Source organism: Mercenaria mercenaria, chromosome 19, assembly GCF_021730395.1.
Source record: "Mercenaria mercenaria strain notata chromosome 19, MADL_Memer_1, whole genome shotgun sequence".
Lineage (NCBI taxonomy): Eukaryota > Metazoa > Mollusca > Bivalvia > Venerida > Veneridae > Mercenaria > Mercenaria mercenaria.
This window is the reverse complement of record NC_069379.1, coordinates 14,695,991-14,840,169: the sequence shown is the minus strand read 5'-3', so window position 1 is coordinate 14,840,169 and position 144,179 is coordinate 14,695,991. Positions and strand designations below refer to the sequence as shown.

The window sequence follows — 144,179 nt, the reverse complement described above, 5'->3', positions numbered from 1 at the left end:
GGGTCTGAAAACAAATAATTCTAACTTTGAAATTTCACATTCATTTGTAGTCTGACATAAATGACTGTCATTTACACAAAAATACAGAGATAATGTAAAATATAAATATGACATAGACATTACAATCTATAAAAAAAATCCATTTGAAGTAGAAGATGCCACGAAGCAAAAAATAGCAGATGGTATGAAAGCATTAGGGCACCGTCTTGGAACCTTAACCGATCAGTGATGTGTAACGAACCTCACCCACTACTTCAACCGCATCTTGACATCTAATAATCTGACTAAAGCTACAGTCACACATACGGATATGCCGTGCGTTGAGGTACGATGCGGATGCGTTTGGTCCGTTGGGGATAAGTACTGAGCAGTACGTCTTAGTACGTAAAAAATGGTTAGAAACTGGGAACAAACAAAACAATGCAGGACGCGAATAAGTAAGGGTAGGTACGGGGTAATACGTTGAATTACGTTTTACTGCGCCTGACAATTTGCCCAGCGCTTGAGCGGGTCTGCTGTGAAATATGTTCAACTACGCTTAAGTACGGACAGCCTCGGATAACTGCGTTCAGCTACGGCAAGGTACGTTTCAGTACGGATAACTTCGTTTAAGTACGTTTAACTACGGATGAAAGTTTAAAAAAAAGTTGGACTAAAGTCACGCTCAAATGGCTACGGATCGCTCAAACTTTTGTGCATGTTCAAAAGTTGGAGAAACTTGCAAGTTTATAGACTATACACTTAGTGGTTATTTTTATATATTTTAAAAGTTTGAATTATAAATTAGTGATTATTATGTGACTTGAGTTGAGTTCTGCTCAACCCGGGGCTAAAGGGCGTGGATGATAGCAAGCACTTCCACTACCGTCCACGAACAGGCTCAATTGAACCGAGCCTGCAACAAGTTCGTTTTGCCGTGTTAAGCGACATGTGGAGTTTCCACGTATTTTCTATTTGACTATATACCCACTGAAAGTGTTATTGAAACTATTAACTAAATAATTTTGTTACCTGACTATTGTAGATGATCTTCTCACAGCAACATTAGGAAGTGCCTGGGGTTGAATACCAATGTGACCAGCAAGCAGGCCGCTCCCTCCAAGTAAATCATTTAACCGGATTCCTGCCAAACCACCCAGACTTCTACGTATACCCGCTGATGAAGAGGCCGTTGCGCTGGCACGTGCAGTTGGTACTGACAATATATTAAGGTATTCAAGATTAACGGCAAGTCACCATAAAAAGAACGCGTCCGCGATGTATGAATTCGTCTATTAAAATGACTGTTATGTTGTATGAAATTGCGTTACGCTTTATGTAATGTTATGTTGTATCATATCATATCATATCATATCATATGAATATGAATATCAATATGAATATCAATATCAATATCAATATCAATATCAATATCATATCATATCATATCATATCACATCACATCATATCATATCAATATCATATCATATCATATCATATCATATCATATTATATCATATCACATCACATCAGATCACATCATTTATCAATATCATATCATATCATATCATATCACATCATATCACATATCAATATCAATAACAATATCATATCATATATCAATATCAATATCATATCGTATCATATCATATCAATATCAATATCATATCATATATCAATATCAATATCATATCATATCATATCATATCATATCAATATCAATATCATATCATATATTAATATCAATATCATATCATTTCATATCATATCGTATCGTATCGTATCGTATCGTATCATATCATATCATATCATATCATATCATATATCATATCATATCATATATCAATATCATATCATATCATACCATATCAATATCAATATCATATCACATCTATATCATATCATATCAGGTATAAGTATCAATATCATATCATATCATATCATATCATATATAATATATAATATATCATATCATATCATATCATATCATATATCAATATCAATATCAATATCAATATCATATCATACCATATCATATATCAATATCAATATCAATACAAATATCATATCATATTATATCATATCATATATCATATCATATCTTATCATATATCAATATCATATCATATCATATCATCATATCTCATATCATATCATATCATTTAATCTCATATAATATCATATCATGATATTTTATGTTATGTTACGTTACGTTTTATTTTTATTATATCATGTTACGTAACGTTATGTTATGTAATGTTATGATGATATATGCTTCAATAAAACATGAAATTTCTGTTTTATTCTGTTCTATTCTTAAATTTTGAGTGTTTAACAAGGTATAAGCAAAACACCAAGACCTACCGCGCGAGAAAGATTTGTATTGCATTTTACACGAGTATAACGTTATATCTATTTAGTATAAGTAATACATTTTGTGTTTATTTTTAAAAACTGCAACGTGAAGAATGTAAGAAAAAGATCGTCTTGATATTTGAAAGATCTGTAGGCATCAATAACTTCAGAAAATTTTAGGTAACTAGCATCACCACGACCTAAAGCAAGTAAGCAAGGTAACATAAGATACAGTGCAATTAAAATACATTGTAGGGATAACACAAGTTTTTTCGTGTTATAACATCTGCAGATTCGCGAGGTATAGGCTGGTACCCGCGTTTAAAGCTATTCTAGCATAAAACGTAAATGAAAATAAAGTAATAAAATAATACAAACGTTATCTGATCACGTTAACGTCTTTATATGCGTTATAGGGGCATTTATACGTAAAAACGTTTCAGTTCTACAACGAAACGCGCATATTCAAAAGAGTGTGTTAATATCACGTGAGCCCAAGAATCTCTTTTTTAAACACAACATTTTACTATCCTGTTAAAATAGAATCTACTCTTTAAAAAAAAGCAAGAATTGCAGTTTCATGGACAACGTAACCATTGCACGGTTCCATAACTCGCAACTAAAGAACGTTCAAATGATCATTACGTCAGCATCATCCACTAACGTCGAAGTACCCGCACAGTTAATGAAACATTAATGACGCTGGTCAACATAGTGTTGATCGATACATATTTTCACACATTTTATGCAAAAAACATGCTAACACATGTTTGTTTAGTATTCAAGACTCCTGCAGGATTTCTAGGAATACGTTATTGCTCTTGCTCTAACGGACGCTTGAAAAAACCAATCCTTCGAAATTCTGCAGTGTTATAACATGAAAAAGCTTGAGTTTTCCCTGTCTACAAAACAAATGTAAGCACAAACAGAAGAAAGTAGCGTAAGAAAGCATGCATAATGACAATGTAATGTGAATAGCAATCCGTCCAAGTTGTAAGGCACCAGATAAAGCATGTTCAAATATATAATGCCATGAAATGTCTAGAAAAATGGAGAAAACCCTATGTTACAGTAATTGTTCCTTTTTCCTGAGAAGGAACACTTAGCGTCGGTAAGTCACACTTGACTGAGCAATTGACCTTAAAAGCTGTTGTCATTACAAGCTGGCCAATCAAACTCTTTAACTTGTTAACATTAAAACATCTTTGCTGGAGAAACGCTAATCAATAGCATTGGACTGCGGAGCTTGACTAAAACTAGACTACACTTTAGAAGTGTTGAGTAAAGTTGTACGAACATGAAGTTTAGTGCAAATCAGATCAAAATTTAGCACTCAAGATGTTTTATTGTTGTTGTAGTGTTACAAACCTAACATGCGTATTTAATCATCTTCAAATTTACAAAGATAACATCATTTTTTTTCAGCCAAACATATAATAATGAATACATTTAATTCGTGAAAGAATCAAGTGTGACAAAAAAACTAATTAGTAAAGAAGCCAAACTTTTGTCATATGTCATCAAAACATAATCATGTAGACAAGTGATCGTCCCCTTTCCCAAAACAACACATTGAAACTACTGAGGCAGCCAGACAGGAAAAAAATAGCGCATGCGCATGCGTAATAAATACAAAAATAACAAAGTCAAGTCGAGGAAGAGGCTGAACAATGTCTCCGTAGAATAGTAAGCGGTTCCCAAAAATAATATAGCAAGTATTTCATTCAAGTCTGCTACAAAAAAAAAAAGACGAATCTCAGACCAGCATCCCGACCACCAAAAAATGCGGATCAAATGATTCGAAGCTGTTCCTCTACTGTGAATTATTACATGACTCTTTTGGCGTAACAAAAAAATTGTTTGTTTCCGGTAATATGCTAAAACATTAGGGTAAGTATATGTAGGTAATTTTTTTTTGGACATTTCGGAAATTATTTTTTGTGTCAAAAATGAATAAAAAAAAAGGGGTTATGCCTTTAGAGCATTATTAATTTGATTTCTAACATCACTGACAATGTTTAAAGCATGAAGAGTGCAGTTAAACAATTTTATGTTATAAAATTGAAAAAAAAAAAAAAAAAACAACAACAAAACATTCTCCAAGGCCATAAAAACATTTAAGGTTGGGCCAAAAATTTAGGATAGGTCGGGATACCGGAAACAAAAATATTTGTTTAGGCCTTATCTGTCACCGGTCTATAGCTAATTTGACTGGCCAATATTGCACGCATATTTACTGGTTTTTGAAATAAATAGTGAGAATAAATTTCTGACGTCATGTAATAAAACACTTTCGGGGCTCAGGTTTCGATTATTGACCAACTGGCAAGCCATTCAAGCCATTCAATAAATAAGTGTAGCGGCATTTGTAAAAGCAAGCTGTGTTTGAAAGATAAATAAGACTGACCTATATTTACATGGTCTGCGTCGTGAATGCCTAATTGAAATAACTCATACTTAAGATACAAATGATATAACTATAAGGGTAAAAGGTATTTTACTGCTAAAATATATATTAAGTAGGTATATTTTTATTCTGAAAACACGTAATTAAACTTACTGTCAATAAAAGCTAACAGAAAACATTGTATGTAAATGTACTCGATATTGGTAATATTAGTAAATTTGACAGCTACAAAGTAAAATGATGCTTTCGTTTTACATATTGAGTTGATTCTTTTTATAGTTTCGTTCAATATTCAAACTTCAGGATAGATAAGGCAAGAAAACAAAAAAAAAAAACGAAAAAATACACACCTAAATTATATTGCTGTCTGACTCTTGGAGTATCAAATACACCTGTTTAATTAGAGTTATAAAATGTAATATATGGATTTCTAAATATATAGGCATGTGTAGATACAAAACACAATGTGTAGATACAAAACACAATGACAGATATCAAACTGAGAATGCAACGTTCCAAAAAACGCAGCCTCTCCAAATCGCAACTCACAGTACACCGACGTGCGCACAGACACACAAACTCGCATAGCAATCACACGAGGACAAAACGGACTAATAATGGAACACAGATGGGTACCGCCTTGTAACGGTCACTGGCAAAAACACCATTGGGGAGCTTGAACAGGTTTATTGTGTGCACCTAACCTCACTCTCACACTTGCCATGTTCCAAAGGTAACGGGACAGTGTAAATGAAAGTAATCCCCTTCAAGTGAATCCTTAACACACGCAATGGCAACATAAGGCATAGCATGTAAAACACAAAAATGCTCTTACAAAAAAGCAAACTTTAAGAACAAAAACACATGTACTCAATGCCTTTGAAGAAGACAGAGCATCAAAAGAAACATCTTTGAGGATCAGAAGACAGAAATCAAAAAAGTTCAGCCCCGATGGGTTTTAAAAAGCTGCCTATCATAGTGTCTACACCATCCACCCCTCTTCCGTCAGAGGAGAAGCGTAACGTTCAACTATACAACGGGTTGAACACTAAACATGCGGTGTGTTTCAAAATAGTTGGGTCATAACCTCTTTTGATAAAACATTTTATAATTTTACCAAATACAGTTTGAAAATTACCATCGCTCAAAAAAGTACGAAGTTGTAAACCACTTCCCCATAAAACTCGGGTTTTGAAAATTGTTTTGAACATTGTTTGCAAAAGTCTTTACCATTCATGTGATGACTACATTTTGTTACGATGGGTTAAGTAAGAAATAAGGCAATAATATTACTATTAGGTCTTTAAGATACTGGATTCGTAATGATAACCGGTATTTTGCTTTTAATAACGCCTTTTCCATTTGCGATTTTGACAATCTCTTCTCAAAATCGCAAATGGAAATGGCGTTATTAAAAGCGAGACTGTCGAAATCGCAAATGGAAAAGGCGTTATTAAAAGCGAGACTGTCGAAATCGCAAATGGAAAAGGCGTTATTAAAAGCGAGACTGTCGAAATCGCAAATGGAAATGGCGTTATTAAAAGCGAGACTGTCGAAATCGCAAATGGAAAAGGCGTTATTAAAAGCGAGACTGTCGAAATCGCAAATGGAAAAGGCATTATTAAAAGCAAAATATCGATTATCATTACTGGTCCAGTATCTTAAAAGCTCGTATGAATTTTTTGTCGAAATAACAGACGGGAATATTCAATTGCATGGTAATCGCAGATTGCCATGGTTACGGATCAATTACCAGAAGTCGGACCTGTACCATTTTGTTATGACTCGTGACGTTCCATTCACAAGAATTAGATATAAGATTAGAGAATTTAACTGTTGTTCAAGTTGAACCTGTGATTCATAATGTACCGCAAGAATCAGATATAGAACACAGGGATGGTAGATGCAAATTAAAATAAATTTTATTGAAATTTGAATAAAGTCGCCAGTACAGAACAGAAAACATTAGCTATGTGAAAAATGACAATTATCTTTCACACTATTACGTAAATTATAGATTTCAATCAGAGAACTTTAAAAAGTAACATTTGAAAACTGTTAGAGAGTAATCATATACTAGTTATTGTCCTGCAAAAGCAACAAAATTGAGCGGTTCAGATAACATCTCTAAAAATAAGGTATGTTCATATGATTTATGTAGTAATGTGGGCGGAGAAAGTTTTCTTTTATGTATATGTGTTCAATCATCCATGTGGTTTTATTATCGGGCTATTAATGTACACATCTATATCTCTTCCATTTATTGTTGCAACCTTTGCAAGCATATAGATCTACCGCTATAAATCAAAATAGTAGCAGACTCAGTCCAAATGAATTTGTTCATGAGAGTTAAAAATTTTTAAAAGCGGCATTCCTTTGTACAGATTGAACAGACCCATTGAATTGACTCTTAAGTAGTTGTTTTTTAAATGGTCCCGTATAATAACCTTTAAGCAGTCTGCTGTTCGTAAACATAGTGTCTCTGAGAAAAAGAATCTACACCAGTTTTACCTGAAGCAATGTAAACAGAACCAGAGATAACAGCGAAAGAACTGTATCTGCCTCTTTAGTTATGGGCACTTAGATCTCATCCGCTTTCACCCTTGAAATTTAAACACGATGACGTAAGAAGGATGACGTAATCAGGATATGAATAGCATATATACTTACTATTTCGTCTTAGCTGAATGCGTCTAGAAGGACCTTGTAGGAGTGAAAACACTGGAAAAGAATATAGCATAAATATTCTATAGCACTCATAACAAATGTTACGGAGATTAACTTTACATACGGTATTAAAGTATTTAAATAACATTTGAGCAACGCTCTGCAAAAACCAAAGCTAGGCTTTGCGACCAGTATGAATGCAGATCAGCATGAGAATCCTTGCAGTATAGTTGGATCCATATTATTTGCTTATCAGTTGTAGACAAGTGTCGGAATTAATAAACGAACAGTATGTATGTGGGGATTAACGAAATCTATGGATGTACACTAACAATGGCCGTTTTCCAATGTGTCACTGTTTGTTAAATGTATGTATTTGTATATATTATATGCTGTTAATGCTGCCCACATAAGTGGGACTTAACATTTGCTTGAAATAAACTTGAAACTTGAAACACTGATCTGGATCCTTGCTAGGCACAAAGAACTTACACTTGTTTTCACACAGAGGTGCTTATTTTCAAACAAAAATCTTTTTGAAACTCACATAAAATCATTAACACTTTTATTGACTGTGTATATGGCCACATTATAGGTTTAATTACTATGAGGTGACTTCAAAGAAAAGATCACCTATTACTTCAGTCAGTAATGTATCTTTATTACAAACCTACATCTAATAAAAGTGCATTAAATGTGGTGTAAACAGTTATTTGTTATGATATATAGTCACATGTTTGTGCATGAGACAACGCTTCAAAGATAATAAAATATATTAGTCATTACTTTTGTGCAGTGTGGTCTGTCCCTTGCTTTGTAAGCAAAAACTAATGACCTATGATGACTTTTCAACTGTCGAAGAAATTGAAGGTGTGAGACGATTTTATGTACTGCACTCTTCATTTCAAAGGTACCCAATGGTGGTATAATATGTCATGTATGTTACGTTAAGTACTGTCAAATCGTTTTTGTTTTGCTTTGTTTAGAGTTAACCAGTACAAACTAGTGTATTAGATACCTTTTGTCAATGTCTCGGATACTTTTAAGGCAAGGGTGGAAACTTGGTAGAAACACCAACGTTACGCACGCCACTTAGAGATTGCATCATACATAGATTAAACAGACTTGAGATTCGATGTACACGGCCGCACTCACGTGCATAAAGCAACAATGATTAAATGAGCCGTGCCATGAGAAAACCAACATAGTGGCTTTGCGACCAGCATAGATCCAGACCAGCCTGCCCATCCGCGCAGTCTGGTCAGGATCCATGCTGTTCTCTTTCAAAGCCTATTGCAATTAGAGAAACCGTTAGCGAACAGCATGGATCCTGACCAGACTGCGCGGATGCGCAGGCTGGTCTGGATCTATGCTGGTCGCAGAGCCACTATGTTGGTTTTCTCATGGAGCAGCTCAAATAAATACTTACGTCTACTATCTGATATACCCTGTGATGCAGCAAGACCTGAAATTAGAAAATAAAAGAGAAACATCAATTAAGGATACAACAATGACTTAATATTGATTATTTCATGTACAGATTTAAAATTCAGAAAAAGTCTAGTTTTCAGTATATAGTCCATATATTATACTCCATTATAGATCTAGTTCGTGTAAACAACTATTATTTCTATTCTAAGTGCTTCCTACAAATGTTATGATCTTTAGTTTTAGCGAAACTCTGCCGTAGGAAAGATTACCGTGCAACCTCTGTAGAGCAACACCCTTTTGGAGATATAAAAACGGACTGTTATGTAGAGGTTGTTGTTCTGGAGAGGTAAATTTCATAGTATATTTCAGCTTTAGGAAATTTTATGATGTTGTTATCGAGAGGTTTTTGCTTAAGAGAGGGCCGCTCTGGAGAGGTTGTACTGTAGTTTCATGCTAATGCTTCAGAAGGGTCGTCTTACAGACTATTTTTTCACCATAAAGTATTTATATTTTGCTACGAAATGATCATTGATCTTATTATCCACTACCACCTGCCTAACAAACCACATGGCAAGTAGTAAAGTGTCTATGAATACATTATGATTAATATGCATTTCATGGTCAGTCAAATCAATATTCTACAAATTATATTGTTTTTCAACTGCTTATTAAAAACATAATTATTTTCCGTAGTCCGTATGCAAAATTTAAAAGCTATAAAATTAGTTTGCTGCAAATGTGCCTCAGAAGTATTTGGCGACGCTTTATAAAACATGATTTGGGAATTTTAATAACTTTAATGAATTTGTAAAGGAAACACTCTCCAACCGGTTGCTTTTTGTATTTTTAATGGAAGACACAACGTTTTATTTCTTGGGAAAAAGACAGACATATAATGTGTATGTAAAGAACATATCCAACATGTTGAATTATCAACAAAAACAATTAATGTCGGGTGCTTGCGTGTAACATTTAAGACCAAGGTTTTAACTAATGATTTGAATTAATCATTTGGAAGCATGTTTAAGCTTGAAAGACACTTGCTATTTTATTTACTAATAGATTCACGTGCATCTGGTCATACCTATGAATTCATTGATCTACATATGACATAACCACGAGTAACCTCGACTGAGTTTGATGACATAGTGGCCAGTAATAATATATTGAACCTAAGAATACATGTCCACTCCCTCGCAAATCAGATGAATATCAGGATATTGTCTATTGATTTATTACATTTATACGTTTCATAGTCATTTTGATATGGATGAGTAATTCATTTTTCGTTTCTTCTGCTGGCAAACTGTTGCTTTCAGCATATAAGTGTAACAAAACGTTGCTGACCTCAGTTCATCATTGTCCCCATTAGTGCAAACTCTGGAACCATCATTTTGTTTATATGAACTAGAAATGGAGAAAAACATGGTAAGACATAGATAGGTTGAGTTGGAAAGTTGGAAAATACTACTAGAATATCAATAAATTAAATTGACTAATAGGTAACCAATCCCACCTAGACCTAAATTACTGTCCATCGGCCAATTATTGATTTAGAATTAGGTTTCTCTTCAAAACATATGTTGAAAAACGGCGTTAACCCTCCCCACCCCCCGCCCCCCCATCCCCCCCAAAAAAAATCAAAACATATAAAATTGTTTTTGATACCATTGTAAACTGAATCCATAACTCTTACATTGAAATTATTTTAATTTCATATTCTTATGGAAGGCAATGTATAGTGAATTTTGTGACATACATTATCACTTCTTAAACAGCAGAAAGTAAAACAAGAACATTCTTATTACATTAGAGGGATAGGTGGAATAAGGACCATAGCAGCATGAAATTGCCCATTGCCAATACTTTTATGCTCTTTTGAATATGTTATCAAATAAATTGTTGACATTACTTGGCAGAAAATGTATTTTGATAAACTGAAGAATGTTGACATCGCACACGGTGCATACACACTTTACCGGTTTTCATAACGGGTCCATTAAAACAACAAACAGTTCATTATTGCTTTGAACCTGTATCATACCGGTGCGTGCATGTGTTAAACACTTGATTTTACTGAGAAATTTAATTTTATTATATAATAAACACTTTTATTAATAAAACAATTATTACCTTGCACTAAACGATATGCAAGTTATATAATGCTTAGCTTCGGCGTTATTTCAGCACATGGTAGGTGCCTAAGTTTCGTTATAACTCGATCCACACTATTTTGTTTATACTTATACAAAATAATTCGAATTCCCTATGTTGCAACAACAATGAAATACATCACATATCACGATTAGGCAAGATAAAATTCTTATAGCTATATTGATATGATTTTTGAAATATGCCAAGTATAGTCTCGCAGAAATTTTCATTGTAACAAATTTAGTGTAATATATGACATATGCTACGTTGTAAGTACTTGTGTAAAATGCGATATTCTAGTAACAGTTAAAGTATTTCAGAGAGATATCAATCATCTTTTTTTGTAATAACAACTGTCATATCAGCCATAATACTAAGTATTTCTGTCAGTGTCACCTGAATGTCGCCAGGCCATTCACTTGTGAACTATGAAATGAATTTTATAGCTTTTCTTCCCACCTTTTCTCCCCGCATTCTTGCAATTAGTTCTCATTTACTTCCCACATTCCCTTCCTCCCCCATCTAACTTTCCTATTTGTGGTTTATGTACTATTTTATTTTTTCTGCATATTGCCGTGTCAGACAGATAACGAACTAGACTAAGGCCAAGTTGAGATCTCAGTACTCACGCCGATATACTTGTAAGATGTCGTAACGCTAAGATAATAGAATAGTGTTAGAAGCTAGGGCATATCGTTGTCATTGCCTATCTGAAAATGGGTATTGTATTATTTAACTTTGTCCAAGTCCATGCTTACAAAGACTCTTTTTATGACTTATTTAACAATCAACTGTATTTGAACAGTTGACAATTTCTTTTAATGATTCCTATATATATATATATATTTTTTTTTTCAAGTTTAACATGTGGTTCAGATAGATAATGTGATATTTCAACAGTTTGAACCAAAGCAATGTTTTAAATCAGCGTGTAACTTCTGAATTCATTTATTTTCAATCTAGGATTGGAAGATCAAATTAAAACTACCTCCTGTGGAAATCTAACATACTTTTAACACTACGTGGACACAATTTAGTGATAAATGATAAATTCTAAAGGTTCCTAACAAATCCATAAATTGATCTCGTTAACCAAAATCTGATTTACCACCTTTAATGTAATTCATTATAGAGGCAGCCAATGAGGACAATTCTTTTCATTCAAACTGAAAGAAAACAACATCCTGATGCAGACGGGACTTTATGCAAAACTAGTAAATTTAACATTTAAATAAGCCTATATGTTTTTTTTTTTGTTTTTTTTTGTAGATTGCCCATAATTCATCAGAGTCACGTGATGCGTTTATCATCATTATCACGATCAATTAAGACACTTTTGTTACCCTAGGCAAGTCACTATTGTTTGCCAGTGGAGACGCAATTATTTTGTTTTAGACGGGGTTGATACATCGTCTAACCGAATTTATTGTTTTATCCCGGATTTGATTTTTCCTTGCAAAAAGCTGAAAAAATAAAACGCACATTTTTTTTCTTATACTCGATGGCTGGCGATATACAAGATATTTGACAGTCATTATTGCTTAATATAAAACAATCACCTAATATATTTCTTTCCTGTCTTGATTATTGTTAACCGAAACACACAAGAAGCTTTTATAGATTATGAAAAAATAATCGATGTGTAGTCACATACTTATGCATATTATTATAAACACCCAGTCTGATGATTTTGTTATTGTCTTTCAGACCTTGAACTGAAAAAATCGACGTTCGAAATACTTATAAAACGCTAACAGAACTAGAAAAGATATATATATTTTAACGTATCAAGTTATGATAAGAAATAAAATAATTCGTTTTGCTTTTCATATCTTTTTCTTTGATAATTTTTGTTTGCTTCTTGTCAGCTTTTTGGGCGATGTAAACGAGTTTTTACATAATATAATATATAATAATTTTGGTATTATTTTATGTGCAATACAGATATAAAGTTACACCAGAAGACTACATCTTTGTTGCTTTTCAAAACATGCAGTGAAAATGCAGTCTTTTTCTTTCAATTATTTTTTTTCAGGTACAAGTTCAAGAATATTTTATTAATAAAATAAATAACGAAAAATCATATAGTTACACAGAGAAAACATTGAACTACAAATTTTTGCCTCAACTGTATCCTGATTAAGTGAATAAATAAAATTTTAACATTGATATATATATTTTATTAATGTTGCACGCTTCGTGTTAGCCTTTAGCCTGCTGGTGGCAAGTGATTCTGTCGTTGCGACCAGAGCAGACCAAGATCAGCCTACACTCATTTGTGAAATATCGGTTTGAAAGGAATTGATCTATCAACTTTGAATTTACGGGACTCCCGTGGAATCCATTGAATGTCACATGACCAGACTTGATTTACGGGCATTTTTTTCTTTGCTGGGGAACATAAAATAAAACCGTTGACAAAATTACAAAAGTGGAAAAGTCAGAGAACATTAACTAACTCAATATGCACTTAATCATGATAGATTCATCCAAATCTGAGATTGACATTTGTGTAATGCTCTCATCAAAGCAACATTCTAACATTGTACAATTTCTATGTAAGATAAACAAAGGATCACAAAAGCTGCAATAAACAACGTTTGACTCAAGGACCGGTGAGATAATACCATGCCGTCAATTTCGACGTCAAGTTATTTCTAAATGATGTCGTGCTCATTTCCCTCCGGAAGAATGAAAATAATCATATTTCTGTATAATAATACAAAAAATGTATATCCTCTAGCATGTTAAAATAAAATAAACTAGGTTTTCTTGTGGCTTTTTTCCTATTTACCACGATCCATCTTTTCGGTGTTTTAATATTCAATTCCTAGCATTTCAAGACAGAATTGTTGTAAATCAGAAAATAACGCGAAGGTCTTACTAATATGAAAAACAAATACATGCGTATACAGAATAAACAGCAAGTGTTTAATACTAATAGACAATACGTATAGTCATGTTCTATTTATCATGTGCTACCGTATTTCAGTATTCAGTATAACTCAACTTACCTATCATTGTTACCAGAATATATCCTGAAAGTACCTTCATTTTATGCGTATGTAAAAAGTATATCTTTTACAATCAAACAAACAAAATAACACTTCGGATGTATGTTTAAATGCTGAATATCACAATAAAATTAAAATTTATGAAAAATATGGCTTTTAGTTAAAATGGCACTTCCGTATTATGAAACTGCAGAACAAATAAGGCCGAATTGGACTTCCCTGACTAATACCGTAGTTTAGAGAAAATAAATAAGTATTTGTTTTATATACGCCTATACTAATAAACACATTAAAGTCACCAGGTTATGGGTCAATCGAGAGACAATCATAAAGAAATGATTGATTTATATTGTTATTTTATCATCAGAAAATATAAAAATACCATTATAACATTCATCATGGCCATATGTTTTTTCACATCTGACCTTTTTCTTATCAGCTTTGAACGTGGCAGTTCTTGTTTGATGTTTGCCCTTGTTTTTATTTTTGAATATACTAGAGAAATTTATTGTCATTAATGTTTTCATGGAGGCGTAGAGCAGCTAAAATTGTGATGATGTATATAAAGGACTGCAAGTGTGTTCAAATTTTACAAAGGATATAATACAGTGCCTACTTTTTAAATGTCTTGAACTTTCATTGTGCACATTCAAACAATTGTAGCAAAGATGTTTGAACTCAGTTTCCATTAATTCTTTCACGACAAAACATATACCAGACAGACGCAGCCAACATGTACGTTTACAGTCTAAGTTCTTTTCTTTTCGTAAGGCTAAAAGCCAATGAAACCTGTATTGACCTTAAAGGACAAACATTACAGTAATCGCAATACTAAAGACTGTTAAGATATGTCGCGTCGTCATACTTACAAGACAATATATCGACATTATCAAGGCATGCAGTTATTCTAACAGCCACTGTTTTTTGACGATAATTTCATTTCAGGGGACAATGTCTTTTTCAAGTATAACATCAATTTAAATTATGTGAAATAAGAGGAAGTAAAGTTGTAAAAGTCAGACATAGATCCGGTTTGTGGTCTTCACAATCCCGGTTTATGAACAAGGTTCGCGACTGTCACAATCCCGGTTTATGAACACAGTTTTCGGCTTTCGCGAACTATAATACTACATATACAAATGTAATCATGCATGCATTTCATAAACGCCCTCGCACGATGTTACTTGTCAAAGTGACACCTGTCCCATATCTTTTAACGCAGTCATTGTTTCTTAAATATTTCGGTTGATTCCGTAAATAAACTATTACTTTTTCAAACTTAACTCAGTGTTGTTATATTTTCTGATCCTTTGGGATCATTGAATTCAACTCATTTAGAATCGAAGATTAAATACTGCTTAAGCTGGTGCTAGGGGGCGTGGGCAGTGTTGCATTTTCCATTACTACTCATGAACAGACTCAATCAAACCCAGTCTGCAATTTTCACTATTTGCATAGTTTATGGATCTTCCGAAGGAACTACTTTTCAGATTTTTATTTGTAATGACAAAATAGATAATTGCTAAAACTGCTACTTTACTGATAGTCACACTTTGAAATGCAATGTCAACCATATGGGATATATAGTTGAACCAGTCAAGACAGACAATCCTTCGCAAACAAAAAATCGGGGTCTTTATTTGCACATTGTCTTCACTTACAAATGGGCTTATATTGCTCAGGCCTGTATTTGCATGGCATTTATTTATTTATATTAATGCATGGTATTTACTTTTTCTTTTTACTTTATTTACATAATGATTCAGGCCTCCGGCCCATTATTTATGTTTTTCATTACAGATCTGGTGCAACCGTTCTGCGCATGTCCGGAAGTGATTATAAATTCGAGGGCACGGCAAAATATGCAAATATTTGCATGTCCGCATGCATTTAGTGTAGAAGATGTATAATGTACTGACTAAAGGTTACGGTTAGTATCAATCTGACTGAAGTACTTGATCTTCTAAACGAAGATCTGAGAATGACCCATTCACATTCGTCTTCTGTATATTTTGGATTTCCGAAATTGCTATTTTTATTTTCGCAAATCTTTTTATTTGAACCAGTCAGATGACTTGTTTCCACAGCGTCAAATGTGCAGTCAGTCCGGGGCTCAAACTCGCGACCTGTTGCTTACAGGGCGAGCGATCTACCGACTGAGCTAACCGGCTGTCTTACACCTTACGTGAGCAAGTCCGTACCATGACATATGATTTCTCTAAAAACACGAAGGCGTAGTCGCGATGTGGTCGCCATAAGAATTGTAGATATGACAAACCCAGGCTAAATATAGATTTTTTAAACTTCTACATTCGCTCATCAAATGTTGTAAGTAGGCTCTGAATGGCTACCATAAGGGTCGTCAGAACGAGGCTATCAATAGCACGTCTTCAGATTCTATGTGTGTAGCGTTAATTGGAGCTGTACGTACTTTAGTCAGATTGCGGTTAGTATCACCATGGTAACAAAAATATATATTTAAAGATAAGTTTCGTTCAAATTGCTTGAATACCGTATATACCGGAGTCTGCAATATATCACAGGCGCTCCAGATCTGTTTTTTAGTCACAGCCATATTAATGTACGGTATGTATTTATACATAGTCTTTATTTACACATGGTCCTTATTTACACATGGTGCTTATTTACACATGGTATTTATTCTTAGATTGTCTTATTGTGCACATGGTCTTTATTACACATGGTTTCTTTACTTACGTATAATCCTAATATCCACACGGTCTTTTTTAACACGTGGTTTATTTACACGTGGTTTATTTATACATGGGTTTATTTACACATGCTTTGTTTATGTTTTTACCTATTTTATTATATGATACATGGTCTTCGTTTAAATATGGTCTTGATTCGTACATTGTCATAACTTACACATGGTCTTTATTCACAACATACATGGGCGTAGGAGCGACTTTAACTTTGGGGGGGGCCAAACCTTTTCGACCGGCGGTTTGTGGAGGGGGGAGGCGGGTGGGGGTTGGCGGCAAGGTATCCTCGGTGCATTATTCGTGACAAAGCCTCAAAGCCTTGTACAGGGATTAATTGGGCCAAAGGCCCCTCAAACCTTTATGTTTTAGCAATTATTGAGTTATTCTGATGATACACATACGACTAGGCACTGAACTGTCTTAATCAGTCATGAATATTATGTATTGTTCTAATTAAGTGTGCCATTTTTTACATTCTTCTGTTGAAGCCCTGGACATACAATCAATTAGCACTGCATTTGTCTAATTGTGGTATAAAGTTGTGGAAATATCATTTCCCTTGAATGGACAATGAAAAACAAAAAAATACATAACGTTTACATACGTAAACAGGCTTAATAGTTAGGCCTACATTGATTTTGCAGACGCTCAAACCGGAACTGTAGTGATTGCGCTAAATGATATATTATTTTTATAAAATGTAAACAATTCTTGGCGTGGCGCGTACAGATTTCAGTACTCACACTACGGAAAGAGACATTTTTAGTCAGAATACAAGGGAAGGCCAAATGCAAATCAGAAATCAGGTTGAAAAGAATTATATGATGCTAAGTAAATGTTATATTAGACTGCAATTTATATCTCTTTTCCAAAATATTCGGGGGGCCAAACTATACTTTGGCCCCTCCTCTCCTAGCTTTGGGGGGGCCTGGCCCCCGCTGGCCCCCCCTGCTCCTACGCCTATGACATATTGTTACTTTATTTACATATAGTTTCTTTATAAACGCATGGTCTTAATCTACACATGGTCTGTATTTACGCATGGACTTTGTTTACATGTGTATTTTTTGTAAATGTTAAATCAGAATAAATCAGAAATGAAACTAGACGTCATAAGAGCCAGATGGTCGTTGTTCTCTTTAGGTCGTTGTTCGCAGGTGATCGCTGTTCACAGGTGGTCAACGTTTAAAGGTGGTCACTGTCTATGGCTAATCTCTGTTCATAGATGATTTGTTCCCTCGGGTGATTGGTAACACAACTTTGAGTTATATATCTATGTATTGACTTTTACTTGCTATTCACAGATGTAGGTTTGAGCCTCGCTTTGGGCGTTGAAATCTTATTGCCAGGAATCTATCCAGCTGGCTTATGGAAGGTCGGTGGTACTACACAGGTGCCCGCCTGTGAAGGAATAATGCACTGAGGTGGACCTGTATTCTTCCTCCATCGTCAAAAGCTGAAAAGTCACCGTGTGGCGATGTGACGTTAAACCCAACAAAGACAAAATGAACTTATTTACTAATATATGTTATTATTAGTAATTCAAATTTGATAGTAAATCGAAGACACTATTGGTACAAAATGTATTCAACACACTTCATCCATGATATGCAGTTCTGAGGCAGATATGTTTTGATACTTGTATTTTGGCCTGTGTCAGCTTGCACTTATTGTTATATTATTTTTGCTCTTCCTGCATGCGTCTTACTGTCTTTAGATTTTCCATATCAATATATATATTTACACAAACATTTAACAAACATTTAATGCATTTTTTTATCTTCTTCTTTTCACGAAAGCATTTGGGTTTATATATGCCTTTTGTAACAATTTTGTAGGGATTCACTTGGTGGGGTGAACTTTTACATACGTATGAAAATGTTTAGGTTTATGTATTAGGTTTGGAGTAGATCATAAACCAGTTTAAACTTCCGGTTACTGTTTTTGCCACTGGTCGTTCAAAAGTGTTGGTCATCTGTTTTTTCCAGTTTGTTTCGTATTTGTACTTGATGTCCATTTATTTTGATTTAGTCTAGCATACTGCCGATCAATTATACTACTATACATGTACAGCCGTAGGGTTTCATTTCGGAGATATCGCATTCTTGGAACTTGCTTATTATTATGGCGTCTTTGTCCTTATTTTATGACAAGGCAATGACCTGGTAATATGTGACATAATAGGTGGTCTTCTTATCATGTCTGTATATGAGCCGCGCCAGGAGAAAACCAACATAGTGCATTTGCGACCAGAATGGATCCGCGCAGTCTGGCCAGGCTCCACGGCGTTTGCTTTTTAAGCATACTGCAATTAGAGAAACCGTTAGCGAACAGGATGGATCCTGACCAGACTGTACGGATGCGCAGGTTTGTCTGGATCAACGTTGGTCGTAAATGCACTATGTTGGTTTTCTCATGGCGCGGGTCAGATAAAGTAAAATGAGTATATGACAGGCATAGGAAATAGAGATCAATATAATTGCACCTTTACTAATCCTACCAGGTGTTCTGTATTACAAAATGGTTCTGTTGTGACATTTTGATACAAGCAAAACTGTATTATCTGCACTATTAATCATCTACTGGTACTTCATTTTATTATTGGCTTGTTTGTTTGTTTGTTTTGGGTTTAACGCCGTTTTTCAACAGTATTTCAGTCATGTAACGGCGGGCAGTTAACCTAACCAGTGTTCCTGGATTCTGTACCATTACAAACCTGTTCTCCGCAAGTAACTGCCAACTTCCCCACATGAATCAGAGGTGGAGGACTAATGATTTCAGACACAATGTCGTTTATCAAATAGTCACGGAGAACATACGCCCCGCCCGAGGATCGAACTCACGACCCCGCGATCCGTAGACCGACGCTCTACCTATTGAGCTAAGCGGGCGGGCTATTGGCTTGTTAAAAGTTTATTTTTTACCATATGTAAGTTGACAGAATTATAGGAACCATGTCTTGAGGGGTAAATCAAACACAAATAAATCCTAAATGATTTTGTTGTGCAAGAAAGTATGATATTGTGTCTAAAACAGTTTTCATTTTCCACTCAATTGTGTAATTGCAAGGGGAATAAACTAATAGATCTCTACTTATTAGTACTAGCCCAAGGCAAGAGTTGTCATTCTTTGTGGATCACAACTTTAAATTAAAAATTAAAACTTCTGTTATTGATATCAACAAAACTATCATAAACTTCACATTTGTAAAATCATTTTAAGGACTTGGAAATCAATTTCTAGACTTTATTTAATGTAATACTATCATTGAAAATTTTAGGGTCTATCTCTATAGGTCACAGTAGCCTAAATAGTTTCCCCTATATATTCTATATAAAACTGACCTTTTTCAAAGAGCTACCAAACATAGCTAGACCCATTTCAGAGAATAAATCCTTACCTCATTTTAAAGAGTTATGATAAAACTGATATAAAATGAAGAGAAAAGTAGGGGTCATGTATCTTCTAAGAAAGATTTCTCTGGTCACATTTACTTACTGTAAACTGACATCAAAATCACACTGCTGTGACCTGGAAGTACTACTCATACTAAAATGGAGCTTGACTTCACCAAATACAGCCTGCTCTCCCATTTTTCCTACCAAAATGTCAACAATACATCTACAATGAAATTTAAACAAAAACTAGCCTCAATTTAGATCTCTGTTGCCATGCCAAGTGAAAAATTAGTGTTCAAATACCTGGCAGCCATTACGCGACTAGACCAGATGGCTCCCACGCTGGTTCCTTTAGTTTAGTTAGGCCTATAAGAAAAACTGTTTTTCTGTAATAGTTTCAATTTCATTTGTATAGTACCAGTAACACATCTGCATGAAAAATACCAAGTTTCAGCTTGATTAAATCAGTTTTCCAGGTTTTATGGCATTTTCAGTAACGCGTGTCCCTGCGCCAATTTTCCTTAAAAACTGATGTCGCGACATAATTTTTAACCAGTTCTTGTAGCCAGAGCTGGTTTTTTGCCCTATTTCATAAATTTTCACCATAATTTGCAAGCAAATTACACATTAACTCTTTGAAATATACCAAATGTCCCCTCTGAAAGGTATAGATGGGCATAATTTAGAGAGCAAATTTGCATTTTTAAAAAAAAAAATACCCCCAAGACAGTGAAAATGTGATTTTTTGGGTTTTTACCAATTTTTGCAGCAAAATTTCAATGAAATGCTCATTTTTTACCAAAATCTGACCAAACTAGTTCATTTATATCAATATCTGGACAAATCTCATTTTTTGCCCACATTTTCTTATAGGTCACAATAGCCTAAATAGTTTCCCCTATATATTCTATATAAAACTGACCTTTTTCAAAGAGCTACCAAACATAGCTAGACCCATTTCAGAGAACAAATCCTTACCTCATTTTAAAGAGTTATGATAAAACTGATATCAAATGAAGAGAAAAGTAGGGGTCATGTATCTTCTAAGAAAGATTTCTCTGGTCACATTTACTTACTGTAAACTGACATCAAAATCACACTGCTGTGACCTGGAAGTACTACTCATACTAAAATGGAGCTTGACTTCACCAAATACAGCCTGCTCTCCCATTTTTCCTACCAAAATGTCAACAATACATCCACAATGAAATTTAAACAAAAACTAGCCTCAATTTAGATCTCTGTTGCCATGCCAAGTGAAAAATTAGTGTTCAAATACCTGGCAGCCATTACGCGACTAGACCAGATGGCTCCCACGCTGGTTCCTTTAGTTTAGTTAGGCCTATACTAAGGCGTAAAAAGAATACAATGAAAGCCGGGAACATATTTTGACAGGTCAATAAAATAGTACAATAACATCATTTGCTAAATCCGACAATATTTATTTTCATGTTTTGCATCAGATCATGCACATGAAGGTATATTTGATTTAATCGAGGTTAGATACAATGTAACAAACCGTTTATTATGGAAATAAGATACAGCATCATTTACTGTCGAAACTGAATAAATTCGAATTTATTTAGTTTCGACATATAACAAAATACAGTTATATACATTTAAACGTAGAACACTTTATTGTCGAAATGAAATAGATCCGACATAGAACAAATTAAAACTATATGCAATTCAACACAGAACCATTTATTGTCGAAATGAAATAGATCCGACATAGAACAAAATGAAACTATATGCAATTCAACACAGAAACATTTATTGTCGAAATGAAATAGATTCGAAATAGAACAAATTAAAACTATATACAGTTGAACATATAACCATTCATTTTCGAAAGTAAATAAATTCGACACAGAACAAACTATAAAAGTCATTTCATTTCTTCAAAATTGGCCGATCATATACTAGTTTCCATTCTGCATGGACTCTAAAAGTTATATTATTTCTTAATCATGTTAATCTAATATTATATTAAACATAGAAATTATCTCAGTCAACAACAAATTAAAGTCACGAAATATTTGTCGGTAATTGTTCTTTTTTATTCTCATGAACGTAATAAGGTGAAGGTGCTCCCGTTGTTTAACACCTCTTCGCTCGTTTAAGGAGGTAGGTTACCTTGTTACAAGGGTAAATTCAAGTTAGTTTAACCGCAGCATTTGTTTGTATTTCGTGTAATATGGAGCTTTACCTGCTACAATCTCAATTTCGTTTGTCTTTGTCCCTTCAACTTCAATTTTTATCTAGGTTTGAAGAACATGACCCTCTAAAGATATTTCATATTAAAAGAAGAAGGAAAATACGGATATTTAACACTTTTCAGCGTATTTTAGTTTCATTGATATTCGTAGAAGTCTGCATAAATATTAATTTTCCTAGTATGCACGTTAGCTGTCTAATATAAGCTTTAAATGCATATGTCGCGGGGCTCGTGTTTCCATGGTAACGCATTTTCTAGAATTTTTAAACAACTATGTATAAAAATAGGGGTTTTCGACGGCCCAAGTGGCATTCTGTTAATGACTAACATGGAATATTTGGGAAATATTAGAAGCAAAATACCATGCACTTTACATAGTACCCTAGTTTTCTTAAAGTTTACAGTAACCATGGCAACATAGATGTTTAAAATAGCTTATATCTTACTTTTTGTCGTAATTTCTTATAAAAAAATATTGAATAAGATTATCTTTCTAGTTAATGTAGCTTTAAAACATATTATTTCTAACGTAAGTTATATTTTCTTGTTATTTGCATTTATTCAAACCAATTTCACAGCTTAGAATACATACGGCAGTACCCCTCGCCTGGCATTTTTCATGGAAAAATCGTTCAGCATGCTGATATTATTCTTATGGATATTGTTGAAATGAAAATAAAAAGCCGAAGTTGTGTTTCTTAAATAGACCAGTGTCAACGCTTTTGAATTTTACATTTAGATACATAGGTCACGGGCTTCGTTTCCATGGTAACATCAATTAAATTTAAAGAACCACATTTTTCTACTAAAATTTGAACAGTTTTAGATCTTATTTTTAGTATATAAGTAACAAATTATCAACGGAACCTGAAAAATAGGTAATACAAATCAAACTGCTAGATTTTTTATTTGAAAATGGCCGTTACAAGTAACCTTTCATCCAACTATATTCCAAATAACATTGGTTACCATCATCCATTTTCTTACAATCCGCATAACGTTTCGATATAACTACATAAAAGGAGCAAAATATTGATGATTATTCAGAGCAAAAGATTCATAACAAATATTTCAGCAAATATTTGTTATTTGAAGATAGTTAAAATAAAGAAAATGCACAGAATTACGTACTTTCAAGATAAAAGCTATTAATTTTGCGCGGTAACTGACACGTAACGTCATGACGTCAATGACGTCATTTTAATGCAACATTGTTTTGAAGCGTTTCTGCGGCGATTGATTCATTATTTCTGCATTATTAAACCATAAAGTATCAGATCGGAGGCAGGTTCATGATTTGTTTTCAGGAGAATGAATATACAAACACATTTAATTTGTCGTAAACGTCGTCGTAAATCGTCACGTTAGCTTCCGGTTGGACATGCGCACATACAAATATGAAGGTAACCTACCTCCTTAAGTACATGTGCCGTAAACATAAATAACGCTGAAACGACTTTACAATATAAAACGTTATATGACCTTCATATTTACGTGGTTAGACAGACGTATGTACGTAACGCTAACGCGTTTTAACTGAGGCTTACTATTTTTAACACTTAACATTAATCATCTTCGAAGCAGGCAGCTTCTCAGCTTATTTAGGCCGTAAATTTGAAATCAGTTCATTTAACGTAAAAATTACATTACTTAACATATATATGACATTCAAGGGAAGTGTGCGTCAACTTTAAGAAATACTGGGTTTTAGTTAACAGATTATGAAGAAAAATCTGAGAACGCACTGTTTAATTCATTTAATTTACTTAATTTATGTATGACGGATTATTAATGAAATCATAACAAAACGAAAGAATCAACAAAGTGTTAAAGTGAATAGCTGCATCTAATTTAATTGAGTTCTTATAGGATTAAAAAAAAAAATATTGTTAACCAGCCGCATCTGGGTAAAAAGTGGCAACTGCAGAATATTTTGTGAATTATTTCTAATCGAACTGAGTACATTTCTTATTGTTTATAGTGCTTTCTTGAATTATTTTCGCGATTGAAAACAATTTGCTACTTTATTAAACGAACTCTGACATAATGTTTAACAAGATACTGAGACTTACAGCCGTTACCTTGGTAACAATTTTATGGATTTCCATATCAGGTATGTTACGTTTATGGGTTACTCTTGATCTTCAACACGATCTTATTTAAATAAGCGTCTCTCTGGTAATTCAATTTATGATAGGCAGAGCTTGCCAAATTCTGAACAGAGCTTTTCGGTACATATGGCGAGTATGAAGCTATTATAAAAAAAATTACAGAACGAAGAAGAATCTGACAAAATCAAAACAGATCTCTTCGCACACATACATGTTCTCCTCTCGTCAACAGTAAATGCAAACAATTGTTTAGCTGTAAAACCTTACGGCTTATTAAGTGGAATTCCTGTAATATACACTATGATCCAAACGGACCAAAAAGGGGTCCAAAGTATCATGGGACCTCTTTCGGCCACCTAACGGCACTTAAAGTATACTGTTGTAATAGTTTAATCTTCAAGAAGATCCTTCAGAAGTATCTAAAGCAATTAATCCTTTTCCTAAAAGTCTAATGCCCATCTGGAGGTCTAAGTAGGCCAAGCAGTAAATTCTCCTTACGTGGAGGTCTAACTAGGTCATGCAGTTAATTCTCTTTACCTGGATGGATCGGGCCACCCAGAGCCTAGCTCTTTGCCGAGAAAAAAAATATTGTTACAGTAAAAGTGTCAACAGCTGGCGTGAAAAGCTCATAAAAACCGACAAAAAAATTGGTAAAGGTGACAGAAATTATGAACACTGCAGATATAAATGATAAAATTGTCTTTGTAGTTGAAAATAGACATGAGGAACATGCTTGAGGGATTTACACGAGAAGCATGCTTTAATTTGAATATAACTTGAATATCGGTCGTATTCATTGAAATCAATAAACGGGCTTATTTGAATTTTCTACGTTATAGCACTATTAGAAATTATTTGTAATGATTTGATGTTCATGCGGCGTATTCTTTTTATCATTAACATTGAAAACCTTAATGTTTATTAACATTATTAAGGATTGTTAAGGTCGCTGACTTTAAATCACTTGCGCCTGACATATAAGTCTTTTAGCCTCGCTTTGGGCGTAGAATTCTTCATATAAGGAAGCCATCCACTTGGAGAATCTATCCAATTGCCCGCTCGTGATGAAATAATACCGGGGGGAGGGGGATACCTTAAGTATTCCTCTACCATGAAAAGCTAGAAAGTCACAGTATGACATGTGAATGTATCGGTATTACGTTAAACCTAGTAAAAACTATTTGAGAGTTAAATCAAATCAAGACTTTTCTTTCACTCATTTTCTGAATTTATGAATTTATAAAGTGATTTTAACAATATATTTGAGTGAGGCTGGTAAGTAAATTATAATAGGGTTGTAATTCTAGTAGCGGTAAACTTAAGACTGTAATTATGCCATTTTTCAACTATATCTCTCAGTGCGCCTGCCCGTATTTTGCAATAGAAAGTGTTAGTTTTGTCGCTACCTTAATGATGTGAAAGTCGCTTTTTATTAACAAAAGATAAAACAAATGAAAACATGAAGCAAAAACACCTCGACCGCAAATATATTGTCATATATTGGCTAATGTAGCCAGATACTTGTAGGTTTTTAAGATGTGTAAACATACCAACATTTCCTTTCCTTTCAAATAAGAGTTGTTGATAAAGGGTTTAACAACGTTTGATATTTACTTTTAACAACGTTTTAACACGTTTAACAACTTAAGGTAATTAAATCTATTATCACGCTTTACTGTAAAACACGCTTTTCTATGAGATAAATACATTTAGTTTTTGTTAATTGTTTACAAAGCGGACATATCGTTTTCCAAAAAAGCCATTTTTTCTTGTAATCTAACATGCTTATTTTTTGCTTGGCTTAAACCATGTTCAAACCCTACCAAACCACAAAAATATGTAAATAACGTCATAGATTTTCAAATGCGTACATCTTACGTCACTTCCAATCGGCGCCCAATCGACGCCTTATTCGGACAGGAAATAATACATGTTTGTTTTTGTTTTTGAAAGATTTAATCATTTTAGTGCCAGTCATTTGGCAGTAGAAGAGGCAACCATTTGCATGCACATGTAACATCATGTATCAGGATGATCTATCCAAATTTCGTATAACTTACTACCACGTGCACGCTAGGGTTATACGTAAATGTCAGTACCGTATAATTTCGCTTATTAGACGCAATCGCTTATAAGATGTCGGGTATGCAATCTGAGGTTTCTTTTTCTTTTAATTTCCTTGTAGTCAACTATTATAACATGCTCCCCACTCTCTGAACTGGAAATATGACTCCTAATAATGCGTCTTATAAGCGAAAATAAACGGTAGAAGTTTGGTAATATGAAACAGTAAGTGTTTATCACTGAAACTTAAATGTGTTCAACACATTTTCTACTACAGTTAAAATTATTTTAAGTTGTTTGCTACGTTGTTGGTAAAACCCTATCTTTGCATTGTATGTGGCAAATTTATGAAAAAGAACCCATGAAAAATAATAATCCAAGAACAGTTATGAATTGCTATGGCTTTTCTTTTAATATTTGTTAAATATCTGTTTATCAAATTGGTCAAATATCCGTTTTATCAAATTAGTCAAATATCTGTTTTATCAAATTGGTCAAATATATGTTCTCTTTCGCACTGGTTAAATATCTGTTCTGTCGAATTTGTCAAAATCTGTTCTGTCGAATTGGTCAGATATCTATTCAATTGAAATGTCAAAATATCCACCTGGCCAATTTTAATTTAGGGAATAAACAAATTGTTGATTCATTTATCTAGTAGGTTATTTGTATAAAAGGCAGAACATCTCAAACTTGTTGATATTTATTGCCGTAACCACAAATTGTCTGTCATTTAACTACTTATGATATTAAATGTTTAAAATGAGTTATTTGCATCGTATCAATTTTGTTTGTACCTGACGAATATTTTATTTGATATATGAGAAAATTTGTCGCCGTTACCAGTAATTTTCAAAACATGTCTGTCCTTTATGTGCTTTGAATATATTTGAGCCGTGCCATGAGAAAACCAACATAGTGGGTTTGCGACCAGCATGGATCCAGACCAGCCTGCGCATCCGCGCAGTCTGGTCAGGCTCCATGCTGTTCGCTTTTAAAGCCTATTGGAATTGGAGAAACTATTAGCGAACAGCATTGATCCTGACCAGACTGCGCGGATGCGCAGGCTGGTCTGGATCCATGCTGGTCGCACACCCACTATGTTGGTTTTGTCATGGCACGGCTAATATTTCAAAACGCATTATCCGAACAACTTCCATTTTGTTTTCAGTTGACGCTTGCTTTCCTTCTAAATACTGGATAAGCTGCCTCATCGACAGTTGCAAATTAGGAGGAAGATGTCCTGGTGATCCAACAGCCAAGTGCAAGTAAGTGATACATCTGTGTCATGTCCACCAAAAAAATGGGGGAGGAGGGGGAGGGGGGGGGGGGGGGGTGGAACTCTGTAGCACAGTGGTTGAGAATATAACCTGAATCGATTACCGAAAAATTCACTTGGCTTCGCTACCCTTAATGTACCTAGAAAATAACTTCCGCTGCTGTAGTGAAAGATTCTTATATCAATACGTCAAAAGTAACTTTGTATCGGGCGCCTCCGTTGCCGAGTGGTTCAGGACTTGGAATCACTTGCCCCTCACCAATGTTTTTTCGCGCCTCAGTAGTGACGTTGAAATCTTCATGTGAGAAAGCCAACCAGCTGGCTTTTGGATGGTCGGTGATTCTACTTAGGTGCTCGACCGTGATCAGATAATGCACTGAGGGACACCTGGGGTCTTCCTCTACCATCAAAGCTGGAAAGTCACCATATGGCCTATGATGGTGTCGGTGCGACTTCAAATCCAAGAGAACAGCAACTTTGACCATTTTAATGGATTTGACATAATCTTTATATGGGGGAAACGTTTTGAAACACCTGGAGTTGTAACTAGACCCAGCTGCTGTTGTTGCTAGACCTTTTCATGCATAAAACGTGGATCAACTCACTTGGAGATGTTAGTTTAACACAGATCGTGTTTCAAAGCAAATGTTCGTGACGTTTTTACAAGTAAATCGTGCATATAGACTAACTTGATATCAATTTTACGCAATAATTAAATCTGTTGTCGACAACTGTAACATATTTTTGACATTTTCATAACTCAAAATTATCACCTTATCATGATTGCGCAAACAAGTGTTAAACAATAAAGACAACTTTCCTTTGGTAAAAAGTTGCAAGTCATCGGTGTAATTGGTCATATTGTAGTATCAGATACTCCTATTTATATCATGACAAAGGCTAGATTCCATTTTGATGATATATAGGGTTATTGAACTGACCTTTTATTTGGTGACCATATTGAACTTGTCCATTAATGAGCTTTGATCTGCGGTCAGGAGGATATGGCAAGGGCTTTATACACGCGTTTTGTTCGGCAAAATGCTTACAATTTAATGTAGGTAATACTACATTTCTTTGACTTCATCTGAGAATTATAGAGAAACGGGTACCAACATGTTATAAGATTTATAGAAATATAAAGAATGTAAAAGGTTATTGTCAATCAAGTGAAACCTTTTAAGGTAAGCTCAAGAACTCCGCAAGGAATTTGGAATGCTTTTGATATCAGAATGTAAGGCATAATTGACAAGTAACCAAATCACATCATCTTTCAATCTTTCAAACTTCATTAAGTGTATGTTTATTATTCAATTTATAAGAAAACATCGGTGAAAAATACATGTATTAAAAGATGCATTTCAATAGTTTCAATTTTCATTTGGATTGAGTTACTGAGAGGTTGTTTTTTGAATCACTTGTGTCTAACCGATATAATTATGTTCGAAACATTGCTTAGGGTGTTGATTTCCTTCTTGAGAGGAAGCCATCCAGCTAGCTTATGGAATGTCGTAGATTCTTTCAAAGTGCCTGCCCATGCCTGAAACAATGGCCAGAGGGGCACCTGGTGTCTTCCACTACTATCAACAGTTAGAAAAGTCTCCATGTGGTCTTAATTGTGACGTCGTAACTCTAAACCCTATAAATTCTATGTAAAATGCTTTAATTGGATATTTCGATCAGCCCAGTAGATGAAGCGCAAACATGTGTTTCGAAATATGTTTGACTTCTTTTTTTCACATATAGTAGAAAACATCTGCCTAACTTGTTGTATATAAATTTTCATTATGTTAACATTATCAAGGCAGAATCAGGTTTGAGAATGCAGTGTGAGGTACTTTCTGGCCCTCTTCACCACTGAGTGTTGGACGGTATTGATTGATTCTAGTGGCTTCTTTATACTCCATATGTGCATCTTACAAATCAACATATGAGCCGCGCAATCTGGTCAGGATCTATGTTGTTCGCTTTCAAAGTCTGTTGCAATTAGAGAACCCGTTAACAAACAGCATGGATCCTGATCAGACTGTGCGGATGCGCAGGCTGGTCTGGATCCATGCTGGTCGCAAACGCACTATGTTGGTTTTCTCATGGCGCGGTTCATATTTAATTTGTTGACATATGTCATTTCGAATGTGTGACGATAACCTTATGAAAAGAACAACAATTACGACTGTCAAGGCTTATAAGAATAATCCATTAGAAAATATGCAAATAGAAAGTTATGATTTAAATATAGACATATAGGAAGCGGCATGATTATTAAATTTCTAAAAAAAAGTATTAAAACGTATTCCAAACAAGTGGGTTTATTCACAAATACATAGGCCGTACTTTTAGTAAAATGCAAAAGAGGTTCTTGACGAACTTGATCAACTATCAAATCTGTAACAAAGTTATGATAATGTTCAAGGACAAAATAAACACGAATTACAAATTTTCCAAGTACACGAACGTGAAAGTCAAACATGATGCTAGGCAGAATTACGGTTTCTTAACTGCTCTTTATTTAAATTAAATGATGATAAATTAATATTGTTTGTTTTGTTTTTAAGAACTTGCAACCTTAAGAAAAACTTTATCAAATGAATACAAATTTGTTCGAGAATTGACTATTGAAATTTACCATATAATGAATCAAAATTTAATGATCAACTAGTCTACAAAGGTCATAATATAAAGCTCTTAAAGCACATCACTGGGCCTATACAGCAATGTTTTAACTGAGAAAAACTAAAGTTTCATATACAAAAATGCCATTATTTTGCCAAAATGATGCACGTTCAAAGGTTCAGCGCTATAGTCATGATAGTGTATAATTATATGAAATTTGGGCATAAACAGGAAACAATAGAGAAATACCAATAATTTTTGTACAGAAAGTACAGGCCGTAATTTTTACAAAATGCTAACAAAAGAATCCTCGCCTATTGTTTATGTCACAATGCTGAACACGTGTACAGTTATCAAAGCTATTATGACAGCTCTTATAGTTTTATTATAGTTTTCAAGAAAAATGGTCCTAAACAAGATGAAAAATAACCAAAGCAACGCAGAAGACATACTAAAGATCAATCAATTACACAAATGATAATCCTACCTTGCATTAACTTATGCACCTGTATGACAGCTGTTAATAGGAACAGTGTACTAACTGTATGATGAAAACTTGAATACAAATAGTTTCTTTGTAGTATCAATTTTTAAAGTAAATATTGAAGAGTTTTTCCTTGTTTTTATATAGTGTGATGTGATGCAAATAACATTATAGTTGAAATTGAAATATTGGATTTGAATTTATCATATTAGACTTAAAACATTTTCTTACGTCATACATTATACAAGTTTTTGACAACTATTTCACAGGCAAATTAGTTCTTACAGAAACAATCCAGTTATAAGTAGGATTTTAACCATCTACCAATGACTTGAAAGGTTGATTGTTTTGGGGTTTTAACGTTGCACCGACACTATCATAGGTCATATGACGATTTTCCAGCTTTGATGGTGGAGGAAGACCCCAGGTGACCCTCCATGCCGTATCTTATCTTAGAACCATCGACCTTTCGTAAGCTAGCTGGATGGCTTCCTCACATAAAGAGTGGGGCTCGAAGTATCTGCAAGAGGGGATGAGGGGATACATGTAAATCAAGTATAAAGTTTCAGGAGGCTTAAACAACATACATGTACTCAAAATGATCAGACCAAGACTTTAGTATTATACTTGGTCTTACATGTAATACAAAATCACTCAGTATTAGATTTTGAATTTGAAATTTTAGGTACTAACTCTACACGTTGACACAGCGATATCAAGCATGAAGTAATGACAATATCTCGTAGCTTTAAACAAAACCAAAAGAGCTTGAAAAATTACAAGTTGACATGTTTTATTTTCTTTCAACCAGAAGGACATAGACCCTTGTGATACATAATATATGCAATCAACCAGAAGGTCAAAGACCCTTGTTATACTCAGTAATATATACATAGCAATAGTGAACATTTAATCATAAAATAATAGACGAAAGCACATACCTTGAATGTTACCATAGTTACCACGACCGTATTTATGAAATACATGTAGCTGTCTGCTTGTCCTTCAATTTCAGTTTGCTAATGGTCATGTATATTATTCATATTCATAATTCATGTTTTCGTAAGTCTTAATTTCACTTTCAGAAAAAACTAAACTCTCAAACAATTTATGTATGTAACAATATAAAGATTAACGAGATTCAAAACAATGCCGTTGTAAAAGTTTTAAAATTTTCTGAGTCTGAACGCTCAAAGTAGCTATAATAAGTTGTTTCACATTTACAACCAAAAAGCATACAGTGACACGAAACACCCAGGTATATCTATTACTAATACACTACACCATTGTCGTGGGTTCTATCCTCGGCCGCGTCATACGAAGGACGTGAATTGCCCAGCATAAACAAAAAAAAAAAAACTGGCTTCTCTTCACTCATACCCTCGTGGCGATGGATTCCGTCAGGAATGAGGTGTCGAGAGTGAATAATAAAAGTTGCAGCACTTGCTTCACAATCGACCTAAAAAACTATGTGTAAACTAAAAAATAACATTTGAGCCGCGCCATGAGAAAACCAACATAGTGGCTTTGCGACCAGCATCCGCGCAGTCTGGACAGGATCCATGCTGTTCGCTTTCAAAGTCTATTGCAATTAGAGAAACTGTTAGCGAACAGCATGGATCCTGACCAGACTGCGCGGATGCGCACGCTGGTCTGGATCCATGCTGGTCGCAAAGCCACTATGTTGGTTTTCCCATGGCACGGATCATTTGATTCTTGAATTAATGTACCAAGCGCATGTACAACGTCGTGTTTTTTTTTAAATCACTGTATCATAGATCTATTACCTTTTGACGATATCAATAAACAGTAAATATGAAACCAAAATTTATTTCAGAATGGAGAAAACAGATTGCAACGGGTGTAAACCAAGGTGGTATTCAAAAAATGGCGAAAAAGCAAACTGCGGTGTCAAAAGAGATCTTAAATGTAAGAATCCCTTTGTGTGTATTACGTAATTTGAATATACAATAATTGAAAGTATTGAAACAAAGATTCGACCAGCATGCCAACTGATCTATTATCTGTGCAGGCAAATTCAAGAAGTAATGGACTGGTTAACAAGTGTTATATAACACTTTATTTAAAATGTCCTTGACAAATATTCATGTTAGACTTTTCTAAGCTTTAGTAGTTCTTATACCTCATTAACAGGTAAATTAACCACACTTCCAAACAAATGAAAGTTTGTAAACAACATGTTGACAATGTCGGCGACTGTTTAAAATACAAAAGAATTAAACTAATTACATTTATGCTGACTTAGCAATGCATGTTGCGTACTTTTAGCCATAATTGATTATATTTCAGCATCTAATACTAGAAGTTGCTTATTAATACGCTCCATGATGACTGACAAAACTTTTTTCCTTTGTAGAAATATGTTTTGTTGGTTTATTTAGTCTAGTTTGGTTTATTCGGTTTATTGGTCCTACTTTGGTTAACCGGTTCTACTTTGGTTTACTCGATTTTTCTTTGGTTTATTCAGTCCTACTTTGGTTTATTTGGGCCTGCTTTGGTGTATTCAGTGCTGATTCCTTATTTGTTTCACAATGTTAAATATGCATATTTTCTGATTAAATAATTCATTGTTTCATTTGCAGTGTTATTGTGAAATTCTTTGTTGCTTTTGCTGTGATTAATTTTTCATATATTTCATCGTCATCATGGTCATGTTTGTAGTATATATTTTTTCAGCTATTTCATAGTTACATTTGCAGTGCATATTTTGCTATAATTTCAAAGATATACTTGCATTAAATATTTTACCATTTCTTTATTGGTTAAAACCAGTTTCGGGGACTAGATGATTGCGCTTTCTGCTGTTATATGTGCAGTTATTATTTCACTATCATTCCATAAAATCACTGTTATATTTGCAGTATGTCCTGGTGGTGAACCTGTTGTACATTGCAAGGTTGATTCATGTAAATGGCCCTGTTCCCATCCAGACTTTAAACGGGCAAAATGCAGGTAATTCAATTATTGTTAATGTTTCGCAGGTAATACATTTATTGTTAATGTTTCAATTTTTCATTTAATCCATTATCATGCTGGACACGATTGATTCTGCCTTTGAAACCAATGTAGATCATGATCAGCGTTCACATCATTGCAGTCTGATCATGATCTACACTGTTAGCCATTCAGTTTGTATATTTTTATAAGCATCCTTTATAAGCAACTCGACCGTATTTGCAGTTTTTTATGAGAAAAAAACGTATGAAAAGGCTTTACCTTTAAAGCAACGCGACCGTACTTACAGTATTTTATGGGAAAAAACTTTACACAAAGGCTTAAGCCTTAAAAAAACTCACAATATGTTATGAGAAAACACATTATACAAAGGCTTTAGCGTTAAAACAATTCGATCGTGTTCACAATATTTTATGAGATATTTTTTTATATAAAGGATAGTATGTTATCCCTTAATAAAAGATCTCATAGGTAGGCCTACTCACAATAGTTTAAACCTAATTTTTCGTTTATATAGCAGTTGTATAATATACATTAATTATCTGTATTTTGAAATATGGCTCTGATGTACCATTATATGGCTTTCTTTTCAGACAGAGTTATTGTGGCGAGTGCGCTGCGGAATATCTTTTAAAAGGAAAATGGGTAAAATGCCCCGTCAGCTCAACCGGGCAGAAAGGTACCACAAAAATATTTTCATTAAAAATATTGTTGAATACAAAATGAGAAATACATGTTGATGATTATTTTAATAAAGTTGTACTATTGTTAAGACATGAAATTTACATTTATATTGTATAGATAAATGTTTGGCCATCTGCATGTTACAATGCTTACTTGTCTCAAGTTAATTTCACCTTTTATTGATATTCGAGGAACTGTGATAAATTCTGTGAAATGGCTGCAATGCTCTCGTCATCTTCACATATTTTATAATTTTATATTTTAAAAAACGCGCTTCAGTCGTTTGCAAATGAAATTCTGTTCTTGCCAGCAATATACCGACATTATTGTTCATATCCTTGCCAGCAATGCACTGACATTATTGTTCATGTCCTTGCCTGCAATGTAAAGACATTATTGTTCATGTCCTTGCCAGCAATGTAAAGACATTATTGTTCATGTCCTTGCCAGCAATGTAAAGACATAATTGTTCATGTCCTTGCCTGCAATGCACTGACATTATTGTTCATGTCCTTGCCTGCAATGCACTGACATTATTGTTCATGTCGTTGCCAGCAATGCACTGACATTATTGTTCATGTCCTTGCCAGCAATGCACTGACATTACTGTTCATGTCGTTGCCTGCAATGCACTGACATTATTGTTCATGTCCTTGCCTGCAATGTACTGACATTATTGTTCATGTCCTTGCCAGCAATACACTGACTTTATTGTTCATGTTCTTGCCAGCAATGCACTGACATTGTTGTTCATGTCCTTGCCAGCAATGTACTGACATTCTTGTTCAAAGGAAGTCATTCTTAAATTGGAATTCGAACGCACTGTCTCAGTTTTTTTTTATCGGTTCTTGAATGTAGAGTGTGCGATTGTAGTCTGATTTATTGTTCTTGGTGTTAAATGACAAAGAATATTATTTCGTTGGTTAATGAGGAGACAAACGCCTGGTAATTGTTGCACATTTGAAATTATGAAAAATAAACGTTAACATACATCTGAACCATTTAGGAAAGTTAGTGGATCAATTTTCACACGGTAGTTTTTTTTGTTTGTAAAATGGAAGGCACCCATTGGCTTTGTGACTCCAAAGATCAAGACAATTCGCAACATATTCCCTATCCAAACTCCGAAAACTGTTTAACGCACTTTTATCATGCTTTTCTTTTATTGAAATACTGTGAAAACAGACAGTTTCGCTGGGTCAAAATTTCGCGAATTTGAATTTTTGAATACGTTCGCGAGGTTTAATATTCGCGAAATGTAGAGCATCGCAAATATAGCAAAAATTAAACCTTAGCGAAAATGTATGCTTTAACAGTACATCACCTACTTTCCCACGTCCCTTTTCTACCCTTGTTCTAGAAAAATATTCGTTTCCTGATGAGGAAATGAATTTAGCACCAATCAAAAGATTGACCCAATGGAGCTCAGTCCGTGATATAATTGATGGGCCAATTTACATTAGTTTGTTTACCTATGAAAACTCAAAGATAAATCTAACTCATTTATCAACCAACGGGGTTTTATGATGAATAATGCTGTTCTACGTTCACGGGATTTTTCTAGATACGTTTTTGACAATGTACCACCATTTATCATGGTGTAATGTAGCGAGACACATCTCTTGATTGATGATATAAGAAAGTGCCTTTTGAACGTTGAAAATTAGAGATATTAACAGTAGTTGAAAATTATATCACAATGTTGTATAAAGCATGTTTTACTTATAATATATACATAGATATCATAATAGCATCCGTGGGGTATTATGGCTTCTTTGATTATGACTAATCTGCTCTTCGTGTATTTTTCACATGCATAAGTTATTGTAACAAAGTAAGTTTAGTGTATTTGTCACAAGCTCTAGAGAATGTAACTTGTCCGTTTTTTTCTCTCGTGTATTTGTCGCAAGCGGTAGAGATTGTTACAAATCATCTTCCCATGTTTTTTTCGCAAGCAACAGTGATTATATCAATGCAGCTTTTCACGTATTTTGTCGCAAGAGTGGTAGAGATTGCTACAAATCAACTTTCCATGTATTTTTCGCAAGCAACAGTGATTATATCAATGCAGCTTTTCGTGTATTTGTCGCAAGCGGTAGTGATTTTAACTGACCAGGTTTTCTTGTATCTGTCGCAAGAGGTAGAGATTGTTACAAAACAACTTCCCGTCCCGTGTATTCGTCGCTAGCGGTAGTGATTATTACAATGCAGCTTTTCTTTTTTTTGTCGCAAGCGGTAGTGATTGTAACAAGTCAGTTTTCGTGTATTTGCCGCAAGCGCTAGATATTGTTACAAAGCAACTTTCCGTGAATTTGTCGCAAGCAGTAGTGAGTGTTATAAATCAACGTTTCTGTATTTATGGCAAGCGACAGTAATTCCCTTATGGAAATATTATAGTTTGCCGTGAACAGTTGTTGCGATCATGTCCTGAATATCGGCGAACATGCCGCGAACTGTTTGGATAATATAGACACGCTGTTCGTTTAGTGTTCACTTTTCACACGCAAATTAGATTTGCCGTGTACAAGTTGCTGCGAACTTCCAGCTGTGATTTTTCTGCTAACAAATTATTGCGAACATGCCGCAAACAGGTTGCTGTGAACATGCAACGAACAAGCTAAGAACCATAATTTAACCAGGAAATTTTCAGCCAGAAATTACCCACAAACTAGCTTGTACAGAGATAGGGCAAGAACAAATAATATGATAAGAAGTATGAACATAAATTTATACTAGTAATTAACTTATCAGACTCATACGATGACCTAACAAGAAATTGACCTAAAGTTACCTATTCGAAATTCTTCAATAACATATTACCAACGGATTACAATTATCTAAATTTTCTGGCGAATAAACCGCAATCATTGGTCTTACGGCGTACTGTAAAATCATTTAATTTCGTGGGCATGAAATTTCGTGGTTATGGTCTAAACGGCAAATTCGTGGGGATATAAATTCGTGGATTTCAACTTTTGAACTTAAGATGAATGGGAATATTACTTGTTCTTTGGGGTTGAATTTCGTGGATTGACGCAACAACGAAATCCACGAAAATTAGTCTCCCACGAATATTAATGATTTCACAGTATATCCCGCGAACTAGTGTCAAAATAATGAGAGCTTGTCGGCGACTAGCAGCGAATATTCCTCGAATACCTCCTGCGAATTGGTATATTCGCGGCATGTTTGCAGCATGTTCGCTGCATGTTCACATCTTTTTGTCCATTACGTAAGAGTTTATTTGTCGTAAGTAATTTGATTGTAACAATGCTAGTTTTCGTGTATTTGTCGCAAGCGGTAGTGATTGTTATAAAAATGTTTTTTTTGTGTATTTGTTGCAAGCGGTAGTGATTGTTCCAAGGCAACTTTTTATGTATTTGTCGTAAGCAGTAATATATTTCTTTTGTATCCGAGCAGAATTCGTAGTTTAAAAGGCTTAGAACCAAGTGATTGCGAGTGTTATATACTTGTTCCTTGTAGGAACCTGTGTGCCACAGTATCTATGATGGCTCGAAAGTCTGTCTTCATGAATGAAATTGTTTAAATTTTGTTTAAAGGAGTGATCCGAATCTGTTTGTTTAGATCCAGAATGGAAATAAAATTTCATACCGATTGGGCATATTTTCCTCCGCTAGTGTCTATTAGTACCACTGAGCAATATGAGTGAAACGATAAGAAAAATAGCTAGCGAGTAATGTGATAGAATAGCATAGTATCATGATCAACAGAGTTAACTCCCTTGGACTAAGTTACGCTTGCTGAATAGTGTCTATTTTGATTAAGGGTCAAATATAGTTAACAATTTTTCTGCAACTGTATATTATTTTAAGGTACCGTAATCTCAAAAAGCATTGACCCATACATAAATTGCTTAAACACATCAATACATTATTGTCTGTTTCGTCATCGACGGGTCTGGTCATGTGGCGTTGCCTTTAACCTTTAGCCTGCTAATATCATTCAAATTGGGCTGTACCATTTTTATTTGATGGAGCTTTTACTGAAAATGTACTGACTGAATAGCGAACAGAGCAGACCATGTTCAGACTGCAGATGTGCAGGCTGATCATTGGTCTGCACTGGCCGCAAAGGCAGAATCACTTGCCGCCAGCAGGCTAAAGGTAAAATTCGATTATTTTTGTTTTTGAATTAACCCTCTTTCCATCAATTCAACAGGGAACAGTGATTTTATTTAACAAGAGATTAAATAGGTAGCATATACACTTAATGTCTGCTCTCATATTTTTCTAGACCATTCAGAGAAGTTGCCCATAGACACTGTTGTAGGTGACAGCTGTCTAAAAGTGCACTGTCCAATTGATGTATGTATAGGTCAGAGATGCCCAAAAGTTCCAAGAGCTGTTTGCAGGTAGGTCACTAATATATTTCATAAAAGTATTATAGTTGGTCTGTAATAGTTTATCTTAAATGTAAAAAATTGATTTAAAAAGGTACGATCAAGAGTAGAAGCTTGACTTTTAGTTTTAGTTAAAATACTGTTGTAAACGAAAAAAGAAAAATCAAATACAAATTGTTAAATAACTCTAGTAAACCAATTTTTTCTGTGTTATTTATGCAACATCCTTATTACCTTCTAAATATCCACAATTAAAGTTCGAAATCTCGAACTTGTTTATCCAAAACTTCTGGCTATCTCGACTCACTCGAATACACACTGAAATCAGGCTTTGTATTTCCTTGCAGACCGAACGGGTGCAACACGTGTAAACCGGCGTGGTTTGTGGGCAATCGGCCTGTTGACTGTAAAACTGGAAGTAGGTTTTCGTTTCTTTCTTCTTTCCGATTGCTTGATATGTGTATCAACACGGAAAGTCCTGATCTGTTACCTTTCTGTACTTCGCCTTTAATCTTTAAACCAACACGGATTTTTCATTACTGAGATGTATATATAATTAGGGCAGACCCCTTAACTAAATATACAAACTTCAAGTAGGCAATATATATTTTAGATATGCCCACAGTCGGGAAAATTATTATACGAATTAAAAAAAGAAAGAATTATTGAAAATAAACAACACATACACAATGTCATGATAAAGTATTTGTGGCAATATGAAGACAACTCCATTTATAGTTTATTGCAAGAATTATTTGGCATCAATCACTGGCTGCAGACTAGAAAAAAGATGCTACAGTACCTGTTATAGATTTGTACCTATGTGTATGTAGTTTAATAACCTGGTCATATATAGGGAATTGTAATACCCCACTTCAGTGGTGCATTTATCACCTTTATTATTAGTGACTCATATAAGTTAGTGAAAAAGTTAGCACAAGATTAACGAACTCGTTTTGTCTTCGTTGAATTGTATTGAAAAAAAAAACAACAACTTAAATACAGTTTTAAAAACAAACTTTGAATCGAACTCTCAACGAAAGAGTATATCGTAACCGCTCTGCCAACTACATTGTAAACGCGTATTGACATCATTTTATGTTATTGGTATGTTTGTTTACATTTCAAAACGCCATAATACTGTGCGATACCTATACGTTTGTGCTCTATTGATTATATATGACGGAAGCAAAATATGCGCATGCGCAGTTTTGGTTTGTTGGCTGCGTGATGATCCGTAAGGTCTTAAAATACTGACGCATTTCGTTCTATATTTATCAATGTTTACAAATTTAATGTAAATCGTTGCACGGTTTATAAATGTTCATAAGAAAAACTGCAAAAACTCGAATATGCCCGTAATTCTGGCCCCGTGTTCACAAAACATTTTCAGTCTCAGCTGAGCTTGATAATGAAACTTTATTTCTAATTTATATCAAAAAAGCATGTTTAACACAAAATTTTAAGTTAATAATTATTTTAAAGTGATTATTCGGTACTGATGGTCAGTCTCATTTGGAATTTAAGCTTGAAGTTTTAGTAAAACTGATATTAAAATTTCAAACTCAAACTCAGCTGAGATCGAAAAATGTTTTGTGAACACGGGAACTGGAAACTAGAAACTGATCAACCATTAAGTTTCATGTAAATATGTGAAACAGTGGCGGCATTTTGCCTTTTTGGGGATAAATTATTTAAAAAATCACAAATCACAGTGTTATTCCTTAGTTGTTTTTTAAAGAATATTTGCATTGCTGTATATTTTACTGACGTACATATATATCAGCGCGAGAATGAAGTAAGCTTGCAACCTATTGAAGACACATTTTGTGTGTGTGTTCGGGTTTAACGTCTTTTTCAACAATTTGCCAGTCATATAAACGACCGTGTCTACTTGTAGCAGTGAGCACAATGCCCAGCTTTATAGTGCGAAGACACATTTTGAAACAACAATATTGTGGAAAGAACTTGCTGGTATTTTAACTTTTAAAGCTGTGAGTCTACGAACCGTCCATGCATTTCTTATATACTACTATTATTATCAGAATCTTAGTAATTTCTTCATCTCTGATACATTTATTCTGTTTTATAGTAACAGGTAAGCATTCTTTGTCGGTAAGTTGTTACTACATTTTACTTACAATATGCGTTTTTGTTTCAGAACTGGTAGATGACAAGCCTGTAGTAAGTCCGAAACTACCGCCATGGCAACGCACATGCGCAAACGGCGTTCCTCTCACAAAATGTGATATGAAAGTATGTGAAAAGAAAATCTGTAGAAATTTTCCAAACGCAAAATGCAGGTAAGTAAATTAAATTGTTTTATGATATATGAGATTGCAACATATATATTTATAGATCACTAAACTAGGTACTTAGATGTTGAAAGAATAAAATGTGGTAATAAAATTAAATATAGCATGTGTATTTTCTATCTGAAATAGGCAATTTCAGCTTATATATAAATGTTTTAAAAAGAGAAGTCACCCATAGCAGATGTCATTCAAGACAAAGACTAAAGTTGACTGCCACAATGTGCTATCGGCATGCCAGAAGATGCTATCGGCATATGCCAGAAGGTGCTATCTGCATATGCCAGAAGATGCTATCGGCATATTAAATAAGAAGACTGATAGCACCTTCTAGCGGTGAAAAGACACAGTCAAATTAAACACATCTCTGCAGTGAACGTTCCTTACCTGCAAAAAAATTAACTGTAGATCATTGTACTCCTCATATTTACAGACCTGATGGATGCGGTGGATGTAAAGACACGTGGTATGTTGACAACAAACTTGTCGACTGCTTGAGCGATGGTAAGCTGTTCTTTATTTCATTTTGTCAGTTTCTTAAATAATGGCCTTATTGTCTTATGTTACGTGTCGTAATGAGAACAAATGTGCAAGAAATTAACAAGGACCTGAGTACGATGATTGACGATAAACTATAAGGTTGGATGGGTTTAACGTCGCATCGACATAATTTTAGGTTATATGGCAACTTTCCAGCTTTGATGGTGGAGGAAGACCCCGGGTGCCCCTCCATGCATTATTTCATCACGAGCGGGCACCTGGGTAGAACCACCGACCTTCCGTAAGCCAGCCTGATGGCTTCCTCACATGAAGAATTCAAGCCCCGAGTGAGGCTCGAACCCACATCTATGAGGGGCAAGTGATTTGAAGTCAGCGACCTTAACCACTCGGCCACATAAACTATAAGGATGCCTATCATGAGAGTAGGATGATAATGATAAAGAATTATGTAGTGTTAATGCATAGTACTGTATAATGCTACATTTCGGACCCTTGTATGTTCCTGTTTAGGATTTAACTTAAAGTTCAACCCCACTCCCCATAGAAAATGAACAAGGAAGTATACTGCTGTCATTCTGAAACAGTACGTGCTATTTTGTGTAATTAGATTGTAAATTGAAAAAAAATTGTGAAATATGCATTTTAGCTTACAACTGACGATGTTTTTTATATACATGTGTGACCTTAATCTTTTTTAGAATGTCCACCAAAGGTGCCCATCGTGAAATGTGTAGACGATCCTTGTAAATATTTCGGCCATTACTGTCCAGCTGCAGAGTGCAGGTATATGCTTTATATACTTTATATTATAATTCGGATATAACAAATTCGGATACAATAAAAACTTCAAACTGTTTGATACAATTAACGCTTATCAAAATCATTTAAAACCTCAGTACTCTGTTACATTGGCGCTATAGGCACACGAATGTCAGGAAAGGAAACCAAAAATAACGTAATTATTTACGAACTATTTACTTGAGCATTCATGATAACACAAACGTTTTAGTACTTACTCCATAATAATAAAACAACGAATGAAATCAATCAAAGTCGCGTATAAAATAATGATAAATTTCTGTTTTGTTTGTTGAATATATTTTTGTTGAATTCAAGGTCACACCGACTTGTTGACTTTCTAGCATCTGATGGTGGGGGAAAACCCCTAGGTGCCCCTCGGGGCATTATTTCATTACGCGTGGGCACATGAGCACCGATCTTCCGTTAGCAAGCTGGGTAGTTTCCTCACATGAAGAATTCAACGCCTTGAGTGAGGCTCGAACCAATATCGGCGAGGGGCAAGTGGTCAGTGACCACGGTGCCCCCTGAGAACGAAAACTTGATTGATAAAATCGATACTTCTGTACAGCATTTATAACTTTACCGTTCCTCCGAGGTCCATAATTTAGCTGTTCGCTTCGGATACTGGATTTAGACACTTATTATGACGATAAGATATGATTTTACAATTTTCAGAGCTTCTCAATGTGGAAAATGCGAGGCTAAGTTCTTCGCCAATGGCCAGGAAATCGACTGTGCCATGCCGCCAAAAGGTATGCCGTTATATATACATATATTTAGATAGGTTTATTTCAACATAAAATGTACAATTTACATGGCGACTTATAATTAAAACATACAATTAAACAATAAACAAACATGTATGAATTTATATAGCCATGTCAGTCAACATTATATGTTAAGGATAACACAAAAAAGAGTTAAAATAAACTCTTATTTCCATTGTGGTCCTTAAGATATAGTATTGTATGACATAGGAAGAATAATTTATCACAGTAAAACAATAAACACAGCAAATGCCCGAAGATAAGTTTGTATAAAAATCCTATGCTTAAAAATGATTGACTTGTATAAAAAATGATTGACTAGTTAAAAAACACAATGCAAAAATCTATCTATAATGCAATCTAACTAAAAGTCATATTAAGCTTAAAAAATGTTCCTTAACCTTACGTTTAAATGAATACATGGTTGTGGCATCCCTAACATTTTGTGGCAGACTGTTCCATAAACAACAACCATTATAAGCAAATGTTTTTTTTCCCTAAACCTTTGACCACTGGGAGAGCATATCTCTTACTATCTGACATTGAAAAACCTGTACCATCAAGTAGAGATAGGCCCTAAAATTTTCAATGATAGAATTACATTAAATAAAGTCTAGAAATTAATTTCCAAGTCCTTGAAATAACCAAAAATGATTTCACAAATGTGAAGTTTATGATAGTTTTGTTAATATCAATAACAGAAGTTTTAATTTTTAATTTAAAGTTGTGATCCACAAAGAATGACAACTCTTGCCTTGGGCTAGTACTTATAATTAGATATCTATTAGTTTACTTCCCTTGCAATTACACAATTGAGTGGAAAATGAAAACTGTTTAAGACACAATATCATACTTTTTTTCACAACAAAATCATTAAGGATTTATTCATTTGTGTTTGATTTACCCCTCAAGACATGGTTCCTATGATTCTGTCAACTTACATATGGTAAAAAATTAACTTTTAACAAGCCAGTAATAAAACGAAGTACCAGTAGGTAAATAATAGTGCAGATAATACAGTTTTGCTTGTATGAAAATGTCACAATAGATCCACTTTTGTAATACAGAACACCTGGTAGGATTAGTAAAGGTGCAATTATATTGATCTCTATTTCCTATGCCTACATCAAGGGAGGCATTTGCCTTTGCTCTGAACCTTGTGGGATAATCATGAACAGTATTGATAGGGGTAAAGTGTTCACTTAAATATGAAGGAGCAAAATTAGAATTTATTTTATAAACATGACAGAGAGTTATTTGATTAACTCTACTTGAAACTGGTAACCAGTTAAGACGTGAAAAATGCTCAATTCCAATGTGTGACATGGGATTTAAATTCAACACAAAACGTATAAGTTTATTTTGTGTGACCTGTAACTTGTGTTTTAATTCCTGTGTTAAACTATTAAACCAAGTAGAAGAGGCATAGTCGAGATGACATTGTACAAGTGATGTAACTAAGAGCTTTTTTGTGTGCAAAGTGAGGAATTCACTTTTACGGTAGAGGAATTTTAACCGAGCATTGGATTTCTTTATAACAGACCTAGCCATTGACTCAAATGACAAACTTTGATCAATGGTTGCACCAAGATATTTAACTGAAGATTTGGATTCAGTAGTTTGACCATTGCAATTTATATCAAGATTACCATGTTTTCTTAACCTTTGCACTGACCAAAGTAAAATAGATTCTGTCTTACCAAGGTGAAGAGATAGTTTATTACATACAAGTCATTGACTGACAATATTCAGATCCTGACTTAAGAGATTTTCAATATCACACTTGTTTTTGGCAGACACAATAATTGCTGAGTCATCAGCATAGAGAAGCAGCTTGTTTTTTACAACAGCTGACATGTCATTCACATAAATAAGAAAAAGCAGAGGACCTAATATAGATCCCTGGGGCACACCACATGTTATATTGGCAGAAGAAGACAAAGTACATGATATTTCAACAAACTGGCGTCTATCAGACAAATACGAAGAAAACCATCTGATAGAGGACTCTGTGAGACCCAATGCTCTTAGTTTCATTAAAAGAATTGAGTGGTTGACGGTATCAAACGCCTTTTGTAGATCTAAAAGAACCATACCCACAAGATGACCTTTATCCATCTGAAAACGAATATAATCTGTGAGGTGAATAAGGCATGTATCAGTTGAAAACCCATGTCTAAAACCTGACTGATATTCGTACAAAAGACTATTTTGAACAAGGTACTGTTCTAACTGATCATAAATGACTCGCTCAAAGATCTTAGATACAATACTAAGGATAGAAACAGGACGATAATTCCCAACATCCGTCTTATCATTCTTTTGTACAAAGGCACTACACGAGCAGACTTAAGTTCATCAGGGACAGTACCTTGTATAATTGACAAGTTTATAACATGTGAAAGTGGACCAGCAATAACAGAGGCCGAGTCTTTAACAAAACGTGAGAGAATCCCGTCTAAACCTGTCGCCTTATTTGGACAAAGATTGTTTAGGTTTTTCAAAACCTTATTTTCAGAAACAATTAAAAATAAAAAACTATCAGGATTTTCACCTTTAGAAGAAGAAAAATTAAAAACAAAATTCATACCAAAATTATTAACACAGTTTGGTAATTTGCTCACAAGTTTATCTGCAACAGAGGTGTAAAATGAGTTAAATTTTTCTGCCACCTTATGTTTATCAAAACAAATGTTACCATCAATGGTCAGACCAATATTACTTGAGTACTGATTATTCTTACTTGGTAAACCTAGATCTTTTAGGCTTTTCCATAAAGACTTAGAGTCATTTTTATTGTTTTCAAGAGAAGATTTAAAGAAGTTCTTTTTTGCATTCATAATAACAGTATTAGCCTTGTTTCTCGAGGACTTGAAAAGATTAAAGTTTTCTTCAGATTTGACATTTTTGAAATTATAAAAAGCCTTATCCCTAGCCTTAATACATTCTAGAACTTCAGAGTCAACCCATTCTTTAGTTCTTTGTTTTATGCGAACAGATTTTAGAGGAGCAATGGTATCTAAAGTAGAGACAAAAATTGATTTAAAATTATTCCAAGCACTGTTTACATTATCACAATAAAAAACTGATGACCAGTCTGAACCCAAAAGAGACTGTTGAAAACTTTCTTTATTATAAATGCTTTAGAGAACGAACAGTAGCAGTATTATGTTTTCCAATAAATTCACGTGAAACTTTCCTGGTACAAAATGTCATCATATGGTCACTAACACAACAGTCAATTACACCACTCTGTGAAATATTTCATACATGTTTTATTATGTTGTGCACTTCGAATCACTTGGTATCAATCGACTGGCAGGACTCGTAAATATTCATTCCTTGCCAAATAAATTAAAGACGTGGATAAAAGTTAACAAGGTACTAGTAAATACAAAACTAAACAAAAAAAAAAGAAAAAAAAAACAAAACAAAAAAAAACAAAACAAAAAAACAAAACAAAACAACACACGATAGATTTACTTTCGCTATATTTTTGAAATACAGATTAATTATTGTATATAAAGTGTACTTCAGGAATTTTGTCCGTATTAAATAATAATATTTAATAATAATAATAATAATAATAATGATAATAATAATTATTATTATACCACATTTATATCGCACCCTTTTCATACAAAATATGTGCGTTTAAAAGTGCTTTACAAAGACATTGAAGAACACATACATAAAAACATATTATATACATGTAAATACATTGGCAAAAGATTAAAAGAAATAGTAACTGAAACAAGATCATCCTTAAATTTTGTTCAACGTTAAATCATATTACATACACTATCAAAGAAGAGCAATCCCTTTCTCAACACGAAACAATTTTTGATTGCTTTTTTGTTTGTTCTGGGTTTAATGCCATTTTTTTTCGAACTCGCCTTAACACTGAAGTGAAATTGCAAGCTGTAAAAGACAGCAACATCACAACTATTCTAGATCAAATTTTAATTACATAACAAATATAAAAAATAGTTTTTTTGCGCAAGCGTAAGAAAACATGAGTGTTTTGTTCGCACCGTTACCCGGCAAAATCTCCCCTTACTGACCATTTCAAGGTGATTTCCCAGTGTGTTGCTTTTTGTTTTTGCATTGTCCTTCTTGTTCTAATTGTTGCACATTATCTTTGGATTTTTATGTAACTACATGTATCAACATACACATACATTAAGTGCTGCCGGGAGGATCTGCTCTTGGATCATGGCCGCTCTTGGATCGTGGCTGTTATGGCTGGATCTTAAATGCTCTTAGTTTTGTGTAAAAAAACCTGCTTAAAATTACTAACTCACGTTGTTCTTAGTTATTTGTTTTAAAATATCAAAAATAGCTAAAAGTATTTTCTCCCACTTCGAAAGAATCTATCTAACTCTAAACTTGTTTTTCGCTTAAAAGGAATGTAACTCGGCGGAGTATCATGTAAACTGAAATTTGCATAATAAACATGAAAATTTGTTAAGTGCGTAATAATTATGTTGTCATTCTAGAAGTCAAATTAATTGCATAATTGTTAACCTGCATACACATTTAGAAAAAATTGGGTCGCAAAGCGATGTCAACCTGACAAATTTACCAACACTTTGTTACGATATTCAACACTAAGCTGTTAAAATGCAAATAGGTTACAAATGTCAGTATAGGAGCCGTGCTATGAGAAAACCAACATAGTGGCTTTGCGACCATCCGCACAGTCTGGTCAGGATCCATGCTGCTCGCTAATGGTTTCTCTACTTGCAATAGGCTTTGAAAGCAAACAACATGGATCCAGACCAGACTTGGCGGAAGCGCAGGCTGGTCTGGATCCATGCTGGTCACAAAGCCACTATGTTGGTTTTCTCATGGCACGGCTCATATTTTGTTTACTCTCATTCTGTTTGTTAGTTTCACGGGTTATGGTATCACACACTTGAGCCTGTTTGTTAAATGTATATGTGTGTCATTGGGTAATTGGTCAAATAATTTATATCATACGTTAATTTTCAGGGGAAAAATTATGTACCTTTGAACATTTCAAAAGTTCACATATCAGTCTTATTTTTACGATATAAATAAATTATACATTCTAAGCAAGGCTTCGAGTCGGAAGGGATCAGGAGCAGGGGAAATCATTGACCGTAACCATTTCCACACGTAGGCATCAAACTAAGGATTGAGGTCTCGAAGATTTCACCGGTGGCAAAGATCCATTTCATTATTTTTACTTGTACGCTCAAATATCATTCTATACTCTAGGAGATATTTCATGATTTTGGTAACAGGGTCCTCGTGGCCGAGTAAGGTCTTTGACATTGAATGACTTGCCGCTTGTCGCTGTAGGTCCGAACCATTGTCTAGAATGCATACTTGTTGCGTTTAAGGTAGCCATACAACTGTCTGAAGAAGCGTCAGTTCTTCTGTCAACACAAAGCCGCAACGTTTCTATATGACCTCAGTTGTTTCGGCATGACTTGACAATGCCCCAACCCCCACCCCCTCAAAAAAGATAAAGAAAAGCATGAAATAAAAACAATTGTTTTGGACCTTGTATTTAGTGCATTTTGGTTTGATTTCCAAAAAAAACTAAAACTCCGCTGGCGTTACTGACAGTGAACATTCATATGCAGTGCCCCATTATGTTACTCTGTTTGTTTATTTCATCTTCGTTGTCTTTGTTTTACATTGTCAAGGTATGTTTGTGTATGTATTAATTATGTACACTTGCAGACATACACTTGTATTTTGGTCTGAGGACTCCTAAAACACACAATTTTTATCTGTTAGATTTTCACTATGGCTTTGTGCAATTATTTTGAATACCAGTTGTTCTTTCAGAATGTCCAATGGGAATTCAACCAATAAATTGTCCATGGTATACATGTCCAGCAAATATCTGTCCATCCAACAGAAGGCTCATGTGCCGGTAAGTAATAATTTAAGCATGCACCGGTAAGAACAGTTGCAAATAAATACCGCTCAGTAATATATTTAAACTTTTGCCAGCAAGTATTGTTTTAAGCATGCGCCTCATATATGCTTGTGATATCTACCAACTTATTATTGCATAGCAGCGCCTAGCACAAAGAGACTGCATAATTATTAAACTTTTCTGGACATGTAACAAGGAATTTTTAAATACAAACACTTGTAAAAAATGTTTGTAACTTAGGCCAACTTGTTTGGTGTATCTCATAGCTTTTGTTATGCGAATACTAGAACTAATCTGTTTATGTCTCCAATGAAATAGATTATAATTATGTAAAAACCGTATGCTGCACATAAATTGATTTTGACGCAATGACTATTAATAAGTAATCTTGTTACATTTTCGTGTTTTACTGCTTTAAACGGGTAGTAGTTGCTAGTAATTTACCAAGTGGGAGAAAAAAACAACAGGTAAATAATGCAATAAAAAATCAACGTTTTGAAAAAGGTTGTCACGTATTTGTCACATATTCCTCATTTTAAACCTCTACCCTGCTATTTTTTTTTTAAATTGGACTGGTCCATCATTCAATTTGGACAGTACCACTTCTTATACAGAGAGGTGTTGACTGAAAATTTACTGACTGATTAGCGAACAGTGCATACCATGATCAGCCTGCACGGGCATGCAGGCTGATCTTGGTCTGCACTGGTCGCAAAGGCAAAACCACATGCCTTCAGTAGGCTAAAGCTTATACGTGATCATGCCATTAATAATGCTACAATAATTATTTTTTATTTGTTGTCAGTTAACATTAAAACCAATGATTTTCTTCCGGGTAATGTAATATATTTATTTCTTTGATATATATTTCATTTTAGAATTGACCCTTGTGGACGAACATGTAAATATGAATTCATTGACATTTACAATGGAGAACCAATGCTTTGTCGTGTATTTGACGGTGATGGTCGACGTCAAAGAAATAGGAACGGGAATGTGCGACAAAATGAAGTCGCGGGTAATAACATTGGCAACCCACCACTCCTTGGAGATATTGCACCCGCTGGTCCCTCTACATTTGGCTTAGGATTACCACGAAACGTTGACATTGCAAAAGGCGGTTCACACGACAGCTTTGTCGGTGATACCAATTTAAATCCAACCGCTGGGTCATTCAGCTCAGGCAGTAGCGACGGATTTAACGTGCAACCAGTCTTTAAAAAACCGGCACCTGCTATAACCGACCCCGATTTGTTATCACTGTTAAGATCTTTTCCACACGAGATGGCAAATATTCCTTCTGCTATGATCCAAACAGCATTAAAGAAGAACAAAGGAATGACAAAAATGTCTAAACCTCTAATTCAAGAATCTGTTCCCGTGAAAAGTCAAATAGTTGACCAAGGTAAACCGATCTTAGTAAAATCAAAACCAAAGAGTGTACCCAACAATAAAGCTACTAGACCGAAAAATGGACAGTCAATGAAAACATTCTTCAGTGTAGGAGATAACGTTGTTGATAATCAGCTGCTAGACCTTGCTCTTAAAGATTCCACGTTATCTGGGCTGAATATAGCACAACCATTATCAAGACCTTCAACAAATAAAGAAACATTAATAATCCCACCGCTAAAGGAAACTAAAAAACAACAGAAGAAACCAAAAGTTGCCGCAGCATCTGCAGTGCCAGCTGGAAAACCTTTAAACATTGATTCACAAACTGTGTTGAGTGCAATTCAAGACAAACCTCCAAGGAAAGAAGAATCGAAGAAGTTGGGTGTAAAAGTTTCACAACCAAAGAACATTGCAAAAGGCGTCCCTATAAGCATTGGTTTGTTTTCCCTGTGGTCGATGAGTTAAGAACACTCGCGGCCACATATGACACAAAGTGAACAATACAATTTGGCTGTTTTATTGAACTGGATAGTTATATTTGCTTTCGTGACTAACGGAGTCGACTTGGACCTTGTGGAAAAAGTAGGTGAAGATTTTCTTTGTAAGTTACTGGAAATCCTGTTAATAAAACAAGGAGATTTTATAATTGGAAAGGTCTGCTATTTATTTCATTAACAATATTCATACTTTATTATTAAAAACAATGTGTTTCTGTGTACTACACATCCAAAATGACGATGTTTTACAAAAAAGTTGAACATAGATCTTTCTTGTTAGAAGTGTTGATTGCATTTATATTAGTTTAAATTATCTGGATATGTTGTGAAAAAAGAGTCGTGCATCACTGAACAGGATCATATGGACAGCTCCTACCATTGCAACAATTGCGAAACATCTAACGTTTCCACAGAAACTTAATTTAAACGAAGCTTACAATCGGAAATCTTAAATTGTTTTATATTGTCTTCGAATAGATTGGATAACTTCTACACAATCATATAATTTGTACTTGTATGCTGCCAGTTATAACGTAGAGTGGTGTCATTATTCCAACTTTGATCCAACCTGTGATTGTTTGATAAGTAATAGATTTACCTAAACGTAAATGTGACACTGGTTCAAAGCAACCATATATACAAAACATACATGTACACGCCCGAAATTATTGACCCAGATTAATGAATGTCTGGTCAACATTTACGTAGAATACAATACCTTATATGCACTTGATAAATAGTTGTAGTTCTTGATGATGTAACAGAAACTAGAAATCTGTTATTAGATGAAACAACATTCACAAAATGCTAGTTATTTCAAGGATCCGAATATCAGTTGTAAGTTGAAGTTGTAACGCTTTAGTGTTTTCCTGACCATGAACTTCTATACAACGTCATTGCATAGGTATACAAATACTATATCTTACCCCTACCACTTTATTTCAACAGATTTTTTTTTTTGTTTTAAATATTTTTCATATCTACTATACCTTTAAAATATACGAACATCATATATTTGTCCAGCATCCGTTTTGCGTTTAATTGCACAGTAAACTTCTGTACTTTTCTGTACTTTCGTTCTTATGCGAAACAATATATCACGAAGGCCTACGGCCTTCGTGATATATTCTTACGCATAAGAACTCAAAACTCGGGTTAATCTACGATAAACCACGTTTGGGAACTTATTATTTCGATTCTAACACGACATACTAGTAGCAAAAGTGTTATAAAAAAATGGTAACTACTTTTTACGACCGCGCTACACACCTGGACCGGATGACGTCATTGCACGCGAGTGGTATATTGCAGAATAACCCGAGATAGATTTTGCTTTACATGTATGTAGGTTATTTTCTGGTCGTGTTAGAATATTCCACAGACACTTGAGGTCTGGACCCCTCCCCCTCCAGCCCAAACTACTACGCACCTGTATATATTTTAATCATCATCATTGTATATCCAGACTTAAATTCTAATTAGACTTATTTGAACTAATTAAAATAAATATATAATATCTCACTAGCTTAAAAATACTGTGTATTTTTAAGTTAGTGAGAGACTATATATTTTATAAAATTAGTTCAAATAAATCTAATATTGTTTGTGTGATAAGAGTCTGGGTCTGGCTATACAATGATGATGATTAAAAAGTATACATGTGCGTAGTAGTTTGGGCTAGAGGGGGTGGAGGTTCAGACTCCAAGTGTCTGTGCAATATTCAATGTAAACGGGTAATTATATTTGACTTACATTAAATTTTGATTTACATTTAATTACGATACAGCATGGAAATGTGGTGGCTGTAAAACAAATTCCCCGTATTTGGACTCATTATTGTTTTATTTTATGCTCCTTTGGGATAAAAAGCTGCATACATTGCATGAAGCTGACAACCACAAATGTCTTCTGGTATCTTTTATTTATTGTCACTGAAATTCATAATAAAATCTGTAAGAAGATCATTTGGAAAACATAGAACGCAACTAAGCATAATAACACCAAACTCGGAACATTATGGGGGTAAGTGTGAGGTTAGGTGCACCATAAAATAGAAAAAGTGGAAACTCCACAGGTCGCTCAACACGACAAAAAACGAAAATGTTGCAAGCTTGGTTTAATTGAGCCATAAACCGGTTTAAGCTCTCCAGTGGTGGTTTTGCCACTGACCGTTCCAAGACAGTGCCCCGCTGTGTTCCTTTATTTGTTTGTTTTATCCTTTCTTGTTTTCTTTGTGTATGTGGCGTGTGTGTGTGTGTGTGTGTGTGTGTGTGTGTGTGTGTGTGTGTGTTGATCGTGTGCGCATTTGGGGAGGCTGTGTTTTTAGAACATGGCTTTTCCTGTTGAAAATTCTTCCTTATTTTTATTGAGTCTGTTCTTGAGACGTTCCCTGGCTTCGGCATAAGCAGAATTCTATTTCAGTAAAATGGAATGTACTCCATGATCACAAAGGATCAGGAAACGTCATAACACTACGTCCAGTTACGGAGAGACTTATTTGTACAGCCGACGCACGGCACTAAAAGACTGCAGCTATAATTGTGATTGCCTCGCACTTGTATCGAACCTTGACCGCTCGACTGGCTGTCTTTACTTTACTGAGCGCATCGTTAGGTCTATCATGCAGTATATACAAAAAAAAAATACTACAAAAAACCCCCAAAAAACAAACAATACATTATGGTATTTGCGTCTTTATTCCTTAATGCTTTTAACAATACATATTTAATTTCATATTTAACTAAAATGGAAATATATAATATGCATACAACTTTTATAACGTATAAGATCCAGGCAGAGTTTTTGTTATGCAATATCTGATGCAGATATTTTGGAACGTAGCACATTTTAAAAAATAATGTTGTAATCACTCATTAAAAGAATAGATACACACTCCCTGCACGGTCTAATTAAAGAATGTTTCTCATTGCAGAGTTGGTGCAGCCGTTCGGCGCATGCGCGTAATTATTATCAAATGGAACGCACGGCAAAAATACTCATTTTTTTGCATGTCCGCATGCATTTAGTGTATAATGTGCATAATATATTGACTAAAGGTTAGGGTTAGAATCACCATGGTTACAAAATATATACATTTAAGGTATTTTTGTTCAAATTTAGTTAATCCGGTATATACCGGAGTCTGTAATATATCACGGGCGCACCAACTCTGTATTTAGTCACAGCCTTAATTAAAGAATAAACAAAACAAAGTCTGTAAATGGTCACGTGACCGGGTACTGTTTCATTCATCGACATGTTCGTACAGACTTTTCTCAGATCTTTAACACCAAATCTTGCTCATACTCAAATAAAAATGTTAAAACCTCAACCTTCTTCCGGTGACTTACATTATTTTGTCTTTGTCGTTAAGTACAGTATAAATAATATAATTATGTTATATCTACTTAAATCAAATGGTCACTTATGGCACATTAATATCACCGGTCCTCACTACAAAGTGTTGGCATCAGCGCTTCCTTTTCCAAACGCGACAAACAGAACCATTTCAACAACAGCAAACATATATACCCTTTTACAACACTCTTGGCCGTTTGCAAGACTTTGGTCATGCATAGTCACAGGTAAGCAGTCATTTTAGCGAGCTAAAACTAGGTTAAGGTGATTTTGAAATTCCGAGATTCATGTTTTGTTGACACTGTAGTTGAACAAAGATCATTCTTTGCTCCACACAAAATGAAAAAAAGCAACGGCGATATGTTTTGTTAATGTTACTTTAGACAACCCTCTTTAGTAAGCAGCAGAAATGTTTGCATAAACTAATGCGTCTATGATTCAAAGTTCCCAAGTTTAGACATAAAGAACATTCCTTGTAAATGATTTTATGAGATCTCATTTTGTAAAATTGCAACACGAAAGAATATAACACTGCAAACCACCAATTTTGTGTCACTATGCCATTACATATAATAAATAACTATAATCTAGTGAAGTATATTTACACAGCCTACAGATCGTTGAATGTGTTTGTGAAGTATATATATCAAGGTATATGCAGTTAACATAGCAACAAGGGAGATAATACGCATTTCAAAACAGTATCACAGAATGAAAGGGACATTACAACCGACATTGGTAAGCACCTGGTCGTCTTCACATATTGTTGTTTTTTTTCAGTCAGTATTTTTGCTCAAGCAGAAGAGTTCAATATTGGGATGACGTCGTATTCTCACGTAAAACATTTTCTACATATTGTCTTATTCTAAATATATATTGTACGCGTTGTTTAACGTCATTAATATCACAGAACAGATGATGACGGCATTAGTAAGGTGTTTTTACTTGTCAGTTTAATTTTAAGTCTGTTCTCCTCATCCAACTAATGCGGCTCGTGCATTCTGTTGTGCTGAAACAAACGAAGATGAAAAGGTTTTGTCTTGTTCATGAAATATCATATCTGCGTTTTCAGTCTGAATTTCTCTGTGATTGTTAGGTAGCATTAAAACACAAGGGAGATTTAATACGGAAGGAAATCTGCTCTCGTGCTTGAAATGTGTGTACGTGCTTAAAACGTTTTTGCTTTTGAACAGGCCAAGACAGCACTGACACTAAACGAGAATTAAGAAAACTGTAATTGAAATTTTATAAAACCTGTTTGCCTTATGTTTGCAATTAAATCTATAGTGCATTTCAATTTCTGTTTTAAGTTAGAAAAATCTGTTGTCTATTGAGTATTTGTTTTAAAAACACTTCTCTTAAAGTGGAGCGTAAGCTCAAAATATCAGAACCATAAACACAGAGATAATAAAAAAGACTGTTCTTCTTTGTTAATCAAACACTAACAAATATATGTAATAAGAAGTAACAAAAATAAGATATAAACGAAAATGATAATTGAGCCGCGCCATGAGAAAACCAACATAGTGGCTTTGCGACCAGTATGGGTCCAGACCAGCCTCAGCTGCCTGCGCATCCGCGCAGTCTGGTCAGGATCCATGCTGTTCGCTTTTAAAGCCTACTGCAATTAGAGAAACCGTTAGCGAACAACATAGATCCTGACCAGACTGCGCGGATTTGCGGGCTGGTCTGGATCTGATCGCAAAGCCACTATGTTGGTTTTCTCATGGCGCGGCTCATATACTGATATACTGAATATCCATAACAATTAATTTTATAATCAAAGCCATTGCGACCTTTTAGGGATACACAAAGTTCCATCTAGTGGTTTAGGTACAGTGTGATCCGAAAATGCAACATTCATTAAATCTTGATGATGTAACTCCGGTTGTGCTTACAGACATATTGTTTAAATGACGCCACTAGATCAAAACCGTGAAAAGTTTCAGTGAAATTACGAAGTTATCTCGTTTTAAAGGAAATGATGATAAGGACATGAAAATCTCTAACTCACCTTCCAGATAATCAGCATATAAATCTGGATCAAACATCGCCGGATTCGCCGTAACTGCAGGGGGGCCTTGCATCATTGGGCCATACATATTACGTCTTTGTGCATAGTGTTGCCTGTAATTATGTAAAGAAAGATTTTGACCATTTTCCTTTAAAAAACATTGGACAATGCATTCGAATTTCAGAAGTTTTCAAAGGAACAATGCAGTATACTGTTCTGCTCTAGTATGAAGCACTACTTTTATCATCAGTTGTAGATAAGAACCTGCATTTCCATATTTGCTATTATTTACCATGTTACAGTTCCTTTCGCATCATGTTTTATCTGTTTAGAACAGAAATATACTAACCCATTTCAATCTCACATAGCATACCTAAAACACGCAGTTCGGTAAATATGTGCTATGGATATTAAACAAGTGGTAATTTATCTTCCATTGTGTTCCGGTCACATTTCTTCGATACTTCTTTTCTTAGAAAAACAACGAGTAGTTTATAATTTTTTTCAACGTTACACAAAAATCTTGCTTGAACTTCCTTGGTTAAGTTCCGGTCTAGATTACAAAACCATTCTGATTGGCTGATGCGAAAATGTGTCATTCGTCATTTTACTACACGTGTACACTTAAGTGTGTATATGCAGCATAAATATGCAAAATGAATTAAATAAACAGAATATCTGTATAACAATGTATGATTTCAAATTCATCATTTCGAGTTTTATTGTAAAACTGTGAATATTTTGCATTCTGTTTTTGTTTGTTTACATTTTGCCTAGCATGTGCACACTGCCGTGACTTCTAGACCGCATGTTCATTAGGGAAGTTCACGCAAGTTTTCTCTGTAACGTTGACGAAAGCATAAAATATGTGGAGCCTCTTTGCAATATTGAATATTGAGACAATGTGACTGGTGCACGATGGAAGATAAATTATCGCTTGCTCAATATACTAGGTACCCATTCACAAAACTATGCGTTTTAGGGGAGAAATGTACGATTAAATTGGGTTAGTGCACTTTCCCGTTCATGACCATGGTTCTTATAGTATACCTAGGGGTAGGGTATAACATGTACAGAGGCATTTTCTTTCTGGTTATTACTTAACACTACTTGTTCAACTCCGTTGAATAAGGGTATATGCAGGATATATGGAGTAGTGAAAAGGTCCTCGTCAAGTTTTCAAACATTTTCATTATTGTCCTTTCAAAGATTAATGAGATAAACGTTGTTTTTACTTGTCAATTATTCAAAAGAATAATTGATTAAACTCCGAAATCACAATAACACAATACTTAGAACGTTAACTGATGTATTGAAATTCAACGCAAATTCATTTGATGTAAGTTTAACAGTTATTCTTTAACTATAAAAGCAGTGACCGACAACGCCTCAGTTATCAAAGAGACAGAGCCAAACATTGAGGCACTCCTCTTTTAATAGCGAACAAAAATAAGCTGTTTCAATAATAAAAACAATTTGCTTAACGCCAATAAAACCGTTAATTAGTTCAAATGATTGAGCTTAATGAATACCTCTGTTGCGTCTACGTAAATCAACACATTTAGATAAAAAATCTGCTGATGCATTCAACGCAGCTTATTAAGATGATACGAAAATAGCTTGATATGTTGAAATGCATCGTCTTTGGCGGAATTCTATTTTATAACAACATTGAAATAATTCAATGATCCTTTAAAAGGTACAAAAATAATAACAGTATGGTTTCCAAGTACAGTGTAACTGCTACATGGACCAAGTCTTTAAAACATTTATAGTGATAAATTGCCAGTTCTATGAGAAGGGTAATGAAGTTATGACAAAATCAATTGAACAAGCTGTCATGAGTGTACTGTGGCCTGCACCAACGTCAACATCCATTAAACATTTATGGACTAACTGAATGTTTTAATCAAACCAAATCATATGCTTATTCTCGAAAACAATCTGTTATAGACATTACCCCGTATTCCATATATTAAGCAGAATCTACACTGCAATGATTCAGCGGATTTTTTTTTACTTTTCTTCAGTCGGACAACAGTTTTACTTTACCTGTGTCTTAAAAGTCTGTGAACTTGTCGGTGAAGATTTGGAGTCATTGCGTTTCCGGCCTCCATGTGGATGGCCTGATGGTGAATGTCAAGACTATGCGGGTCTCCTAAATTGTGTTCGCCATTTCCTGTAATTAATAAAAAAACTTTTCATTACGATGAAATGCAGAAATATTTCCCATAAATTACGCGTGTAGATATTATTGTAATACTCCTTAAGCACTGCTATATCCCCACTTCGAAGTGTGTGTACGTTCATTGAAACATATATAGTAGTTTGTAACTCTATGATGAGGTGACTAGTTTACAATTTTCGTATAATTTCTGATTATTTTACTGAAATATTTTCTGAACTTTAAAATACATGTATCAATTATAAAAATATATACATTGCAATAATAAATCAGAATTATTTAAGTTAATGAATAACATTATTTTGTTCTAACACTGTAATGCTGATTTCAATGTCTCATTTTCACACATATCGTTTTGGTTTAGAATAAGTGTTTCGTTGCTTTTTCTTGGGAATAGGAATTCGTGGATTAAATGTTTCGAAGATAATATAAATGGAAATGTCGTTTGTTCGTTCGGATTAAATTAGGTGGATTGACGCAACGTATTCAACGAAAATTATTCCCAAATAAATATTTATAACAATTTAAAAATAGAAACATTTTTATACACAGATCATAAAAATAAATTTAAGAATTAAAATCAACAATTTCGTTGCTTCAGCAGAAATATTCGGGTTAGTGTTGAAGTGTAAATAACTAGTAATCGACAATGTTTTTTTTTTCAGAATTTAATAATTTAGCGTTTTATAACATTTGTTTTTCTCAAAATTCCTTAAGAATAATTATGCCCCCTTCGAAGAAGGAGGGGTATATTGTTTTGCAGATGTCGATCGGTCGTTCGGTCCGTAGACCAGTCGGTTTCCAGATGATAACTCAAGACCGCTTAGACCTAGGATCATGAAAGTAGATGGGAGGTTGGTTGTTACCAGCAAATGATCCTTTTTATTTTGAAAAAAATAGTAGGTCAATGGTGAAGATCACAGTGACCCGGAACAGTTAAACGGTTTCTGGACGATTACTTGAGAACTCTTGGGTCTAGGATCAAGAAACTTAATAGGCAGGTTGACAATGACCAGCAGACGGTCCCTATTGATTTTGAGATCTGTAAGTCAAGGTCACAGTGACCTGGAACAGTTAAACCGTTTCTGGACGATAACTTAAGAATGCTTGGGCCTAGGATCATGAGACTTAAAAGGTAGGTTGATCATGACCAGCAGATGACCCCTATTGATTATGAGATCAGCATGTATGTGTGTTCGGATTTAACGTCTTTCTCAACAATTTTTCAGTCATATAAACGACGGATGAGATCATTAAGTCAGAGTCAAAGGTCAAGGTCACACTGACTCAGAACTATAGAACTTGTTTGTAAAAAAATCTACAGATTGCTTTGGTCTTAGAACACATTTGATACGCAGGTCACTTATGACTAGTAAATGACCCATAATTATTGATTTTAGGTCAGTACATCAAACGTCCAGTGTATAGTGACCAAATAATTTCTGTTCCTTGGGCAGTTACTGAATGCATCAATGGGGCATTTCACGTTCTACGAGCTGTTTTAATTTAAAGTGTGTTAATACTTAATGCTACGAACTAACGGTAACGAAATATTACGCCAACAAGAGGATCATTATCAACGCGAAAGTTTTGGGTTAGGGCATTATTCCTGTTATTGAGAGAACAGTAAATCAGAATGTACCAATAGTCAATACTGCTTGATTGTTCGATAGAGATTATTCGGGTTAAAACCTTTATAAGCATGTTAGTTATTAAATGTTAGTTGTGTACACCTTATGAGATCTTCCTTAACAGGCTCGGACATAAATATGAATTTGCTACGATCAATTTTTACTGACGATTTGTCATTATTCTTTAATTGTTTTTAGTAAATACAAAAAGTCGTATGTTTACATATAACTCATGTCCTTTCCGGCAGAAAACGCTCGATATATGCTATTTTTGACAATAGTTTTGTCATAGTAATACTTCTAAACCTATCCGAAATTCTGTTTGTTTGAGATAAAGGTACTCTTATTTTGCATAAAATTATGCAAAATGTAATACTTATGTTTTATCGCGCATAACGTACGTTTTATAGTTTTAGGGATTAGGAGTTAGGGGGCATGAGAGGTGTTGCACATTTCATTACCTCTCATGAACAGACTCAATCAAACCGAGTCTGTTACTATTCTTCTTGGTTGCTTTCTTTACTTCTAAAGGATCTTTTTACAGATTTTATTAATTATCACAACAGTAATCTTTAAGTGCCGTGTGGCGGCTGTAAAAAGTCTCCCCGTACTTGGATTCAGTGTTGTTATATTTTTTTGGTCCTTCGGGATCATGGATTCCATATAACATATGTGCAATAGAGTTTCGCTTAAGCCGCTGCTAGGGGGCGTGAGAGGTGTTGCACATTTCATTACCTTTCATGAATAGACTCTGTCAAACCGAGTCTGCTATTATTCTTCTATTGCTTCTAAAGGATCTTTTTACAGATTTTATTTACTACATTGAATACCTATCAAATGTTATCTAAGTATTAACATTTGTAACCATGCAGCTGGATTACCCTGGTGCCTGCCAGGGATGGAAGTATGCATGGAGGGGCACTCGAGTTCTCCCTTCGCCGTAAATGGCTGGAAAGTCGCCATATGACCCATAATTGTGTCCGCGTGACGTTACACCGCATCTTCCATAAAAACATTAGTAAACTGCAGTAAGCTTGTATTACTGCTTTACATTAAAAATGCATTAAAATGATGACACAATGCTATTTACAAAATTACTATTAACAAACCATTAGTACGCGTTGGTTGCTGATTTGGTGCGCGGCTGCGCCCTACATTGCTATATGCGTTTGGACCTAGCATTCGATTGTTAGGTTTATTTTGGTTGTACAAACCATTTGGTCCATTTTGGTTGTATAAACCGTTAGGTCCATTTATGTGCATATTTCTGCGTTGCTGTTGGTACATAGTCCTTCCTCCACCAGGTCTAGGTTGTGGTTGATTTTGGAACATATTGCTAAGCGCGTTAAAAACTAAATAAATAGAGAATATGCAGAATATATGAATATAATATATGATAACATACAATTCACCATTTTGTTAGTAAATAGATAAATAATAAGTGATATTTGACCCAGTTCTACAGAAACAATAATTCGAATGGTAACAGAATATCGCGTCACATTTAATTAATCTTCATTTTCAATTATAATTTGATAATCTTATTTAAATTTGATTGTATTATCGTCCATACTCAGAAAAATGATCATACATCTTTAACGTACAGCTTAAGTTCGTCATTAATAATATCTTTGTTTCGAGATGTTTTGAAATGCCTGTATTATGGTACGGTACAGTCCAAGACGGAATATAGCATGTGCCACGCGAGATGTGACGACAATAGTCATGACCATTAAAGGTAAAGTGTCTACTTTATCTGTAAAAATATGCTTTTCAAAATCAATGATAAACCTTCGTTGCCGTAGAAATTAAGAAAATCTATAAGAAAATGTTTTGGAAGCGAAGAACTGACTTTTTGAAATTATGCCAAAGCTGGTTTTTCATAACACGCAATGGGATGTTCAACAACCTTTGTACCCACTTGCACATGCTTAAGCAGGGCACGGTTCTAAAATAGCATCTACTGGTCTCCACAGACTCAAGGAACCGTAAATAACAACAAAACTGAGTCCATTTAACCTTAAGTCTGCTGGCGTGAAGTGGTTCTGCATTTGCGACCAGTTCAGACCAAGATTAGCCTGCACATCTATGCAGTTTGATCATAGTCTGCTCTGTTTGTCCTGCATTCAGCATATGTTTGGTAAGCACCACTTTTAACAGTTAGTAGAACTGTCCAAATCGAACGATGGACAAGTTAATTATAGAAATTTTGCAAGGTGGTTAAAAGTTTACATTTAATTGGTGCAAAACTGTTCAAGGTAATTTCTGTGAAAGATATTCAAAAGTTTAACCTTTTATCCTGCTAAATTTCTAAAATGGACTGATTCATTATTCAATTTTGGTTGTACCATTTATGTATCAAAGGGGTGTCCACTGAAAATTTACTGACTTTGGGAGCATGGAACGCAGAACGCAAGAAGTAGAATTAACAGAACAAATCACTAAATAAAGCAAACCTTTGTTTACAATATCGCTGACCGTTATTTAAGGTGGTGGACTAGTTGGAGAAATATTGATGTAAACTTACGTTTCATACTAATATGAAATAATAATAGGAAAAAGGTTTAACTTTTACCCTGTTAAATTTCTAAAATAGACTGATCCATAATTTAATTTGGGCTGTACCATTTATATATCAAAGGGTGTCCACTGAAAATTTACTGAAGTTCGGAGCATTGAACGCAGAACGTAGAAATATTGATGTGAACTTGCATTATAAATTAATATGTCACACAAACACAATGAAAGTTATCAATGACGAAATATAGCTGTAATAAAATGTTTTAAGAGAAACATATTAATTTTGAAAACTGAGACATACATCACTTTAAATAGATTTATTACCACGTGCACTATAAATAGATTTATTACCACGTGCACTATAAATAGATTTATTACCACGTGATTAGATTAAGATTATCTAAAACACATCTACTTAAAGGTGGTCAAACGGATGTATGTTTCTAGTCAAATATTTGTTGGAATCTAATTATTTCAAATCTGCTGATATCAAGCAATAATAGTTTTCAAAAACATCAACTGACAATGTTGCTTTCACAGCAATGACGCTAAAGTCACACAAAAAGGTAACATTTCCGGTGGGATTCAGCTCTTTTCCCCAGCTAGTTGTAAGTTAAAACAACTGGATGTTATTTCTTGTAAGCCCAACACAGACACAGTTCTAAAGATTACTTCAATCCGTTCGTCCACCTTAAAACGGTTAATAATCTAATTGTTAATTCACCTTTAAACTGTTAATAATCTAATTTTAATGCCACCTTAAAACTATTAATCTAATAGATAAGTAGATAATGCGGTTAGGAATAAACAGAGATACAAAGTTTGTAGTATTAATAAAGAGTGAATTTATAACCAAAGACACTGACATATTCTACTTGAAAATGCACTTATAAAGCCTTGTTCCTTCCATTCGCGATTTTTTTCTTTGGTATTTGAATTACTTTCAAAAGTCTTTACTAAAATGAATACACAATCATCATAAAAATGCTGATGAATAGCAGCTGCTCTAGAAAAGGTTGCTTTGTTTTGGGTAATTTAAATGTTATGTCAGATGGTGAAACTTAAACAAGACGGTACTTGAATCATGGTAAATGTGCACACGTATTTCGATCATTTCTTAAGGTATTAGGCCCATAATAGAGTACCTCCTTTTTGAAGAGTATTCAATTTCTACCATAAACCTACTTTGACTGCAATTTTCAGTGGGGCGTAGGTTCAAGCCCCACTGGGACCAGATTTTTTTCCCCTTATTTTCCTTTTTTCTAGTAAGTGTTTACTTCTTTCAAGACTTGTTATTGATTTATTGTACAAAAGTGGAAAAAATTCATTTGATAAGCGATTTCTTGCTGTTCAAAGTGAAGGGGTAGAGTTAGACATCTTTAAAAATACTGAGTTACATGCGGTAAAAGTTCCCTATTTTGCCTTCATTCTTTAGACTACATATTTTGGAAAAAATATAGGTAGGTTTTACTTCTGCCCCAAGGTTATTTTTGAATGAAGTGAGCAAAATTCAAAACAGACCCGCAGGATTTGACCTTAATTTTTCAATGTTGGAGTTAGAATTCTGTCAGATTAAATCCGTTTATTCGAGGCACCCTAGAAATAATGATACTGACAGTTTTTATTTCAAGTTTTATAATTGTTAACCAATAGTTTGATGTTTCTTTCATAAAAAATAACGGTATAATGAATTCTCTGCAAATGTTTTGGATAAAGGCCACCACTTTAAAATTTGTCTCTACTTGAGCTTGAGGAAATACCATAAATTACACAAAATTTATAAAAAACGGCACGGTAAAAGTTTTTAAAAATTTGCAATTAAGTGCGAAGCACGGTCAACTGTAAGAATATACCCACCAAATGCCATTTTTAAACATTACTATTAGGGGCCTAATACCTTAAATAGAAAGTGCCGTTTATGACGAAAGGTGAGTTATATCGAAATAAAAAAGGAAAGTGACTCTATCTGAGTTTTGCTGATTTGAATTTAAAATAAGAGGACCATGATGGTCCTATATCGCTCACCTACTTATGTTGCTTGAGCATCAAAATCAAGCAAAATGTGTTTTTGAAACACAAATGCCCCCGTTGGAAAAATAAATCTTTGCAAAGTTTTTGACCTTGAAAAAGATCACACTGAAAATCATGGCCATATGTTTATATATTAATGTAAAGGACATGTGCCAATAAATGGTATGTGTGAAAATAAAAGATATTCATAAAGAAATGAAAAAGTTATGTCCAAAACTGGATGAAGATAGGATCATCAATCTAGCCTCTAGAGTGTTAATAAGATTTGTGATTTGAGCACGTGACCTTTTTTTGATCTCCCATGACCCAGATTCAAACTTGAATCAGGGATCATCGAGATAAACATTCTGATCAACTTTAACGAAGATAGGGTCATAAATGTTGCCTCTAGAATGTTTACAATCGTTCCTTTGATTCGAGTGGGTGACTTAGTTTTAACCTCACATGACCCAGTTTCAAACTTGGCCTAGGGATCATCAAGATAATCATTCTGACCAGGTTTCATGAAGACAGGGTCATCAATGTGGCCTCTAGAATGTTAACAAGCTTTTACCTTGATTTGACCTGGTGACCTAAATTTTGTCCACATATAACTCAGATTCAAACTTGGCCTTGGAATCATCAACATAAACAGTCTGACCAAGTGTTATGATGATAGTATCATAAATGTGTACTCTACAGCGGTAACAAGCCTTTCCTTTGATGTGAGTGGTGACCTAGTTTTTGACCCCACATGACCCAGTTTTAAACTTGGCCTATAGATTTTCAAGATTAACTTCCTGTGCAAGTTTATATCCAATTAAAGCATAAACGACACCTCTATATGGCTGAAAGGGCAAAAATAAAAAAAAAATTGCCCAGGGGTCAGTGGTCAATTTCGTGTTCACAAAAAGTTGTGGACGGACGGCGATGAAAACGACGGACGAAGGGCGATCACAAAGGCCCCCCTTGTCACTACGTGACAGGTGAGCTACAAAGATAACATTGGTATCTTATTATATATATATAATGGAATATATATATAATGGATATTCATAAACTATTCACTTGAAAATCTACTAATGTCGCGATAAATACAAATATGTAGCTGGAAATGTATTTATTTCAGCAGTTATTGCTAATGCCGGGATTAATACAAATGCATACAGTTTGAAATCCATCTTTAGCAATTCAAATAGAGTTATTTATATATTTTATCAATAATTGTAAAAAACAAGATAAAAAATCTGTAGAGTTTGGTGATCTATATTTAGCAATTGTAGAATAAATCGTCTAGCTTTGAAAGAACAGAAGCGTTTTTACCAAAAGTGCTATGAGTTTCTAACAAACGAATCACCGTATGAATTCACTTTATCTACATGTATCAATAATGAAATACATGAACGGATTTTACGATCATCAAAGATATATTTTGATCATCAAAGATATATTTTATATGAAACAATTAGAATGCGGATGTACGATAAATCCTGTAACCAATTTAACACTATCAATTGCTACTTTTGAAGCGTTGTATTTTTGAACATTTGACTGTATAAGTGACACAGTAAGAGTAAATTTAAAGTAAAATTTGAAATGAACCTTACGATCACTTGCCAGTGCAAATAGAATATGTTAGGGTCCTGGTTAGTAAGCTATGCTAAAAGACTAAATACTAACAGTAGTATAATGCTAAGGGATTCAATGGATACTCCGCTGCTGGTAGTGGTGCCACATTCAGTGAACCCTGCCGTGGGACTGCTGCACGAGGTTTTGATGAATTAGAACCAGGTTTTGGTGCAGAAATAGGTTCTGGTGCAGGACCAGGCACGGCGGGAATCTTTGGTCGCGGGAAAGGTGTATAGGTCATAGCTCTCCCGTTGTTAGTAAGATGGGGGTATAACATATTTGGAAAGCTGTTAAAACCTGACCCCAGTCCTAAACAGAAAAACAAGATCGACGTTAGTACCATTAATGTTGTTAGTTATTTTACACTAAATCAGACACAAAATAGCATAAACAATACCATTTAATATCTACCATGCAGTTTCTAAAAATTCGCCGGTCCTACATTTACGATTGCTATGAATTTTTACATACATGATGAGTTTGACAACATCTCCAAAATTACTTGTAGTTTGCAAATGCTTCAAAAAGGATATTTATGGGTGCTCGGACGTCACGAAAAACGCTGTATGAGGTTGGCAGGGAATGACGTTAGAACGTTAGGCAAGTGTTAAATCTGTGTTCAAGGCCAACGCATATTAAATCAATACGCGTAAAACAGTACAAATGATATCGAATTGCTGTTTATAAAGAACATTGGGTAATAATATTTAATTACTTCACCTTCCAAAGCCTTACAAGCTCTAATGACGTCATCGTATGCCTTTCAATGCGCTAACACTTTCAAGCGTTAAAATTTTCAATTTATTTTGTTAAATCTTTCTTAAAACTGTTAAATCTCCATTGAATCTCCCTTGAAATTGTTGAACTTCCCCTTGAAATTGTAAAATCTCTATTAAAATTGTTAAATATTTCTGGTAATTGTTGAATCTCTATTGAAATTGTTAAATCTCGACTGAAATTGTTAAATCTCCATTGAAAGCACGATTATCATTCTTATATCAGCTATACTCCCATGGTTTATGGAAAAATTAATGTTACCACACCTAAAATGATTTTTTTTTGATTTCTGTATTCCATAGACAACTGTTTATAATATTGAACTTTGAATGACTACTGTCTATCGGATACACCCATCTGTTCAAGTTCACTTGAGGACTGGTAACAAAGCTTTCATGAACCTTGGCTATATTTAAAAAAAGATTGCTTTTGCTTATTTGAAACATGGTGACCATGTTAGTTTTGTACACGTCGCTCAGTAGATAAACTCATCTATACGTAATACTGGTAAAGTTAAATTAGGTTTTATCTGCTATATAAATATGTTAGCAAATAACATATGGTAAAGTTAACAATGTTATTGAATTATTAATGTCTATATGCTATGTGAATATGTTAGCAAATAACATATGGTAAAGTTAATAATGTTATTGAATTATTAGGGTTTATCTGCTATATGAATATGTTAGCAAATAACATATGGTAAAGTTAACAATGTTATTGAATTATTAATGTCTATATGCTATATAAATATGTTAGCAAATAATATATCTGTTAGTAGCTCTGTGTATTCTGAAGCAGTTACATACCTGGCTCTGGATGCTGATGTTGGTGCGGCATTTGATATTGATGTGGGTGCTCGTGCATCATTTGTTGCTGGTATTGCATTCCGCCTAATAAAGACAATAGTTTTAAAATTTAGTAAGTTTTTAATAAATGCAGCAATCCACAATTAATTGCGTTCGATTGAGTTTTATTTCTCAACACCCCACCCATTTCTCTACTCATATCTATTAATGTATATTGAATATTATTTAAAAGTGTGTGTTGTTGAAATTTTGAAGTAACCCTTCTGCTTTCCATTATAGTTTCTATTTGTTGTGGACCCAATTTGCGATACATGACTCTTGTCATGTTTAATGTTAACTGTGCTTTCAAAAATCTTCCCTTCCCTTAATTTATGCAGTAATAAGCTGAGGAGACAATTAGGTTTGAAAGCATGTAATTTCTTTTCTATTTAAGAGATAATAAATTCCTAATCGTGGTCTGTCGTTCCTATACGAAACAATATATCACTCAGGCATGATGCCTTTGTGATATATTCTTATGCATAAGAACTTTAAACACGGGTTATTCTACGAAAACTCACACTTGGGAATTTGTTATTTAGATTCTTACACGACATACTAGTATCAACAGTGTTAGAAAAAATGGCGACTTCTTTTTACGACCGTGCTACGCACCTGGATCGGATGACGTTACTGCACGCACATGCGTTATCGCAAAATAACCGTTGACTGAATTCTTTTCTTTTATGTGTATATAGGTTATTTGCTTGTTCGAAGAAGGATGAGGATAGTGTTTCTCAGATATCGGTTGGTCGGTCGGTAGACCAATCGGTTTCAAGAACGCTTGGGCCAAGGATCATGAAATATGATGGGGAGGTTGGAATTGACCAGCAGATGACTCCTGTTGGTTTAAAGTTTAGTAGGTGTAAGGTCAAGGTTACAGTGACCCGGAACAATCAGACTGTTTCCAAATGATTAATTGAGAACGCTTGGGCCTAGAATCACAAAAATAATAGGTAGGTTGGTCATGACCAGCAGATGATCTCTTTCGATATTTAGATAATTAGGTCAAAGGTCAAGGTCACAGTGTTCTGGAACAGTTAAATCGTTTTCGGACAATAAGTTGATAACGCTTGGCCTAGGATTACGAAACTTAATAGGGAGGTTAGTCATGACCAGCAGATGGTCCCTTTTTTGAGATCAATAAGTCAATGGTCAAGGTCACAGTGACTCGAAAAAGTAAAAACGTTTCCGGACGATAACTTGAAAACGCTTGGGTCTAGTTCACAGACTGATTTGTCTTCTTAGGTAGATTTTCTGGGGGTCATCTGGTCAAAGGTCAAGATCACAAGGTCCTAATTGATTAAATCCATTTCTGATTACTATTTGAGCACTATTTGACTTTGAGACTTCATATTTATTTCATGTAAATTCTCCTTATAATTTGCGGGTCATAAGGTTAAATGTCAAGGTCAGTTAGTTTCAAATCCATTTGAAAGTAATATTTTAAGATCTGCTTGGCCTACATACTTTAAATTTAATAAGTTGATGAGTCTTTTTTAGTAGATGACGTTTATCATTTTCGAATTACTCAGTCAAATTCAAGGTCACTTAGCATCAATCCTTTATTGATCAATATCTGTTCAGAAAAACTGATTCACCCAGTCTCCTTGAGAAGGTGACTCTTAATAATTTTCGGGTAATGGGGCGAAAGATCAAGGTCTAGTTAGTGTAAAATTTTGATATACTACCTTAAGGCCTGTTTGACCTGCATACTTCTTGAATCATTTAAAGACTAAACAGTCATTATATGAAGTAAAATGTGTCGTTCTGACATGCCACCACCAACAACAACAAAAATAAAAAAGATAAGTCACCTTATGAGCATAACACCAAACAAAACATCAGTCTAACTAGGCCAAGGGTTATGCTTACCTGGATTGTGTAAAGGATGGGGTCTTGCCGGTAACCTTCCTATCCTCATTTGGCGTTTGTAAAATGGTAAAAGGTTCCCTTGTACGTCCACTTGGTTAGGTTTGAGCTCAGGTAACCCTTGCGCAACTAGAATGCAAAACAAATTTTCCATTTCAATGAATCCATCATGAATTATAAACGAGATCAATACGAGTAAATGTGTTGTGTTCCGTCGAATTGTATTCATTATCATTTTAAAGACCTGCTCCAGTCTTACCTTTTAACCTTGAATTGTCACCGAAAAAGCATGGAAATCCTGACTATGAACAGTGACGCCTGTCAAAAAAAGAGTCTATTTTATATAAATTTTTTACATGAAATACCTGTGGTTTTGCGTGCTAAAGTGTTGCACGTGGTCGTTAACTGTTACCTATTGTAATCATAGGTTTCACACACAAAAGAATTTGAATAGCCGCGGAGCAGGGCTTTAAATGCAAATAGGTATACGGTCTTTTTGCTTAAATACTACATCTATAAGTTGAAGTTTAAAGACAGTTGTATACGATGTCTTAATGATTTTAATTATATATATGCATTTTTGTGTATGTATATGAACATGTATTTTGGAGATACTGTGAAATCATTAATTTTCGTGGGGGACTAATTTTCGTGGATTTCGTTGTAGTGTCAATCCATGAAATTTAATCCCAACGAACAAATAAAATTCCCATTTATTTTATGTTCAAAAGTTGAAATCCACGAATTCATATCCCCACGAAATTGCCGTTTTGACCAAAAGCACGAAATTTCATGTCCACGAAATTAAATGATTTTATAGTAATGAACGAGGTTACCTTCAGGGCCTCGAAAAATCAGAAAGGTATGAAACGCTACAGCAGTCTTAGGTCGGCCAATCCGGCTTACCTCTAGCTTCATTGATATCGGCTAGAATATCAGGGTCGACCATAGGCCGCATTGTAGTTGTCCCAACTGTGACTTTAGGTTTGGGTTTTCTAGTAATAACTGAAAAAAAATCATGCAAACTGTTATTTTTCAGTACATGCAAAAACAGTATAATATTGGATTATGCAATTACTTTTCTATTTAACGGTAACATATTTTTTATCTATTGACCCCCAGAATTCATGCGTGATGTTTTTTTAAAATGTGAACGTAACAGTCAAATGTCTGCACAAAACACAGTAAATATACAGTTATGGACTATTTTAGCTGGCAATATGATAAGATATTTTCACTACCAGAAAACATTATGTAACTATGCAAAATCTTTAATTAGTGCACATGTTTTATACTGAGGTAAAAAAAGTACATTATCATGCAACCAGAATTCATTCATTCATAGTTCATGTAATAAACCATTGTATACAATAAAATGTAATTAATATTCAATATCCCAACTATATATCATTTCAAATGGCAAATAGTGCTTTATGAAATTTTATTCATTACACTAAAACCCATTTTATTGGGAATATATTATATATTATAAAGCTAGTCGCCTCCAGATTTCTGTCAAATATTTCGAAATTTAGAAAATGCTTTCATTAGAAATTAGTGCAATAAAGAAAATGCAAAGTTATTGTGTGCATTTAGGAACTTTTTTTTCTAAAATACACTTTTAATGGAAAAGATATGTAGAACACTCTCAAAATCGTTAGTAACACTTTTAAAATTTGATGGAAAATATAAGAAATTTAACAGTATTTTATATGATACACATACATTAAAATATATACTTAAACAATTCAGTAACTGTTTTGTATTTCCGTTATATATATTACCAATTGCTATCTGTTAAAAAATAAACATTAATGTTCATCTGAAGATATGTCACTTAAAGTCTCTTAACACACGGTGTGTATGCATATCGGATCCCTCTCTGTGGTAAATGAGAAAACGCCACTTTGTCAGAGACCTCGGAAAGTCGAAATTTTTGTACTGAGCACAGGTTTGTGCATAAAAACATATACACCACGGGAAACGTACGACAAAAATTTCAATTTTCCGAGCTCCCTGACAAAACGGCGACGTAGGGGTTCATTGTTTACCACATAGAAGGTCCTGTGCGCGAACAGAGAGGGATTGGTTTTATTCATTTACCACAGAGAGGGATCCGATATGCATACACACCGTGTAACAGATAACAAAAACTGATCTGTGAGCTTAGGACTAAATCATTAAATGGAATAAAAAATAGTGTCATGAAATTATTATTGTATAAGTTCGGTGGTTAATATATTTTCTAACAAAACTTTAACTATTTGAGCAACTTCCATAGTTCGTAAAACTTCATACGTTATAGGGTTGTAATAGAAAACAAATTATATTTGCCTTTTCTAGAATGATGTGGATGTGGATGCGGGTGTGGATGTGGCTCTCCTACGCTCGTTGCAGGCGGAGCTGTTCCTGTTGGTTCAGGCAATGGAAGTGATAAGTTTACAGGATGTGTCATATTAACTAGCTCTACTTTCGTTGGATCAATTATAATAGTTGTCGTTTCCGTGGCTGCAGGGGTTTTCTGTGTTGTTGGTTTTGCATATGTGCCTGGTTTTCGCGGGCCAAATTTGACTTTTGTTGCACCTGGCTCCGATGAACCTGATTTTGGTTGTATGGGACTGGCTTTTGTGGGGCTGGCTTTTGATGCAACATATGCAGGTTTTGTTGGTTTTGTATTTGGTACTCCACGTGTGGTCTTTGCTGTTTTCGCTTTCGATGCGACATATGTTGCCTTTGTAGGTTTTGGACTTGGTGTACCATATTTTGCCTTTGTAGGTTTTGGACTTGGTGCAACATATTTTGCCTTTGTAGGTTTTGGACTTGGTGTATCATATTTTGCCTTTGTAGGTTTTGAACTTGGTGTAACATATTTTGCCTTTGTAGGTTTTGGACTTGGTGTACCATATTTTGCCTTTGTTGGGCGTGCAGTCGTTGGCGCTGGTTCGTTTCCGTATAGTTGATCTTGAAACATTGTCATAAACTCTGCAATATAATTAAAGTTTCATCACTGGTCATATTGGAAGTAATCCTTTATGTTATACTCGAAAAGTCACGATTGTGTAATGTTAAGTGTGGTCTGTCTCAGATAATAAATGGTTCTCAACAAGTTTTGAAGGTATTGAGTGGTTTGTGATGAATCCGGCTGATATCAAAACAATATTCGGCAGATACAGAAGACGTATTCGGTCCCATTTCGTATATATAGTACTAGAGTTTAATCAATGGTTCAGATAATACTACATTGCACTTATCTTTGCACCTATATGATGCATTTATCTTTGTACCTGTATGACACAAGTTGAAAGAACAAAGAAGTACCTGTATGGTTAAAAACTAAATAATGAGTCATTTCATTGTAAGGTAATTTTTATAGTAAATACTGAAGACTTTTTTTCTTTTTTTCATATATGATCTGTGATATAGTAAATATAACATTATATCTAAATTACAACTTCAACAATGGATCTGAATTTATTTCGTTAGACATAAAATATTTTCTGATGTCATACAACATTTTTGCATGGTCACAAGTTCTTCACACGATAATCCGGTTATAATTGGGGATTAAATAGGTATCAGAATGGCTTGATAGGTAGAACTATCTGCGAGAGCGGCTATATGGATATTCAATGGGAAGTTTCAGAAAATCTTAGAAAACATGCTTCAAAATGATCAAATCAACACTTAAGTATTATACTCAGTCTTAAACGTTAAATACAAGCAACCAACGTTAATTTTTAAACTGCATGTCGCTATTTCAAATTTTAGGTACTCTCTCTACATTTCGAGAGTTATTGCACACGTATATAGTGATACGTGATGTATATTAAGTTGCTTTATTTTCTTGGTTAAAACATCTTTTACAGCATTTATTAATTCACAACATAAAATGCATATGCATATTATTTACATGGCATGAACAATAACGCAGAAGCGTGAGAGGTGTTTCATTTTCTATTAATTACCTCTCATGAACAGACTCAATCAAACCGAGTCTGCAATTATTTTGCTTGGTTGCATTCTATGCTTCCAAAGGATCTACTAACAGATTTAATTGGGTGCACAAGTCCTCAATACCTCGCTGTTGTATTTGTTCGCAAATAAGCTACTAAAAACTGTTCCATTTCAAGTTCGACGAAACAGATAACATGATTTTTCAATCACACATTGTATTTTGCAGCTGATCATGACAAACATAGATCGCTCGGCTTCGTAAGCGGATGAGTAAAATACTTGAGTTGCCTTGGGTTTCAAGCAATCCAAAGACAGACACTATATGAAATACGGTTGGGGACTGCAGTCAGAGTACTCGAAACATCGGTGCTCCAGCGAGGAGAATATCAATGTGCAAAATTACTTGTAATTGAAATTCGATATCTTGAACTCGCCCGAAGTCGAATTTCGGTAATCTTAAAGTCAAACGCTTGATCCCTTATATGAATTATAGATACCGAAATTCATTAACCTTTACCCTGCTAAATTTCTGAAATGGCCTTGTCCATCATTCAGTTTGGGCAGTACCACTTATTATTCAAAGGGGTGTTCACTGAAAATTTACTGACTGAATAGCGAACAGATGTGCAGGCTGATCTTGGTCTGCACTGGTCGCAAAGGCAGAAATCACTTGCCGCCAGCAGGCTAAAGGTTAAATTGTATATATTTGCCATTACCTTCGAACAATGCGTTTTTGTCGACTGAGTTTGTTTTTGGGCCAATCGTCTTGGTTTTTGTATATCCCGTGCTTGCAGACGTCTTCTTCGATTGCTTGTTGCTTTTTACTGAATCAGGCAATAAAGGTAAACGCTTACATTATACAATTCAAAGCCTTATAATATTAAAAATAAACTGTTTTTAATACTGGGTGCTGTCGTTTTTAATTAATAAGACACATTTTGCTGCAGACTGAAACCATTACACTTTCACTAATTGGTCCTGTGATGTACTAAAAACTAGGTTCATACACGTGCCATTTTAATGCCAAAAGCGGGTTTTCAGCTTTTTCGCAATTGTTTCGGCGCATTTGGAGATACACTTATAGATATGATAAGTATATGATAATGCACACTTGAGGCAAATGAGATCGCAAGTGTTAACTTCACTTACTGGTAAGAACAAACCTTTAATACAATACACGTCCTGCAGTAATTCAGTAATTCATCATTACATATAGAAGTAAGAAATCATTTTCCTAGCCTTTATTTCACGATTTCTGACCTTGAACATTCAAAATTCTGTAATAATATAGGACTTTATGTGACTTAGAACTTTATTGCATTTGCCCTTTTCCGTACACTTATTATAAATTGTATGTTAATAGCAAATTATTTGTTTTATGAAACATACATGAGCCGTGCCATGGAAAAACCAACGTAATGGCTTTGCGACCAGCATAGATCCAGACCAGCATGCGCATCCGCGCAGTCTGGTCAGGATCCATGCTGTCCGCTTTCAAAGCCTATTGCAATTAGAGACACTGTTAGCGAACAGCATGGATCCTGACCAGACTGGTCTGGATCCATGCTGGTCGCAAACCCACTTTGTTGGTTTTCTCATGGCGCGGCTCACATTATTCTTTTGCTCACACGTGTCTGTTTATATGTTTATGTGTTTTTTTCATATTATAATGCGTATCTATAGGATAAACATTTTAAAAGTATGTAATGACCTGTTACTACTGCAACGCATTTACCTGTGTACATATTTAAAGATACACATTTATCTGTTATGTACTTTAAGGACGTAATTTTGGAACGCATGTACCTGTAGCGTATTTCGGTGCAGCAGGTGTTGTTGGCTTAGTAGTCTTCGAAGTTCCGAACTTTGCTTTGTACCAGGCATTGAACATCGAACTAAACTTAGCTGTAATGGAACGTGAAAATACAATTAACATCGAACTGAACTAAACTGTATCGGAACGTAAAGAAACAACGAACATCGAACTGTAACGGAACGTGAAGATACAATTAACATCGAACTGAACTAAACTGTAACGGAACGTGAAACTACAACGAAAATCAAACTAAACGTAGCTACAACGGAACGTGAAAATACAACGAACATCAAACTAAACGTAGCTATAACGGAACGTGAAAATACAACGAACATCAAACTAAACGTAGCTGTAACGGAACTAGAAAATACAACGAACATCGAACTGAACGTAGCTGTAACGGAACGTGAAACTACAACGAACATCAAACTAAACGTAGATACAACGGCACGTGAAAATACAACGAAACATCGAACTGAACGTAGCTACAACGGAACGTGAAAATACAACGTACATCAAACTAAACGTAGCTACAACGGACGTGAAAATACAACGAACATCGAACTGAACGTAGTTACCACGGAACATGCAAATACAACGAACATCAAACTAAACGTAGCTACAACGGCACGTGAAAATATAATGAAACATCGAACTGAACGTAGCTACAACGGAACGTGAAAATACAACGAACATAAAACTAAACGTAGCTAAAACGGAACGTGAAAATACAACGGACATCGAACTGAACGTAGCTACAACGGAACATGCAAATACAACGAACATCAAACAAAACGTAGCTACAACGAAACGTGAAACTACAAAGAACATCAAACTAAACGTAGCTACAACGGAACATGCAAATACAACGAACATCGAACTGAACGTAGCTACAACGAAACATGCAAATACAACGAACATCAAACTAAACGTAGCTACAACGAAACGTGAAACTACAACGAAATTCGAACTAAACGTAGCTACAACGGAACATGCAAATACAACGAACATCGAACTGAACGTAGCTACAACGAAACATGCAAATACAACGAACATCAAACTAAACGTAGCTACAACGGAACATGCAAATACAACGAACATCAAACTAAACGTAGCTACAACGGAACATGCAAATACAACGAACATCAAACTAAACGTAGCTACAACGGAACGTGAAAATACAACGAACATCGAACTGAACGTAGCTGTAACGGAACGTGAAAATACAACGAACATCAAACTAAACGTAGCTACAACGGAACATGCAAATACAACGAACATCGAACTGAACGTAGCTACAACGGAACGTGAAAAATACAACGAACATCAAACTAAACGTACTTACAACGGAACGTGAAAATACAACCAACATCGAACTGAACGTAGTTACAACCAAACATGCAAATACAACGAACATCAAACTAAACGTAGCTACAACGAAACATGCAAATACAACGAACATCAAACTAAACGTAGCTACAACGGAACGTGAAAATACAACGAACATCGAACTGAACGTAGCTGTAATGGAATGTGAAAATACAACGAACATTGAACTGAACGAAGCTGTAACGGAACGTAAAATACAACGAACATCAAACTAAACGTAGCTACAACGGAACGTGAAACTACAACGAACATCGAACTAAACGTAGCTACAATGGAACGTGAAAATACAACGAACATCGAACTGAACGTAGCTACAACGAAACATGCAAATACAACGAACATCAAACTAAACGTAGCTACAACGAAACGTGAAACTACAACGAAAATCGAACTAAACGTAGCTACAACGGAACATGCAAATACAACGAACATCGAACTGAACGTAGCTACAACGAAACATGCAAATACAACGAACATCAAACTAAACGTAGCTACAACGGAACATGCAAATACAACGAACATCAAACTAAACGTAGCTACAACGGAACATGCAAATACAACGAACATCAAACTAAACGTAGCTACAACGGAACGTGAAAATACAACGAACATCGAACTGAACGTAGCTGTAACGGAACGTGAAAATACAACGAACATCAAACTAAACGTAGCTACAACGGAACATGCAAATACAACGAACATCGAACTGAACGTAGCTACAACGGAACGTGAAAAATACAACGAACATCAAACTAAACGTACTTACAACGGAACGTGAAAATACAACCAACATCGAACTGAACGTAGTTACAACCAAACATGCAAATACAACGAACATCAAACTAAACGCAGCTACAACGAAACATGCAAATACAACGAACATCAAACTAAACGTAGCTACAACGGAACGTGAAAATACAACGAACATCGAACTGAACGTAGCTGTAACGGAATGTGAAAATACAACGAACATTGAACTGAACGAAGCTGTAACGGAACGTAAAAATACAACGAACATCAAACTAAACGTAGCTACAACGGAACGTGAAACTACAACGAACATCAAACTAAACGTAGCTACAATGGAACGTGAAAATACAACGAACATCGAACTGAACGTAGCTACAACGAAACATGCAAATACAACGAACATCAAACTAAACGTAGCTACAACGAAACATGCAAATACAACGAACATCAAACTGAACGTAGCAACAACGGAACGTGAAACTACAACGAACATCGAACTGAACTAAACTGTAACGGAACGTGAAACTACAACGAACATCAAACTAAACGTAGCTACAACGGAACATGCAAATACAACGAACATCAAACTAAACGTAGCTACAACGGAACGTGAAAATACAACGAACATCACACTGAACGTAGCTACAACAAAACGTGAAACTACAACGAACATCGAACTGAACGTAGCTACAACGAAACGTGAAACTACAACGAACATCAAACTAAACGTAGCTACAACGGAACATGCAAATACAACGAACATCAAACTGAACGTAGCTACAACGGAACGTGAAACTACAACGAACATCGAACTGAACGTAGCTACAACGAAACGTGAAACTACAACGAACATCGAACTAAACGTAGCTACAACGGAACGTGAAATTACACCGAACATCAAACTAAACGTAGCTACAACGGAACGTGAAACTACAACGAACATCAAACTAAACGTAGCTACAACGGAACGTGAAAATACAACGAAACATCGAACTAAACGTAGCTACAACGAAACATGCAAATATAACGAACATCAAACTGAACGTAGCTACAACGGAACGTGAATATACAACGAAACATCGAACTAAACGTAGCTACAACGAAACATGCAAATACAACGAACATCAAACTCAACGTAGCTACAAAGGAACGTGAAAATACAACGAACAACGAACTGAACTAAACTGTAACGGAACGTGAAAATACAACGAACATCAAACTAAACGTAGCTACAACAGAACATGCAAATACAACCAACAGCAAACTAAACGTAGCTACAACGGAACGGGAAAATACAACGAACATCGAACTGAACGTAACTACAACGGAACGTGAAACTACAACGAATATCGAACTGAACGTAGCTACAACGAAACATGCAAATACAACGAACATCGAACTGAACGTAGCTACAACGAAACGTGAAACTACAACGAACATCGAACTGAACGTAGCTACAACGAAACGTGAAACTACAACGAACATCGAACTGAACGTAGCAACAACGAAACGTGAAACTACGACGAATATCGAACTGAACGTAGCTACAACGGAACGTGAAACTATAACGAACATCAAACTAAACGTAGCTACAACGGAACGTGAAAATACAACGAACATCAAACTCAACGTAGATACAACGGAACGTGAAAATACAACGAACATCGAACTGAACGTAGCTACAACGGAACGTGAAACTACAACGAACATCAAACTAAACGTAGCTACAACGGAACGTGAAAATACAACGAACATAAAACTAAACGTAGCTACAACGGAACATGCATATACAACGAACATCAAACTAAACGTAGCTACAACGGAACGTGAAACTACAACGAACATCAAACTAAACGTAGCTACAACGAAACATGCAAATACAACGAACATCAAACTAAAGTAGCTACAACGGAACGTGAAAATACAACGAACATCAAACTAAACGTAGCTACAACGAAACATGCAAATACAACGAATATCAAACTAAACGTAGCTACAACGGAACGTGAAACTACAACGAACATCAAACTAAACGTAGCTACAACGAATTATGCAAATACAACGAACATCAAACTAAACGTAGCTACAACGAAACATGCAAATACAACGAACATCAAACTTAACGTAGCTGTAACGGAACGTGAACCTGCAACGAACATCAAACTAAACGTAGCTACAACGGAACGTGAAAATACAACGAACATCAAACTAAACGTAGCTACAACGAAACATGCAAACACAACGAACATCAGACTAAACGTAGCTGCAACGGAACTTGAAACTACAACGAACATCAAACTAAACGTAGCTACAACGGAACGTGAAAATACAACGGTCGTCAAACTAAACGTAGCTACAACGGAACGTGAAAATACAACGAACATCGAACTGAACGTAGCTGTAACGGAACGTTAAAATACAATGAACATGAAACTAAATTAAGCTGTAATGGGACGTAAAATCATTACAAATGTTGAACTGAACTGAACTGCAATGGAACTAAAAAACATGAACGGCGAATTAAACTGAATTGAGCCCAAACGGGCCATGAAAATAGTATGAATGTCGAACTAAACTGAGCTGTAACTGAACATGAAAATACCATGAACGTCGGAAAATCATTCGTTCACTTAAATACATTAATCCCATTGTTTTACGTTTCAGTCTAACAATCGAAATCACATTGTGCTTATAACGGCGTATAATTGCAAACACTTAAAAAGTCAGAATGGTTTTTGATGGAATAAACTTACCTTCCAATTCCGCAGGAGGTCCATTAGCGTCTGCCTTGGTACTTGCAGAAGATTTAGTGCTTTGTGATCCGTAGGCTTTAGGCGGCTTAGTACTAATTGTCTTTGTAGTTGCTTTGTATGCATTTTTTGTTGGAACTGGAGTACCTGTTTGTATTTCTTCTGGATGTTCGTGCGCATGTGTGTGCTCGTGCGGCGCTTGCTCGTGCGCATGCATATGAGCGTGGGCTGATTGTGCATAATTTAGCAATGCTTCAAGTTCCAGAGCTGCCTCAGCACGTAGAGCTTCAGTAGGACCTTCTGCCACTTCATGTTGATTGGCTGCCGCTTCTTGCGGGGCTTCTGTGCCCGCTTTTCCGTTATTTTGTGTTTGTTGTACTGGAGCATTTGTTGGCGGTGGCATTGTAGTGCCTGGAGTTACTGGGCTCGGCGCTAGGTTATGCTTTATTACAGAATCGACTACTTTCTTGTTATTACTCTGACTATCTATATTTGGTTTTGCAGTTTCTTTGATTGGTTGTACACTCGAATAACTTGACTGAGATTTAGCACTTGCATGTTGTGTTTGATACTGACTTTGGAACATTTCTTCTTTTAATGCTGGTGGTGGGGGTGGTCGTCGTCTTTTCACTGTATAAACCATTTACATTTTAATGCATATCAGGATAAACAAATTAAATACAAACAGTCTGAGAATGCGCAGAGAAGAAAAAAACACTTTAAAAGTACATAAACATGCATGCAAAGAGTTATAAGTTATCTAGAGTATAAGGAATGATTATGAGGACAAGATCAGAGTTAGAATTAAGTGTTAGTAAAAAAATATATATCAAACCGTAATAATATGTACTGCCATGCTTTTGTGCTTAAAGTATTGAATCCGTAAACACTTTCGGCAATTTCTATTCCGTATGATACTTTGCCATTCAACGGATGTTAACTATGCAAATTATATGCCTGTATCAGCAATATTCATAGCAGAAAGGTGACCCAAACGTACGAGAAGGCGTACCCGCTTGGACAATGCCGATTGTAAATACGGATCCCTTACTTTTAACAGACCCTTAATTGGTAGTTGACGAAAAGACATAAGACATGTTCAATGCATAGATCTTCGGAAATGGAGCCAAAACTTTCATATGTTTGATTTCAATTACGTTTTGCCACGCATTACGGAAAACAACCTTTAGGAACTTTATAGTGTCTTAAAAAATATTTACTAAATTCGGTTAAGAACATTTCTTTCTGCTTAAAGTGTATTTTACATACTAGATTTATTTATTTATTTGGGTTTTACGGCGCACCAACACAATATAGGTTATATGGCGCCAAACAGGACTACAAATTTTGGTTTCACATATCATTTACATCGAAATAAACACATGAGGTATGGAATCAAAATTTGCATACCTGCTGGAATCACAGAGATACAGCAATACCAAGTGTTAAGACCCTATTAGTCGCCTCTTACGATCATGCAAGGGTAAGGCAGTGGATCCAGTTCTTTTCATACATAGATTGACCCAGAACCATATGGGGCAATTTTACATACTAAAACAACACTACTTTTCTTCTGAATGTTTTTAATTCACTTAGAAATTTAAACACGAAAACACTAAAGGAGTTTTAAATTGGCATATTAAAATATCAAATATCGACCTACTGCGGTCGTAATTTTCTTAAAAAGAGATATATTTCAATTTACGGATAAAAAGCTTCAATTGTGATTTTCAACAGTTTTATCTACATGCATTTAATAAAGCGTGCATTCCGGTTCACTAGGATGGCATGCTTAATAACATTCATGTTGAACTAACCTAGATACCACGCCAGCGTTGCTAATAAAAGTACTACTGAAGAAGTTACCCTCTTCTTTTGCACGAAATAGTTATTTCAACCACAATTTGATAAGATACTTAATATTTGCAATTAACTTTATATCTGTCTCATATTTTCGCGATGTCACAATTAAAAACAGATAACGGTTTATATCTAGAATAAATATATATTGAAATAAATAAAAATCATTGAAGATTTAATGTCTAATTAGTAGTATTGTTTAGTTTCAACCTTTTTTATTGAACAAAATTATTACAATACAAGCTAATGTAATTATAGCACCGGATTCCGCCAACATTAGCAAATGACCCTTCCATTAATTGTAATTGTTAATTGTAATAAAGATTAATTGAAAATCTAGTTTTATATAACATTAGTATATTTTATGTTTGCTGAACTCCAACAAGCTTTGTAAGGCTACTTATTAATTGCTGCTGGTTTCGGACCAAGTTTTTCCCAATACAGGGACAGCAATGAATAAGAAAGCGGGCGCTAGAGAGGTTTGTTATCAGCGCTGTCTCCCTGACTGGGACGAAACCTGTCTGACATAGACAAGCACGTAAGATCATTTTTCTCGCCTATCATTTAATTTTTTTCAGATGCTGCAAATTATACAATCGAGATGTCCTTTGTGACGTCATAATTCTGACGCCACAATGAGCGCGTATTGCTTGTCTTGAAGATTTTTTTTTTGAAAAGGTGGTGTACTACCGGGATATCCTTGTCATTCCTTGCTGTGCAGCTGACATAAACCGTTTAGTTTTGTAAGTATGTCATATTTTGTTTAAATACGTGTTTGCTTGCATATAGATCACTGCTTACAACTACCAAAATTTCATATCAAACTTCCAACTAGATATTTGTCCACTTATTTGGTGTATGAGTCAATAGGAAGGTTATGGACACAACATAAATTCATACCAAGAAAGACAAGATAAAAGAATTGATAATCGTGAAGAACAATAACCTTTAAAATGACTCTAAATGCGTACGGCATAGTTTCTTATTTCTGTATTTGTTTTCATTATTCGATATTTCAAAAATAACTACATACGTTACACTGGGTGGTGCATTTGTGTTCAAATGCGTTTTGTACAGGCTTCGTCCGGATAGAGCGGCCGAACCATATAATAGCCACTTATTACTTATTACCTTTGTTTTGAGAATTTACGATATTTACAAAGCATAATGATCTTTTTAAAGAAACAACAACTAGAATTCTGTCCATCGGACACGGTGTCCCTATATAGTGCCTCATCCGCTAAGTAGCAAAGATTCTCGTACAGACCATCATCACATGAAGGATGTCTGACTAAAAGTTTGAAGCAAATTGTATCCTGATTGAGGTTGTGCATCTGAGTCCTTCAAGTGTATGCGGGGTAAAATACACCAAATTTCTTCAATACGGCCTATTTTGTGAAATCAAGAAAAGGCCATCATTCTATAAAAAATATGGCCACACAGAAAACGTCCATTATTTATGGTCATCTTTACATCAAAGCTCTTCATCTGTTCAAGCATATCCTTTCTATAGTGTTTGAGGTTTTTGATACCAAAGATGTTTCTCTGTATTATATAGCAAAGTTTGAAGGGTCATAACTGCCGTAAAAACACCCTCAGCAAAAGTTTCTTCATTTATGTTCATTTGCACACCAACCTTGTGCATGTGTGGAAGTAAATCAGGCTTATAGTCGGGGAGGAGTGAGGCACACACGATTTCGGGACATACGGACGTAAGTCTAGCAGTTACGCTAAATGCCTTCCACATAAATGCGGGAGCAGCAAAAGTTTGTGAATGATCATGTTCTAAGCAGCTGACCAGTAATGACATTCGGTAATTTTCGTCCAATTATGTGGACAATCTAGTCGCTAGTTTGGCTCATATGAGCACGTGGTTTCCCGTAACAACCGGAAGTGCATACCAATAACACGAAATAGAACGGAAGCTGCCGATCATCATTGCGTGTCCACTTCCATAATACGTACATGGATTGTTTTCTGTTTAAGTGGGTTGGTGGAAAGTTATACTGAAACCAGCAGTTCTAGATAATTGATAAAAAAAATATACTGAGCTTATCAACCTATACAAGTTACTTCCCTTAAAATCATTGTAGTTAGTCTACGATAATAAAGTACTTATTACGCTCGAGATGTTTGCATTTGTGTCAGATATTTGGGAGTATGAAGTATGTTAACTGACTGCGATCTTTTTTTAATATTGACGGATGAAGTAGCAAGACTTCTTGTTTGAATTCGAAAATACTTACCTGGAAGTCCTATCTCTTTTGGTGGTTTTGGTGGATGGAAGTGTTTAGTCTTATCATAGACTATCCCATTAGCGTTGATGCGTGCAGCATGTCGACGATATCGGTGCCTGTTTCTTTGAGCATCTATTGAATGGGTGATAATTTCAAGAAGACCTGGTTTTGACATGACTTCAGGCTGCGATATTCCTATTGGTCACCAAGGTATCAGAATTACTGGGAGACAATTGTGCGAACAAGTGCAAGTGCAAAGGAATGCGTGAGGCAACATCGATAAAAGAAGGCAAGCGATGTAAAAGGTAACCATTGTCTATTTTTTTCTAAATATTGTTCCGTGCATCCAAATACATTTTAAGTGTTGGGACATGACGGGGGCGGTGTTTCAATGGTGCTTCTGCAAGATATTATGGTTATTATTGTAAGTTATTTATGATTCTTGATACTACATTCTTTGTTGATGTTCTTTTGCTATACGACATTTTCTTACTTGCTTATTTCTGCGTTTGATATCTAAGCTACACTTTGTGACAAGCCCGAAAAGCAAATCATTGGCCACACACTAGAACCTTAAAGAGATAAGGCTCAAGATTCAATGGTATATCTTTAGGCACTCGTCGATACATGTAACAAAATAACATGTTAAAGAAAATTAACGCTTTGACTTTATATAGGTTAATAGTTTATTTTTGTCATTCTTAAATACTAACGCACTTAAATACATACAATATATTGATAACGAAAATATAAAACAAAAACGAGGGAAAAAGACATGTATAATAATTCTAATATAGAATGAAAAAAAATGTTTCCTTTTAAGCAAAACTGGCATATGCTTTTATCACTTTCTAGTTTACTATTACTGATTAAAAAGGAATGTTTTTAAACTATCTAGATACATCTTTCTGGATGAAGTTACGTAAGTAGTTTAAATAACACTTTATTTTTCTAACTTTACTTCCAAAATGTTATAATGGATTAGTTACGGTTTTTTAGCAGCTTCTTTAGAACGAGAGTGGGCAAAACAATGACATAAAACTTTGCTTTATTATAAACTGAGTGAAAAAGTAGCTACTTGGTCTCTCTGTGTTTATAAAAAACTGCAATATTTAGCAAAATGAGTCCATGCATTATTACATATTTTTCAATTCTAAAGTGACAAAAACAAAGGACAATATGCAAAGACTAAAATAAACAGTCTTTCCAATGTATAGTGCTGCTGAAAACTAATCTGCTGTTACAAATGAAATGCGTTTTACAAGGAATAACCACTTGTAAAAGAAACATTATAATTACTGTAAAAGCAGAAACTTTCCCGAGCGTTTTATTTTCGCTATATTCGCTATAATCGCGAGGCCCTACATCACATCTCGCGAAAATTAACCCTCGCGTAAGTTTTCACCTTTAGTATAATTCACATTCAGTTTTGATACCATGTTTTAAAATTTCGCGAATATTAAACCTCGCAAACATACGCAAAATTTCAAATTCGCGAAAATATGTGTTTTTACAGTACTCAGGTTATGTTGTTTGACTGCTTTACCTAGTAAATGGGTTAAGCGTACAAACGCATCTGATGAAACTCTTTTTATACACCCAAAGGCTTCCAGAACGATGTTCTCGTTTTAAAACCGACTTTTCCAAATAAGAATCATATTAATGAATACTTGTGTTGTGAAAGTAAATTCTGATTTACATTTGGAAATATTACATTTGGCCAGTTCAGTTTTGAATTAAACCAAAAGCGGTTCAAATGGTGTCACAATTCAGAAATCCGACAAAAAGACACATGTTGAATTTCAACTTTTATATGAAGACATGTAAGTATCTTCAGTCGTTTTAAATTCCTTCGTAAAAAAAACAAGTTGCAAGATGAACTATGCAAAATAAGAAATGATAGTATCAGTCCTTATACGAAATTGTGTAAAAATGTTCTTTGACTTGCAGTGAAATATTTTGAAAAACACTGCCCCGAAGTAGCAATATTACTGAATACTGCATAGGTTATTGAAGTGTTTTATTTCTTCATTTACAGACCTCCTCCCATCAATCCGAGGGCAAGTAAACTACCAGGGCCTCCACTTCCGAACAGGTTTGTAAGCGCGGAAATACCAGTACCAGAAGTTTGGCCAGCCTGCACACCATCACGCGCTCCGGACATAGCCATTCCTAACATGCGCTGGAGTGGATTCATAGCCTGTAGATTATCTGCCCTATCAGCCATCAAATCGGCACGATCTGCCCTTACGTCAGCAGGATTTGCACCCGGCGTTGCTCCTGCGGTCCGCAATCTACGCTGAAACAAGGGGTTGTTTACTAATTGCTGAATGTTTCTTGGAATGGTATTTTGACCTCGGTTCCTCCTAGTAAAACGTTGACCGCCATATGTCGAGGGATGGTTGTACGGTTGTCGATTTTGTTGCAATTGTTGACCTCCCCTTGCCATGGGATTTTCGTTTGGCTGATGATATTGCAAATGTTCACCAGCAGTTGCCATGGGATTACTGTATGGTTGCTGGTATTGCTGGGCATTTCCCTGTACTGGATCTTGAAATGTATTATATCCTTGATCAAAGTTTGTACCGCTTACTGGCGATGGTGCTTTATATGGCATTGCAGGAGCTCTTCTTTGCTGGTTAAATCCATGTAGTACCCGTCTTTCAATTGTACTTTGTCTGAAAGATGGTTGTCGTTCTGCTTGAGGTGCAGTTTGAGTCTGTCTTGGACCTTCTCGTTCTACTGGTTCTTGCCCTTGCTGTGTTGGCGCAGGTGTTGTTGGCATGTTTCTCCTGTCTAGAACTTCAGGATGTAAACTACGACGGGCAGGAGCAGGTGGTTGTGCACGGCGACGTGGGGATGAACCTTGGCGTAACACAACTGCGGACGATCTGGTTTTGGGGGGCTTCGGAATTGTGTTTGCTGTACCCAATGCAGGACCGTACCTCTTCTGTTGCATTCTATTTACAGGAGCTTGTGTCGGATTTTGTGGTTTATTTCTCGGTGGTGGAGGCGGTCTTCGGGCAAATGCACCACGTCTTTGATTTTCTGGCATCCTTCTGTTTCTATTCACACGTGCTCGCTGTCGATTCCTCATCATACGGATTTCCTCTAATCTCATTAGCTGATCAAGAGCTGAAGTAGGCGTAAGCTGTGCTTGTGCTGCTCTTCCACGACCCCTCCTCCTTGGCTGTGGGTCAGGGGCGTCACCAAAGAGTTGCATTAGTAGCATTGCCTGAAGCATATTGCCCATAGGTCCGTGACCACCCATCCCTTGACCACCTTGATTTGAGCCTCCAACAGCACCTAAAAATGTACAGTTTTTTTATTCTGTTTACAGTAGTTTATTTCATAAACGTCTCTTTATTTTATAAACGATTCCATTTACATTTTCCATTTTCAAGCTTAATCTTAAGGCAGGTCAAAATTAAGTTAAATGTAGTAAACCATTAACTGCTAAGAAAAGCTGAATTACAAGTAGTATTCATCTTCATTATAACTTTTTATAAAGCAAGTTACTACATTGCTTACTGTAATGGGTTTTAAACAGGATAAATAAAGTGATACTAGCAAGTCTTTTGCTAATATAGTTTCTGTTATAACGCTTGAATCTTGTAACGCGAGTGAAAGACACTGGACCCAAGACTCTGGCCAAAATGATCTTAAAACTGCTAAATCAAGAGATAAAAAACAAACATCTGCGAGTCTTGGAATCGAACCCGGGCTGCCTCGGCAATTAAAACTTTCTTACTATATTCATTAGTACTTCGTACTTAACCACCTTTTATATACTAGTAAATCGTTATAATTAGGGTAGTTAAGCTTCAGTACATCAAGGCAAACGGTTTTCATTTTTTTTAAACGAAAAATAGTAGAGACAACTGATGTCCATGTGTTCCCATAACTTAAGAAATATAGCAATAATTTCCTGATATATGAACATTTACGTTTTTCTTTGTTATCGTACGATCTGGATATCAGTTCCTTTTAAATGTTATAGGCGTTAAGTCATCAAGATTAAAGTTTGGAATTTTTTGTCAATTAACTGTTAGTTTAGGTAATGTCATTTAAGATCTACAGCATTTGCCTGGTTAACATCGCTATGCCTCAGATTTTATGAACTACACTGAAAATGGCACAGAACGCGGTTTTGTAAAACAACTGGTCAGGATTACCTGCCCATTAACTGCTATAATTAGGTAAACGCTGAGAACCAGGCTATGATTAAATGCGCAAATCTGTAGTTTCATTGACAAAAACTCTTCAGCGAGCTTGCAGATTTATATTAATGACTGAAAGATATGTAATATAATCGTAATCATATTCAGTGTTAATATATATATGTAATTTATGGTAATTAATCATTACGTACATTCATGCATATATTATAATAACAGAGGATAAGTGATTAAATATAAAGTAGCATGCATGTCAATTATATGATTCTGCATTTCCTCCATTATGGATTTTAAGGTCATATTTATGCAGTTTGCCGCAGGGAGGTACAGGCCTCAACATACGGTAGGTTCTAGTTGTACAACACTAATTATCTCAAAGATGTACAATTTTAAAAAATTGTACATCTTTCACATTCAGACAGTATTCCACTCCCATGATATAAATCACAAAGATTTAACTAGTAAACATAGAGCATCAGGTACTGAAAAGAATGTAACCATTAATAATAAGAAATAATATTCACCTTTTTATGTCCCATGAATTTGATTACGCAAGACACGAATGAGCCACGCCATGCGGAAACCAACATAGTGGCTTTGCGACCCGCATGGATCCAGACCAGCCTTTTGAATCCGCGCAGTCTGGTCAGGATCAATGATGTTTGCTTTCAAAGCCTAATGCAATTAGAGAAACCGTTAGCGAACAGCATTGACCAGAGTGCGCGGATACTGGTCGGAAACGCACTATGTTGGTTTTCTCATGGCGCGGCTCAAATCATTTAACTTTTCAGTGTCATCCTTTTTCCATGATGCATTGGAAGCCATTTTATATTCAGATTTGTGTTTATCTTTTTAGCAATTGTTTCTGGAATTTCATTCACTTGCCTCTTATCAACTAATTATTTACCAATTTGTTGCTTGTCAACATGGGTGGTATGTAAGGCAAAACTTACGAAATAGAACATGTCCTAAATCAGTAAGTCAAGACTTAAGATTTACGAAATCAAGGAATAGCATCGTAGACACGATAATATTTGACTGTACATCCTAAATTTAATTGGTGTTGTACAATAAAAACCTACCGTCTGTTGAGGGCTTAATAACATGTATTTGAAAAGAAAATTAACAAATTAATAGAAAATACAATGCCGAATACCTTTAAAAAGTCTTCTTCTTGATTATAAAGAAAATAAGTCATGATTAATGAATCGGACACGAAACTCTTGAAATATTGGCTGATAAAGAACGGTACTTGAAAAAATGGCACCCATATTCTAAAGGACCTGAACATAATTATAACATCTTTTTAAAATATTGTGTTTATCTACTGAAGAAAGAACACTGTCTTTGGCAGATGGAATATACATTGTGAATCTAGGGTTTTGCCCCCAAATCTGTTTAATAGAAAACTGAATTATACTACATGGGAATTTAATTATAATGAAAAAGATGGTAAAAGTTGAAAACATGTTACTCACCTAAGCCTAGCGTTTTCTTCAAGTCAGTCGTGTCCAAAATCAACCTTGCATAAATTGGTAATCGTTAATTATTCGGATTATATTATATAACCTTTTTTCATCTTATGTCAAAGCTTGGCCTGACATCTTGTGCCATAATATTCCATCCATAATACCATGTGACCTTTAACAAAAACTGTTAAGAATGCCTTTCAAGACTTATGGCATTGTCTCAAAGTATGCGCTTTTAGATGATTTAAATAGCATGCAGAATATTGGTAGGTTAGGATACGAGTCGTTGTTAGTGAAACAATAACGATTTAAAAGCAGTACAGTAAAACAGAGATAAACGAATCAGGTTGTTGGTGTAAGAAATGTTGTAACTGCACAATTCTTAGAATTTGTTGTTGTTTAGTTGAATGACATCAATAATAGGTTTGTCATTTGATTTTTGCATAGATAAAGATTAAAGAATAGTATATGTCGGCAAGTTTTTGTTTAGGCCCGATTGATTTTCGCTAAATAGTCTTAACATGACATTTGCACAAACAAATTCAGCACGGCAGTGGCTTTTCATTCCGTTCATTTAGATCTACTGTAAAGTCATTGCATTTCATGGGAACAAATGCTATGGTATTGGAAAACACAACTAGGCTACGTTCTTTGTGGTATAAATTCGTGGACTTTAACACAACATAAGAGTTTTAATAGTTGGCTTGGTTTTATTTTCGCGGATTGACATAGTCCCCATTGAACAGAAATGAGTTCACAGTATCAATTTTGGAACAAAAGTTGGCTTTTTAAATATAAGTACAAAACAAAAAAGATGCATTTTCAAGTTATATGGTTTTTTGTCAGCTTGAAATCTGTTTTACTGTAACTGCTTGTATATATTTGTATATAATCTATATTTCATCTGTTAAACAGGTACGAGGGCATTCATCACCTCCAAAACTTCCGAAGAATGGGTCCTGTGAGACTGGCATTGGTCCAAAAAGACTATTACTGGGTGTCAGACCAAATAGATCGGCAAATGGGTCTGTAAGTGATAAAGTACACACAATTTACATTTACATTATTAACATAAGTCCATTGACCCTAAAGCATGTTAAAATTACCTGGTAGAATTTTTAAAAAATCGTTTTGACAAAAATCAGGATTTGAACCTGCAGCGTAAAAGCAACATTATTATGTAATAATGGCCGCGCACTGTTATCGACGAATGTTTCTCATTGCGGAGTTGGTGCAGCCGTTCTGCGCATGCGCGAAATTATTATCAAATGGAACGCACGGCAAAAACACTCATTTTTTTGCATGTCCGCACGCATTTAGTGTATAATGTGCATAATATACTGACTAAAGGTTAGGGTTAGAATCACCATGGTTACAAAGTATATACATTTAAGGTATTTTTGTTCAAATTTAGTTAATCCGGTATATACCGGAGTCTGTAATATATCACAGGCGCTCCAACACTGTATTTAGTCACAGCCGTTATTGACAGTGCCTTTGGCACGGTGTCAGACACGATAGCGAATTAAGCGTTATATTCATCCAAATAACAGTTAGTCACTGTTGATAGATAAATAAATAAGCTACGTTACATGTTAACCCCGTTGCATATTTTACGTAACATGATATTCCCAATACGTTAAAGAGCAGAGGATGTAAAATACATTCTGATTTTATTCAAGTTATGCTGTGCTAAATGTCATTTTAGTCCTTTCTTTAATGTAATGCAAACGAATATTTTCTAAGATAAAGTGCATAACTCAAACTTATTCGAACTTTTAAAAGTATTAAGACAGAAAAACATAGCGGACACTACACTAAATTTGCATTCAAATAGTCTCTTCTTATCAGAGTTCAGCTTATTGTGTTTCAGTTATGAAGCAGTAACTGGATGATTAGTGAAAGCTTGCATAAAGCTAAAAACATCTATTTATGCGCATAAAAGCAAAAGCGTGGTGCAAGTCATTTTTCATAGATATTTGTAGTTAACAGTACATAATTGGTCTACTTATTACATAAATTAACCCTTACCCTGCTATATTTCTATAATGGACTGGTCCATCTTTCAATTTGGACAGTACTACTTATTACTCAAAGGGTTTTTCACTGAAAATTTACTGACTGAATAGCGAATAGTGCAGAATATGATCAGACTGCACGGATGTGCAGGCTGATCTTGGTCTGCACTGGTCGCAAAGGCAGAATCATCTGCAGCCAGCAGGCTAAGGGTTAAAATATGTTCAACTGTAACTTTGCAAATGAAACTAAAATAACATCATTTAAATGTCTAAATATCAACAATGCTATTTTTGATGCAAACATTTTGATTGCGGGAAGAAAGTGGAAGCTAATCAAAGTAATAATTATGTATAACATGAATGAACAAAAGAGGACATAATAAGCTAAATAATTATGCGTCAACATTAAGTAGAAAATATGGTGCCTATGAAATCAGTACAAAATCAATAAGTATCAATGTTAATACATTGTGCATAGTGCATTACCAAATTTGCAGTTAGAAACTGTAAGTTGACTGACCCTACTAGAAACGGTGTTAATTAATATCTTTTAAATACATGAATAAAGACACGTATAACAACCTTTTTTTGCATTTTGCAGTAATAAAAATACATTTTTACGTTTCATTTAATTAAACCTGAAATATGAATCTAAAAAAAGTTGAAAAATTTATTCAAAATTAACATACCTGGTGAATTATTGACAGGAAATCCGAATATGTCATATTGTTGTGGTGGTTGTTGCTGTTGTTGTTTCTGTTGTCTTTGCATAATCTGTTCCCCGATCGTTTGCTTACTTTGGCTCGCATCATATGGCACTGAGGTAGAAAACATTTTTATGAAGTTAATTTTTCCAGTATACCTTTTTTGTAAGAGAGCGTTAAGTTTCAATGAGGTTTTCTCTTGTGTCCACTGACTGTCAAGTAAAACGTTTTTTTTCATTCAGTAAATGTATAAACCCAGAACTAAAACATATGAGAATGATATTCATTCAAGTTAGAGGGCGTGAGTCTGTTCATGAGAGGTAATGAAAAATGCAACACCCCTTGCAACCCTAAGCGGAACTCTGTTGCATAGATACATGTATTGAATGGACTCCATGGTCGAAAAGGACCAGTAAATATAACAACACTGAATCCAAGTACTAGGAGACGTTTTCTACAACAGCCACACGGCACTTAAAGATTGCCGAGTTTGCTATTATGTTGCCTAGTCACGTTCTATGCTTCAAAAGAATATCTTTATTAGACATATAGTTAGGTAACTGCTAAATTATGTAAAGCTTGACTCTTTCTGCATTCTTATTGTTAATTTTCACAATATAAACAATTGATAAAACATCTGATATTTAGACAACCTAATATTTAGACAAGTATTAAAACTTCTTATATTTAGACAAGTGATAAAACATCTATTATTTAGAAAAGTGTTAAAACTACTTATACTTAGACAAGTGATAAAACATCTAATATTTAGACAAGTGATAAAACATCTTATATTTAGACAAGTGTTAAAACTTCTTATATTTAGACAAGTGATAAAACACCTCATATTTAGACAAGTGTTCTTCATTAAGCAGATAAGTCGAGAAGTGAACAAAACTTATAAAATCATTGATTTCCAGTAGACCTGTATTCAATGTATGAGATCGAAAGTCTTTTACAAAATGAACACCAGATTTGAGTAATGTCCTTAGGCATACAGGATCTGATTAGAAAAAAATCCTTTGGTGCAGAAACTGAACTGCACCATGACGGTCTTTCACTTGTGTTTTAATAGACTGTGTGGAAACAATAAAAAAGATGTGTAAATTTTACCAAAATATCTTAATTTTTATTATAATCTTATTATATCTAAAAGTGGAGTTATGCGCATTTTTCAAGTAAAACTACAGCTGAAATACATTTGTGTGTAAAAAGGATGGAGAAATTATAGCTTTTAACCCAATATACCAAAATCTTCCTGTTACCAGTACTAAGTAATAACTTTACAAAATGATTTTTTTCTTATTTTGCAGTGTAAAATAAAGACTTCTTTCATCAAGAAAGCACAATTCAGTTGCATAGCAACAACCGACAATGTACGGTTTGGTACTTGAGCGATTTTGATTTTTTTTTTTCATTTAAAAGTCTTATGAATGGTATATCATATTCCATTTGCGTACTTCTTTGCCATTATATAGGGCGTACTTCTTTACTATTATAAAGCATTTTTGCGACATATACAAATGTATCACCGAGTTAAAAATATATAGAAACACATTCAAACATTTCACGCTTATATTTCAATAATTCACCTAAGAACATGTACTAAAATATATCATAACATTATACTACTTTTGACATTTACTGTTAAAAAATAAAAAAAAAGTTTCATTTATTTGATTTTGATTTGATTATATTATGTAAAACACGTGCCAAACACTTTATTTCAAATATTAGCATAGCATCACATGATTTATGAACACGTGTCAAACGATATGAAATTGCATGTGATTTCATTACAATGCATTTAAAAAATGAATCCTTGTAATTATATATGAGGTGTGTCTGGCCTTTTGGCCATTATTTGCATATCATTTGCATGGTCTGACATATTCTTCGTACACAGCCATTGAATAAAGGTAAACTTTGTTCCGTGTTGTTGTTTCGACCTGCAGTAAATGAGTTAATATAATCAAACATCTCTGAACAAAAAAACCGAAAGACTTGCAGTTTTGAACGCAAGTATTTTTTTATAAAATAATAAGTTACGAACGAAATTAATTTATATTTTAAATTATTTATATAAATAAAATAATAATTGTATTATTTAAATATGAGAACGATGGCACCAGTTTTATATTGTTACTTCAGACATTTTTATTAAACTACGTACAGATATAATAATGGTTTATCATAATATAGACAATAAACAAAGAAAATAATAAATATTTATATAAGTAAATTTATACTGTATTATTTAAATATGGGAACGATGGTACCGTAGACGTACCAGTTTTACAGCGTTATTTAAGGAGGTAGGTTACCTTGTTACAAGGGTAAATTCAAATTAGTTGAACCGCAGCATTTGTTTTTGTATTTCGTGTAATATGTAATATGAAGTTTTAACTGCTACAATCTCAATTTCATTTGTCTCTGTCCCTTCAAGTTCAATTTTTATCCAGGTTTGAAGAACATGACCCTCCAAATATTGAAAGAAGAAGGAAAATACGGATATTTAACACTTTTCAGTGTATTTTAGTTTCATTGATATTTGTAGAAGTCTGCATAATTGATAATTTTACTAGTATGCACGTTAGCTTTCTAATATAAGCTCAAAATGTAAATGTCGCGGGGCTCGTGTTTCCATGGTAACGCATTTTCTCTCATATTTAAACAACTATGTATAAAAATAGGGGTTTTCGACGGCTTCAGTGCCATTCTGTTGTTGACCAACATGGAATATTTGGGTAATATCATTAACAAAATTCCAAGCACTTTATATGGTACAATATTTTTCTTAAAGTTAAAAGTAACCATGGCAACAGATATGTTTAAAATAGCTTATATCTTGCTTTTTGTCGTAATTTCTTATAAAAAATATTGAATAAGAGCATCTTTCTAGTTGACGTAGCTTTAAAAATATTATTATTAACGTAAGTTATATTTTCGTGTTATTTGCATTTATTCAAACAAATTTCACAGCTTAGAATATTTACAGCAGTACCCTTTGTCTGGCATTTATCATGAAAAAATCGTTCAGCATGCTGCTATTATTCTCATGGATATTGTTGAAATGAAAATAAAAAGCCGAAGCTGTGTTTCTTAAATAGACCAGTGCCAACGCTTTTGAATTTTACATTTAGATACATAGGTCACGGGCTTCGTTTCCATGGAAACATCAATTCAATTCAAGAAACCACAATTTTCTACTGAAATTTGAACAATTTTAGATCTTAGTTTTAGCATATTAGTAACAAGTTATCAACGGAACCTGACAAATAGGTATTACAAATCAAACTGCTAGACTTGAAAATGGCCGTAACAAGTTACCTTTCACCCAGCTATATTCCAAAAACATTGGTTACCATCATCCATTTTCTTACGTTCCGCATAACATTTTAATATAACTACATAAAAGAAGCAAAATATTGATTATTATTCAGAGCAAAAGACTCGTAAAAAATATTTCAGCAAATAATGGTTGTTTGAAAAAAGTTAAAATAAAGAAAATGCACAGAATTACGTACTTTCAAGATAAAAGCTATTAATTTTGCGCGGTAACTGACACGTAACGTCATGACGTCAATGACGTTATTTTAAGGCAACATTGTTTTGAAAGGTTTCTGCGGCAATTTATTCATTATTTCTACATTATTTAACCATAAAGAATCAGATCGAAGACAGGTTCATAATTTGTATTCAGAAGAATGAATATACAAACACATTTAGTTTGTCGTAAACGTCGTCGTAAATCGTCACGTTAGCTTCCGGTTGGACATGCGCACATACAAATATGAAGGTAACCTACCTCCTTAAGCCAATGTTATTAATATTTATAGGAATATAATAATATTTTATCATAATAAAAGAAACGAATTTATATTAATTTTATACAAATAAAATTATGTTGTATGATTAAAATATGAGAATAATAGCACACACGTACCAGTTGTGCAGTGTTATTTAACCTTTAGCCTGCTAAATTTCTATAATGGACTGGTCCATTATTCAATTTGAGCAGTACCATTTATCATTTGAAGGGGCGTTTACTGAAAATTTACTGACTGAATAGCGAACAGTGCAGACCATCTTGGTCTGCACTCGTCGCAAAGGCAGAATAACTTGCCGCCAGCAGGCTAAAGGTTAAGGCATTTTTAGTGATATTGAAAAATGTAAATTTGAAGTATAGGCGTACATTCTTGTCGCGTCAATGAAATAGTTATATTTGAAAATTACGAAGATATTCATATGAAGAGTACATTGATTAAAGGACAGATTATATGAGGAAGTGTTTAATAGTCTGTCAGGGCCGTAATATCCGGGTGAAACAACTCTCCTTGATATTCTCACTGGTTTTCTGACCTGACTGCTGAACAATAGGCGGAAACGAGATTTATTTTCATTTTGTACACTATAGTATACATAAATATAGGACTGCCTAGTATAAATGGTCATATGAAAAAAGTGTGAAAAGTTTTATCTCAGTAGAGTATTGCCATGCAATACAAAGTCCCCTACAGGAAGGCACCAAATTTTCTCTACTGCAGTATAACATAATGAACTTATATCTGTCAATGATGTATAAGCAATACTGTACTATATATACAATATAATATAACAAAGCACTTGGATTAGAATTTGCATATATAAAACGTACAATTGTTTTCTTTGAATTCCTTTTGGCCTTATAAAAAAGTTATCATAAAAGTTATTTAAAGTAACAACAAAGTGAAATTAATCCTAAAAAAAATCTTTATAGTATAAGTCCACAAGGAACTCTTTACCAGGTAGAGACAGATCAAAATACACATAAAAATTGGATGTAACATGCATGTTGTACCACAGAAAAGTGGTCTCGATTTTTCCCTACGGCCAGTAATAAAAAAATTTACAATATAAACTATTTATAGTAACAACAAAGGGACGTAATTCTAAAAACGGGTGCCTCATGGTGGTGAACATTTGTGCCAAGTTACATCAAAATCCCTCCATGCATGAAGAAGAAATGCTTCGGACAAACTCATTTTTGAATTTGACTTTTGACCTGTAAGTATGCCCTTGACCTTAGACCTAGGGACCTGGTTCTTGCGCATGATAATTCATCTCATGGTGGTGAACATTTGTGCCAAGTTAAATTAAAATCACTCCATGCATGAAGAAGAAATGCTCCGGACAAAGTCATTCTTGAATTTGACTTTTGACCTCTAAGTATGACCTTGACCTTAGATCTAGGGCCCGGGCTTTGCACACAACATGTTGTCTCATCCAGGAGAATGTTTGTGCCAACTTGATATTTAAATCCTTTTTGCATAACAAAGTTATAGACCGGACAGGAAAAAAAATCATATTGACCTCTGATCTCAAATTGTGACCTTGACCTTTAAGCTAGGGTTCACGTCATCTCATCATGAGGAACATTTATGCCAAGTAATACTGTAATTCCTTGATGGAGTTCTGGCCCGGACAGAAAAAACCCTATTGACCTTTGGCCTCCAATTGTGACCTTTACCTTTTAGCTTGGGGTCCGGGTTTTGCGCATGACACGTTGTGTCATCATGGGGAACATTTGTGCCAAGTAATATCAAAATCCCTTCATGGATGACAGAGTTATGAACCGGACACGAAATTGCAGACGGACGGAATGACGGAATAACAGAATGAACCGGACAGGAAAAAAAACCTATTGACCTTTGACCCCCAATTGTGACCTTGACCTTGACCTTTGAGCAAGGGGTCCAGGATTTACGCATGACACGTCGTCTAATCATGGGAAATATCTGTGCCAATTGATATTGAAATCCCTTAATGAATGACAGAATTATGGACAGGACAAGAAACAGACCCTGTTCATGCCATGTTAACATTTGACAAAGTGCGACCTTGACCTTTGAGCTAGGGGTCTGAAAGTTGTCATGTCACATCGTCTTATTACGAGGTACAGTTGTGCCAAGTGATATTAAAATCCCTTTATGGAGAGTTATGGACCGGACAGGAAAAAAGACCTGTTGACCTTTGAACTCCAATTGTGACTTTGACCTTTGAGCTAGGGGTCCGGGTTTTACGCATGACACGTCGTCTCATCATGGGGAACATTTGTGCCAAGTAATATTAAAATCCCTTCATGGATGAAAGAGTTATGGACCGGACACGAAATTGTGGACGGACGGAATGACGGAATGACAGTATGACGGAAAAGCGTATTCCTATAGTCCCCGAAACTGGTTTTCAACAAGTAGGGGACTAATAATATAACCAGTTAATATAACAATAGCAAAATGGTATTAGTATTGCTATCACTTATCAAGATATACCAATCTGTCATGAAATAGGAAGATTTTACTTCTTGAAAAGTTCACAGACGGGAGTGTCTCAACTCTGACTCTAATAAACAACAAGTCATTTCTGATATAAAAATGTGCTACACACGCCACCGAATCTGATACCAATTTCCGAAATAAACCTGAGCTAGCATGAGACGTATGCTAAAGACATAGATAAAAAATCTATTTTCATTTCCGACTTTAAGATTTACAGTTCGTTAACTTATGCATAAAAACCACATGTATACAGTAAAGCCGTATATAAAGCAACCAGAGATATAACTAAAGGAGATAATGCAATCAAACAAATTAAGAGCAGGCTCAGTTTGATTCAGTCTGTCCATGAGAGGTAATGAAGTGGAACACCAAGCTACGCTTTCAGTGGAATGCTATTAATAGGTATATCGAAATGACACAAAAAGTCTTCATGTGCTGATAGACTTTATTCGCAAAAATGCTAAACTAGGTAATGAAATAATTGTTTGTTCGAAAATGTCTTTATATTTTAACAGTAAAGCAAAAACTGATTTTGTCTTCCATAAACGAGGTAATGCATATACAGGTTTGACATATTTTAAAGACAACGATATATCAAGATAAAATAGTATAGGGTATATCACTTACATTGTTGAGAACTGCTTTCTGCTGCAGCCTCATAAGTTTTCCCATTACCAGTGAATCCCATTGGTGTCCACGTGTCTGTCCCAGTTTTAAGCGGCGGTTTCGGTTTCACAATGCCCTTGATAAAAAAAATAGTGATGATTATAACCATTAAAAGATATGTCTTGTGTATTCCTTATTATAAAAAGCTGTAACGCGCTATCTTTATCTCGGTTATCACAAAATTCCGGCTATCTCGAAAAACCTATCAAGTTTCGCCCAGAACATTTAGTCGATTTTTTTTTGTAGAGTAAAAGGTTCATTGCCTTGGAATTCGAGATATCGCGTTTAAACATTTTTGTATCAATATATTATAAGCTATTCGAATGCTTAGCATATATTCTTAACAGATAGTGCAGACACTTTTTTGGAAACAGTTACAAGCCAATGTGCTTGTGTTATTTTGCTTGAATGAGACGCATATATCGCGAACTTTTTTTCTTACGAAGAAGTGACATGTATTTCTAAAATACCATCGAATTCGAAATAGCGCAGAAATTTATTCAAACGAGGAAATCAAATTTGAAGGAAGTTTAAACTATTTCAGTGAAAGATTAGCAGTAAATAAGCTACTTACCTGTGCCAGTTCAGATGCAGCGACAGCTGAAACTGGTATGCCTTGAACAGACTTTGGCACAGCGCTGAAACTACTAGATTGTTTTGGAACACTTTTAGGTCCAACATTACTAGGTATCAAACTGTAGCTACTCGATGATGCTGGAATAACTATAGATCCAGCAAACTGTTTAACTACACGAGAAGGAATACTCGTAGGTCCTACTTTACTTTGACCATTGTTTGTTTGTACTGGATTGTTGGCCACAAGTGAGCCTGGGAAATCACTGTAGCTTCCCGATGATCTTGGAGTTTGAGAAGGTCTTGGCCTTGCGGCTGGCTCTTGCTGGGCACCCACCAACACTGAAAGAATAAAATGTGAAAAGATAAGTTTAAAAAGAAATATTTAATTTATTCAAGATTCAGTTATAATTCAGTTCTTTAGGTAAAAGCTTACGTGTCAAAGTTATTGTTATTTAAGTTTCAGAGATTTTGGAGTAGGGAAGGTTGAGGTGGTAGAGGTCAGTCAAAGTGATTCCAAGACAGTCCCCAAAATTCGTATCTTTCTTAAGGATTGGACGGATTATTTGTATGAAGAGGTACAGTACAGCCCCTGCAGAGCAACCCTCTTTGAGAAATGCAGATACTGACCTCTGTTGACAGGTTCTTGCTTTATAAAGGTTAAATTGATAGTAAATTTCAGCAATGGGAAATTTTGATGATGCTGTTGTGGAGAGGGTTTTGCTATAGAGAGGGTCGCTCTGGAGAGGTTACACTGTACATTATATGTAGAATATGTATGTACCTATGATCTCAATTAATTTATATTCATCAATGGTAACCGATACAGTCGCAACTCTTGCTGAAAAATATAAGTTGAGTGTTCGGTGGATAGTGCAACATACCACCAACGTTAGGGCTTTGAGGGCAGTGAAAGCTAGGGTTTTGAGGACAGTGAAAGTTAGGGTTTGTGGACAGTTCAAGATACCGTTAATATTAGGGCTAGAAAGATAGTGAAAGTTAGGGTTTTAGGTTAGTGTAAGACACCGTGAACGTTAGAGCTAGGAGAATATTACAAATAACCGGAGCGTGCTAAGTTTATATCATCGGTAAATTGTACATTTACTATAGAAATATTACCAGAATTAACAATGACAATGCCTTATTGACTATCCCGTTATCACAATACTGGGTGACTTAACTGCCCATGTGTGTAAATTTTTGGCACTTATTTATTTTTTACTAAAGAATATAATCTGTTCGTGACTAGAGATAAATACATCGTCTTTAAACTAAACTGAAAATGATCTTGCAGAAAACGTGATATTATTTTGTTTTATTTAGTTGCATTCTTTATGTCATTTTAAGAAAAAGCCAAACTGCACGCAGGAGTTGCTTCCCTTCAAATTCAGAAAGCTCTACCTATAGGTAAGGGAGATCACTGCGTAGAAGATTGAAGACATCACTATTATTTTATTTGTCCGATTTCTTTTTTTCTAAAGCATCAACTTCAAATACTTATGCGGCATTATTGTTAATTTAACACATTTAAATGCGCAGCAACCGAACATTGCTTTTATAAAACATTCACCAAAAACACACTATGTGCAGTAAGATGCGCATAACGCCACCTTAAAAGTGAATACAAATCGCGACAAAATAGAACACACCAATGACACCACTGTCTATCAACTTTACTGTTACACCTGGCACGTTATTTATTTGTTTCACCGCTGTTGTGAGGACAGAATGTAAGTTATGTCAAATAATCATCATAAATTTGTTAGACGTTCTCTAAACTAAAATATAAACAACAGTATGACTTTAAAGGGCAGGTCCATCACTACGCCTGTAAGAAAAACGGTTATAGTTTGGTTGTTGTATTTCATATTTCAAATAGCTGCTTATTTCTTTCACTGTGTATTCCTAATTTGATTAGAAAATATCAAAGAAAGTCATAAATTCTGTTTACTCTGAATAAACATTTGAAGTCTGTCACGGATAATACATTTAAACACCATCTGGGGAGTCTAAACTGGTGCCAAATCTCAATTCTAAAATCCACAACGGTTTGGCTCAAGGACTCTTCTACAACAATAAGCTCAAGATAAAGCTTTCTCTGTCGAAGAATGTACGAAGTTATGTGAAATGTTAAACGCTACGTTCATTACACATGTCGTTGGTCATTGTACATTTATATAGGATTGCAAATTCTTTGGGGTTTATTTTTGTTTTGTTTTAAAAGGCCAGCCCATTGAAAGACATTAATATTTAGTATTTAACTGTGCTATTAGCACCTCACACGTCCTCTCCTAAGCCAAATGTAATGCAATTCTTTTTCTAATCTCTTCAAACCTTTCTGATTATATTGCAGCAACAATCAGTATAGACTGTTAATGTACACGCATCACAATTCTTACTGAAGCGTGATATGCGAAAATGCATATGCTAACCTGTCATCTCGCCGTGCGTTGCAATATTTTTTTAATAACTGTGTCATGTAGTTTAAGTACAAATAAACGTTTTTATATTTCATCACATCTGAGCCGCACCATGAGAAAACTAACATAGTGCATTTGCGACCAGCATGGATTCAGAACAGCCTGCGCATCCGCACAGTCCTGTCAGGATCCATTCTGTTCGCTAACTGTTTCTCTCATTGCAATAGGGTTTGAAAGCGAACAGCATGGATTCTGGCCAGACTGCGCAGGCTGGTCTGGATCCATGCTGGTCGCAAATGCACTATGTTGGTTTTTTCATGGTGCGGCTCAAATATCTTTTTTAGTAACAAAGATATAATGCGAAATTCAGGCGAAACAAATTGGCGTAATTACGCTATTTGACGTTTTGTTTGCATAGTCAAACATTAAAAGTACGTAAAGACTGAGGGAAACCGAGGTCTATATCACATTCTTTTTCAGCAATCCCTGCAATTACGTTATACGTAAATATAAGAGAGGAGAGTTTTACGTTCTTTCCAAATTCAGAAGAACCAAAGATTACTTCATACCGAACGTACACGTAAATAAAAAACCGCCCCCATAAAAACCAACAAAACAATAAAGCATTGTCAGCTTTTAAATAATTTTCTATGACATAGATACATACTATTATTGTAATAATTTGCTAGACTAATTAACGTTAACATGAATTATTCAAATAAGACAACGCTGTAAATGACCCTTTACAACATATAAGAAGATCGACTTAAGTTCGCGAAAATACGTGACAAATCACCGGACTGATTGAACTCACTATCTTACTTAATTGGTTGTAGATATTAGAAGAAAATACAAAAAAATACAAACTGGTGTATTGTACAAAATATTATAATTCTAAAAAAAAGGTGAGAGAAAAAAAAGGATTCAAAGCAAGTCTCGGACTGAAGGCATGCAGTATCATTCAACGTCGACTGACTCACGTGAGAAGTTTAGAAGTGATTAGGGCACTCATCAGCAAACGACATATAGAACACTATTATCATGATTCACAATTTTGACGTCTGATTTATTGTCCCGTAGGTTATAAATAACCCTATCGTGGTTTAGTTTGCAGATCTTAATGCACAGCTTCAAAGGTGTCGTATCACACTGTAACTGGTATATATGAGCCGTGCCATGAAAAAAACCAACATAGTGGGTTAACGATCAGCATGGATCCAGACCAGCCTGCGCATCCGCGCAGTCTGGTCAGGATCCATGCTGTTCGTTAACAGCTCCAATTGCAATAGGCTTTAAAAGCGAACAGCATGGATCCTGACCAGACTGTGCGGATGCGTCTGGATCCATGCTGGTCGCAGACCCTCTATGCTGGTTTTCTCATGGCACGGCTCAATTATTTTATTGTCCTTTATTTCATCATTGTTATATAATTGTTGTAAAGTTGGATTTTTACAATATAAAGTTACATAATACATAGTTTTGGTATTGCATAATGTAATCTTACTGTCAAATATTTGATCATAAATGTTTGTATTCTCAAATTGTATGGTGTTTTAAGTCTGGAAAGCAAAGACATTCAGCTGGTCTATTTAAGTCTGCTGATTTATGTTGATAGAACATTCTTCACATTTAACACAGATCATGATCAGTATATCCATTGATGATTATTGCTTATTATACTTATAAAGTCATCAGTACTTTCAGTTTATTTTTAATTGTTACAAACTGCATTTTATATCATTGCATATTTTCATATTATTTTCATCAGCTATTCTCATTATGACTTACTGTGAAAAAGAACTTTGAGCTTTTGTAAAATCATAGACAAACAGTTTACATAAACATTGTCAAGGTCATGGCTTATCTGTAAGATAAATGTAGGATGGCTTATGAGGAAGAGGCTAACCAACCAGGAAGTACTTTACATTCTTTATGGTTGAATGTATTTTGGGAGAGTTTACCTCTGGGTCAGTAGAGGTTTTGAGCATCATTGAGAAAATATGTGGTACGCATGACCTAGCGATCTGTGTATTTGCGCTCTCCGTACAAAGCTAATTGAGTGGGCTCGAAAACTTCGGACGAGGTATAAAAATTAGCAGCCATTCGAATAGCTTGTTAATATTTTATTTATCTGAATAAAAGAATAGACAAAATGGTTAAAATCGGAACTAGATCAAGGAAGGAAAGAGGAAATTAACTTGAATGTAAATCTGCGGCGGACACAATATGACAAATTGGCAACTTTGAAACAAAATTTCTTTTCTCAAAGCATTAATTTCACATGAAGTCAATAAAAGAGCACTTTCTCCTAAAACTGTTGTAATCAAAAAGTTATTAAAGTGTCATGAAATACGAAAACAGCAGTTCTGCCTCCCAATTTTATTTCTATTAAAAATTTTTATCGTTATTTCTGGCATTTTATATTAAATTGTCGTTATGCAGCTATGTATTGTTTTAGAAATACATAATTCATTCTAGAACCACCGAAATAGGCCTGTTAAAATGCTCATTATATTTAGTATTAGGCAAAAGAAATGAAATGCACTACATGGGGTTCAAAGTAGACCATTTAGACATAAAGAAACGCCTTTCTGTATTGTTTTTATGATGTTATTGGATGTCAGCAGAGTCCCTACAAATCATATCGGGGAATAGAACTTACAGCCAAATGATGCTTTTTAGAAACACTACAATAAAAATTGACAAAAAAGAACTAGGCTTAGGTCTGTTTAAGTCAAAAATCAACTTCCTGTGGCGGCCATTTTTCAAGATGGCTAAGTGGCTAACGGGTTTTTTTTGTAAGAAGAAGGCTCAGATGTGTATACATGCCAAATTTCATGCTTGCATCAACAAATGCAGTATTTTCTCGAATATATGACTTAATCTGCCCAGCTATCAGTCATATAAACAACGGTGTCTACTTGTAGCAGTTAGCACAATGCCCAACTTTATAGTGCTGCCTCACTGGAATATCACGCCGTAGACACGTGGCATGATACCCCACCCAGTCACATTATACTGACACCTGGCTGACCAGTCCTAGCACTATCCCCTTAATGCTGAGCCCCAAGCGAGGAAGCTGCCAGTACCAATTTTTATGTCTTTGGTATGACGCGGCCGGCGATCGAACCCACAACCTCCCGCACTCGAAGAGGACGCTCTACCACTAGGCTACCGAGGCGGTCTGTTTATACATAAATCAAGACTTTCAATAGCTGTAAGCAGCCCTTCTCCTTCACAGTGTGGAATTATTATTATCTAAGAAAGAAAACTGGCAAACATGTACTTTTCAGTTTTATTTGTGATGTCAGAAAAACAGTCTAATAATATCAGTAACTCTATTTTATTAATTCCATTTCATAATAGAATGACTTTACAGGAGGACTTATTTAGTTTGCGGTAACCAAATACTGCCATATTTTATATATTATGGCAACTGATAAGTTTTTACTGGTTGAAGAAGGTCACGGGTATCCCTACGAGAATTATTACAGACACTAACTGGCACTTTTGAGTAGAAGCATCCACCCTCATCTAGATGGCTTCCTCACATTAAAGAATTCTATTCCCCAAGCATAATTTCGAACGAATAGCGACGGAGGCAAGTCGCTTGAAACATTACGATATTGTTTAGATCAACGTTACTCCTAGTATATAAGAAAAATAACGTGTCCCCATTTCATGAAGTTAAGATAAAAATTGTTCTTCCATTAAATATGGCAAACAATGTGTGTCATTTTCATGTCAACTGACATCAGGTTCTGCATTCTGGAACGTGGCCAAATGAATCTGTATAATTTTAGAATATGAACAGTCATGATTTATGTAGTTTAACACCCTTTTGCTTATTTCAGACCTTGAGAGATATTCTGCTCATGTCCGGAAGTGATTATCAATTTGAGCGCACAGCAAACATACGCAAATTACTGCATGTCCGCACACACTTAGTGTATCATATGTATAATAGAATGATTAAAAGTTAACGTTTGGATTAACATTGTTACAAAAAAATATACATTTAAAATACTTATAATTCAAATCGCTTGAATCCGGTACATACCGGATTTCGTGATTTATCAAAGGCGCTCCAGGTCGTATTTAGTCACATTCGATATACAAAGTCTTGTCATTTTGTCAAGAAACTGCTGATTTCCTTTTGGGAAGTGTTTAAACATTGTTCTATTTAAGAAAATGCAAATGGCAAGCATCTACAAGATACGTATTATTTATACGGTGAAGTGTTTATTACCATTTACATCTTGAAACTCTGTTGTCATATCCATAACATTTAATCATGATATATTTATGACTCTCTCGTTAAGGTGTAGCATAAAGATAACAAATACCGCTTTCTCCTTTATCAAAATTTTACTAAATAAGGCATCAATCATTACATCACACTACCCATAACTTGTTGATCTCTTACACCCACATTTTTTTCAGAAAGAAGAATTATTTCACTGGGTCAAACGGAAATTCAACAACATATTGTAAAGTGCAAGCCAGCATTTTAGATTTGCTATGGTTATGTTATTTTGTCTGTTGCAATTCTGCATACTAGGCATATTTAAATACCACTCTCCTTGACGTTTGTGTTCTCAGTGTTCTTATTATCTTCAAATGACGAAAGTAAATAATTTCAAGCAATGGTATGGTGTATTACGAAGAATTCTAACATGACTAGATTTGATTTCCAGTTAAACAAAGATGGATATCAAGGTCTGTTTATTCTGCGATAAACAACGGTTGACGCGCGGACCGGTAAGAGAGAATTATGACGTCAATTATGATGTCACATTGCCGCATGACGTCCAATACATTACTCCTCCGGTAAATGAAATCCAGCATAATATTTAGTAAAATATGTCAGTGAACATTTAAGAACGAAAACAATTGAGGTCTTCTTGTGAATTATCGTCTTAATTTACCATGTTCACGTTTCAGAGTTCAGTTGCTTCAGTATTCAATTCCTGCGCATCTGAACTCTTAACCGTGGTAAATAAGAAGCCAATATAATTAACCACTCGAAGGCCTTTATTATTTGTTAAATTTCAATACATGCGATCAAATTATCATCAGATTAAATTTTAACCACTTACAAGTTATGATATGACACAGTTATTTAACAATACGGATGTGGTTACGCGGAAAATAGTTCCCCTGTTTGATGGTGAATATTGATTAAGTTTTGAGTGAATGACCTGCAATAAATGGCATAACTGAACTGAAGAGGTATGAAACAGTAGGTACAATTTGACAGAATGAGAGTGTCAGAATATGCATAACATGATTTTCTGATAGGGCCAGTTTTGCCTGTTTGCGGCCATTTAGAGAGTATTCTTCATACAGATGTGATTTGGTGCAAGATGTTGGAAAAAAGAGATGGTCAACCCCATGTTTATTGTGGTTCGAGTTTTTCTCTTCAATAGTTCTGTTGAGTGCAGGTAGTTTTAAGGGGCCTTAAATGCAGTCGAAATTGCAATAGTGGCCAGTGTCTATATAGAACATATAGTGAAAATAACTGTTGTCTTATGCCTGATATGGACAGATAACTCAGAAAGTTATTTTTCATTCTACCTGGCTGTAATTTTGACAGTAAATGGCTTGTAAATATAGTAATCTGGCAAAAATTTGGATTAACCATTACATTTGCTGAAATTGCTTCAGTATGGGTAAAATATGCACATCCACTGGAAAAATGAGAAAAATCCTACTTTCAGTTTACATATTTTTGAAAAGCTTCTAAATTTACAGGTTTTTGTGCATGAAATGCATTTTTATAAGTTTTGTGTTTTAAACCGGTATGCAGAAAACAAACTGGTGTATTACAAATGCCGTAGTTTGATAATGTCTTGATTTTTTGAAAATGTAAGCCGTGCCGAAGAAATCTGGCCTAGTGTCAGATATGTAGTTTACATGAAATTGCTCCCTTGGTCACTTGTCTGAGTTTACACAGTACACACAGTCTGAATAGAGAAATATATATAATCATCATGTATGTAAAAAAAATCAGTTGAAGGACTTGAAGACTGAACTGATTGGGCCTCAAATTGGCATATTTTAATTGATTTTGAAGAAAAACAGGCAGATTATCACACACTAGACTTGCATATCGGCTGCCTTTACCCATCTTGAGTATAAATCATTATATTTGAGGTCCTGAATTGTATAATTACTTCTGATGGATAACTATCATTTTGAGTCTCCTAAAAACCTAAAATGAGGACTCTCAGGCAATGGGAAGTTTGACGCATAGATGGGTATTGGCCGCCTTAGAATATACATTGTATAAGTCTACAACTTTTCAGATTTGACCGAATACAATTGTTCGGTGTTGTGAATGGGTAAATAATTGCTTTGTAGATATTTTAAATCAAAATTGATACATTTAAGTGATATTGTAAAGCCTAATAGACTGCGTTAAATTGCAACGGCAAACGAAAAAAGCCAAAAATAGAAGTACAGCGAATACCATGAATGTTTCTCATTGCAAAGTTGGTGCAGCCGTTCTGCGCATGCGCGGAATTATTATCCATTGGAGCGCACGGCTAAATTACTCATTTTTTGCATGTCCGCACGCATTTAGTGTATAAAATGCATAATAAACTGACTAGAGGTTAGGGTTAGTATCACCATGGTTACAAAATATATACATTTAAGATATTTTCGTTCAAATTTAGTTAATCCGGTATAAACCGGAGTCTGTAATATATCACAGGCGCACCAACTCTGTATATAGTCACAGCCGAATAACATTATTCCAGCCAGTTTTGCCATAATGACTGCTTTTAGAAGCAAGTGTGGACGTGACCTTACATTTATAAACAATTACCATCAAATTGGACAGGATTTTGTTCATAATAGTTGGTGCACTAAGCTGTATTCCCTGTGAGGACATTCAGTTCAGATTTTACCTAATTTAACTTTATAACAGTACACATTCCTTCAGATTTACAAGCCAGTTCGGCAAGGAAAATGAACAGACTGCTTTGTGATTGATATTTTTATTATTTAAACTGCATGTTTTAACACAATTTACATAATTTATGTAAAACTTGATTTTGAGGGTTTATTTCACATTGTGACACTTTCAGTGTGAGGAAAGGAGATTGTGATATGTATGTTCATAGAAAAGTTGCTGTGAGGGGCACTTTTTGTATTTCACCCTTTCTTGGCAGTCAGATTGTTTTGAGAAATATTTTACACATACAATGTACATGCAGTCATTTAAACTGTTTAAGTATTTAATCCAAGATATTGTGACTAGCTTGAATTATTTTTCAGATGTTATACGGCCGCAAGGCTTTCAGTCTCGCGCAAGTTGCTGGGTCAGTAGCACGAACTGTCACTGGAATTCACACTGGTCACTGGAAAAATTATGAGAACCAGTTACAGTTTCTCAAATTGATGTGTTTTGAGGTGTTTACAGATATTTTGCCTGTTTGGAACATTCAGCAGGCAGTGTTGAACATTTAAATCATTTTTTTATATAGAGAGAGGCCGTTTTTGCTTGGAAGGTCAGCTGTGATACACAATTTAAGAAATGTACATAGTAAATGGTCATGGTGTCCAAGTTTTATGTACTGACTGAATTTCTTTGAACTGTAAGGTCTGAGTGAAATAGTCATTTCAGAAAGACTCAAGTCACATATTGGATTTTGCAGAGTCGTCCAGCTCATTTTTACCTAGGGTAATCATATATGGGTGATCATTGAAAACCACTTGACATATTTTTGTACAAAAGCTGTAAATTTGTATATTTACCACATACTAGGCTGCTTAAAAAGGGCAAATTTGACACCTGCCGGATTTTTCTAAGTTCACATTTTCGATGCGTTTTCATATGAGCACACGACGCAATACGAATAAATTTCATAATATTGGAGCTGCGATAGTGTGGACAAATTGTAATTAGGCAAACAACAATAACTTATTTTAGTAATAGAATAAATGTTGATAGCTTGACATGCAGGGTAAAATGATTCATTGCATAAAGTCATTGCATGAAGTCATAAATAAACATTTAAATTCAGAAACCATCTTTGTACATATCAACTTGAAAGATTAATGCGCTTATCGATCTTCTTTTGCGTGGTAAAATGTATTTCCGCGATTGAGACAAAAAGTAGTCCCTGAAAAAAAAAATTAAAAAAATGAAACTTTTTTTTTTTCATTTCATGTTTTCTGTATTTTTTTTTTAAATCTTTACATCTTCCTTTTACTTATTTGACGAATTCTGATTTTAGAGCTTTCTTGTTTTCATTACATAATATCGATACGCTGGATGTTTCGACAGACTACTACTGATGTCGCTTGTTCCCGAGGAGCATGCAGTGTCTTGTATACATACGACAGGTTACATGTGAGTGGTAAGTAATCATTTTAACTGACAGTACTATGTCAATGTTCATCTAAATGGCGTATAACAAACTAGTTCCAAACATGGAAAGTTAAACATGTAATGTTTTTTCAGTCATGTAAATTACTGATATGTAGACATATTCTGATACGGAAGTACTGATAAATACAGATTTGTTTTTTGTGGTACAATGTACAATTCATTCCGATACACTAAAGTCAGAAAATGTCAACTTTCGAAAATGAACCAGCACTACGCAAATTATTGAGCATCACGCCATTAATAAAATCTAACTTCTGTATTCGCTTGCCTGCGAGGCTCTCGATGAATTTGAAAATATTACAATTTTTATAAACTACAAGCTTTCACAATTATGAAGCTGGTAACTAGTCAGGCCTTTTTTTCATAAATTTGGGAATGCCACCGATACCGGTGAAATTGGGAAAATGCTCTTGGAAATTGTCTTAATTGGGACAATTTGCAAATTACCAAAATCTACATAAATGTGTTTTTGTGTGAAATATTAATGAATTGCATTTCAGTAATTGTTCAACAGTATTATAATTTACCTAAATATATATACAAATTAGCAAAACTGTCTTAAAACAGTAAAAACTCTAAAAGGCATAATCATTTGGGAATTTTAAATTCAACTTGGGAAAAAACATACTTTTTTGCATTGGGATTACCTCCTTTTACCGGAGGTAGATTTATAGGGTAAAAAAGCCCTGCTAGTAGTTTGTTGCCTAACAGGAGCAATTCTTATTCACATCTTTTACCTCCACTAACACCGCGTATGTCTTGCGGCAAGATATTTTCTTTTTTATTTCGTATTTACTCTATTATGTCAACAGTAACTACCAACATGTATACAATTTATGTATTGACGTTCTTACAGTGACAGCAATCCGACATTTCGTAACCTTTGCACTAGCTTATTAATTGGGTATGAACTATTTACATCGTGTGTGTTTTTATAGGGAAATGTGTTTCAGTGACGCAATAAAAGTTCGTACTAGACTTGATTATAAATCGTATGTTTTTGATGGGTTTAACGGTCACATGGAGACTTTCCAGCTTTTGATGACGGAGGAAGACTCCTAGCGCCCCTCAATACATTATTTCATCACAGACGGACATCTTGGTAGTACCACAGATCCTCCGTAAGCCAGGAAGATGGCTTCCTTACATGAAGAATTCAACGCCCCGAGGGAGGCTCCAAACCACATGGGTGAGGGGCAAGTGATTCGAAGCCAGCGACATTTACCACCGAAGCCCCTTACAACCACATGATTAGCATGCGAATGTTATATTAATAGTTACATTCACTATAATCTCTTAGGACGAAAAAGGCGTTTATTTTCGTATAAACAAAAAGGTGCAATATCAACAGTTACTATTGCCCTTTCCGAGATCTGGTAGTATCATCAAAATGTATCATTTTTGTTACAAAAATTTAAGTTCAAAGTTCAAAGTTCAAAGTTCTCATACACAATTTTGCTGATTTTCCATTTTTTTGACAAACTGATTATTCCATAGCATGGTAAATTTCTGAAATGGACTGGTCCGCCATTCAGTATGGGTAATATCATTTATTAATCAAAGCCCGGGGTGTTCACTGAAAATTGACCGACTGAATAGCACGGATGTGAAGGTTGATCTCGCAAAGGCAGACTTTCATGCCGTCTGCAGGTCAAAGGTTAATTCTCATTGAGGTATTACTCTTGTAATAGTGTACCCCCTTTAGAAAAGTATTCAATTCCAGGACCTACAAAAACCTATTTTGACTTTTTCAGGGGGCATAGATTCAAGCCCCACTGGGACCAATTTGTTTTTTCCATATTTTTCTTTTTTTAGTAAGTTTTTACTTTTGATTTCAAGGGTTGTTACTGATCTATTGTACAGAAGTGAACAATTTTCATTTGATTACTGAGGGTAGAGTTAGACATCTTTAAAAATACGAGTTACATGCGGTAAAAGTTCTCTATTTTGTCTTTACTCTTTAAATTTCATATTGTATAAGAAATGTAGGTTGGTTTTACGTCTGCCCCAAGGTTTTTTTTAAATGGAGTAAGCATAATTTCCATAGGACCAGACCTTAATTTTTCAATGTTGAAGTTAGAATTCTGTCCCATTAAATCCTTTTACTTGAGTCACCCTAGAAAAAAATGATATTCACAGTTTTATTTTGCGTTTAAAAATTGTTTATCAATAGTTTGAAGTTTCTTTTATCAAAATTAATTAATTCTCTGCAAACATTTTGGACAGTGGCCATCACTTTGAAATTTGTCTCTGCTTGAGCTTGAGGAAATATCATGAATTATACAAAAATTATAAAAAAAACAAAACGGCATGGTAAAACTTATTTAAATTTGCATACAAGTCTCTGACTGGATACAGTATATTGCTGAAACATTGTTTTGAACATCTCTAACATTCACCATTAGGTGGGTTTACCTTGAATGTTTATCAGCGTTCGTTAATTTTGTGCGTTCATAAACTGTCAAAAATATATTTCTAATCGAAAGACAATATAGATCTACAAAATCTTTGCATGATTTTTTTGTTTCCTTTTTTTTTTAAAAAAAGTGGATTTATTTTCAGAAGGATTTACAACGTTTCCTTAATAATGGGTTTATAGAGTTTATAAGAAGACATTAAAATTTAAACTTTGTAGATCTAATAAGTAAAAACAATTATGAACAAAAATAAACTGTTCAGTAATTAGCGTTATTATTCAGAAATAACCAGGTTTATTTTACCGACGGATATTCGTCTTGATTAGATATCAATCGCACAGAAATTAAATAATTACATAGATAAATGAAATATATTTTACCAAAAGAAAAACACTCCAGCTTTAGCGGATACGGCGGAAACTGCCGATGATTACCGAATGTGTCGTCATAATCAATAATGACGTCATAGTCATCCTCTTTTCACGAGGACAAGCAAAATTCAAAGTATTTTACATTTGACTAATGATGTTATGATAATCAGATAACAGTTTTCTCGTGTAATTTATGTATAATATCAATTTAGTCACAATCAAAATATAGTTTCTGTTTTTCCTTAATTATCCAGTACAATTAGACGTTTTGAAAATAGAGGATATTACATAAGTGTCTTTCATATTGAATTTTTTAAACGAGTTGAATAAAATAATAAAATACGAATCTCTGTCGAGCATTTTATCAATTTTTTTCAACGAGCTTAATAACTTCAATGTGGAAAGTCACAAATGTAATATTCTTTTTATCACCTGATTGCCTGTCCTGTCGAAATATCAAAAAATCTACTTTCTTGTGCAATATAAACAAGTCAATTTGACCAACGTCTCCTAAACTATTAATGACGTCGACGTCAAAGCTTTATTACACTAGTGTATTATCATTTTTATTTAATAGCTTTATTTCCGCGACGTCGAACATGTGATAAAATGCTATACTATGTCACATTGAAGCTGTAACGATGAAAAACAGCCAAGTGTTGATGAATTAGCATTAGGTAATATTTGTTTTCTTGTGAAATTATTATAAAGTAGTGGGCGTGACATATTTAAGTTTAACATAAATATTTTTCTCTATGTAAACCTTCAGTTAATTATAAGTTTATACTAGTAAGCTCATGTTTTTGAAAAAATAGAGATACAGTCAAGGTAAAGTATAAACTACAATGCATATATCCAGAAACTTAAATATCACTGATATAGATAACAAACCATCAAAATATCAAACTTCTAAATAAGCATTCATGTTTTAAAACCTCATTTTGCACAAAATAAATTTTATCCCGACGCCTACATTTTTTGCCAATGCAGCAAAGTTCTATCGAAACTATTTTCATGTCTTCTATATCTTTTGACAACATCTGCATAGTGTAATAAATATTTAAAGATAAACTTAATATTCAAAATCTTTGATTTATCACAACCACAACTTTTTTAAGTCACCGCAAATAACCATACAATCATTGAAAGGGCTTTATTCATGAACTTAAAGTCATGAAATGATAAATGAAAAGCTTTGTGAAGAGCATTCAGTAACGTTTATAAATGTGATTATGAACTTCCTTGACTAAAAATATACAAGTTTGCTTCATTAGGCATTGAAACTAAAAGTTCAAACTTCAAGTAGGGTACTACTTATTTTAGAAATATGCATAAATTAATTGATACCACTCCTGGTCAATCTGATGAACAGCCGTCAGTTAAATTATGGGATAGAAACAAGGCAAATGAATTTATTAATAAGATTGATAGATGTAAAATACAAAATTTACAGCATACACTTGAAATTTTTGTACACGATACTAATATTAACCAACAGAGCGTAGATACAGAAGTTAACGATATATCGTCCCTATTTATAAATACCGCAAGTGAAGCCTTTGGCTATACTAAAATTAACAATGAAATGGAAACTAACAATAGTAAAACAGCCCCCTGGTTCGGGCCTAAGTGTAAAAAGGCAAGGAAAAATTTTCATTCTGCAAAATATCTTTATAAATTAAGAAAAAAGTAACGAAACAAAAGAAAATCTTAAACGAAACGCAACTATTATAAAATCACAATGAAACAGTTTTACAATAAACATAAGCACTCAAATATTAAGAAATTAAGAGATGTTAAAGGTAAAGACCCGAGAAGGTATTGGAAAATCTTAAACGGAAAAAACACGAATAAAACTGAAGCTGAATTAACGGATCTTTACAATTTTTTCAAAGAAATAAATTACAGTGAGGATAATAATTATAACACTAATAATAATAATATTAATAATATTAATAATAATAATAATAATAATGGTAATAATAATAACAATAATAATAATAATGATAATAATAATGATAATAATAATAATAATTACATTAACGCGGATATAAACAATCCTATTAGTGAAAATGAGATAGAATGGGCAGTAAAATCGTTAAAAAATAACAAAGCCGGTGGGTACGATAAAATAATAAATGAACAAATAAAAGCATCTTTGCCTTTGATGAAAACTATATACGTTAAGTTGTTTAACTTGATTTTCGATACTGGAATCATTCCTGAACAGTGGACAATAGGAATCATTAACCCAATATATAAAAATAAGGGCGACATTACAAAGCCAGAAAACTATCGACCTATTACATTGTTAAGTTGTTTAGGGAAATTATTTACGAGTATTTTGAACAAAAGAATAACCGATTATGTTGAATCAAATGATATTTTAAATAACACACAGGCAGGATTCAGAAAAGGTTTTTCAACAACAGATAATCTTTTTATTTTGCAACATATTATTCAATATCTAAATAATAACAGAAAAAAATTGTTTTGTGCATTTATAGATTTAAAACAAGCGTTCGATACAATTTGGAGAAATGGCCTGTGGTTTAAATTAATAAATGCTAATATAAATGGAAAATGTCTAAAAGTAATAAGAAATATGTATAATGGAATAAAGTCTTGTATAAAAGTAAATTCAAATTTTACAAAGTTTTTCTCGTGCAACATTGGTGTACGTCAAGGTGAAAATTTGTCACCTTTGCTATTTTCATTATATTTAAACGACCTAAGAGACTTTTTTCAGAATAACAGTAATGTACAAGGAATATTATTGCAAAATGAACAAAACACAAATGAGCTTTATAATTTGCTAAAACTTTTTATTTTGCTTTACGCAGACGATACAGTAATAATGGCAGAAACTGCAAAAGATTTACAAGAAGCATTAAATACCTATGAACAATATTGCGATACATGGAAACTTAAGGTAAATACCACAAAAACTAAAATTGTAGTTTTCTCAAAAGGTAGAAAACCGAACTATAACTTTACTTATAAAAATGAAATAAAAGAAGCAGTAAACGAGTATAAATATCTTGGTATCTATTTCAGCAGAACTGGGTCTTTCTTTAATTGTAAAAAACACATTGCAAATCAAGCAACTAGGGCAATGTACAGCCTAATAAGAAACTCTAACCGTCTGAACCTCCCAATAGATTTACAAATAGATCTCTTTAACAAAACGATCAAACCGATTCTTCTGTATGGATCCGAAATTTGGGGATTTGGAAATATAGAGATAATAGAAAGGGTCCAACTAAAATTTTTAAAATATATACTGAAATTAAAACGGTCTACCGCAAGTTATTTTATTTATGGTGAAACAGGATGTAAGCCATTATCATTAGATATTGAAGAAAGAATGATCTCATTTTGGTCAAAAATATGTACCATTGAAGAAGGTGATACACCGAAGAAATTGTCGTATTTTGTATATAAAAATATTTTTCAATACTCCCAAAATATACCTGATGGGCTTCTCATGGTAAAATTCCCATGGCTTTATAATGTTAAATCAATTTTGATAAAATGTGGTTTCATAAATATATGGAATGAACATACTTTTCCAAATTCAAAATGGTTAAAATTAGCAGTAAAACAAAAACTAAATGATTTATTTTTGAATAACTGGTATTCTCAAGTAGATAACTCTAGTAACAGTACGTTTTACCGTGTATTCAAAAGATCATTTGGAATCGAACTGTACTTATCAAATTTACAAAACTCTTCACTATATAACATGATTAAATTTAGAACAAGAAATCATAGGTTACCAATAGAAACGGGAAACTGGACAAGAATACCATTAAATGAACGTTTATGTAATTCATGTAGAAACAAAATCGGGGACGAATTTCACTACCTTTTCGAATGTGATCAATTTACAAATGAAAGAAGACAATATATTAAACCTATTTATTATAGACGACCAAACATGTTTAAATTGGAAAAACTTATTTGTACCAAGAATAACTCAGAATTTCAGAAATTGTGTAAGTTTGTCATAATAATATTGCGGAATATAAGAATGTAGCTAAACATATTCATTTTTTTCTGTATTCTGTATAATTTGATACATTATTTTCTTAAAATGTTGAAAATGTCCGATTTTTTATAAATGAAAACTACATATAAATGTATGAATGTGATTATGTATTGCAGCCTCGTTTACATGTATTATTGTTGTAAATACCTCATATTGCATGTTTTGTACATGTTTGAGAGATTAAAAGAGATGTTCTGTTCTGTTCTGTTCTGTTCTGTTCATAGCTAAATGCATCAATTGTACAACCTGAAAAATTACTTGTTCTAAATATATGAGCGCCCTCATGTTAGTGAATTTGTTGTGAACTGGTCAAAAGTGCAATGAAAGCAGAAAAGCAATCTACTCCCGCAAGTGACATAATACTCTAAAGTGTTATCCGCAAATGAGATCAAAAAGAAGAAATAAAGTTCCAGTGAGGACATATCATCCACGATATGTCATGAGCTAAAAACGTTTTTAAACTGCGTTAGGATATATCTAAAACACTGCAAAGCGTGTAAAGCGTCCACTGCTTCGTTACAGTTACGTTGTAAGATTTCAACCTTTTCTCTAAACTGTGTATATTTTTTAAATTACCTATCCTTTCTATCTAGCATCAGCATGCCTTAAAGTATTAGCTTCACTTTCTATTAATTACAACCACTACATACTCATTTTCTGTGTCAGACTTTTAAACGACCCAAGGAAATTAGAAATTGAAAAGAGAATAGAATGTTAAAACTGTCGTCCTTGTTTTTAGTTTTCATTTTGAAAAGTTGCAATATCATACATAAAGTTTGCATTTGGTACACGAAAGTCATTAATAGTCATTGAATACACAAATGTCATTCTTGGTCTGAGGGTGTAGCTTTCTATATGCACTTAAACAAACAACAATAATTATTAAATTATATGCATAAATGAAAATAACCTGTAAGCCGTAAAACAAACAAAAGTATTTTATCAAACTCAGTTTTTATTTCACGTTTCCGTGGCAAGGAATTTTGTGGTTAGTGCATAGTCAGTACATTCAAATCATTAACTGAAAGATTGCATAACATGGGTCTCATCAATTCAACCAAAATGGCTACATAGTTATGGTGTGAAAGCAGTTGTTAGTTTAAGCTGTAAGACAAAATTCCACCTCTTTCACTAATTTCAGAGCATTGTCTATTGTTCTTTTTATGTCACTGCGTAGAAAAGTATTTTATCCTAGGGTCACTTACAGTCTTTTAAATATGCATATATGTTTGTATTGTTTTGTTTTATCTATATGTTTTACATTCATGTTTCTTTTGTACATGTAAAATGCATTTTTTGTTTGTGTTGAATTTGTAATTGTTTGTATTGTTTTGCAATGTTTTCTGTTAAGCACTTTTGAACGTGTACATGTGCATGACAAGAGTGCTTTATACATGTAGTAATAAAATAATAATATTAGGATAAAAATCCACTAGAAGTTGTCCCGCTCCGGATCCAAGGACGCAGCCTCCCTAAACAAAACGCTACATTGGAGTGCGTATGAAGTGTTAATGATATTTTGTTTATTTTATCGGCTTTAACGTCATAACGTCACAAACATAGGTCATGTTTCTGGTGGCAGAGGAGGACCCCACATGCCCCATTGTTAATTAGTACATCACGGACGGGCACCTTCGTAGAACCACCGACTTTGCGTTAGCCAGCTTGATGGCTTCCTCACAGCTTGAACCGAATTCGGTGAGTGGCAAATGATTTGAAGTCAGCGTAACCACTCGGTCACGGAGGCCCAGTTAATGACCTTCATTTACACAATTAGAAGGGACGAAACAAAGATATAAAGGAAAACAATGGACATTTCTTTAGTAATGGTTACTGGTTTAATAAAGAAATAATTTATAGCAAAGGAGTGTTTTAACACTATTTATGCACGATGGGCGGTTATACCTCGGGCTCAATAATTTCACGAGGGCGCAGCCCGAGTGAAATTATTTGTACGACGTATTACCGCCCGAGTGTATAAATAGTGTTAAAACACAGTTTTGCTATAAATTATTTCGATTCTAATATGCCCTTAATCTAAAACAATAAATAAAATATAGTAGCGCTCTTTCTTGGTCGCAACAAAAACATTGACGTCACCGCACGTTAACGTGACGTCATTCTAGCGTAAGAGTGTTTTAACAGAGAAAAGCATATTAGAATTTAAACTACTTTAGAGCTGAAACCTGTCTCTCATCTTTATTCCCCAACCACGTTTCAAAGTCATAGGACAAACAAAAACAAAAGTTATCCCCGCCAGGTGAAACCACAAGTATTGGTGATAAAAGGCACAATACGTCAAGCGACAATACTTGTGAAAGAAAAGTTGAAGAATGGCAGCATCAAGAGGAAAAAGTTCATTGATTTCATTTTTATCTGAAATGATCACAACCCCAGAGGTAATCATGGGATACGGCCACAAGTTTTAATCTCTTTTCGAGCAAGTGTCAAAGTAGGGCAGTTGTCATTTGTTTCTTTTTTTCCTCCAGTGAATGTCAGCAAATGTAGTAAAAGTAAACATTTCATTCTAAATTTCGTTCCTTTTTAAATAGAAAAAAGAATGGTTATTTTTGTGCGTTCTGTTCGCGTCGTTTTGATCTATGAATATAACAGTTTGTAAGGTCAGGAGGGATGTTGATGTCCTAGAGAAATAAAAAAGTATGAAGACTCTATTTACAGCCGGTGTTGTCATAACACCCGCTTGTTGATGATGAATGTCCAATAAAAAGGCGCCTGGCTGACCGTAAAATCGTCTCGGTCCTACGTTTATATTCCGCATGCTTTTTAATGTTCATAACTGGACAGAAAGAAAATGCAAATCACCGAGTTTGATACGACATGCGTGTCTAACAGTGAGAAATAGCAAAAGTGATTTAATTTTCTCGGAGGCATTATTTCAAGATTAATAGCCTTATTCGCGATGTTAAGAATTCGCGAAATGCGACTGTTAGTACTTCAGGACATGACGCGGATTAATATTTACGCACAGTTTGAATTCGCGAGTGGCATTTTTTCAAATGTTAGCGTAAAAAATCATCGCGAATATTATCCGATGCATTGTATGATGACGTGTACTACATTTTCTACATTTGAACTAAATGCCTTATGAAAAAATAATTTATTGAACGGTCACCATTGGATATATTTAAGAAACCACGGAAACGTAACAGTTACAAAGCAGGCAAATGTTTACACGTTTTTAAGAAAACACGGAAACATTTGAATATCTTACAATTTACAACTACATATCTGTCTAAATTGTCAGATGGTTTCATGCATCACAAACAAAGTGAAGGAAACATTAACATTTTGACGTTTAAAGAAAAAAAGTCATAACAAAGCGCTCAAAAGTCTGTTTAAATTCATATAGACTGAATCAGTTAACCTTTACCCTGCTAAATTTCTAAAATGGACTGGTCTATCATTCAATTTGTGCAATACTGTTTACTATTAGAAGTGGCATTCACTGAAAATTTACTGACTGAATAACGAACAGTGCTGACCATGGCTGATCTTGGTCTGCACTGGTCGCAAAGGCAGAGTCACTTGCCGCCAGCAGGCTTAAAATGTTTGAAACATGTACGCAATAATTTGTCATTAATTTTTGAAAAAATGGTAATATCATTATCTTTTTAATGTAACATTCATTGCTACGTGTCAGAATGATTTAAAATGCACATATCCAGGATAAGCTTAGTAAACGTTTAAAATGTAACTAAAACAACAGTTAGAATGATATGTTCTTACTTGAAATATTGAGCTCATTTCCCTGTTACATATTCAAAAATGATCATGACTATTCATTGAAATACTATACAAATCAATCATGTTCAATGACTGACGGATATGTTACAACTCACAGGCAATAAAACAAATGGGATGATAACGTTATGAGTATTGTAAATGTCATTTGAATTTCGTATGTTAAAAACATGAATTATGCCAAGTCAACTAGCCTATATTTCTTTTAATTATCTATTTAAAAGTCGTATATTGTTGCATTTTTATGTAAATTACGTCAGAATAGATCTTCTGATTATAATTGATAATCGTCAACCGTCATAAAAACTGCTGTCAATTTTGGAGATTCATTCATCGCGATTCGACTGCGTAACGAAAGGAAAGTACCACAATTTGACCCATTACGTGAGAATGCGTGCATTGTTTATGAGTGTCACACTTAATAATTTTTACATGTATGTGTCTGTCCTTACAAAATTTTGATGTGAGTAAAAACCCGAAGGCATTAAAAGTTAAAAAGAAGCAACAACAACAATGCTGTCAGGCTGCTACAGACTCTGGTGCGGCACATATATGAGCCATGCCATGGGAAAACCAACATAGTGGGTTTGCGACCAGCATGGATCCAGACCAGCCTGCGCATCCGCGCAGTCTGGTCAGGATCCATGCTGTTCGCTAATGGTTTCTCTAATTGCAGTAGGCTTTAAAAGCGAACAGCATGGATCCTGACCAGACTGCGCGGATGCGCAGGCTGGTCTGGATCCATGCTGGTCGCAAACCCACTATGTTGATTTTCTCATGGCGCGGCTCATATTAATAACTAATATTAATAAAGACTTAGTGCTCTCTCTGTGTCTTTGTTGTCATTCGCTTGACTTTTATCATTATTCTGAATATATGTCAGTTGAATCCATCTGAAACTATTGTTGTTTCGATTCTATTAAATTTTTGGGCATTTGTTAACATTACATAACACAAAGGGAGATTCAGCCGTAAAGCAAACAATCTTACCATGTATAGGATTAAACAAAAAGTGGTTTGTTTACGATGGTAATAATGATTGTCATTGAAACTAGCTTAATGAGTAATGCTCACTTAAACAAAGATTTTTTTTAACGATATCTAATTGCTATATGTCACTAAGATAGCTTTCATTTAGACATTTATATCTAATGTTGAAATCCACATCGAATATATTTAAAATTACTTAATATACATGTATAAATTAATTGTGTATGTAAAGTACATTCGTACTTAAATACCACGTAGTAACCCTTAGCCTGCTATATTTCTATAATGAACGTGTCCATCTTTCAATTTGGACAGTATTATTAACTGTTAAAAGGGGTGCTTACAAAAAGATACTGACTGAACGGCGAACAGTGCAGATCATGATCAGCCTGCACACCCGATCTACACTGGTCGCAAAGGCAGAATAGGTCATATCCAGCATGATAAGGGTTAAAAAACGCCCGGTTTATACTTTGTTCAGTTATACATTTATACAGCGTATAGTACATATCTTAACCTAACGCATTTACAGTTAATAAACAATACACTTGTTAATTTAATGTTTATATAAGCTATATGTAGTATTTTTTCATGTTTTCAAATATGAAATTTGTGTCTAGTTAACCTTTAACCCTTAGCCTGCTAAATTTCTAAAATGGAATGGTTTATCATTCAGTTTGGGCAATATTGTTTATTATTCCAAGGGGGGTTCACTGAGAATTTACTGACTGAATAGCGAACAGTTCAGACCATGATGTGCAGGCTGATCTTGGTCTGCAGTGGTGGCAAAGGCAGAATCAGTTGCCGCCAGCAGGCTAAAGGTTAAATAAGATGGCGGTTATATTTCTAGACATGATTTTTGTATCTTAATCTCGTTTATTGATTAAGAGGGAAAACATTAAATTCTATGAACGGCCAAAGGATTTAGGGAATTATTTTACCTGGATTTTTATTACTTTTCAAATGGAGTTTGAAAGCAACTGCTTATAATAAAAGATTGCTTCCTTATGTATTTATACCCCACTTCTCCTGTACAAACATAATTGACGGCATACTTCCTGTTATTTCAACAAGCTTCTTGTAAATGCAAATTCCGCGAAAACCCATCTCTTTAGATCAGGAAATATCTTAAATCATACATTTCATCGGTAACTTATAATAACTGTCAAAGGTTGATGTCATATTAATACAATAGTGTGATTCTAATGCCCAAATGATCAATGACAGTAGGTTTATGTTCAAACGAATTAATTCTTGGCTTTGTTTTGAAATTGACTTCCAAATAAAAATAGCTCTTATTAACGTCACATCTGTTTTGTTAAACCGCAAAAAAAAAAAAAAAAAAAAAAAAAAACAATTATAATGAATGTACTTGAATGATGTATGAACGGTACTCAGCATTTCATTGTTGATATAGTGTCCAATTCTGTTTTAAGTTCATATCTTTTATTAATTTGATGTGTTGATTATGTAAAATATGTTAATCTTTTTGTTTTGATACTATAGTTTTTAAAAGTAAATGCATGTTAAAGAATAATACGCACTACCAGAAATGAGTTTCAGTTCTGCACAGAGTAATGTCAATAGCTGTATGTATATGGTAACATCATAAATACATTTTGAATGTTTATACAAACCCCTTTACTGAAAAGGTTGGCTTATAGTTAAGTTGGCTTAATTGATACATCTTCACGAGCATTGTTGAGATTGATTTTGTTAAGTGAAATCTTTGTTTGTTTTCTAACTTATAGGTAGTTCTAACTAATGCTGGTTCAAACAAGTACTCTACTATTATAGGTAGATATGTTTCAGCTATAGACCAAAGAGCGATTGTTTGCCACATGGTTTGTTTTCGTATGGGTGCTTAGTACTTACCTTTTTGTGACGTGATCTATTTATCGGATTTGTCATCCTAAGTACACATGCACTAAAATGTATTCCGGGACGTGTTGTCTATGATTACTGAGGAAATTATGATTCTAAAAAATCTTATTGAATTTCGGTGGAAAAATGGCGTATTGATCATAATATATATCTTTCAACGAATTGTGATAAGTTACGTGATCTCTTCTATATATAGAATTACTGTGCAAGGCTTGAATAATCATAAATCAGGTCAAGAAGAGGTTTAACAGCTTCGTGTTCTTAAATTAGTTTAGGCCTCACCAAATTTAAAAGTTGTTCATCGGATTTGCCGCTCGTATATTTTCAGAAACACAAAAAAATATTTTTTGTTTGTTTTTTGCTTGCGCTCGCCCCATTGAAAAAAATCAGTTCAAAATTTTTTGGTGCGCTACTTTTGACGGACGTAAAGTGTATAAATGCTTATAATTCCAGTCCCAGATTGTTCTCAAATGGATTTTAATCAAAATAAATACATACTACGCACACATCGTCTATAAAAGATCATTACACCTATATTTAGTTGCATTAAAATTATTCCCCCTTTATGCAGTTAAGCCATTTTCTTCAAATGTTTACCAAATTACATGCTGCAAAAATCGATATTTTTCTTTAAAAACTGGATGGAGAAAAACATACTAATTCATTTGGTAACATCAATCTACATTATTTTGGTAAGGGTATATTCTTATTGATGCATGTCACTTATCTGTTTTCTGTTTTTCCTGTCCAAATCATCAGCATTTGCATACGAAAGTTAGTGGGGTAAGGAATTTACATTGTGAGTTTTCAGACCAGTTTCGAATTTCAAATTTTCCAGTCATTTAGTAGACTAATGTTAATACACGTTAATCTCCATTTCAGACCTTAATTGAGACATTGTTTCAACAAATTCAATATGTTATGAAAGTTTAAAATTAGAAAAAAAGCTGTACATAAGACATCATACTCGACTTTCCTGAATCAGAGCTTTGCCAGTAAAAAGGGCATAATAGTCAGAAGCTTTGAAAGTAACAGAGCTATTGGTCATTATATAAAACTTGAATAAAAATATTCTATGTTAAAAAGGGACACAATTCTGTCTAGATTCAGACTTAAGAGTATTGTTTCTCCTGGTGTAGACTTTGACAGTAAATAACTATTCTAAGTTTCAAATCAAAAGCTTTTATAAGTCTGGCAACAGTTACAGAGATATTTGATGTATTAGACAAATGTTAAAAACTTTGTAAAGTCAGCTAAAATGCTACATTTTCATAGCAGTAGATATTCAAGTCACATATGTATGTGATAAGTATGGTTTAAGGTTATGCATTGTTGTTTATTACATATTTTCTAACAGCATTTACAAAAGCTTATTTGATTATAGTGTACTGTATGCCAATGTTATTACCTTTTTTCACGAGTTCGCTTTGTTGGGCGTCTGCAGGTCAGATTTTCTCAATCCCTGGGGACTTACTTTTTAATTTAAAAGGGCTATACATTCTATTTTAAGGTTTTTATTAGTCAGTCGAGGGCTAAATGAAGATAAATATATTTCTTCGCTCTTCGCTAGCTCCTGATTTTCTAAAAAACCAAAAATAAAATATTTAAATTAATTTTTCGCTCGCCGCCTCAATTTTTTCAGAAAAAAATCCGATGAACAACTTTTCAATTTGGTGTGGCCTTGTTAACATTTATTTAGTTGAAACTTATACATCGCATTGTAGGAATGAATAGGGCTTTGTTATGTACTTTAATGCATGTTTAATTACCTTCATGAGTTGAAAAGACAGTTGTGAGCCGATAATAGAAACTGGTGTTTAAATATTAAGTAGTGCAGAATAGTTTTCTTAAAATTGTACTAAGCTCATTATTCTATGAACTATTTTATTATTATATAATAACTTTAGATGTAAAGAAAACCCCTGATAAGATTTATCTGACTATCTAAACTGTGTCTGTAGAGATACAATCACAAGTTACCCTTTAACCTACTGGCGGCAAGTGATTCTGCCTTTGCGAACAGTGCAGACCAAGACCAGCAGGCTGATCGTGGTCTGCACTATTCGCTATTCAGTCAGTAAATTTTGAGTGAACTTCTCTTTGAATAATAAGTGGTACTTCTAAAAGCAATTTCTCAGCGTAAAGATTAATACCACGAAGTAGCTGTCATTTGTTAGAAATCTGCCAGCTGTGAAACGGTTGTATGTATGTTCAGTTCATACTATGCTTGGTTGTACAATTATTACACGGGCCCACAATACTGTTTATGTACAATGTGCACATGCTTATTTCTGGTTTGAAGAAGAAACCTTGAGGTAACTGTTCTTGTTTTCAAATATGAAATACGGGCATGATATAGCTTTCAAGCATATACGTATATTGCTTTCTGTTAAGCTTCCGGCGTGTTTATTGCAGTGTTTCCACGGAAAACACGACTAAAGAGATAGCGCAATTTTTTTTTCGGATAAAGCGGGACGATTATTATTGTTTAATGCAAAAGTACGCCTTTCAACCTAGTGTGTTTCAAAACCATAACATCTAGCTAGAGCTAACCAATTGTGTTTACAGCATAAAGTATCCGCTAATTCTACTGGTTTTGTTTTCGTATTTTTACTAAAGAGGTGTGTACTTTCTGAAAATAGAGAAATCAAACATCTGATCTAAATATCTATCTAATGAAACCCGAATCGAAGATTTGAGCGGAATATCAGATCAAACTAGAACATTGTAAGAGCTCAGCTTTTTATATTTCCCTTACTTTACCTCAGTAAGTCATGGTAGGGTATTATTCGAGAATCTTTTAAAGGGTGGATTATACCTTCTTTCTGCTTTTAATTTTTATTATCATCCGTAGTGCTACAGATTAGGTTTAACGATATATCACATAATTTCGCGATCTTACATGTCATTATCTTTTATTACATTTATAGGAGTTTTTGTTCGAGGTAACGGAGAATTTCTGATGAGTAAATTGTAAAACCTATAATATGGATTCATTTCTAATGAAAATAAACCAGATTATTGCTTTTAAAGGAACTTCAGTTAAATAAAATTAGACTTACCAAGAACCAATCCAAATACGAAAACCAATTTTGTCCTTAACATTTTTTTGTTTCCTTTTTCAATCACAAACTCAGTCTCTCTAACTTGTTCTTCTACACGTTTCAAACCCTTCTGTCAATTAGGAGACAAATCCTGTCATTTATACAGCCTTAATATAATATAACTCTTCTGATGTATACGCCTGTCAACTTACACACGTTAAAACACGAGCTTGACATGAACAGTTCATAATATATTTGCATTAAGAGCGTATATTAATTAAATTTATACTAATTTATTTAAGCTTGTTTTTTTAAGTTAGTTTAAAGCTTCTTTTTATTGTATATTACTGGTAGACTGTCACCTTCCTGGTATTGAGGAGGTGCAGCCGTGACTCGGCGGGTTTCAAAATTTGGTTCAAGGCCTATAAGTACAAGTAGCTGTCTGATGTTTAGATTCAATTCTGTTTACTCTTGCTATGCTATGCGGAACAATCTTATAGGTATCATATCGGGGTCAGCTATTTCCGTAAACATTTTAGAGTGTCAGCTCATTTGGAATTATTTTTTTGCTAGATTTCCCATGCATCATTTCTAAAACATCTTCGAGTCCACTTTATTATTAAATTCGAAAGTTATACTCCATGCTTTCTTAATTCTCTGGCATTTCATTCGTTTTTATTGAATAATCAATGCCTACGCAAGTTGATAAAGTAACTTATGTTGTTTTGATCGCTATTAAATATACTAAAACAACAACAACAACAAAATAAACAACAACAAAATAAAACAACAAACAAACAAACAAATGTTTTATATAAACAAATCAATATTTTATAAAGCTTTATCTGTTCAAATTCGAAACATGACTACTTAAGCCTCCGGATCCATAATATGACTTGAGATAGCAACGATGTTAAATTAAAGTCGTAAAAAATGTGAAGCACATTTAATTAGAGGGGATTTACTTTTTACGGTTTCAACAACATTGTTACATACCACTTACATTCAATTTTAGATTGGTATAGCACTTATCATGCTAAACACGACTGACTCTGCCTTTGCAACCAGTGTAGATCATGATCAGCCTGCATATCCGTGCAGTCTGATCATTATCTGCACTGTTCCCATTCAGTCAGTATTTTTTTTTGGTAAGCACCCCTTTTAACAGTTAATGGTATAAACATTTAACAGGGTAAGGGTTAAATTTTCGGAGGTATTTACTCTTTACGGCTTCAACAACATTTATGCGTTCATTATAACCGCTGCGTTCACAAGATACAACGTGACGATGAGAAAGTCACATGACACAGCAAAATGGCGGAGTTCTCTTAACAGCAGTTTATTTATTTATCTAATCTTTTTAACAAAAATCACTTCAATTTGATATTTAAACAATTATGTGCGCAAATATTACCATCTAGATGCGAATAATGCAATTAGAAAACCACAACAACAAGCTGTTCTGTTCTGTTAACCAAATGTCTGGTTAAACCGTAAGAAACCGCTGCGTGATATTCAATTTCATTTAACCAAGCGTTATGTCAAAACACTACGGTGAATTATCATACATGTCGCATCCTTAACAGTAAATATATTCTTCAGTGCTGACTCAATCGTTTATGAATTGAACGTTTTGATGTTCCCATTACTTTATTTCCTGTAAAAGTATTTTGTTGAAACCCTTTATATTTATCAACACATGTAAAGACATGCGATGTTCAACAGGCGTGAGATTATCTTATGTCGTGTATGAAGAAACCTTAACAAATATAATATAACGCATTTTAAATTTTGTTACATTGTCTTAATTTCACATTCGTAATCAAATGCAAACCTTTTTGGCGTATTGTGTTATTGCACGATTTAACATTTTGTACTGAATAGCTAACAATAACCACTCATTGTAATATTCCAGCAATTCAGGTGCATGAATAATTTACATTTTATAGTGAGAATGTCTGTGAATACAATTTGTCCTGAGTGTACATACTTGACCGTTTTTACGATTAAATAGGCAAAGCTCTATATCATTATGCCGTGAAAATTTACGTTTTACACTGAGAGTTCAGGTGTATGTAATTTGCATTAAGTGAACGAAGGATGAAATTGTTAACCGTTTTTATGACTAAATAAGCAAAGTACTAGAGCTATATTATTATGCCATCATAATTTACGTTTTACAGTGAGAGTATTGGTGAATTCAGTTTGTCCTGAGTGTACACCGAATGAGATTTCTGACCGCTTTGTAGTATGAATAGGCAAAATACTAGATCTATATCATTATGCCATTTACATTGAGAGTATTGGTGAATACAGTATGGCCTGAGTATATGTAGAATTAGACTGTTGACCGCTTTTAATAATTAAATAGTATGTATGTGTATGTGGAAATAATGGCATACTGATTTCAAGTACTTTGAAATCAGTATGCCATTATTTCCACATACACACGCGTGATACCTGTTCGCATTTTATTTTAATCTCTGTTCATTGAACTACATACTGTTTATGCCACTAAGAATTAATTTGTTCATAATACATTATTTTATTCATGTCTTTCATTTCACAATATATATATATATATTTTAGAGGACCATATGTTAGACTGGCTATAGCCAAATATGTTATCCTCTTTAAATAAAGTTATCATTATTATTATTATTATCATTATTTTTTTATTGTTATTATTATTATTATCATTATTATTATAATTATCTCAGAACATTTTTTGGGGGTTTTTGTTTCCTTTCGTATATATTACTTTACATGACGACAGTATGATTAAGTAATATCACAAACACAGTATGAATATGACTTGTAATACCTGAATATTTAATACAACTAACACAGTATGAATAAGTAACACTCCCAATACAGTATGAATACATACACGAGAACAATTTCCTTTTATAATAATGATATGTAGGAAAATGAAATAAAATCAGCCTGTTTTCAACGACCCTTGTAGAAAATATCGTCACAGCTACAGTCATAGCCGTCTTATTCATTTACCTTGTACAAGAAACGTTGCATATTTAAAATTCTAATTTTAACTAAACGTCGAAACTGATATAAAATCGTTCTGCTGTTGATCGAAAAGTCGTAAATTATAAAGGAAAGTAAGCTGGCTTTCCTGCGAATATGCTGGTATGACGTTGGTACTTGTCTATAATACAATATCTACATTGTCTCATTTTTGTAATACCTTATTTAACTACACTTTAATTTCTTTATCATGTTTATGCTCACATGATTTCCTGTTGGGGAACAATTAATTTCCTTCATTTCCGGCCATAACACTGAAAACTGTAATAATTCTTTCAATAAAATGCATGTGATATGACACACCTCCAATGGACAAATTAATATAGTGAACCAATAGTGGTAAATTACGTATTTCGACGTTCTCCGTTTTTAATGGAAAATCTTGTTCGTGTTCAGCTACAGTTACACCCGAAGAATGCTCATTTGCCTAACGAGAATACGTCATCATGTCATCATACGGAAATAGCCGAATAATATTACGTCATCATACGGAAATTGCCGAATAATATGACGTTATCATACGGAAATTGCCGAATAATATTGCGTTATCATACGGAAATTGCCGAATAATATTACGTTATCAAACGGAAATTGCCGAAAAATATTACGGAAATTGCCGAATAATATTACGTCATCATACGGAAATTGCCGGATAATATTACGGGCCCATATAATTTTATTGATATTTCTTAAACAGTTAAATTGGTTCGTTATACTACCTCAAAACCTGCTTGTATTTTCTGAGAATGGAATATAAGAATAAGCTAAAAAGCCCATGATGACAAAAGAAATATATAATGACAAATATAACATATAAGAACTAGAAAAACCGACAAATGAAGCCCTTTTAGATGAGGTAAATATGTGCCCAGAGAAGGCCGGTAAAAAGTAGCAGGAAGTTCCTAAAAATGCATTTCGAATATATTAACCTTACATCGATTTTAGAATATCTATATTTCACCTATCATGCAAAACAAATTACTACTTTAAAGATAAAACATTATTTCTGTCAACAACGTGATGCTAGGAAAACTATTTGAGCCGCGCCATGAGAAAACCAACATAGGATCCATGCTGTTCACTAACGGTTTCTGTAATTACAATAGGCTTTTCAAATACTGAAAGAATGTAAATTTGAACACTGACATGGTTATTAATATTTCATCACTAATTTAACTTTCTTATTATTTAGTTTTTCATTTAACAGAGTCAAGAAATTATACTTACAAATCGATATAAATTTGAAACAGTCATGTATGAATAAATAATTTTATTTTGTTTTAAAAAGAAAATCACGAAAAGTTTTTGTTTTTAATATTTTTCAAAGTACCAAATTTATCAAATTATATATTACATGCATGACAAATACGTCTTGTGCTCTCCACAATTGGGGGAAATAAAGATATCTATCTATCTACGTTCTATTAATAAACATAACATATTATTTTGAACCAATTAATTAACACGTATTTACAAAATAAAACCAATCGTTATGATAAAATTATATTTACATGTAAGCTATAAATACTTTTAAAAATTGAAATACTAAAGTGGAAGCATGAATGTAAATGTATGCAAATGAAATAAGTGTTAAGACTCAGTAAATATTTAAATTATTAAATAAATTTTGATATTAACATCAATAAAGATTAAAATGTTACTCTGAATAGAATATAACTCTCTTTTTTTCAATCATGCGCTTATATATAATAATGCTTTTGTGCGTCTAAGCTTTATTTCATAATTAAATTTATAAAATGTACAAAATTTTGTTTAATGAATTAACCAGCAAGTGATTCTGCCTTTGCGACCAGTGCAGACCAAGATCAACCTGCACATCCGTGCAGTCTATCATGGCCTGTGCTGTTCCCTATTATGTCGTGAACAGCCATTTGAAAAATAAATTGCACTGCCCAAATTGAATGATATAACAGTCAATTTTATAAATTAAGCAGGCTAAGGTAGGGCTAAATGTTGATAGATCAGATGTGTTCTAAACCTGTAAAAAACAGTAAAAAAGAAAGTGAAAACCTTCTTAGTTGTTGCGTTTAATAATAAAACAATTGTCGTGTTTTAATTTTTGTGAATAAGATTGATCAACCTAGAAAAAACGATATCGACTATGAGTTATCTCTTCTCTTAGTCAATATTACTTGTTCCGACGGTAAGAACGTATTATTACATACAGAACATTATTATGAAGCTAAAGTAGAATGTTTACATATTGCCGGCCGAATATCATATCGGGTGCATGACGTCAATCCAGAAACCAGATTCATATGTGTCGTCGTGTTAAAAGTTGCTTTAACGTCAACATTTTCAATTCTAACAATAATTGTTATAATTATTAATAATGTTATTATGGTTTGCTGGCCAAACACTTGTTTTGACGATTTGTCACTTGTTTTCACGACTTCATTTACAGTTACATCATGTATATAGCGTTTATCATAGAAAGCTTTTAGTCAATACTACAGCTGTTTTCTATCACATGACTGTATACTAAGAAGTATCTACCTGTATCAATTAAAGCTTGTTTTGTTATGTATATAATCCAGTTATGAATATAGTACGAATAAATAAATAAATAAGCAAATAAGAAATAAACAGAAACGCAAAATAGCAAAATAAGGAAATAAATGAAAAATGAATGATCAATGATCGATAATTAAATAGTGAATATGAAAATTGAATGCAGTACAAATGTATTTAAAATGCTAATATATGCAATACATGTATATGATATGCCATTTAAAGATGTTGTGAATCAGGGGAGTACACTATCACGCATGTGTTTTACGATAGTAATAATGTGTGCACTTAAGAAACAATTAGCGTCAGACAGTACCACAACAATCTGTACCACTTCAGGGCATGTGTTCATGACAGTTTGATAGGTGTGATAATGTACATGTCAGGTTGGAAAAAAATGTCCATGCTGCAGATTCCGTGCTGAAATATAAACAAAATGTCAAATGTTATTTATTTGTGTACAATGTTGTTTTATTTGTGTTTAGTTAACACCGGGCGTTACTAATTTACACGTGAAAACATTGTATCAGGCGTTTACTTGCTAAAAGATATTTCGATCTGATACTCAAACAAAAATATCCTTCATTATCACCGAAGCGTACAGTCTTACACCGCAGCAGTTGCTATATGAACATAAAGCGAAATCTACGGTGTTCCGTTTGGACAATCGTGACATTTTATTTAATACTAAACCGCGATGCACGATGGTACGATGACGAAAACGCGATGGCGCAATGGCACGATGATGAATCAATGATGGTACGATGGTGAAAAAGCGATGTCACGATGATGAAATCGCGATGGTGCTATGGTAAGAGTGTGAAATGTCGATGTGTCATCGCGTTTTCACCATCGTAAAATCACGTTTTTTTACCATCGCAATTTCATCATCGTGCCATCGCGTTTTCACGATGGTGATAACGCGATGGTACGATGATGAAAACGCGATGGTACGATGATACGGTGGTGAAAACGCGATGGTACGATGATGAAAATGCGATATTACATCGACATTTCACCATCGTACCATCGCTATTTCATCATCGTGCCATCGTGTTTTCACCATCGTACCATCGTTGTTTTATCGTCGTGCCATCGCGCCATCCCGTTTTCGTAATCGTGCCATCGTGCATCGCGGTTTAGTATTAAATAAAATATGACGATTGTCCAAACGGAACACCGTAGAAATCGCCTATACATTAATCGACGATAAAGTTTATCTATTCCACTTCACCCTACGTTTGGTGTTCTATTTTTAGAAACTGCATAGATATACTTACTTCTGTCTTTTTTATGTTATTGAAATTTACATTTTCATAGCAGACGGTAACTGTTTAATTTTCAGAATTCCGTCATGTAACGCTTTCTTATCGTGGAGAGGCGTTTATAACAGCCGAATGACGTATCGAGCACAGAACCATATGTAGTTAAAACACAAATCGGCCGGTGTAATGAAGTATTTCGACCCCCATAGAATAACGACCCCCCCCGGTCATTATTCTATAGAAAATGTGACTCCTTTCCTGTAAAATATTGACTCCCCTTATAAAAAAATGACTCCCTTTGAAAACTCTATAGAATAACGACCCCCCGGTCATTATTCTATAGAAAAACTGACCCCTCCAAGTAAAATACTGACTCCCCAAAGATGACTCCCTTCGAATCTCATAGAATAACGACCCCGGTTATTAATCTATAGAAAAATCGACTACTTCCATGTAAAATACTCACTGTCGAAATTACTACATTCGAACTCTCATACAATATCGATTCCCGGACATTATTCTATTTAAAAAAGTTACTCTTTCCGTGTAAAACACCGGCTCCTAAAAAGACTTTCGACGATAATATCTATTAAAAAGTGATCCCCACCAAACCTAACGGACAATTTTACTAGATCTACAACTCTAATACCCTCCATTGCCAATAGTTAACATTTTGATTGTACTACTACTACTGGTGCCGCTACTTCTATTGCTATTACTACATGTACTTCTTCTTCTTCTACTACTACTACTACTACTTCTACTACTACTACTATAACTGCTACTACTGATACTACTATACCTGCTTCCACTAATACGTCTTGTACATCTACCTCTTCTTCTCCTGCTGCTGTTGTTGCTGTCACGTATTCCTCTGCTGCTGCTGCTGCTGCTACTGCAACTGCCACTATCACTGCCACTACTACTACTACTACTACTACTACTACTACTACTACTACTACTACTACTACTACTTTCTATTGTTGCCGCTACCGTACTTTACTGCCACTGCTAAGTATTGCAACTTCTATTAATACTAAGTTCTATGCTAGCAGTTTCTTGTGCAGTTTTCTTCTGAAGAATTACTTCATACCGAAGTTTGCAGGGATTATTGACACTGGTGTGTTTTGTGAACGTATTGTGAATTGTTATTTTCCTGAAAAAAAAATTATACACCAAGATACAGCGTCTAGAAATAGAATCCCTTTTCCCGTTGTGGAATGCTCTGATTTCTGTGTCAAGTGATGGTATCTGGGGCTAATGGTCAAACGGAAGGACGGACGGACAGACGGACAAGGGCAAATCTATATGCCCCCCTCCCCCTGAGTGGGGGCATAAAATGCAGCAATTAGGCCTTAGATACATGAGTTATCACTAAATTTGACCAAATGACCGGGGGTCGTTTTTTTATGGGAGTCAATATTCTTCGTGAGGTTCAGTTTACTTCACGTGGGGGAGTCATAGTACTATGATCTGGAGGTCATAATACTATGACCGGGGGGCAATTTTTCTATAGAATAATGACCGGAGGGTCATTATTCTATGGGGGCCGAAATACTTCATTACACCGGCTCTCACCAAGTTTAGATGCAGTGTAGCGCCAGTTCGCCCGGAAACAGGCAGATATGAAAGGTTAATGTTTAATGATATAAAGAATGACTTGTTCTGCAAAGCTAGCTTAATATATTGTCACTTTATAAATTCAAATTCTTATTTAAGGAAAAAGCTGTACCCTGTGTAGTGTTCTTTGCAAATGGAGTTAAACGTTTTATTTCAAATCCACTGCGAAGTGATACAATGTTTTAAACTCATATAAGAAATGGCATGTATCCATCAATGAGGTCACATTTTATTGTTATAAAGACTACTGTTTTAATTCATGTAGGTGTTAACCAACCTACATTTGGTAATATGATTAACATCATTTGCATGGTAAAAGTAAATTTAAGATATATGTGTATAAATTGTAACTAGTCACTTATTCTTCAATAACTGAATGGCAATGTATTGTATATTATTCTTTTTACTATGATATGTTGAATGTGCACATTGATGAGACTATAATAATTATAGGTTATTAGCTTTTTATCGGAAAATATGCACGAGTTCTTCAGCGGAATTAATGCGCGACTTTAGAATTACATACACGTTTCTATTCCCCGTTAAGTTACACTGGTACCGGAAACGTCAATATTTATCCATACACTGACGCCTGAATTTCATATCGGGTGGGTGACGTAATTCAGTGTGTGTTCTTGCACTATTTTTTTCTATTTAGTTCAGTATTGTCAATCCTATTCAGGCTATTGAACACATTTATGATATTTACATTATATTTGTACGTTAGATGTGTATGTAATAAAAAGGTTATTATCTTTGCATCGGGAAATATGCACCCGTTCTTCAACGGAGGAATATTGCGCTCCTAAAGTCGCGCAATATTTCCACTGAGAACTCGTGCATATTTCCCGATACAAAGCTAATAACCTGTAACTATATCATGCTAAAATGTAGTTCTGTAAAATGCGAAGACTTTGCGTGTTTAGAATTGAAATGATAAATATCTTCCAACAATTTTATCGGTAAATAAAATACGGGCAGCTATTAGATCATACGCGTTACGCACTAGTGATTCAATTAAGCAGCATCCGAACACCTGCCCATATTTTATTAACTGATAAATTATAGAGACATATTAATCATTTCTAAAATAAAAGCACAGATAAATTAATTCTGAAAACAAGAAAAAAAGCTTCTAATCAAACTAAAAGTAGTTTTCACATCTTTATGACCTTCCGTGTTCTGTATTGTAGGACCGTATGGACAGAGCAGAAAAGCCCAACTTTATAGTGCTGCCTCACTGGAATGATCACGCCATAGACACGTGACATGATACACCACTAAGCCTATACTGACACCGGGCTGATCAGTCCTAGTACAACCCTCTTAATTCTGAGTGCTAAGCGAGGAAACTAATGGTACCATTTTTACGTCTTTGGTATGACGCCGCCGGAGATCGAACCCGAGATCTCCCGCACTCGAAGCGGACGCTCTACCATTACCCAATCGTGGTGTATGGTAACAATAACTTTTGCTGTACTATGGTCAAAATTTGAAAAAATAAATATGAAAATAATGAAAAACTATTTCTGATGTAATGAAAACGTATGAAATGGTTTCTCAATTCAGTTGTCAAAACTACTGATCGGAAGGATCGAGAACCAACACTTTTGACATCATTGTCTTTCGCTGCGATCATAGGTAATGCAATGTCTGAAAATTCATATAGTAATACACAACACGCACAATTTTATTTATTAACAGAATTAACTCTTTCTTTCGCGGAATAATATTGCGTTCTTTAAGTCGCGCAATATTTTCGCTGCAGAAGTCATGCATATTTCTTGATATAGATCTGATGACCTATAAATATCCTCTCATTTTGAATATCCAATGCTTTGTCATTTGAATGAGCGGTTCAGGTCGTTGCAGGCAACACCTACATAATATTCGTTACCTGACGCATTGTTCCAGCTTGCAATGTATTTGTACCGAGGGTAACAAAGTCACCTGTTACACCTCAACCTGTTTCAGCAGTCACTGTACGTTTCACTTTTGTCATAACTGTAACAGCTTTATAATTAATTACAAATTCAAGGTTCAAGAAAAGAGTTACAAAACCGACCCTATACTTATCAATTGTTTTTACTTGTTGAGTAACTATAATACCAGTTGTCATATATTTACACTAAAATGGCTGAAGCAGTTGGCTTGTCACACCTTGTAGCGTTAATTATGAATCATTATGTCATTTTTTACCGTCCCATATTTGAAATATTTCAAATAGTCATTTCGGATTTATATTCCATTTTCTTTCTTTCTTTCAATAAAACGTTTTCCTGAAACCTTTATATTATTTTAATTAAACACATATATTAGTCAAAACGCTTATATAGACAAACAATATTGATTGGATAAATATAAAAAAAATCATTGTGCGTTTTACCTCTAGCCAAAAGTCTGTAAATTCAGTAAAAAGTTATTCTTTTTTTCCATTTAGTGAAACACATTTATCATTTCAGAGCTGATTTAACATACTATGAACGAGCGTCATCTTTCTACATAATAAAAGCACATTTTCATAACTGACGAAGAATAGAAAAAAAATAGGGAGTAACGTAGTTCCTAGTGAAATGCCATTCTGTTTCCCTAATAGAGCCGCATATTGGCTTTTGGTCGCGCATTAAACCTTTATCACACAAATTAAAAATAAAAGATGCCGTCGCACTTCATACATAATGTAATTTAACTTAATTCAAGTATAAGTTTAATTTATATATCAAAAATGCACAAGACAAGATAGATATGGGAACTATTTACCTGGCACTTCTTTTGGGGCTCATTTTGACCTATTCATCGGGCTCGGGCACCAACGTTTCCCGAGGGATTCTGAATATGTTTATCACGATAAGAACATACGTTTACGCTATTCTAGCACAAAACTCATAAAAACAAATTAACGAATAAATTATCCCTTGACGGCATTTAATTCATTATGCATCAATTTGTCATTTGTTTTAAATTGCCATGTTACGTACAACTGTGCCAAATAAAACTACTATTACCTACTATCACTTTCCACAAAACGTGCGGGAATGTCTACGTTTTTTCACGTTGACGTCATTTCATTTTGAAGTATTCGTTTTGGGGGCTGTAATGCGTTTGCGTTTTGCCATCGAACGTGCATATACAAAAAAAGGTGTTTACAGCAAGTGAGCGCGAGAACCTCTGTTAACACACGTTTTCAGGTCCTGTTAAAACATTCTCCGAAAAATGACAAGAACAGCAGTTTTATGCTATAATATGTTATTAAAACATTCACTTGTAAGACAGGTATTTCATGTAATTAATTGATAATGCACCGTGTAATCAATTAAGGTTAGACCGGACTATGCAACAGGTTGTGTCCCCCGAAGGTGTTAAGATGTAATAATGTAAATGTCTTGATATAGTATATTGTTTAAGAGGTGGACTAAAAAATGAACTATGACATAGTCGGTCGTAAAATGTCTCGTTATATTTTCTGGTCCTTAGAGACCATATAGTTCTTTCAATACCCAGCAAAGAAAACTCCGCTCAAGCCAGTGATAGGGAGAGAGGGGTTTGTTGCACTTTTCAGGACGCCTCTATCAAACAAAATCCGCTATTATTTTGCTTGGTTGCATCCTATGTTTCTAAATCATCTACTTAAGATTTTATTATATTTTATTATATTAAGTATATGCATTTTTTTTAGATACCGTTATTTAGCCAACTAATATATGCACTTTATCCACAGTTGCCAATTAACTCCCCATTCACTGTTTTGTAATATCCTTAATTTATTTTGTGATATCTTTAATTCATTTTGTGATATCCTTAATTCATTTTGTAATATCTTTAATTCATTTAAAGTTACCGCTAAATGTATTGTGTGGTATCTCATTATATCTAACAATATCGGATATAAACGATATGACACAATTGGATATCAGATATCATGAAACGTAGTTTGGAATATCATTAATTAATTTACAGTTATCATAAAATGATTTAAAGATATCACAAATTAGATTATTGGATATCTCTCGATACGAATGTGTTTTTCATACCCTTATTTGGGTATAGTGATATCCCAAATTCACGTTAGGAAATTATAAATTATATTTAATTACATCCAATATACATTTCAGAGTATCACAAAATAAGTTTGATTTCATGATATCTTTATCAAGCAGTATATTATCATAACTATAGTCTGACTTTACGATTTCAACCCATTTTTTACAAAGTCACAAAAGTACACTAAAATACCGAAAAGTTACATAACTAACTAAACACTTTATGACAAAAATATCTATGAAACGTCTTTATTGTCCTATCAAAAATAACATTTAAGGTTATGGTAGTCTTATACATTGGCAGGTATTCAATCATTTTCTAAAAACCACAATTTTTAATATAATAAGAAGTGTACTTTTGTGACCTGTAGGGTGTGACTTAAAATGAATAAAATCTTTGTGTAATCTGATATTTTGAAATTTGTCATTAAAACATATTTACCTTAAAAGTTTATTGTATGTTAAAGTTCAAAAGCAGCATTTCAGTAAAACTTAAAGTATTCGTAAAATAGCAAATGGTGTGTTAATGATTTTTTTATATGTAGAACCTTGAACCTTTAGCAAAGCAGTTGTATAGTGTGCTAATGTGATACACTACAATTAACCCCTAAAAGAGCTCAAACTTGTATGCAAATGTGAATGAAGTAATTAGAAATCATCTACCTTAACCGCTCTGTCATAAAAACGCCCAGAAAATATTCTTAATACGCGCATGAATATATAATGATAACATTCAAAAAATAAGTCCAATTTCCATCAATCATTTCTAAAGGTACGTTTAACCTGTGCGTTTACCAGTACTTCCTAAATAGCTATATTATTATTGCATTTAATTTAAACTAATTTTATTAGCTCGACTGTGATTAAAGCTTAAATTGTCTACATAAATATACATCTGTGAGGAGCTGTTATAAAATAGAGAAAAGTAGAAACTTAACAGGTCGCTCAACACGACAAAAACGAAAATGTTACAGGCTCGGTTTGATTGAGCCTGTTCATGGACGGTAGTGGAAATGCATGCTACTGTCCACGCCCTCAAGCCCCGGATTGAGCAGAACTCAACATTTACACATGCTAAAAGTACAAAAAGCAAATTAGAGACATCCGCAGATGTATTCAAACGGCGGTGAACATGGAACCTTCAATGATACACGTGTTGAGGCGTGCAATTCCATGAAGAGCGGCGTTTGGTCCCCAGATAAAGTAGAGGGTTTGCAATTGAATCTACTTGAACGCCGGTGTAATGAAGTATTTCGACCCCCATAGAATAACGACCCCCGGTCAGTATTCTATAGAAAATGTGACCCCTCCAAGTAAAATACTTCATACCCTCCATTGCCAATAGTTAACATTTTGATTGTACTACTACTATTGGTGCCGCTACTTCTATTGCTATTACTACATGTACTTCTTCTTCTTCTACTACTACTACCACTACTACTTCTTCTACTACTACTACTACTACTACTACTACTACTACTACAACTGCTACTATTGATACTACAATACCTGCTTCCACTAATACGTCTTGTACATCTTCCTCTTCTCCTCCTCCTGCTGCTGCTACTGCAACTGCCCCTACGCCACTACTACTACTACTACTACTACTACTACTTTCTATTGTTGCCGCTACCGTACTTTACTGCCACTGCTACTTTTACAGCTTCTATTACTAAGTTCTACGCTAGCAGTTTATTGTGCAGTTTTTTTTTCTGAAGAATTACTTTAATACAAGCAGCATTGATTGGCCTTTTACAGTATGGTAAACGATAAAATAGCCTTTTACAGTATGGTAAACGATAAAATAGCGCTTAAAATAACGGACGGGTTTAGCCGCTACATTTTACCTTCTAGAGGTTGTAAATATTCGGCCACTTTTAAAACATAAAGTTAGTTATATTTTCAACATTGTCTTGGAAATAAATCGATGCTACTGCCAAAATCGTTCTTGTTTTCAATGCAATCAATTTTCAAAAGCATAGATCTACCTCGTGGGAAATATTTGCCATCAGAGATTTAAAAAGCGCCTGTCATCCTTCTCACAGCAGCATGACGTAGTTCAATTTTTACGTCACTGTTTATCACAAATTCTAGCATAAAACTGCTGTTCTTGTAACTTTTCGGGGGTGTTTTTAGGAGAGTAAAGAGATTCTCGCGCTCATGTGCTGTTATAACACCTTTTTATATATGCGCGTTCCGTGGCAAAGCATAAACGTATTACGGCCCCGAAATTGATCATTCAAAAGAAAATGACGTGAAAAAACAACGTAGACATGGAAATTCAATGACATTGAGGGACTAGACTTTCTTTTAAACGCGTTTTATGCTAGTCAGCGCATGTTCTTGTCGTGTTATAAAGTTTAGATTTGAATTAACCCTTGCCGGGCCTCAGCATAAACGAACGCGTGCTATGACGTCACGCGACCCGCGAGACAAAATATTTGCCATTTAGAGTACACAACTTTAGGGAAGGACAATTTTTTTCGACTCATCTCAACTTGTTTTTTGACGACTCTGTTGCTAAAGCAAATGCTTGTGATGTTCTCGAAAAAAAGCTTTAAAGTGGGTGGCCGAATATTTACGACCTGGCCGAATTTACGACTCGAACCAGTATGATTTTTTTCTCTTTCTGTATGTTTGCTACTTCTTTTGTTATTCATGTGTTCGTTTGTGTTACTGTGTACATGTGCTCAGTAACTGTGTACGTGTATGGACTTACACAAAAACACATTTCCATGTAGGGTGCTGAACGGCTGCGTTCTTTGAATGTGGCTGTTCCTGTTGGACATATGTCCTTGAGGATTTCTTTTGTTGTTGTTTTCTCTAATAAGGCGATACACACAAAGGCTACATACATCATATACACAGAGCTGAAAGGGCCGGATGAGTCTTAGGGTATTGTGATTGCTGTTATTGAATTCGCTTCTCACATACGCAAGGTAGTTTCGATCTTTTTATTTTTACAAGGCGATGAGTTACTATGAAATGACTGGGATAAGCCAATGTTATGAAGATATGAACTTAGCAACAAAAGTTAGTTACAGAACAAAAGTTTCTACAGTAAACCATTCTTCAACACAAGTAATGCATCATTACAAGGGAAGGGAGAGAACTCTTACGTTCAAATAAAACTTAACTTATAAAAGTAATCATAATGCAAATTATTAACTATCATCGTCTTTATATTCATTTGCATTATATATAATTGATTAAAAACATCAGACGTGTTATGTATGGCTGTGACTAAATACAGAGTTGGTGCGCCCGTGATATATTACAGACTCCGGTATATACCGGATTAACTAAATTTGAACAAAAACACCTTAAATATATATATTTTGTAACCATGGTGATTCTAACCCTAACCTTTAGTCAGTATATTATGCACATTATACACTAAATGCGTGCAGACATGCAAAAAAATGAGTATTTTTGCCGTGCGTTCCATTTGATAATAATTCCGCGCATGCGCAGAACGGCTGCACCAACTCTGCAATGAGAAACATTCGTTATGTATAAAGTCGGAGCGGATAGAGTACCTAACGTAGCTGGTACGTATTACCATGAGGACTCTGATCTAATGTCTATGTATGTTAACTTATTTTATTTTTGTTCAAATTGAGACCTTTATCTTGCCCTAACCACTGATTTGATCCGGTAGCGTAGCAACTCAAATTGTAGTTTACAAGCTTAATACACAGAT

General features: G+C 34.4%; 3 protein-coding genes across 7 annotated transcripts in view; 1 reads left to right on the top strand and 2 right to left on the bottom strand.

Moving 5' to 3' along the window:
- LOC123543139 (uncharacterized) overlaps positions 1-14,222 on the bottom strand; it is a 16,708-nt gene extending 2,486 nt beyond the window's left edge. Inside the window, exons 1-7 of the mRNA XM_045329211.2 lie at positions 14,008-14,222; positions 8,838-8,873; positions 7,412-7,462; positions 5,092-5,133; positions 4,742-4,771; positions 1,012-1,195; positions 1-4 (exon numbers count right to left, since the gene is read on the bottom strand). The exon at positions 1-4 is cut by the window's left edge and continues 115 nt beyond it. Coding sequence (XP_045185146.1) covers positions 1-4; positions 1,012-1,195; positions 4,742-4,771; positions 5,092-5,133; positions 7,412-7,462; positions 8,838-8,873; positions 14,008-14,047 — 387 coding nt within the window. The 5' untranslated portion in view covers positions 14,048-14,222. The remainder of the gene's footprint in view (positions 5-1,011; positions 1,196-4,741; positions 4,772-5,091; positions 5,134-7,411; positions 7,463-8,837; positions 8,874-14,007) is intronic.
- A 9,648-nt stretch (positions 14,223-23,870) lies between these two features.
- Positions 23,871-54,028, top strand: LOC123541769 (uncharacterized). Its single transcript, XM_053531081.1, has 13 exons — positions 23,871-24,462; positions 27,696-27,792; positions 32,738-32,829; positions 33,783-33,873; positions 34,470-34,555; positions 38,815-38,932; positions 39,268-39,338; positions 41,082-41,223; positions 41,666-41,736; positions 42,432-42,516; positions 43,210-43,286; positions 49,125-49,212; positions 50,097-54,028. The coding sequence occupies exons 1-13, from the start codon at positions 24,396-24,398 to the stop codon at positions 51,076-51,078; spliced, it is 2,067 nt and encodes a 688-aa protein (XP_053387056.1). The 5' UTR covers positions 23,871-24,395; the 3' UTR covers positions 51,079-54,028.
- LOC123541713 (proteoglycan 4-like) lies at positions 53,788-128,126 on the bottom strand. 5 transcript variants are annotated; one of them, XM_053531079.1, is made up of 17 exons: positions 127,993-128,126; positions 100,636-100,976; positions 100,023-100,137; positions 93,064-93,192; positions 84,719-84,904; positions 80,616-81,242; positions 75,714-75,812; positions 74,624-74,731; positions 72,288-72,935; positions 70,860-70,958; positions 69,957-70,082; positions 68,043-68,126; positions 66,508-66,765; positions 61,407-61,649; positions 58,534-58,660; positions 56,482-56,594; positions 53,788-55,476 (listed from the first exon to the last, which is right to left on the bottom strand). In XM_053531079.1, exons 1-17 carry the CDS (start codon positions 128,033-128,035, stop codon positions 55,442-55,444), a joined length of 3,381 nt encoding a protein of 1,126 aa, XP_053387054.1. In that variant the 5' UTR covers positions 128,036-128,126; the 3' UTR covers positions 53,788-55,441. The 5 variants fall into 5 exon arrangements, with proteins under 5 accessions (XP_053387054.1, XP_045183201.2, XP_053387055.1 ...); XM_045327266.2 differs by having other exon boundaries at positions 61,512-61,649; XM_053531080.1 differs by lacking the exon at positions 66,508-66,765.
- Between the last annotated feature and the right edge of the window lie 16,053 nt (positions 128,127-144,179).

What these genes read in the sequence shown, in the direction of transcription:
- LOC123541769 (XM_053531081.1), top strand. Translation starts at nt 24,396, where the DNA reads ATGTTTAACAAGATACTGAGACTTACAGCCGTTACCTTGGTAACAATT. An exon ending in GTTCCAAGAGCTGTTTGCAG is followed by an intron (nt 38,933 to 39,267) that starts GTAGGTCACTAA and finishes ATTTCCTTGCAG; the next exon opens with ACCGAACGGGTGCAACACGT. An exon ending in TGTCCAGCTGCAGAGTGCAG is followed by an intron (nt 42,517 to 43,209) that starts GTATATGCTTTA and finishes TACAATTTTCAG; the next exon opens with AGCTTCTCAATGTGGAAAAT.
- LOC123541713 (XM_053531079.1), bottom strand. Translation starts at nt 128,035, where the DNA reads ATGTTAAGGACAAAATTGGTTTTCGTATTTGGATTGGTTCTTG. An exon ending in TCCACATCATTCTAGAAAAG is followed by an intron (nt 70,959 to 72,287) that starts GCAAATATAATT and finishes ATTTTTTTTCAG; the next exon opens with TTATTACTAGAAAACCCAAA. An exon ending in CACAGACTTTTAAGACACAG is followed by an intron (nt 56,595 to 58,533) that starts GTAAAGTAAAAC and finishes ACATAATTACAG; the next exon opens with GCAACACTATGCACAAAGAC.